Source organism: Perca fluviatilis, chromosome 21 (genome assembly GCF_010015445.1).
Source record: "Perca fluviatilis chromosome 21, GENO_Pfluv_1.0, whole genome shotgun sequence".
In the NCBI taxonomy this organism is placed as follows: Eukaryota; Metazoa; Chordata; class Actinopteri; order Perciformes; family Percidae; genus Perca; species Perca fluviatilis.
Genome location: NC_053132.1, coordinates 4189029 through 4333207, shown reverse-complemented (window position 1 = coordinate 4333207; position 144179 = coordinate 4189029). Strand labels below are relative to the sequence as shown.

General features: G+C 41.1%; 2 protein-coding genes across 10 annotated transcripts in view; one reads left to right on the top strand and one right to left on the bottom strand.

The window, feature by feature from the left end:
• The window catches only part of aatkb (apoptosis-associated tyrosine kinase b), an 80101-nt gene extending 55867 nt beyond the window's left edge, over window positions 1-24234 (top strand). For 2 of the 4 annotated variants that reach the window (XM_039788174.1, XM_039788175.1), the window contains 11 exons: window positions 5654-5733; window positions 7277-7395; window positions 8502-8589; window positions 12308-12441; window positions 13499-13583; window positions 14053-14174; window positions 14887-15036; window positions 15599-19139; window positions 19711-19840; window positions 20299-20505; window positions 21418-24234. In XM_039788174.1, the coding sequence (XP_039644108.1) occupies window positions 5654-5733; window positions 7277-7395; window positions 8502-8589; window positions 12308-12441; window positions 13499-13583; window positions 14053-14174; window positions 14887-15036; window positions 15599-19139; window positions 19711-19840; window positions 20299-20505; window positions 21418-21446 (4685 nt within the window). In that variant the 3' untranslated portion in view covers window positions 21447-24234. Of the gene's footprint in view, window positions 1-4091; window positions 4367-5653; window positions 5734-6603; window positions 7073-7276; window positions 7396-8501; window positions 8590-12307; window positions 12442-13498; window positions 13584-14052; window positions 14175-14886; window positions 15037-15598; window positions 19140-19710; window positions 19841-20298; window positions 20506-21417 lie in introns of those variants that run through there. The other 2 variants (XM_039788177.1, XM_039788176.1) reach the window with 2 other exon arrangements.
• Window positions 24235-25760: 1526 nt separating this feature from the next.
• baiap2b (BAR/IMD domain containing adaptor protein 2b) lies at window positions 25761-137435 on the bottom strand. Of its 6 annotated transcripts, XM_039788600.1 has the most exons (15): window positions 137157-137434; window positions 109615-109690; window positions 104606-104692; window positions 81697-81758; window positions 79596-79667; window positions 76341-76478; window positions 57941-58093; window positions 53891-54127; window positions 52727-52922; window positions 51095-51296; window positions 50853-50933; window positions 49108-49282; window positions 46560-46597; window positions 28127-28170; window positions 27553-27690 (listed from the first exon to the last, which is right to left on the bottom strand). In XM_039788600.1, the coding sequence occupies exons 1-14, from the start codon at window positions 137202-137204 to the stop codon at window positions 28143-28145; spliced, it is 1593 nt and encodes a 530-aa protein (XP_039644534.1). In that variant the 5' UTR covers window positions 137205-137434; the 3' UTR covers window positions 27553-27690; window positions 28127-28142. The 6 variants fall into 6 exon arrangements, with proteins under 6 accessions (XP_039644530.1, XP_039644532.1, XP_039644534.1 ...); XM_039788596.1 differs by lacking the exon at window positions 28127-28170 and having other exon boundaries at window positions 25761-27690; window positions 137157-137435; XM_039788601.1 differs by lacking the exon at window positions 27553-27690 and having other exon boundaries at window positions 28144-28165.
• Between the last annotated feature and the right edge of the window lie 6744 nt (window positions 137436-144179).

Sequence of the window (144179 nt, the reverse complement as noted above, 5' to 3'; positions counted from 1 at the left end):
GCTTGTTGGAATGCCAGGCATGCGAGAGCACAAAAACCCCAGTGAGAATATTCCTCTTTCCCTGCGTCGCTGTCTTTCTCCTGTTCTGCCTCCGTGTGACAATGGTCCTCGTTGTTTGTTAATGGGCTGATGCTGCCTGATAAACTTATGACCCTAGAGTGTGGCGAGACTTAATGGATCATGCCCACGCAGCTAACTCCCGGGATCACTCTTCATTTAATCTCAAATAGAAGTGAATGTGATCATTCACATTCATACAGTTTGAGCCACACTAGTTAAATCGGTAGTCTTTAAAGCTGTAGTGTGTAACTTTTTGATATTAATGAACGTCCGTTACATTCAAGCCATTACCAAATGAGTTGCTACAAAGCTAATTAAGACTATCAGCTCCACACAACTCTCAGTATGGCTGTGTTTAGAAGATTGTGTCGTCTGGAGAGTCCATCATGTTCTCCTTGAACAATCCTCTGTGTCCTCCTTGGCTACTAGCAACTGTGTGATCACGGAAGGCTTGTATCATGTGGACACGCCAAGAGTTTTGTTGTCCTTAATTAGAATTCCTCATGAGGGCGGCAGAAACTACGCACTATCCCTTTACACGGCCAAATATTAAGAGCTAAATAAGAAAGGGTTGGTTAGACCCAATCACAAAGAATGTATTTTCTATGAAGCTGCAAAGATTAATCAATTATGTTGCAACTATTAATGTAATCACCAACATTTTAGATAATCGATTGATCGGTTTGAGTAATTTTTTATGAAAAACTGTATAAATTCTCTGATGTCAGTATCTTAAATGTGACTATGTTCTAGTTTCTTCTCTCCTCTGTGACAGTAAACTGAATATCTTTGAGTTGTGGACAAAACAAGACGTGAGGACGTCATCTTGGGCTTTTTGGGAAACTGATCCACATTTTTCACCATTTTCTGACATTTTAGAGACCGAATCGAGAAAATAATCGACGGATTAATCGACAACAAATATAATCGTTAGTTGCAGCCCCAATTTTCTAACTTACTCCGAGTGGTAGCTCGCCATGCGGATAGGTCCTGAAGTTTTGAGAAAATTAGGTCCGTACAAGAAGGTTAATGGAACGCAGTTCCTGGTCGCCAAAGTCTCAGAAGCAGAATTCTCAAAACCCCAAAATATGTTCATAGCATGACTTCATACCACTTTAAGATAAGATAAGATAAGGTAAAACTTTACTTTCTGTTCACACAGAACATTTTCTTGCATCGTCTGCTCCAACAGTCAAGAGATAACATAAAAAAAAACACAAACATTAAAAAACATCTGTATGGTCACCGGACAAACATCTGACACACCTTTTTGTTGCGCACACACACACACACACACACACACACACACACACACACACACACACACACACACACACACACACACACACAAAACACACACACAAAATCCAAACATGTAATATTTATGATTGTCATAATTGCAGTCCCACAATGATATTCGTTTGGGGAGGTAGGGGGCGAGTGTATAATCACAGTGCTTGTTGGGGGTCGCAGTCCCTAATATGGGGGATGTGTGTATGTGGTTGTGTTGAGAAAGTATTTTCTCATGTTCTAGGACTCTGAGTGAACCGGTCCTTTGACACATGCTTTGTCTTCTGTGGATAATAGAACCCATATGGTATAAGAGTAGTGGCAGAGGTCAGGGAGTTATTACTGCAGCTTCAGGACTGCCTCGCCCACTGACATCATAAGGGGAAATGGATTTGTGTTTTTATCAAGAAATATAATGGCTGAAATGGATCCATCATATTCTACTGCTCACACATCTCCTCTCTTTTACTTTTTTATATTTGTTGCTCAGGATTTTGTCCTCTTTTCCTACAGCTGTTCTAGTTCAGGTGTATATGTACACCATCACTTCTTTCATATGAAAGCAGTTGAAAGTGCTTTACAGGTTGATAAAATATTTAAACTTTAAAAGCTAAACTTACAGCAACAGAATGGAGGGAGGTATAGAACATTAGAGAGGAGCAAATGCACACAAAAAAAACAGGCAAGGAATAAATGAATACACAGGAACAAGCAGTAATTCAGATTAAAAGAAGAAATTGAATAAAAAGTCTTGCTTTTAGGCAGACATGATGTACTATAGGTTCAGCTCTCAGATTTCCAATCCCTTATGATTCCTGAGAGCTGAGGTAGATGTGGAGTTGAAGTACTTAGCAGCTACATGAGCGAGTCTGGTTCCTTTCAGCCAATGTTCCTGTCTCCTCGTGTTATCCTGCTGTGCGCTGGGGCTGTCGAAGGACTGTGTGGATATGTGTGAGTCCCTAATGAGACACCAGTACTGTAACCAAGAGCTTGGCTCAGTCCCTGGCCCCATCCCCGGGACCCGCCCTGATGCAGCTGTTCTGTGCTGCAGGCTGCACTGCAAAGACTAATGGAGCCCCACGCCCACAATGATATTTCCTTCCACGTAGAGCTCTACAGTACATGTATTCCATGCATCCTTCGAACACACACACACACACGCACATACAGACATTTCCTTCCCCTCACAGCTCTACAGTACATGTATTACATGCGTCCTTCGAACACACACACACACACACACACAATGACATTTCCTTCCACTCAGAGCTGTACACGTACTACATGCGTCCTTTGAACGAACACTCTCAAACCTGCTGAATAAAATTACACAATCACTCACATACATTGCAGCTCTAAATCCTCACCATGTTGCCGTTTCTAATTGAGTTACACAACAAGAATTGGGCAAAACGTCATAAGTGAATTTAAATGCCCAAGGACGGATCTACATTTCGGCACCTCGGCAGAGATCCGAGAGAAGATGCGCTGGACTGGAAGAGCATAATGGGAGTTCCATTTGGCTCCGAGTGATTTAGCCGCTGTACATTTTGCTAAAGACTTCCTGGCTACTCCAGCAAATAAACTTGTTAGACGCTTTCTTCAGAGAAAGAGATGCGGTACACTGCTTAGATGTGGTGCTGTCAAATGGAAATCGAGTTACTGTGTTGGCTGTAAAGACATCCGAGAACTTTCCAGGTCAATCAGGGGTTTTCAGTTCGTCTCAGCGGTTGTTTTAGAAAAGTAGAAAGCACTGATGTGGTTCTGCCAAGGCTGCATTTCTTCTAAATACATTATTCTAATAATAGAAACAACATCTGTGACGTACAAACATGGGATACATAGATTTTATTTCTTCATGTTAGTAAGGTAATTCATGAATAAATAGTGAAAATAGTGAGAATGCCCTGTATTACCATCACTTGTTCCTCACTCGCCTGTCTAGAGCTGCAAAGATTAATCGATTATTCGATCACTTGTCAACTATGAAAAGTATAAAATTCTCTCATTCCAGCATCTTAAATGTGAATATTTTCGAGCTTCTTCTCTCCTCTGTGACAGTAAACTGAATATCTTTGAGTTGTGGACAAAACAAGACATTTGAGGACGGCATCTTGGGCTTTCTGGGAAACACTGATCCACATAATTCACAATTTTCTGACATTTCAATAATCGACAATGAAAATAATCGATAGTTGCAGCCCTACTTTTGTCGCACATTGGTTCCCAAGAAACCAACAAAAAGACTTGGCAAAGATAACAGATATTCTAATATGGTCTTCCCCTCATTGTTTCCATCAGCATTATAAATATGTGAGGTTAACATGATGTCCTCTTGCTTGCGGCGGTTATCGCCAAAACTCAGTTCATTCCTACGTCATGGAGCAGGTGGATAATGGCCCCAGTGTGTGCGTACTAACTGGTCCTAACTGGTGCCATGTGGCCCCAAGCAGCCAGACAATGGTGGTTATTCTGCCGGAGAGAGCGTGAGTGGGTGTAAAGGAATGACCAGTCTGGGGGAAAGAGACAGGGGTGTCCAATATGGCCTCCGCACAGTGACCGGACTGTGTGGCGGCGTGGAGGGGGACGACAGCTCCACAAAGATGTGTCTGTCTGCCTCTACGGCCAGAATTGAAGTGTCATAGTGGGAGACAGAGAGAGAAAGAAAGGGATGGATGGTAAGGGGGGGGTGGGAGATGGAGGGGCAGAGGGAGGGTCAGTCCCGTTTCGTTTGACTGAGCTGTGGACGGGACGGCCGGGCGTGTTCGGACAGGCAGGAAGGACTCAGGTCATCTGGGGATGCTGACGGAGATGCATCAGGGGGTTGGAGGACAGTCAGACAGATCGGTGCCAGAGTCGGCTCAGTAAAGAATAAGAGCGGAGTTACATTTGTTTACTCGTGGAACATGGGCAACGTCCACTGGCATGTTCGGATATTTCATTTCAGAGAGGGTTAATAACAATCGATTGGGGCGGACAATGGATTCTACGACGGCCGCTTAAGAACCTGGAAAAGGTGCGTTCTGTCACTGTTATCGGTAGGGCTGCAACGAACTACTACTGCTTTCTTTGTTGATTAATCTGTCGATTATTGTCTGGATTAATTCTTTGGTCTATAAAATGTCACAAAATTGTGAAAAATGTGGATGTTTCCAAAGGCCCAAGATGACATCCTTAAATTTGTTGTTTTGCCCACAACTCAAAGATATTCAGTTTACTGTCACAGAGGAGCAAGGGCAAAACTGGGTTCAACATTGGGGGGGGGGGGGTTAACCCTTGTGTTGTCCTCGGGTCAAATTTGACCCATTTTCTATAACAAATTTGACCCATTTTCTATAACATTTTCTATAACAAAAATATGGATTTGTTTCAAACAAATGACCCCAAAATAACATAGTTGCATGTATGGAATCCATACAATGTCAAATTAATGGTTACTTTCATTGAATTTTGGGTGTTTTATTCAATTTCATAGCATTTGAAATTTTTTTTTTTAATGGTTTTAAAACAATATCCTGACTGTCTAAACTTTGACAGATACCACTCAACATCCTGTGATCTTAACTATTAGTCAAAATAAATCATAATTTCTGCTTTTTTTAAAACCCAAAATGAGGTATGACGTCATACAAATTAGGTTTATTGACCATGAATACCAAAAAAAGTGTTAATAGTGACAAAAACGTTGGAAAAAGCGTCAAATGGACAAGTTCATGGTCGCCGGGAAGACAACACAAGGGTTGAGATCTCCACTTTTGAGCAAAATTTAAATTTTTAACATATCAAACACTTAATTTCCTGCATTCTGATGAATTTTTCTGCCACAATTTGTGCCTTTCCTGCATCAAGTTATGGTGCAAATGTCTTTATTTATGTAAAGTAAATTAGAATAGGTTTTTGGAGGGGTTGCACTGGCCAGTTTTGATTATTCCATCCCACCTGTAAATTACACCTATGCAGATGAGTGAAGAAACTAGAAAATATTCACATTTAACAAGCTGGAATGAGAGAAGTTTTTATAAAAAATGACTCAAACAGATTAATTGGTTTTCAAAAAAGTTGGCGATTACTTTAAAAGTTAATGCAGCCTTTAAAAAACAACGCTTGTGTCGTATCACGATATTACGATATCCAAAGTTTAAGACGATATCTGGCCTTGTGTATCAATGTGGATACAATATTGCTATTTTGCCCAGCCCTAATAAATGGTTTTGTAAAGACCACAATGATGTCATCAAGAGAGCGATGTTGGAGGTTTATCCATCACTGTGACACCTTTTTTCTCTCTCTTCTTTTCCTCCAGTCCAACTCCTGAAATCCACAGATCTCAGCCGCCACAGTCTTCTCTACCTGAAAGAGATCGGGAATGGCTGGTTCGGGAAGGTAAAGCCCACTCCTGACACCTCAATCTTCATAACTTCCTGCTGACCTGTGGTGGAATGTAACTGAGTACATTTACTCAAGTACTGTACTAAAGTACAAATTTCAGGCACTTGTACTTTACTTTTCTTTTCATGCCACTTTCTACTTCTACTCCGCTACATTTCAGAGAGAAATATTGTACTTTTTACCCCACTACATTCATCTGTTACAGCTTTAGTTACTTTACAAATTAGGACTTTTGCACACAAAACACATGGAGTTTATAAAATTCAACTTAGTTCATAAATTCAACTTTCCAACAATATATTGGCCTACAAGTCCAGCTGAATTGATTAATTGATTAAACACTTGGTTGATTGACAGAACTGTTTGGATCGTTTAGAGTTTCTGCATTGAGCACTTTTACTTTTAATACTTTCAGTACATTTACCTGATGATACTTCCATACTTTCACTTAACCCTCGTGTTGTCCTTCCGGGTCAAAACTCGAAAAATCGACACAAAAAATAATTTCGCCTGATTTTTCGACTGATGTTTCGACTGATTTTTTTCAACATTTTTTATGGTTTTTTTAATGTTCTTTAAATGTTGTTTTCGAGGCTGTCAATGCTTTTTGTCGCTTTTTGACACTTTTTTTCATTTTTTTCAACATTTGTGAGCCTTGTTCAAACATTTTAATTGTACTTGCGAAGGGCGTTGCATGGAACCGTCCATGTTATTTTCCGGGCACTTTGGTTGAAAGAAACTCAAATTTCTGATATAAAAAAATTGGCTCAGACTTGACCCAAGAACAACAGGAGGGTTAAGTAACATTTTCAATGCAGGGCATTCACTTGTAACAGAGTATTTTTACAGTGTGGTATGAGAACGTTTACTTAAATAAAGCATATAATGAATACTTCTTCCACCACTGCTTCTGCAGTCGCTGCAGCTGATGAAACGCAGCATCAGGGAGTCTCGCATCGCGGCTGTTAGTCTTCGCTCTTATCCCCGCCGTGTTTAAAAGCGACACGCTGACTTACCTGTAATGTCTGAGTGTGTAATGCCAACATGATCCCAGTGCCTTTGATGTCAGCGTGTCCCAGAAGTGATAGACTTAGCCCTTAAGGATACATTTTCCGCTGGTAAAATTTTTTTCAAAGTAATTACCCTCCACTGCAGGCTGAGCCGTGTGGTGAGGTTCCGTGTTTTTACAACCAGATAACATGTTGGTGTCGTTCTCTCTCGTTCTCTCCCCCTCTGTTTCTTTGTCTGTTTCTCCTCCTTTTCCAACTCCAACTCCAACTGTTCACTCATGAATGTACCATGCGTCCTCTCCATCCTTGCGTACCTTGACTCGGTATGTTCCATCTGTTTGTCTGCATTTTTCTGTCCCTGCACTCTGTCTTCGGATTCCCCCCTTGCATGGCTGTTTTATGTCTTTTTGTCTGTCTTTTGTCTAACGGTCACTCCCACTCATGCTCAATGGGTTTTGTTTGTGTGTAAATGTCCGTCTATCTGTCTTCCCTGTGTCGTATATATGTCTCTATCTGTACGCTTTCAGGTTCTGCTGGGGGAGGTGAACGCAGGCCTAAATACCACCCAGGTGGTGGTGAAGGAACTCAAAGCCAGCAGCAGCGTGCAGGACCAGATGCACTTCCTGGAGGAAGCACAGCCTTTCCGGTACATATTTAACCTCTGTCACCATCACCTGTCTTTCTGGTTGGAATTTCTGTTTTTCTCTCTCAGTGATGGTTAGAGTCAACTCATACACTCTAAGAAATAAATCCGTGAAATAACAGAAAAGGTTCTGGTAGCTCATTACCCGGACTCAGAGTTTGACAGCAGCATAAATACTAATATTGCACATATGCAAAATTGTAATGCGTGTGCAGGTTAATAAAAGATGAATGCCCAAAACTATTTCATCAGCAGGCAAGAGTTTTATTCAATTCACAACTTTAGTTTGTCTTTCCGTGGCAATACAGGTTAACAACGTTAACTACCTCAAAACAGTGGCATATGTATTAACACTCTGCTCCAACTCCCCCTTAATACAATAAAAGAACACATTTAAGGATAAAACCAGTACCAAGACAAAAAAAACGCATACACCCATAACAGCCATAGACAAAGACACATACCGGTCTAGAATCATTGACTATAAGAGATATTCAGACGAGCCTCACCGCGTCCGCGCGCCTTCCCACTATAAACACAGTACAAACAAACATTCACACACTTCATTCTCAAACCGTGTTCACAGTTCACATAACACAACAGTTTAAATATGCACATAACAGGATTCACACATACCATTATCGAAGCCTAAGCGCCCAAGAGGAAGCGACTGCCTCACGCTGCCAGGCAATCAGCGTCCAGCAAACGTTGCCCTCCAGCTAAGCTTGACGCTTCCTAATGCCGTTATCAGCAGCGTGCCCGGCTACCGTGCGCGCAACCACACCTGTAGCTGCAGCTCCTTACATCCCCCCCCCGAGAACATAAATCATTGCCCCGATGATAAGGCTAAGAGCCAAAAACTAAGTACCTGCCGGGTCCAATTCCTTACACGGCTACCGTGCACGCAACCACACCTGTAGCTGCAGCACCTTACACAATTAAGAAAAATAGATACTGTTATTGCACATTTATAAATAAATACTGTTATGCGGTGTCATAGTTCACATGAGATAGTATTTCCATATGTTAGTGTCGGTGTTTGGGAATGTTTGTACTGTCATAGTACAATGTGTCAACACTGACTTTGTACCCTGTGCTGTGATCTCCAGTGGCCTGCAGCACCCGGCTCTGCTGCAGTGTCTGGCCCAATGCACCGAGGTCACTCCCTACCTGCTGGTGATGGAGTTCTGTCCACTGGTGAGTATCCTAACCATAGACGGTATATAAACTGGACCAACAGATCCCGTGTCTCTGGACGGAGGCCAGTGAAAGATATCAGAAGTCTCTTTCCCGGTGCTGGCTGAGCGTTACTGAGCAGCCTCCAACTGAGCTCGAAGACGTAGATGTGACGTGAGCAACCTGTCTGAAAGTGTGAAGTCTTCTGGTAGCTGTGCCGAGAGAAATCTCAATCATTCCCAATCTTGCAGAGACGGAGAGCGTAGGTACTGTATATGCAAGGAGAAAACATAGGCACAGGCTAATTATTGCTAACTAAAATGCTAGTTAACATTAGTAATTAAACTTACTAACAGCTCATGTAAGTCCAAACTGCCTGTGAGCTTCTCCTGTACTATACGGTAATTCCTCTACTGTGTGACAGTAAGTCTCGTGGTTATGACACAATCGTTAGCCTATTTTTACAAAAGCGTCTGCTACGGAGCCATAACGTGAGCTACAAGGTAATGGAGCCTTTTATACATTGTCGTGTTTCTTTAGAAATTAACAATGGACAAATAGTCTTTAAACGCTTCAGATGTAAAGTTATTCGATGTCAAAGTGACGTCAAAATGAATGGGAGTCAATGGAATGCTAACGGCGGGCGATGGCTTGTTAGCATCAAAATGGCGCCATAGGAGCTACGGGTTGTGGAGAGAGACTTACCCCTTTGAGCCAGGTGTGGGGAGGAGGCTTCACGGTATGTGTCAAATAGATGAATTCAATTCAATTTTATTATTAAGTGTCGTATCATAACAGTTGCTTTCTGAGGACACTTTACAGATAGAGTAGGTCTAGAACATACTCTGTAATTTACAGAGACCCAACAATTCCCCCCAAAAGCAAGCATTTAGTGTGACAGTAGCGAGGATCAGTCAATAACGATTAAAAGGGCAGTGTGCGATGCTGGGAAAAAGATTATTGATTGGCCGGCACATTCACATGCTGCCTCCCCGCTCCCCCTCTACCATCAACTGACGCTGCCTGTTGCTGATTGGCTGGAAGAGTGTTTTGTGGCACGTGCACTCCTTTCTGTATGCTTTCCATTTACACAGCTAGGGCTGTGTTTTAACACCGGATTATTTTTCAGCGCCCACAGTAAAAAGAGAGCTAGGTGACCGTGAGGAAATATTCGCTGAAGTTGACAAAAAGTGTATTGGATTGGGGTCAGCCCTATGTTCCCACTGCCCAATGGTCCCACAGCCCAATGGTCCCACAGCCCTATGTTCCCACATTTCTAAGATTTTTCTTAAAATTAGGCCATATGTTCCCACAGCCCTATGTTCCCACATTTCTAGGACATTTTCAAAATTAGGTCTTGTGTTTTTACATTTCCCTTCAATTTAAGCCCTATCCTCCCACAACATTTTTTAGGGTTAAAGTTAGGGTTAGGGTTAGGGGGATACAATCTGATACAAATTTATGAAAAAGGAAATGTGGTAACATAGCGCCTAGTTTTGGAAAAAATCTTAGAAATGTGGGAACATGTGGGGGGCTGTGGGAACATAGGGCCTAATTTTCAGTGAAAAAAAAAAAAATCTTAGAAATGTGGGAACATTGGGCTGTGGGAACATCGGCACGCTCCCATTGGATTAACATCAACATACCTTTAAGTAGGAGTATGGATCTGAGAGAAGTGTTGCCTGCACTGTGGCGTAAATCTTCCTTTGTCGCTAACTGTTTTTATGTTAGGCTGAACTACAGCCAGATGGTTTGTTACACAGAACCATCTGAGAAGCCGTCATTTGAAACTGTTTTTTTTTTTTTTTTTAAATACTTGGGAGGCGATTGGATGAACCATCTGTCTACCACATCTGCCACTTTTGTTTTAAACGAACAGTCGCAGCCGCCACACACACCTACAACACGCCGTAGCTGCCAGTCAGTAGTTCCAACAGGATGCTGATTGGTTCAGTTTGCTGCTGTTTGAGCCCAAACACATGTACTCAAAGCCTGACAAAACAGATTTTTGTGTGATATGTGATCTTGCAGTTCTCGAGTGAACTCGTGATATCCTGAGAATCCATGAAGTGGATGCATGAAGTGGAATTGAAAGTATCTACAGGAAAGTGTGAGATATGTAATGTAGTTAATGAAAGCCCAGGTCAAGTCCTTTGACTAATGCCTTAAAGGTGCTGTAGGTAGGATTAGGAAGATCCAGGACTTAGCCAAAAAATTTGACCATCGACAACTTCTCAGTCCCTCCCCCCTTTCCGCTAAAGCCCAAAATGGTCTCCTAAGCCCCTCCCCCTACACGGGAGAATGAATGCGTGTGCATAAGCAGTGATTGACGCGCAGTTAGACACCCCCCCGGCCTTATTGGAGCATCTGAACAGGGAGCGGTGGATTTTTGCAAATCGCACTACAGGCTGTAGGTGGAGCCAGAGGAGCCAGTTTTTTTTTAAATGACCTGCTTCATGTAGTTCTACTGGAACATAGGGTCATTTTCAGCAAATATGACAGAAAGTTAGTTTTATAAGTCTTACCTACTGCACCTTTAATATTTAAAATGTCTGCGTTGTGTCCTGTAAGTGCATTAAAGAGATTGTAAGCTTCTCATAGAATGTAGTTTATGGGATTTTTTGTTAATTAACTTTGGCAATAAAACACTCTTGGCAGCTGCTGTAAACATTTGGCTGGTAAGCCCAAAGTTGTACCACACAAACTGCAGCCTAAAATGTACCAGCAGCTCCAACAGGATGGATTGGTTTAGTAGATTTAACACTGATATTTGTGGTAATATTGAACTAATCAAATGACTAAGAACTGTCTTCCTTCCACTTTAGATCCATCAGTTTTTTAGGGCTGCAACTAACGAATATTTTCAGTGTTGATTATTCAGTCGATTATTCTCTGGATGAATGGATTAGTTGTTCGGTCTCTAAAATGTGGATCAGTGTTTCCCAAAAGCCCAAGATGACGTCCTCAAATGTCTTGTTTTGTCCACAACTCAAATATATTCAGTTTACTGTCACAGAGGAGAGAAGAAACTAGGAAACATTCACATTTAAGAAGCTGGAATTAGAGAATGTTTAACTTTTCCGACCGATTATCAAATAGTTGGCGATTAATTTAATAGTTGACAACTAATTGATTAATCTTTACAGCTCTACAATTTTAAATTCCAACAGAGTATAAGTGGTGTAAATTGGTAATAGCTGATGAAATATATTGTTCACAGGAAAATCGATCCACTTAGTTAATGACAGAAAATGACCAAATATTATAATAATAATAATAATAACAAATAATACATTGGATTTATATAGCGCTTTTCGAAGTCCTCAAATATGCTTTACATAGGATACAAATAAAAACTAGCAGTAAACATTTATTAGCCTGAGGAGGTAATGATTGTTATAGAAATCTAATAATTTAGTGTGATTAGTAAAATGGAGGAGGATGAAGGCTCTGTCAAGAAGACAAATTTAGTCAAAAAAACATTCCATTATTCCCACAGATGGCCAGATTGGTTTCTTTATCCCGAACATTTCAATTGTAAAACTGAGGACACAGAGTTTGCTGGTTCATCTGGTGCACTTTCATGCAGGATTCCAGATTCTAACACCAAGCCAGATCAACATGATTGAACAAGAGCTGGGCCACTCTTTGTCCCATCAAGCACTGTAATGACACGACTGCCCTCCAGTGGCCAGTGGCTGCAACATACACATTTTTTATTTTTGCGTTCTGTGTCCAGGGGGATGTGAAGGGTTACCTCCGAAGCTGCAGGACCTCAGAAACCATGACCCCAGACCCCTTGATTCTCCAACGGATGGCCTGTGACATCGCCTCGGGACTCATGCACATGCACAAACACAGCTTCACACACAGGTAGCGAGCAATTTCTGCTATTAAATAAAAACATTACAGAGTTTCAGTGATATGGAAAGCTTTGCCATCAGATTCATCAAAGCTAACACTTGTGCAATTTAAGAAAGCTGTTAAAAGGTTAGTTTTTGCAATGATTTCCCTATGGGATGTCTTGTAAACAAACCATGTAACTCCTAATATTATTTTACCTTTCATATGTATTCTGTTGTTTTGATATTGTGTGTAATTTTAGAATTTTTTTTCCTATTTATTCTCTTTTCTTTTTTTTGTTTCTTTCTATTTTAATTGGATTATTTTATTTATATATTTAATTGTTTATTTAGATAGGGACAGTGTATATTAATGGACATTAGTACAAGTACACAATGTAAATATGCTAGAGTTAGCACCATAGCTAATTTTCATCTATTGTCCCCAAGCAGATACATAGAAAGAAAAACATAACAGATTAAACCCCGCTGAGGTTTTTTTTGCTCTCCATCACATCTTTTGTTGATTGTGTGTATGTTAATCTGTAGTTTTTGCATATGTGTAAACCAATAAACTAAACTAAAAAATTTAAAAAAGCACACACACACACACACACACACACACACACACACACACACACACACACACACACACACACATACACGTCAGAATTGCAACAGCAGACCCAGCCAGTATCTTATGTTCGTTATGATCAGTAACGTCTGCCTTTTGCTTCTCGGTTGCTTCCTGGAACAATATCCTGGTGCTGCCTGAGTGTTCCTTACAGACTCCAGCATCAGTGATTTTGTTGCAGGTGGTGACCCTCATCTCCCGAACATCTCGAGCCGGCACTCAGTCTGCAGCACCGTTTTCATTCCTTCATGTGTGTTTTCAGAGATGGCAGTGTTGAACTGTAGTCATCTTGCTATCTGTGAGATTTCTTTGCATGCAGGGATTTCTAAATATTGTTGTGCCTCTAGAAATATGACCCTCCTGTAATGTTCTGGTTTTGATTTGTCTGTTTATAAATAATTAAGAGCGGTAACAGCTGTTTATCCCCCTCCCTCCCTCCCCCCTATGTAACCAGTGACCTGGCTTTGAGGAACTGCTTGTTGACTGCTGATGTCTCAGTGAAGATTGGAGATTACGGCCTGTCCCAGAGCAAATACAAGGTCTGTTTATCAGAAACAATAGCACACAGTAAAATATGCAAACATAAACAGTCTTATTTTGCCAGCAAACAATTTCATTTGTTCAGTTTGTTGTCTGTCGCTATGCCACATAACAGTCACTAGGGTCAAATGGGCAAACTGTTTGGATGAGTGCATGAATACATAATTAAAGAACAGAGCTAAGCTTGTTAGAGATTTGCTATCTAAGTCCCTTAGGTGCTTTGCATCTGCAAAAGGATCTAGCATTTATTCCACCCAAGCGAGTTTCTACAGATTTTGAAGATTATTTCCAGAGGTGTTTTCATTTGTTATGGTATTAATATTTAACGCGTTTAGATGATACAACAATGCAAATTTAATTTGAAAAAGTAACACTTTTAGTCAGAATTAAATATATTGGCTGATATAAGTGAATAGAAAAAAATTCCAAAGTGTGATTCTCTTGTGTCCTCCCTGCCGCTCCTGTCAGGATGATTACTACGTGACTTCAGATCAGATGTACGTGCCGCTGCGCTGGATCGCTCCAGAGCTGGTGGATGAGGTGCATGGAAACCTGCTGGTGGCTGACCAGACCCAACACAGCAACATGTGGTAGGATACGCACACACACACACACGTACGCACACACACACACACACACACACACACACACACACACACACACACACACACACACACACACACACAACAGACACGCACACACACACGCACACACACAAACACACACACACACACCAGACACACACTCACACCAAACACACACTCACACGCAAACACACATGCACCAGACACACACACACACTCTCACACCAGACACACACACACACACACTCACACGGACACACGCACACACACAGACCCGACACATACTCACACCAGACACACTCACGCACGCACACACACACACACACACGCACCAGACACACACACAAAGATACATGCACAGTTACCTGTTCTGAAAAACAAAAACGTAAGTGAGATTTCATAGCATAGCGCATGGTTTTCAAATGTTTCAGGGTATAAAATGAAAAATAATTGACTTTATATGTCCGTGTTCACAGGCTGGAGTATGTTATAGTTTTTCGGGAACTGTCTTCAATTCTTTTCATTTTTTTGTGGAGTTTCCAGCTCTTGATACCAGCATGACAAGAGCAGAGGGCAGGCATGGGGGACTCTTTTGATTTGAACTCATCTATTCCAGTCTTAGATCTTGACAGAGTTAAAGAGCAAGTCAAATACCAATAAGACAGAGGGCGTTTAAATGACACATACTTGTTCTGATTACTGTTATCCTCTGTCTCAGGTCTCTGGGAGTGACTATCTGGGAGCTGTTTGAGCTTGGGAACCAGCCCTACAGACATTACTCTGACAGACAAGTACTGACCTACGCTCTGAGGGAGCAGCAGCTGCGACTGCCCAAACCCTTGCTCAAAGTGCCGCTGGCAGAGCGCTGGTGAGACACAAGCAGAAAAACATTTAGAAACATCTTTAAAATATTTAACAGTCCTTTAGAAGAAGCATAAACACGGCAAAACACAATATTCAGAGCAACACAATTACATTCCTTCCAGGATGAGTGGATTCTCATCTCTATTGCAGATTCAAATTATTGTGCTAATTCTTCTGGTTTTGCTTCCCTGTATTGGGGAAATTTTTATTTTCCAGTTGTCGCTTTTTTTATCCACGTTATTACAACTTAACTAATAAATTCTAGAGCCGCAAAGATTAATCAATCAATCGATTAGTTGTCAACTATTAAATTAATCGGCAACTATTTTGATAACCGAATAATCGGTTTGAGTAATTCTTTTATAAAAATTCTGATTCAAGCATATTTTCTGGTTTCTTTACTCTTCTGTGACAGTAAACTGAAATAAAAAATGATTGACAAAATAATCGACAATGAAAATATTTTTTTTTGTTATTTGACCGGAGTTGGGCACATTACATGTAGTGCACCAGAAAATTGGGATGTTCTCTTTCATATCTTGTGTCTGTTTTATTGTTTGTCTCAGGTATGAAGTGATGCAGTTCTGCTGGCTCCAGCCTGATCAGAGACCCACCGCAGAGGAAGTCCACTTGCTGCTCAGCTACCTGTGTGCCAAGGGGGCCAGCGAGGCCGAAGACGACTTTGAGAGGCGATGGAACTCCCTTCGTACCAATACTGTATTCAACAGCCACCGTGGGGCCTCGGCAATGTCACGAGACCACTCCTCATCAACATCATCCTCTTTCCCTCTCCTTGAGCAATTTTCAGCTGGTGATGGCTATCACTCAGAGTCCGGGGATGATATACTCACAGTCACTGAGACCAGCCACGGTCTGAACTTTGAGTACAAGTGGGAGCAAGCCAGGGCAGACCAATCGTTTAGAGCCCCGGACTCCTCTAGTACCCTCGGCCAGACCACCCATCATTTTCAGGAAGCAATATACACACCTGGGGGCTTCGTGGGAGGCTGCCCCATGGAGAGCCACAGCCATGGAGTTTCTCCTACTTACTACCAATCAAAACATCTACATGCTCCAAGCATACTTCCTGTCCTCAGTGCACACAGCCCCTCAGTAAGCAGTGAGTACTACATCCGCATCGAAGAGCCAGTAGACTGTAACCTTGATCCGGACTATACCATGTGTTCCTACAGCCCAGACTACCAGGGCAGCAGTGGAAGCTTTCTGACTGGGAGTGCCGACTCAGGCGAGTGCATTGCCTGCCCGTCACAGGCTAAGAACATGGGTCCCTATTGGTCAGCAGACATCCATAAGTCAGATTTGTACGACTCAAATGACTCAAGTCCTGCTATCTCCCTGACAATGGAGCCCCTTTTAGGGCAAGTGTTGGACAACAGCCCACTACCACCCTGGGAGTCTAGTCACTATGTGTCCTATAAAGACAGAGATGGGGGTTACTACTATGAGCAATCGCCCCCTTTGGGAATAGATCACTATCTAATTGGAGGTGAGGCCTCCAGTGAGCGTCATCAGGAAAGCTGGGGGTCAAGGAGCCTGCGCCAGGCCTTGGGTGAGTTGGAGAACCCGCTAGGTATATCCCCCGCTGTAAGCGTAAGTGCACCTCTACAGGCCTACAGAGACACATACCTGGACACAAGTCAGACCTCTATTATAGGAAAGAACGTGACAGGGGGCTACTACGACATGATGGGCTCCCTGAGAAAGACTATGCCCAGCCACAGCAGGCATAGCAGCCACTCTGTGAGTATTAACATGGAGACAGAGGGGGCACTCTTCATTGGGCACAGAGACAGTGATACAGAGGAGGAAGAAGACGAGGACATATTTGTGGAGAGACACACCTGCAACACTTGGCCTTCAAAACACCGCCACAGCAGTGTGGGTCACCACAGACGGGCTAGCCACAGCTGCAGACAAGATGCTTATGTTGATTTCCATTACACAATGCCAAGTACAGACATTGAAGACTCCTGGCCGGAGGAGCATAGCCTGGCCTTCCACTCTTTGCCCAAACCTATTGACTATCTTGAGACCCACCAGGCCAAAGATAAAAGTGCCTGCCTTAGTCTAAGTAAACATCATGCAATGGTGCCTTCAGACAACTGCAACGCCTACATCTACTTGTGCCATGAGGGCGAGACTCAGGTGCCGGCATCTGGAGAGTGCTGCCACTCGCACTTTGTTGACCCGCTTACAGGCTTGCAAGTCAGAAACAACGGCTTCAGTCACAGCTACGGTCACAGCAGCTACATCAGCGACAAGGCCATCGACATCCCAAGCAATGACGAGATCATCAATCTATCCCCGGCTCCAGGAGGTCCCATTGTGGCCAAACCAGCCTTGATGAAGACTGAGGACAGAAGAGAGCAGTATGTTGAACTTACAACAGATGATGCACTCTTCAAAGAGAAGAAGGAGCATGTAATCAAAGAAATCACGCAGAAACTACCAGATCACAAAATACAAGAAGTGACCCTGACAATGACTATGAGCACCCCGCCTCCTGCTGACAACATGCATGTGATGGTGGCCCTCACAGATCCGCAGTCAGAGGTGAGCCCCACTGGCGACAGCGGTGTTGACCGAGGAGGCTCCAGTGTGAGCCTCGCTGACATCCTTGACTGCAGTGACGACGACGACGACGATGACGACGACGACATCACAGATGATATCACCGACATCACCTCAGGCATCTTCGCTGACGAGTCAAGTGAGCTGAATGCTTCTCCGGCCTTCAAGTCACTACAGAAACAGGTAGGAACTCCTGATTCCATGGACTCCATGGATCTGCCATCTGCAGCCGGATCTTGTGAAGGCTTCAGCCCTGCGTCCTCCCACCCTTCCAGCTCACCTAAAGCTATGGACAGTGGCTATGACACAGAAAATAATGAGAGCCCTGAGTTTGTACCCAAAGAGCCTCATGAACCCCATGAACAACCTCTGGGAAAGCCTACCCTTGATACAAGCCTGGAGGAGGACAAGGAGCTGGAGGAGCATGAGGTCGAGGATAAAGTAGTGCCCACAGAGGGTGAACTATTATTGGGTGAAGACTTGGCTTTAGGTGCCTCACAGACAGGCAACCACATCCTTTTACCACTGAGCAATAAGACTCCATACAGAGACTCTGCCTACTTTTCAGACTATGAGAATGAAAGGCAGTCCAGGGATGAAGAGGAAGAACTGGCAGAGAGAGTAAGAGATGAAGAAAATGTTGAAAAGGAACAGCACATGGGAGAAACGAAGGGTGAGAAAAGGAAGAAAGAGGAGGAGGAAGAACTAAATGACACTGTAGTGAACAAAGATCTAAAACTTGAAATGAAACACATATCAACAAGAGGAACAGAATCCTATTCTCCACCAGAGATGGCTGCATATTTGACAGAAACGTGTGGCCAGCATGAGGCATTGGGGCTACCTCTGGAGCCCTCTGACACTGCTTCAATGGACGAATGGCCATCTCAGGAGGAGAGCTCATCCTTTGAAAACTGGGCAGCAGAGGTGGTGGGGGCCATGGAAGAAGCCCTTGGTGCCCTCAATGGAGATTGTACTTCCAACATCAGGGTAGAGGGGGATGAAGCGGAAGACTCTGTTCAAGATTTGGAAACAACAGGAGAGCAAGAACTCAAGACAATTCAAAACAAGCCATCAGGGATTTCCAGTGAAATCCTGCACACTTTACCCAAAGACGAGGTGGCCTTGCAGCACCAGGCAAGCATCAGGCGGTTTTCTTCTTCCTCTCCTCCACCTCCAGCTGCCCCTCCCCCTCCGCTCCCTGCAACAGAGGGCCGAGGGTCTCCAGCTGATGGGGAAGACGCGGATGAGGAGGGCGGCGACACTGATGACAGCGACGAGTCAGATGAGGAGCTGCGAACCTACAGTGTGCAGGAGCAGAGCGGAGGGGAGGAGAGCGAAGACGAGTGCCACCCAGTGCCCATTGTGATGAGTGACAACAGCGAAGCCCACAAACTGCGCAGCCTCCTTAAGATGCCAACGCTGCTTACAACGGACAACCTAGACGAGGAGCTTGAACGCAAGAAAAAGACTGTGTCTTTTTTTGACGATGTCACCGTCTATCTGTTCGATCAGGTGAGTGGCATTCAAATGGCTTTATTATTTATATAATATTTAAACCTGCATTAATCAATATTTTTGATTATAACATTAAGTTAGCATGTTGCTTGCTAATGTTAGAAGGTCATTACAACAAATGCAGCTATACAGAGCCTTTTTTAGTCTTAACTCATTGCTTTGGTTTTCTGGTTGTATGGTTCAGTCAGGGCCACTCTAATTAGTAAAAGCCAACAATTTAAATTTGATTCGATAAACCCACTGAACACCATCTGCCCAACAGCAAATGGCAGACACAGTTACAGAGTAGCTAGTGGGTGAACGTAGTTAATGAACTAGCAGCTTAAAACCTTGATATTTTTTCTCAGAAGTTAGTGGAGTACAGAGCAAGAAATGGAGGGAATATAGGACTTTAATTCATCAGATGAGAATAAAGGCTAATTTTGCATTAGGAAGTTTGTTAATACTCGAGCTTTAACAATCTTAAAAGCCAATGAACTGCTAGGGCTATGTATCTATCAGCTTGCTTTGATCTTAACTCTGTCTAAGATCATTTTCATTTTATTTTACTTAACTTTGCTGCCAATAGGAAAGCCCAACTAAAGAGTTGGCTGAGCATGGCTTCCCTTTAGGAGCAGAGGGTCGGAGTTCATGGAGCAAGTCCCAAGAAAGGCTTAATGCCTCTGATGACTCTTCAGATGGGAACATCTCAGAAGAGAGTAAGTACAAGAATACATTTATTAATTTAAATATAGTGTTAAAATGTTATATAGTGTAAAAATGAATCTGTGATCAATCTGCTTGAGCATCAAGACGTAAATGAAAATATAAACTAAATATCTTATTATTGCATATTATATTCACCTTATACTGTATATGCTTCCTCTAGGCAATTTAATTAGGAAACACTATTAACTTTCAATGTTACGCAGATGATACCCAATTATATCTATTTGATCAAGCCAGATGAAACCAATCAGTTAGTTAAACTTCAATATGCATTTAGGACATGAAAGCCTGAATGACCTACACTTTCCTGATGTTAAACTCATTTGGGTCTTCGTAAATTATAGAGTATGGTCTAGACCTACTCTATCTGTAAAGTGTCTCGAGATAACGTTTGTCATGATTAGACATTATAAATCAAATTTAATTTAATTTAATTATCTGCTCCTAGGTGCAGGGTATGAGTGGGAGGACGACTTCCCGCTGCTCCCTCTACCAACATCCTCAGTGGCGTCTGACTCCCCTCCAGCCCGCTCCATCCCTACAGCTCCGGACCCCAAACCCACCTTACAGTTCTCCCGCTTTACTGTCTCCCCCTCCAACGTGTCCCGTTTCTCCATTACTCACATCTCTGACTCTGATATGGACTCCGCAGGAGGTGGGTCACCTCTATCTCACAACTCTCTTTCCTCATAACAGACGTGATTTGTTTTTGATTAGGGGATTTACTGCCGTGATTCTCACATAAGATGAACTTCCACTTTTTTCGTCACAGCTGTTCAGATTTGAAAATGGTTTGTGAGTGTGATACCTTTTATTTTCTGAATATCTAGTCACCTTAAAAGACTGTGAGCACAAAACACAAAAGCATATTGAGCTGGATTATCCAGGAGTAGGACATAATCTAAAGTAGTTTATTCTGGCCTTCTAAAACACTTCTTAAATGTATACTACCTATGTATTGTCTCTGGAGTCCTGGACTATAAATGAGATAAAATTCAACCACCTGTGTTAGCCCTTATTAGTGAGATGATTTGCTGACAGCATTGACCTCTGGGTGCAGTGGAACATGTTTTGTGAGATTGATAATGTCCCCTGGATTTTCTGTGGATATGGGAGAATATTTTAATCAAAGTTAGTGTAATTTCTGGTGCTTGCTGTTTCAAATACTTAAAATAATAATATCCTATATAAACAGATATTTTTACTTTTTTACTTAAACTTGGCTCCTCTTAAGGTTTAATTTCAGCCTTGACTCTTGGAGTAACCCTAATGTAAATCTAGACAAATTTCAAATCATGTATGGACACGTTTTGGTTGTTAAAAGGCTACTTTAATTGTGTATTAGACTTAATCCCGGTCTGGGAAAGTAGCCCATTAAAGATGCAATTGTTGGCTACCACGTGTTGCCACAGACTTACAGTCAAACGTCCCACACCAATGAGATAATAAACTTTCTTGCCAAATTTCATAGAAATCTGCCAACATTTTGGAGGAGCAAGATGCCTAATTGCCCGTAAAGAGTAATTGTGTTAATTTATCCTTTTCTGCCATGTTTTGTGTTTTGCAGGAAGCAGCGAGGATGGGGACAAAGAATAACGAGCCATGGATATTTACTGCCTCTCATACAACAACTTGGCCTGCTCGCATGACTTCTAACTTATTTTTTAAACGTCAGGTTTTAGAAACACAAGACAGTGCCTGTTACCGTCTGTTGACACTTTTAAATGGTCCGTCTTACTGACCGAAGCTGAAAAGAGAATGTTTAATATATAAAATGTCCACAATATTAATATATGCTGTATGTATGATGTAAAGAATCAATGAAAGCAGGGGAAACTGGTATGTTGAATTGTGCATATTTTTTGGATCAAAGAGACACAATGGAAGGACAGACCTTTGCCACCTCTTTCACTTCTTAATTATGATGGGAAGCATTCGTGAGAGTGTGGAACCACCTGGACTTATGTATAGAAACAGGACAGTTGTGCAAACGGTCGCTGAGTTAAACTTTTCGGATTTTCAACAAGGGATCAGCACTTTGAACAAGACTTTACAGCTCCACAGACTTTGTACTTTTTAGGAAACTCCTTTACTTGTCTTAATTAATATCAACGAGAATCCTTGAGGTATCACAAGTAATATGATGTTAACATCTGGGTTCATTCTGAGATAAAGGACATGCTAGTGTAATAGAAGGAAGCAAAGGGTATTTTTATGGGTCATGTCTGGTTACAAAATGTTTTTTTGTGGAAACAGCTGATCGAACCTGGACAATGTGATATTTTGGACTATTTCTTTTGTATCAGGACCACTACTGCACTGTTTTACATAAATATGTGGCTCATTCTCTCCAAACCAAATTCAGTGCCAGCACCGCCAATCACAACCCAACACTCTTTGCTGTAAACATCAGGCACAACATTATCACTAGAGTGACAGGAAGTGGAGGAAGTCATTTTGGATTTAACTCTTATTAAAGGTTTAACAGGTTTTTCAAATATAGCAATGCATGGTTTAACTATCTAGTAAACAGTATCTATAAGAATGTATTGCTTCGAAACAAAAGGGGACAGTTTTTGTTTTTGTTTTGGAGTAGAGACAGGCACACATGGTCATGGAAATCCATTTTCATGTTTCCTCTTGCTGCCAAAACAAATTGGCAGCAACCATTCATGATTTGGTCTGCTTCATAAAAACACTAGTTCTCCAATAAAGACGTGGGCCAGTAGGGCTGGGCGATGTGGATGCAATCTTCATCACAGTATATGTAATGTCATAAAGTACTTTTTTCTGATCTTCACTTTGAAACGTTAGTTAAAAAATAAAATGTCTACTTTGAAGTTAAACACCTGCCAAATGAAGGTTCTTCATCACATTGATGCAAAGATCCCGTAACTCCAATATTGCCAGAATTCATAATAGTAATAGAAGGTCAGTCTATATCATCATATTGCCCAACCCTACAGGCCAATATATATCAAAATACAAACTCGCACAACAATATTAAAAAGTCTGTTAAATTCTATTTTTGTCTGCACAGAGGTCAGTCTGAACAAGCGTGCTTATGCGTATGTAAATCAGCACATTTTACATCCAGTATTTCTCAGCTTCTGCCTGTTCCTACAAGAGAAATGAGAACAGCTGCCTGACACTACTGTTACTCTCACTTGCTGTATATTGGCTACACTGAGCTTGTTTGGAGCGGTTTTGTACTATGATTGTGGTATTAAGCTAAACTGTTGAACCTTTTCAGATTCAAAAGAAAAAAAATGTTTGTTCTAACTGATTACGATTTGGGTTATTTACATATGAAACAGGAATGAGATTTAATGGCACTTGAAAGCGGAAATATTCAAAAACAAACTTGTTGTTGAGCCATGTTGCTTTGAGGTGGAACAGATCAATTCAGTGTTAAAGCTTTAGTGCGTAACTTTGTGATATTAATGAACGTCCATTACATTCAAGCCGTTGCCAAATGAGTTGCTACAAAGCTAATTAGGACTATCATCTCCACACAACTCTCTCTGGATTTCTCAGTATTGCTATGTTCAGAAAATGGTGTCGAGACTTTCGCGTGCAAAAAAATCAAGCGAAGATAATTACCTCTTCTGAAGAGTCCATCATGTTTTTTTAATCCTCCGTGTCCTCCTTGGTTACAAGCGACTGCGTGGAGGAGGGGGGGAGGGGGTGGTGCGGGATCACGGATGGCTTGGATCATGTGGACTCACCCACAGTTTTGTTGTCATTACTTAGAATTCCTCATGGGGGAGACAGAAACTACGCACTATAGCTTTAAGTCTTATTTGTCTGGTCAGCTGGTTGAAAGGCAATCAAGGGCTGATGTCATGATCACGAAATGTTACAATGCTTTGCTTTCTGTGTGTATAAATGTAAGGAAGTGAAATGGAAGGTGTGGCTGATGAGCTGTTGGTTTGGCTGCTGTTTCAAAGCTGTCTTTAAGTGTTTGTTTGCCTCCCAAGGCTTTACTATTCTGTAACAGTTTAGCATAGACCCATCTACCGTAGGCTGCTGTCCGTAATATTTTTGTATCTCGACAAGAATACTTTTAGGAGTATTGATGTACTGTACCTGTACAGATGGGAAGGTTATAAATAATAATATATGTCTCTTATGTTTTATTGTTGCCAAAGAGATGTGTTGTTGTGGTTCAGGGGCAACAGTTGGTGTTGTTTTCACCCCAAAATGAAGACCGAGAGGAGGAACATTACAAGAGCTTTGGCCTGGCCGTTAAAAAGAGGTGCAGGTGAAGATTTGGTTTGCGATACTGTCAGGAACATGTGCCCCCCACACTGACCTGGTCACATCATTACTTTCTGTACCTTCTATCAATATAAATAAAGTCTGTTTTACACATCTTAAGATATCCTTTGACCCTTTGCTAATTTTCTTCAAAAAGAAAAGATCATTCTGTCCACATTAGGAGAGAACAGAATTCACTCTGGTATTAATGTTTTCCACACGGAGGTTTAACCCTTGTGTTGTCTCATCGTCGACCACCCCTTCAGGGTCCAAATTTTAAATTCAAACTTTTTTTCAACATTTTGTTGTTCTTTTTTAACACTTGTCGCTTTCCCCGCTGTTTTGCACTTGTTCGGCGTTTTTGAAGCTTTCCCCGAGGTTTTTGTTGATGCCCCCCCCCCTTTTTCCAATGTTTTTTTCTGCTCTTTTTTTAAAATGTTTTTGTTTGTTCCCGCGTTTTTGTCACTTTTTCCGACATTTTGTCATTTTTTTTAACGTTCTTTTGTCACTTATTTTTTCAAATGCTATAAAATTGTAGCCTAGAAATCTAGACGCACCCTAGTGGCAGCAAATTTATTTTGCAGCCATGGGGGTCTAGGCACCCTCCGTTGACTTGCGAGCTGGAAAACCCAAACTTTGGTCAGGCCAATCACATCGTGTATAGAGTCAGTGGGCGGGCTTATGGCTGCTGCTGCTGAGAACAGCGGTCTTCTGGAAGACTTGGAGTTCAGCTTTTCTTTGAGAAAAGAACAAAGAACGGCACAGAAGTCATTCTTAAAAAAGGAAGATGTGTTCGGAGTTTTGCCGACCTGATACGGCAAAAGTTTAATCTATCAACTAGCTCCGCTACCTTCTTCGTTGCTCTGGTTGGTTGTAGCGCTATCCTATTGCGTGCAGAGGGAATTTGAAAGACAACCGTTTATCCCGCCCCTCGGATTGAGCCCTCCCAATGGTGAGTTCCCAGATCCAACATCTGGATGTGGGTCTGGCTTGTAAGGCTAATAAAATTGAATAAAACACCCAAATTCAATGAAAGTAGTGAACTGATTATTTATTTTCTTATTATGTTAAGAGTAATGGTTGTATGGAACCATCCACATTATTTTCTTTGATAATTTAGTTGAAAGAAACCCAAATATCTGAAATAGAAACTTTTTGAAAACAGGTCAAATTTGACCCGAGGACAACAGGACGGTTAAGGAAAATCAATTACAAATATAAACTGATAGAGAATTCAACGTGGAAATATCTTCTGGGCTTAGGTTTATGCTGGGAACAGACTATATGTTGTCAGCCCAGTAATGGCTTGACCCAACAGATACAAAAACAGCCTGTTTTTTTATGCCTATGCTTGCCTATGCCTACCCTTCTATGGCATGCTGGGTGACCCACAGGAAAGCACAGAAAGCGCTCTACCAAGTACAACTGTAAGCAGGGAAGTAAGAGAGGAATGATATTGTTGGCGATGTCAGGTGGAACAGTGAAGTCGCCCCCTGCACCTCCTTTCTGCTCTCCTCTATATGACAATCAAGTCACCAAATAAGTCACGGCAAGAATTTGTGACTCTCACAGCAGCCATCTTGAAAGACACACCCATCATGTACAGTAGTGTGATCCCAACGTTACAGTACATACAAGCAAACGGCACAATGCGGTTAAACTTGATTCTTTATTCTCAAAATTAAATTGAAAAACAGACACTTTGTTTGCCATCAAATCACATGATACAGGTTTGACTGTCAGTCGCATCTCGTCTTCACTTTGAGAGTTACACTGATACAAGTGTTGTCAGTTTGAATGCCCTTTCTTTTGATTTTTTTTTAACGAGGAACTACACCTAGGCTGAAAACTCTGCCTGCACTGCCATCTAGTGATTGCTGTGGTACCTGCACAGTAGGCCTACAGCACTTCACATTGTACAATTCTGCAATCCTACATATATATCAGTTAGGTGTGGTCCCAAGTACAAACCACACCCAGCTGTCATGATGGGTGAGTCTGAAGTTAACAGACTTAAACTTTTCAAACCCATAGACGTCAGAAAAGTATTGCTTTTGCTACATAGGCTATAAGATTTAAAGTGCAGATTCTCTTTAGGTGCACGGTCACGGAAAGCTTGTATCATGTGGACGTGCCTCCTCATGGGGGAGACAGAAACTACGCACTATAGCTTTAACCGTTACTTTTGCTCAGTCTAACTAATAACAACTTGTGTCAGTGTACTCCTGATTGCTCGTCTTTCTGCATCAAAGTTATCTTAAACATGACAAAATACAATATGCTGTCACAAAGTTCTTCTTGTTGATGTGATTATTTAATTTCTCTGTTGAAAATGTTGCTTTAAGAAGATATGACAAACTGCTTGTAGACAATAGTAATCACACATCAAATCAATGCAATCTGAGAACCATTACAGTACATTATTACTGCAGCAACAAATAGTTACAGCAGTGCTGCTTATAACTAATATTACAGAATATAGGATTTCCTGTGAGTACAGTACACAATTAGTTGAATAGACAGTACTATGAGCAGTGTGCTTATTAGTTTCGATGCTATCACTCAGCACAAATTTATTTCACAGACACTGTTGATTTTTCTGACTAGTCTATTTTCTCTGCTGTGTTTCAGCATATGTATTTCTTTCCGTCACCTGCTGAAAGATCTGACTTGTCACACTTCAGATTATCCGCCTTGGTCCAGACAAATTACTATTCTCTTCTGTTTTCTAGGTGTGCGTGTAACTGTGTTTAACGCAGCACCAACACGAGTTGGTAAGCTTGCCCTGCGAGGAGGCAGTAATAACAGGTGAGGCTAAAAGGTGAAACACCTGACCAGATGTGTGGCTTGTCGCCATTAAAGCCCTTTTGTTGACAAGGCAGAAGAAGGGAAGAAGCTGTATTTTAAAAGCAGAGGGGTGTTGCCAGGCGACTTCTCATACCGCCTGCAGATCCCGTGAGTCCACATGAGTCTTTGGGTAGTGATGCTATGTAAGAGGCCATTTATTCAGGCTTTTAAATAAACCAAGAATCCAAGTGAGCCACGCAGGCTAAAATATATTCTTATATATGTTATGAAAGTGAAAAGGTGAAAACACTCCACTGCTGTCCGTCACTTAATGTGAGCACATCCCTTTACAGATATACAACTCCAAGGGGAAAAAAATCAAGAGCAAATTAAGTTAAATTTGTCTTACAATGTGCTTTCAATGCTAGCTTTTTATTTACATTACAGTATCTCTCAACTAATAGACATAACTGTACATGTGAATTACTGTATTGTGGTGCACTTAATTTGCTGGTCATAATAACTCTTATTATTGTATAGTAGCACTTTTGTAATTCTGTGGTTGAATTAGAGCTTAACAGCGGAGAGCAGAGGGTGCAATTGTGCACCAGGGATCCACCTGCATCTGGATTAAACTGAGGGGGAGCTCAGTTCTCCCTCGGGGGGAGGCGAGGCCTTCTCCAAGGAGTCATAGTGACCTTTATCAGAGAGTTCCTCCTCGATTTCATCCTCATCTTCAGAAAGGGGCGGCTTGGCTGGGGCCTCCACTGCCGGCTCGAAAGGTGGCTCAATGCTAGGAGGAAGAAAGAATATACAGTGAAAAAAATTATTTCTTCTTTTTTTTTTTTTAAGTTTAAGAAATGTAATGCATATCATGCATGACGCAAATGTCAGAAAAAGTCAAAGAAGGCACAGAATGAAACGGCTCTTTTAGCAACGGTGCAGTTGAAAAAAGTAGTGAAGGAAATAAGAGTCCCATGAGCCATGCAAAAAAAAGAGGGAAAGTTGAGCATGATGCTGAAACGTGCCAAACATTTCGTGATATGTACGAGCATTATGCCCCACAGGTCAGTATGCAGTCACATCACACACAAAACAATAACAGCGATGGAAATAACCCAAAAGCCGCTCAACGACACCATAAGCCAACATGACATTGAAGATGAATGGAAAATTGAAAGGTGAAGTGGTTGCATGAAGACCCTGAAGACCTGCGGTCGGTCACTTACGATGGGTTTTGGTCACTCAAAAGCGGGCGTAATCAGGCCCTATACTGAAAGGCAAAGACAGCCTCCATGTATCAACATTCAGGATCTTTTCAAACACCAAGTGACATTATATTCTTATGTAATACAGTGGTATGTATGAATACTATATACAGTGTGTTCTTACAATGCTTTACATGCTGTAGTGTATATTTAAAGCAACACCAAAGCACCTCTTCGGTCCCCCTACAGGTTGGAAGTGAAATTGTCCATTGTAGTTTCTTATGTCTCATTGGAACTACAGATCCGCTACCCGATCTGGCAAACTTGCATAGTGCGGTTATAGCCAGCAGAGGGCGGCAAAGCGAATGCAGCAGTGCTCGTTCACCCTGTGACGGGTCGATGAACCACTGAAACGATTTTGGAAACATTATTTTAAGTTACAAAAGAATCTTTGGTGTTGCTTTAATAACTAGTTACACAAGTTACCATCAATATTAAAGGAGCACTATGAGGATTTACAATGTCAACAAGTGGGACCATGACTGAGACGACTGGCAGCCTCCATTTCAAACCTCACTGTTTCCTGTCCCAGGCAGGATGAGGTCTGGTGTCCTCTGTACCCCTCCACCTTCCCAGCTGTGAAATCCAACTTTGGGACTATACATGTACTGAAGTACTGGTCTCAAGTAACGTTTTCAGTTGCTGGGGCTAGTATTTAAGTCAGTTGTAAAAGAAAAATTCTAGTTTCTTTTTTTTACTGTACATACTGTACTATGACTTTTTATGACTATTTATGAAGTACTATGACTTTTTATGACTGTTTTCGACATATTATATTATGATTTTTTATGACATACTATACTATGACTTTTGTGACATACTATGCAATGACTTTTTATGAGTTTTTTGAAATACTATACTATGACTTTATATGACTTTTCATGGCAGACTTTATAATTACTTTTTTTCGATAAATTATACTATCACGTCTTTTTATTTTTTCGACATAATATACTATGACTATATGACTTTTTATGACATACTTTATAATGACTTTTTTCGACATATAATACTATGCATTTTACGATATATATTAGGACTTTTTTTTACTATTTTCAACATACAATACTATATGTTACGACATTTTGTGACTTTTATGACATACCATATACTATGACGTCATGATTTTTTTCGACATACTATACTACGACTTTTTTATGACTTTATGACGTACTATATACAATTTTTTTTCGATTTTTTTTTTTTTTTTTTTTTTTTTTTTTTTTTTTTTTTTTTACTATGACTTTTTCAACATACTATATTATGACTTTTTGCTATGACCCTTTTTGACATACTAGACTAAGACTTTCATAAATCTTTTTTCAACTTGCTATATTATTACTTTTTTCGACATACTATACTGAGACTTTTAGAATTTTTTTTGACATACTATGACTTTTTCTGACTTTTTTCAAGATACTATACTACGTGGATTCGAACCTTGTACCTTCTTACTGTGAGGACGCAGTACTAACCATTGGGCCACTGTGCAGATTATTATTTTTTTTTTTGTACTATACTATGACTTTTTTAGACATACTATACTATGACTTTTTATTGATGTTTTTCAACATACTATACTATGACTTTTTTCGACATACTATACTATGACTTTTTTGTGACTTTTTTAGACATACTATACTATGACTTTTTGTGACTTTTTTCGACATACTATACTATGACTTTATATTGATGTTTTTCAACATACTATACTATGACTTTATATTGATGTTTTTCAACATACTATACTATGACTTTTTGTGACTTTTTTCGACATACTATACTATGACTCTTTTCGACATACTATACTATGACTTTATATTGACGTTTTTCAACATACTATACTATGACTTTTTGTGACTTTTTTCGACATACTATACTATGACTTTTTATTGACGTTTTTCGACATACTATACTATGACTTTTTTCGACATGCTATACTACAATACTACATACTGACTTTTTGTGACTTTTTTCGACATACTATACTATGACTTTTTTTGACTTTTTTCGACATACTATACTATGACTTTTTTCCGACATACTATACTATGACTTTTTTCGACATACTATACTATGACTTTTTTCGACATACTATACTATGACTTTTTGTGACTTTTTTCAACATACTATACTATGACTTTTTTCGACATACTATACTATGACTTTTTTGTGACTTTTTTCGACATACTATACTATGACTTTTTTGTGACTTTTTTCGACATACTATACTATGACTTTTTATTGACGTGTTTCGACATACTATACTATGACTTCTTTAGACATACTATACTGACTTTTTGTGACTTTTTTCGACATACTATACTTTCTGGATTCCAACCCTGTACCTTTTGCTGACTTATTATTGAATTTTTTTCGACATACTATACTATGACTTTTTATTGACTTTTTTCGACATGCTATACTATGACTTTTTATTGACTTTTTTCGACATACTATACTATGAAGTTTTTTGACATACTATACTTTGTTGATTCCAACCCTGTACCTTCTTGCTGTGAGGCCACAGTGCTAACCATTGGGCCACCGTGCTGCTTTACTATACTATGACTTTTTGTGACTTCTTTTGACATTGTATACTATGACTTTTTGTTGACTATTTTCAACATATTATACTATGACTTGTTTTGACATACTATACTATGACTTTTCATTGACGTTTTTCAACATATACTATGACTTTTTCAACATACTATGACTTTTCAACATACTATACTATGACTTTTTTCATCATACTATACTATGACTTTTTGTGACTTTTTTCGACATACTATACTATGACTTTTTATTGACCTTTTCGACATACTATACTATGACTTTTTTAAACATACTATACTATGACTTTTTTGTGACATACTATACTATGATTTTTGTGACTTTTTCCCAATACTATACTATGACTTTTTTGTGACTTTTTTCGACATACTATACTATGACTTTTTGTGACTTTTTTCGACATACTATACTATGACTTTTTGTGACTTTTTTCGACATACTATACTATGACTTTTTTCGACATACTATACTATGACTTTTTTCGACATACTATACTATGACTTTTTTGTGTCTTTTTTCGACATACTATACTATGACTTTTTTCGACATACTATACTATGACTTTTTTCGACATACTATACTATGACTTTTTTCGACATACTATACTATGACTTTTTGTGACTTTTTTCAACATACTATACTACGACTTTTTTCGACATACTATACTATGACTTTTTTGTGACTTTTTTCGACATACTATACTATGACTTTTTTCGACATACTATACTATGACTTTTTATTGACGTTTTTCGACATACTATACTATGACTTTTTTTAGACATACTATACTGACTTTTTGTGACTTTTTTCGACATACTATACTATGACTTTTTTCGACATACTATACTATGACTTTTTTCGACATACTATACTATGACTTTTTTTGACGTTTTTCGACATACTATACTATGACTTTTTTCGACATACTATACTATGACTTTTTTCGACATACTATACTATGACTTTTTATTGACGTTTTTCGACATACTATACTATGACTTTTTTCGACATACTATACTATGACTTTTTTCGACATACTATGCTTTTTATTGACGTTTTTCGACATACTATACTATGACTTTTTCGTTACATACTATACTATGACTTTTGGTATACTAATACTATGACTTTTTATTGACGTTTTCGACATACTATACTATGACTTTTCGACAACTATACTAACTATGACTTTTTCGACATACTATACTGACTTTTGTGGACTTTTGTCCGACATACTATACTATGACTTTTTCGACATACTATACTATGACTTTTTGACGTACTAATACTATGACTTTTTATTGACGTTTTCGACATACTATACTATGACTTTTTCGACATACTATACTATGACTTTTTGACATACTATACTATGACTTTTATTGACGTTTTCGACATACTATACTATGACTTTTTCGACATACTATACTATGACTTTTTCGACATACTATACTATGACTTTTATTGACGGATTTTCGACATACTATACTATGACTTTTTTTGACATACTATGACTTTTTTCGACATACTATACATGACTTTTATTGCGATTTTCGTTATACTATACTATGACTTTTTTCGACATACTATACTATGACTTTTTGTGACTTTTTTCAACATACTATACTACGACTTTTTTCGACATACTATACTATGACTTTTTTGTGACTTTTTTCGACATACTATATTATGACTTTTTATTGACGATTTTCGACATACTATACTATGACTTTTTATTGACTTTTTTCGACATACTATACTATGACTTTTTATTGACGTTTTTCGACATACTATACTATGACTTTTTATTGACTTTTTTTCGACATACTATACTATGAATTTTTTGTACATACTATACTTTGTGGTTCCAACCCTGCACCTTCTTGCTGTGAGGCCCGGTCTTATTAACCGATAGGCCCACCGTGCTGCTTTACTATACTGTGACTTTTTTTGACATTGTATACTATGACTTTTTGTTGACTATTTTCAACATATTATACTATGACTTGTTTTGACATACTATACTATGACTTTTTATTGAATTTTTTTCAACATACTATAACATGACTTTTTTCAACATATACTATGACTTTTTTCGACATACTATGACTTTTTCAACATACTATATTATGACTTTTTGCTATGACCCTTTTTGACATACTAGACTAAGACTTTCATAAATCTTTTTTTCAACTTGCTATATTATTACTTTTTTCGACATACTATACTGAGACTTTTAGAATTTTTTTTGACATACTATGACTTTTTCTGACTTTTTTCAAGACATACTATACGATGGTTCGAACCTTGTACCTTCTTGCTTGTGTGAGACGCGAATTACCTACCATTGGCGCCACCGTGCTTATTTGTTTTTGTTTTTTTGGAATCTATACGACTTTTTTTAGACATACTACTACTATGACTTTTTTCGAAATACTATGACTTTTTGTGACTTTTTTCGACACTATACTGTCTTTTTATTGACGTTTTTCGACATACTATACTATTTTTTCGACATACTATACTATGACTTTTATGGACGTTTTTCGACATACTAACTATGACTTTTTGACATACTATACTATGACTTTTTCGACATACTATACTATGACTTTTATTGACGGTTTTTCGACATACTATACCTATGACTTTTTTCGACATACTATACTATGACTTTTTATTGACGTTTTTGACATACTAATACTATGACTTTTTGACATACTATACTACAACACTACATACTGACTTTTGCGACTTTTCGACATACTATACTATGACTTTTTTGTCTTTTTTCAACATACTATACACTAGACTTTTTGTGACGCACATACTATACTATGACTTTTTTGATATACTAATACTATGACTTTTTTCGCCATACTATACTATGACTTTTTGTGACTTTTTTCAACATACTATACTATGACTTTTTTCGACATACTATGACTTTTTATTGACCTTTTCGACATACTATACTATGACTTTTTTGGACACACTATACTATGACTTTTTTAGACATACTATACTATGACTTTTTGTGACTTTTTCAACATACTATACTATGACTTTTTTCCTACATACTATAACTTTTTTTGTGACTTTTTCCAACATTCTATATCTGACTTTTTCTTGACTCTTTTTGACATACTATACTATGACTTTTTGTGACTTTTTTGACATACTATACTATGACTTTTTGACATACTATACTATGACTTATTATTGAATTTTTTCGACATACTATACTATGACTTTATTATTGACTTTTTCAACATACTATACTATGACTTTTATTGACGTTTTTTACATACTATTATACTATCAGGATTTTTCGACATACTATACTATGACGTTTTTGACATACTATACTTACATATTTTATTATATTTTTTTCAGACATACTATACTATGACTTATTGATGATTTTTCAACATACTATACTATGACTTTTTATTGACGCTTTTCGACATACTAATACTATGACTTTTATTGACGTTTTCGACAAATACTATACTATGACTTTTTATTGACGTTTTCGACATACTATACTATGACTTTTTTGCGACATACTATACTGACTTTTTGTGACTTTTTCGAACATACTATACTATGACTTTTTTCGACATACTATACTATGACTTTTTTGATTGTCTTTTTTCAACACTACTAATACTATGACTTTTTCGTCGTACTATACTATGACTTTTTGTGACTTTTTCCGACAATACTATACTATGACTTTTTATTGACGTTTTCGACAATACTATACTATGACTTTTTGTGACTTTTTTCGACATACTATACTATGGCTTTTTGTGACTTTTTTCGACATACTATACTATGACTTTTTATTGACGTTTTTCGACATACTATACTATGACTTTTTTAGACATACTATACTGACTTTTTGTGACTTTTTTCAACATTCTATACTATGACTTTTTGTGACTTTTTCGACATACTATACTATGACTTTTTTCGACATACTATACTATGACTTTTTTGTGACTTTTTTCGACATACTATACTATGACTTTTTTGACATACTATACTATGACTTATTATTGACTTTTTTTCGACATACTATACTATGACTTATTATTGAATTTTTTTCAACATACTATACTATGACTTTTTATTGACGTTTTTCGACATACTATACTATGACTTGTTTTGACATACTATACTATGACTTATTATTGAATTTTTTTCGACATACTATACTATGACTTTTATTGACGTTTTTCGACATACTATACTATGACTTTTATTGACGTTTTTCGACATACTATACTATGACTTTTTTCGACATACTATACTGACTTTTGTGACTTTTTTCGACATACTATACTATGACTTTTTTCGACATACTATACTATGACTTTTTTGTGTCTTTTTTCGACATACTATACTATGACTTTTTTCGACATACTATACTATGACTTTTTTCGACATACTATACTATGACTTTTTGTGACTTTTTTCAACATACTATACTACGACTTTTTTCGACATACTATACTATGACTTTTTTGTGACTTTTTTCGACATACTATACTATGACTTTTTATTGACGTTTTTCGACATACTATACTATGACTTTTTAGACATACTATACTGACTTTTTGTGACTTTTTTCGACATACTATACTATGACTTTTTATTGACGTTTTTCGACATACTATACTATGACTTTTTCGCATTAATATATACTATGACTTTTTATTGATCGCTCGACATACTTATACTATGACTTTTTCGCATACTCATACTATGACTTTTTGTGACTTTTTTCAACATAATATACTACGTAATTTTTCGCGACATACTATACTATGACTTTTTTGTGACTTTTTTCGACATACTATACTATGACTTTTTATTGACGTTTTTCGACATACTATACTATGACTTTTTATTGACGTTTTTCGACATACTATACCATGACTTTTTTTCGACATACTATACTATGACTTTTTATTGACGTTTTTCGACATACTATACTATGACTTTTTTTAGACATACTATACTGACTTTTTGTGACTTTTTTCAACATTCTATACTATGATTTATTTCAACATACTATACTATTAATTTTTTTCGACATACTATACTATGACTTTTTTGTGACTTTTTTCGACATACTATACTATGATTTATTTCAACATACTATACTATTAATTTTTTTCGACATACTATACTATGACTTGTTTCGACCTACTATACTATGACTTATTATTGAATTTTTTTCGACATACTATACTATGACTTATTATTGAATTTTTTTCGACATACTATACTATGACTTTTTATTGACTTTTTTCGACATACTATACTATGACTTTTTATTGACTTTTTTCGACATACTATACTATGAATTTTTTTGACATACTATACTTTGTTGATTCCAACCCTGTACCTTCTTGCTGTGAGGCCACAGTGCTAACCATTGGGCCACCGTGCTTCTTTACTATACTATGACTTTTTGTGACTTCTTTTGACATTGTATACTATGACTTTTTGTTGACTATTTTCAACATATTATACTATGACTTGTTTTGACATACTATACTATGACTTTTCATTGAATTTTTTTCAACATATACTATGACTTTTTTCAACATACTATGACTTTTTCAACATACTATACTATGACTTTTTCATCATACTATACTATGACTTTTTTGTGACTTTTTTCGACATACTATACTATGACTTTTTATTGACGTTTTTCGACATACTATACTATGACTTTTTTAGACATACTATACTATGACTTTTTTAGACATATTATACTATGACTTGTTTTGACATACTATACTATGACTTTTCATTGAATTTTTTTCAACATATACTATGACTATTTTCGACATACTATGACTTTTTCAACATACTATATTATGACTTTTTGCTATGACCCTTTTTGACATACTAGACTAAGACTTTCATAAATCTTTTTTCAACTTGCTATATTATTACTTTTTTCGACATACTATACTGAGACTTTTAGAATTTTTTTTGACATACTATGACTTTTTCTGACTTTTTTCAAGATACTATACTACGTGGATTCGAACCTTGTACCTTCTTATTGTGAGGACACAGTACTAACCATTGGGCCACCGTGCAGATTTTTTTTTTTTTTTGTCGTACTATAATATGACTTCTTTCAACATACTATACTATGACTTTTTGTGACTTTTTTGGACATACTATACTATGACTTTTTATTGATGTTTTTCAACATACTATACTATGACTTTTTTGTGACTTTTTTAGACATACTATACTATGACTTTTTGTGACTTTTTTCGACATATTATACTATACTATGACTTTTTTCGACATACTATACTATGACTTTATATTGACGTTTTTTAACATACTATACTATGACTTTTTGTGACTTTTTTAGACATACTATACTATGACTTTTTTGGACATACTATACTATGACTTTTTATTGACTTTTTTGGACATACTATACTATGACTTTTTATTGACGTTTTTCAACATACTATACTATGACTTTTTGTGACTTTTTTCGACATGCTATACTATGACTTTTTTCGACATACTATAATATGACTTTTTATTGAATTTTTTTGACATACTATACTTTGTTGATTCCAACCCTGTACCTTTTTGCTGTGAGGCCACAGTGCTAACCATTGGGCCATTGTGCTGCTTTACTATACTATGACTTTTTGTGACTTTTTTCGACATACTATACTATGACTTTTTATTGATGTTTTTCAACATACTATACTATGACTTTTTTGGACATACTATACTATGACTTTTTATTGATGTTTTTCAACATACTATACTATGACTTTTTGTGACTTTTTTCGACATACTATACTATACTATGACTTTTTTCGACATACTATACTATGACTTTTTATTGACGTTTTTCAACATACTATACTATGACTTTTTTGGACATACTATACTATGACTTTTTATTGACGTTTTTCAACATACTATACTATGACTTTTTGTGACTTTTTTAGACATACTATACTATGACTTTTTTGGACATACTATACTATGACTTTTTGTGACTTTTTTAGACATACTATACTATGACTTTTTTGGACATACTATACTGTGACTTTTTATTGACGTTTTTCAACATACTATACTATGACTTTTTGTGACTTTTTTCGACATGCTATACTATGACTTTTTTCGACATACTATAATATGACTTTTTATTGACTTTTTTCAACATACTATACTTTCTGGATTCCAACCCTGTACCTTTTTGCTGTGAGGCCACAGTGCTAACTATTGGGCCATCGTGCTGCTTTACTATACTATGACTTTTTGTGACTTTTTTCGACATACTATACTATGACTTTTTTCGACATACTATACTATGACTTTTTGTGACTTTTTTCGACATACTATACTATGACTTTTTTGTGACTTTTTTCGACATACTATACTATGACTTTTTTCGACATACTATACTATGACTTTTTGTGACTTTTTTCCACCATACTATACTATGACTTTTTGTGACTTTTTTCCAACATACTATACTATGACTTTTTGTGACTTTTTTTCGACATACTATACTATGACTTTTTTGTGATTTTTTTTCGACATACTATACTATGACTTTTTGTGACTTTTTTCCAACATACTATACTATGACTTTTTGTGACTTTTTTCGACATACTATACTATGACTTTTTTCGACATACTATACTATGACTTTTTGTGAATTTTTTCAACATACTATACTATGATTTTTTTATGACTTTTTTTGACATACTATACTTTGTGGATTCCAAACCTGAACTTTCTTGCTGTGAGGCCACAGTACTAACCATTGGGCCACCGTGCTGATTTACTTTTTTTTTTCGACATACTATACTATGACTTGTTTTGACATACTATACTATGACTGTTTTGTGACTTTTTTCGACATACTATACTATGACTTTTTTCAACATACTATACTATGTGGATTCAAACCCAGTGCAAATCAACATACTATACTATGGCTTTTATGTGACTTTTTCAACATACTATACTATGACTTGTTTTGACATACTATACTATGGCTTATTATTGAATCTTTTTCGACATACTATAACATTACTTTTTTCGACTAACTATACCATGACTTTTTGTGACTTTTTCAACATACTATATTATGACTTTTTGCTATGACCCTTTTCAACATACTAGACTATCATAAATCTTTTTTCAACTTGCTATATTATTACTTCTTTCGATATACTATACTGAGACTTTTTACATTTTTTTTGACATACTGACTTTTTTTCAAGATACTATACTTTGTGGATTCGAACCTTGTACCTTCTTACCGTGAGAACGCAGTGCTAACCATTGGGCCATCATGCTTATTTAGTTTTTTCATCATACTATAACTTTTTTCAACATACTATACTATGTGTACTCCAACCCTGTACCTTCTTGATGTGAGGAAACTGTGCTAACCATTGGGCCACCATGCTGCTTTTCTATCCTATGACTTTTTGTAACTTTTTTCGACATACTATACTATGACTTTTTTAGACATACTATACTATGACTTTTTGTAACTTTTTTCGACATACTATACTATGGCTTATTATTGAATTTTTTTCGACATACTATAACATTACTTTTTTCGACACACTATACTATGACTTTTTCAACATACTATATTATGACTTTTTGCTATGACCCTTTTCAACTTACTAGACTAAGACTATCATAAATTTTTTTTCAACTTGCTATATTATTACTTTTTTCAACATACTATACTGAGACTTTTTTAAGACATACTATGACTTTTTTCAAGATAATATACTATGTGGATTCGACGTAGTACCTTCTTACTGTGAGGACGCAGTACTAACCATTGGGCTACCGTGCTGATTTACTTTTTCCATTGTACTATAACTTTTTTCAACACACTTTTATTACTTTTTCGTTGTACTATACTATTACTTTTTTAGACATACTATACTATGGCTATGTACTATACTATGGCTTTTTTCAACATAGTATACTATGACTTTTTTCGACATACTATACTTTGTGGATTCCAACCCTGTACCTTCTTGATGTGAGGAAACTGTGCTAACCATTGGGCCACTGTGCTGCTTTCCTATCCTATGACTTTTTGTAACTTTTTTTGACATACTATACTATGACGTTTTTGTGACTTTTTCAACATACTATACTATGAGTTCATGATTTTTTTTAAACAAACTATGCTACGACTTTTGAGATTTTTTTCGACATTCTATACTATGACTTTTTATAACTTTTTTCGACGTACTATATAGTATGACGCTTTTCAACATACTATACTAAGAATTTCATAAATCTTTTTTCAACTTGCTATATTAATACTTTTTTCGACATACTATATTGAGATCTTTTTTTTTTTTTTTACATACTATGACTTTTTCTGACTTTTTCCAGATACTATACTATGTGGATTCAAACCCTGTACCTTCTTGCTGTGAGGACGCAGTACTAACCATTGGGCCACCGTGCTGCTTTACTTTTTTCGTCGTACTATAATATGACTTTTTATTGACTTTTTTTGAGATACTATACTTTGTGGATTCCAACCCTGTACCTTCTTGCTGTGAGGAAATGACTTGTTTTGACATACTATACTATGACTTATTATTGAATTTTTTTCGACATACTATAACATGACTTTTTTGTGACTTTTGTTGACATTCTATACTATGACTTTTTTTAGATATACTATCCTATGGCTATGTACTATACTATGGCTTTCTTCAACATAGTATACTAAGACTTTTTTTCAACATACTATACTATGTGGATTCCAACCCTGTACCTTCTTGATGTGAGGCCACAGTGCTAACTATTGGGCCACCGTGCTGCTTTACTATACTATGGCTATTTTCAACATACTATACTATGGCTTTTTTGTGACTTTTTCAACATACTATACATGAGTTTTTTTAAACAAACTATACTCTGGCTTTTTGTGACATAGTATACTATGCCAAACTATTCCACAACTTTTATTATTTGCTTCGACATTCTATACTATGACTTTTTATAACTTTTTTCGACGTACTATAGTATGACGCTTTTCGACCTACTATACTAAGACTTCCATAAATCTTTTTTCAACTTGCTATATTGCTGTGAAGCCACAGTGCTAACTATTGGGCCACTTTTACGACTTTTTTCAACATTATCGTATTATAATACGTCTTTTCTCGACATACTATATTATGTGGATTCGAACCCTGTACCTTCTTGATGTGAGGAAACTGTGCTAACCATTGGGCCACCATGCTGCTTTCCTATACTATGACTTTTTGTAACTTTTTTCGACATACTATACTATGGCTTTTGTGACTTTTTCTACATACTATACTATGAGTTCATGATTTTATATTATGACTTATTTCGACATAGTATACTATGATTTTTTTTTTTAACTTTTTTCAACATACTATACTATGGGGATTTGAACCCTGTACTTTCTGGATGTGAGGACACAGAGCTAACCATTGGGCCACTGTGCTAATTACTTTTTTTTTGTTGTCTTTTTTCAACATACTATACTATGACTTTTTTCGACATACTATACTATGGCTTCTTTGTGACTTTTTCAACATAATATACTATGAGTTTATGAGTTTTTTTAAACAAACTATACTACGACTTTTATTAAGATTTTTTTCGACATTCTATACTACAACTTTTTATAACTTTTTTTGACGTACTAAATAGTATGAGGCTTTTCGACATACTATCTGATGGCCGCCATTTGCCCACAGACCACACTTTGAGAAACTGTGCTCAAGAGGCTGCCAGTCCAATTCACTCCTGATCTTGCTTGTTTATATTAATTCTACTGTTGTATCTAAAATGTATAATATCTATATATACACATATGAATCTACACAAAATAGAAACCATAACACACACACTTGCTGTGCGTTAACATGTAAAAATGTAAACAATAAAACATATGCACACAGACAGGCATACAAACCACAAACCACAACACACACACACACACACACACACACACACACACACACACACACACACACACACACACACACACACACACACACACACACACACACACACACACACACACACACACACACACACACACACACACACACACACACACACACACACAGTACCTTTGCAGCAGGAAGAGCAGGCCAGTGGGTGTATGGCAGTGGCAGGTCAGGGAAGTTAGGATGCAGCGTAACTACTACTTTGCACTAAACACACACTGTCCATGCAACATGGCCGGTGGGAGGTTATGGCGGGAACAAACTCAGTTCCAGAAATATTAGGATGAGAAGTGACACCAAATGTGCAAGAAGAGCCTCTGGTTAATGCACTAAAAGCAAAAGGATGATCACCAGCTAACTATGTGACGGAACGATGGTGCAAACAAAACCTTTTTGGAACAAAACTCTGGTTAAGCTGCTTTATTAATGCACTACTGTAGATTAGTGAACATTTATTTTAGTTTGACAAGCTATGAAAGAAGCAATGAAAACCCATTTGAAAGAAAGAAGAAAGAAAAAACAAAATGAACAGAAACAACCAAAAATGTTCAGCTGAATTAATTTATTTCATATTTTTAGAGTAGAAATTCACCATACATTTGAGGTCATCAATGTTAAACTTTTTGGTGCCCCCAAAGCATGCATGAGCATAAATCCTCTGTACAATATATGTAGTTTTTTTATTATTTTACAAGAAAACTCCTCAAAAAATAAAATCACATCACATCAGTTGATGTAGGACTTATTTGGTCACAGGTGGTTGGTGTGCTATCTCTGCAGCGATGGCAGTCATACCTTGGGCTTATTTTAGTGGAGAAAGAAGAAACACTGGCAGCTTCCAGTCGTTTGCACTGGACTTTTGTCTCTAAATGTATCAAGACAGAGATGGGAAAAAAGGGGGGTTGGCAAAGCTGAGGGGGAAGACGAGTGTTAGGTAACAGACAAACCGAGAGGAAAGCAAAATGCAGACATACAGTGTGAAGCAAGAGAAACATTTCTACAATGCAAAAAAGTCCATCTTGAATTGTTCCACTGAAAATAAGTGAAAACTACAACGTAGGATGCAGCTGATCAGGGAAGTGAGTCTTGGTATGAGAAAACCTTATCAATTGTTGGCAACAAGTGAAAGTTTCTTCCTCACTTTTTCACTAATTTGGAGAAAAACTATTTTAAGACTTGACCACATTCAATATTTGGTAAAGACAGACATTTCTGCAGAGAAGGAGGCATAGGAGAGGTGCACAGTCAAAATTTTCACCTTCACTCTTTGGTAAAGACAGTACTTGGATGAGATTATTTTTGTAAAAAAAAAAAAAATTTTTTAAAAGATTGAGAAGCCAACAATATGAGGAAGATCAATTCCACTCGGCTAGTTGGTGGACGTCAGATGCCGACAGGGGGACAGTGGTTAGTAAAGACAGGCACTAACTGGGCCGACATACAGACAGGCAGACCAGCGTCTTTATTTAGCACAGAGAGAATCAGACAAACACTTCTTTAAATCTTCAAAACATGGTGTTTTCACTCGCTGGGAGTTTTAAAAAATCAAGCCTTTAAATTGGAAAAGGCAACAGTACATGAAGGCTGAATGAGGTTTCAACATCAAATGAACTCCCCTCCCCATCAAGGCTGCAGAGAGGCAGTGCCATAAATACGGGCCCTTCACGGAGACCCCGTTTCAGCTGCTGATGCCTCATTTGAATCTCTGGATCCAGAAGTTCATCAGCATATTTGCTACTGACAATTTGAAGTGTTAAAGCTTCAGCGCGTATCTTTTTGATATTAATGAACGTCCATTACATTCAAGCGGTTGCCAGATGAGTTGCTACAAAGCTAATGAAGACTATCAGCTCCACACAACTCTCTCTGGATCTCTCAGTAGGACTATGGTCAGAAGATTGGTGGCGTCCGGCGGCAGAAACTCGAGTGAAGATGATGACCTCATTATCATTGTTTTTTTAATCCTCCGTGTCCTCCTTGGCTACTAGCAGCTGCGTGGATGAGGGGGCGGTGCGAGATCACGGGAGGCTTGTATCATGTGGACGCGCTGACAGTTTTGTTGTCGTTACTTAGAATTCCTCATGGGGGGAGACAGAAACTACGCACTATAGCTTTAAGTTGCCATAAAAATATATCATTCACATTCGTAATTTAATCCACAGTAAGAGGCACTATAATATGTACTATAAGTAGAGTTTGAAGATCATGTGCTCCAAGCCAAGACAACAGTTCCAGTTGTCTTTTCTTTTCTGCATGAACGATGGGTAACCTAGCTAAGGCAGCAACTATTAAAAATGTAATGAATTTATCAGCCTATTATTTTTTTCTTTTCTGCGAAATGTAAAAACATGTCCAAATACCAAAGTCTTCTAAATTGCTTTTTCATTGCTTTTTTTAAATTTTTTTTTTTTTTGGCAGACCAACAGTCCAAATCTCAAAGATATTCAAATTTACAATGATATGCAAGCAAATGGTCAGCATTTTTGTTTAAGAAAAACGTCGCAATTTTCACGATTTCCGAACCAAACTCCGAGCCTCGCATGTCGCTCAGGGACGAGGGAGAGTTGACCCCATTCAGCCTTGGCATGATATTCACACCGCACAATAAATAGCCAAAGGACCCCCGAGCACCTGGGTTTGTGTGTCAGAGCACAGTGTCCCTCCATAAGATGGTGGAGAACAAGTCCAAAGGCTGATACTGGAAACGTTATTACAGTAAGTTTGTTTACAGAAAGTCAGAAATATAGACGATTATTTTCAATAAGGTGCGTTTTTGTTGTTGTTGAATGAACGGATTCTAGATACTTTATGACAAGCACTTCTGTATGGCACATTTATGTATGTACAGTCAACATTCCCGTCACATTGTCTCCACTCCGTAAGTTAAAACATTGATATTAGCTGTTCACTATTCGTGATACATGGCCTCTTATCTCAGAGGAATACAAAACCTCACAGCATGACAAGGTAAAATGATTATTGAATACTGAAAGACCCAGTAAATATATTGATTGTAATGCCAGTTTTTTTTTTTTTTTTTTTTTTTCTTTTTTAACATTGAAATCCTCTTTGGGATCAACATCATTCATTTCACACACCCTGATTTACATATCCTTTACATTGTCATTCTGATGGAGAGCACTGACATTTGTGAGAATCTGGTTCCTTTTGGTGGGGAAATAGAATCCCCAGCGATATGTAAAAGAAATGTACATGCATGAAAGACAAGCAAAAGATACATTTTCCTCAGAGAAAAATGTCCATCACATTGATTTTCAATATTCGGATGGCACAGAGTCTGTTTTGTTCTGGTTTGGCGCGGCGCGGCACCGAGGCATCGCAAGGAGTCAGTAGTCGGTGAGGCAACCGGATAGTTAGACAGCACGGGGAGGGATTGGGGGAGGAAAGAGGGAGATCAGAGGGAGGGAAAGATACAGACCAAAGCATCTTCCTTGCATTGATTGGCTCAGGGAGAGTTTATTGCTGTAAGTGGGAGGCAGGGAGGCAGGGAGGCAGGAGAGGAGGGGTAAGGGTGAGGGCAGGGGTTGGTTGAGGGGGGGCATCAAGGTGCCTGTCCTATTGCATCGTCTGGCTGAGTCTGTGCCTGTTTGTCTGTCTGTCCTCACACTGTCGAAATCAATTTGCCCTCTGTGGAACTGTGGACAAAGAGAGGGAGAGGCTTCCAGGTGGGCTGGCTCAGGAGAAACAGCAGCAAACACAAGCAGGACACATGGAGAGGCAGAGACCACGGCGCCTGACTCCGCCAGCACTAGAAACCAAACCCCCCCACGCTCTAAAAGCTCGACTCGACCCGACCTGTAACTTGGTTGGTTTTAATCAAATGAACCGTGAATGAGAAGGGTTTGAAGCAGGGTGAGCTTGTTAGGGTTTGGGTGGGTGCAGTGAGCAGGTGGAAGCACTACTGGAGCTGCATGGTGCATGGAGGGGGGGGCATTGGGAGGAGCTGGGAGGTCAAAGCACGAGTGTTTTGATATTAATGAACAAAAAAACTAATTAAAACCTTAATCAACAAAAAAAAAAAACTTGAATAAAAAAAATGTTAATAAAAAAAAAACTTAAATCAACTAAAGCGTACAATAGAAACAAAGTTAACCAATAACATGCCTTATAATTTAATCTATTTCTACCATTAAAAAACATATTATTTCTAATGGTCCTGTGTGGGTTGACCTCTCACCATTCATAGCCGACCAATCACAAAGCCCGTCTTCTACCAACATGCTGTATAAACACTACATGATATTGTCACTTATTGTATCCTATGAAACAAGTGAAAGCTGAACAGAATGCAAACACAAAGGAGCACAAAGAAAACAACACCAAACTAAAATGCGGTGTGTTCTGCTGTGTGTTCTGCTGGTTGCGTGTCTGCGGGTCTGGACTTTAGGCTACGCGCCACAGAGCGGCCCAATCCCACTTTCTCTTTACCTCTCCACCTTCGGCCATTTTCAACACGGTTTCAAGCCCGTTCTCGTTCAGTCAACTCATTCAGAGAGGCGTTGGGAAGGTCCCAGCGCCAGCGCCGGGACAAAAAGGACCCAATCCCTCACTGGCTTCCCACCCACAAGCACTTCCAATTGCGTGCGACCAAAGTGGAAGCACCATATTTCATTTGGGTGATATTCTGCTTGAACTGACTGAACTGGAACTAAATGTAATCTGATTTTTGTATCAAAAGAAATACATACAGTGTACAGTATATATATATATTTATATTTACTGCAACAAGTGGTTCTTACCTTGTGGGGAAGCGGGGCTCGTACTCTTCGACTCCTTGCTGTAAAGACAAAGACGGGAGGGATTTAGTCTCGCCATTTACTCAACTTGAAGCTACCTAGCATCCTTTCAGGAGCAGGGCCACGACTCAAACACGCCTCTTCAGGTATTCCGATAAATAGCCGCCTAATCCGGTCCTCTCGCGTTCCGCACCCCTCCCTCCCACCCTCTTTCTGTTCCTCTCTTTTCTACTCCCCTCTGAGGTCTAAGGGCATTTTCAGACATCTTCTTTGTACCTATGTACCTTTTTTAAGGCTATTTGCATATTACTAATCCCCATATGTTTCATATCAAAATGTTCAGAACAAACTCAGCTTTCCGTAGAGTGATAACATTATTTTCTACAGCAACGTGTAAAGAGATAATTTGGCGCTAAAGCTGAAACGCTGATGTTGGCTTTTAGAAATTCCTCAAATCTCTTTTGAAAACAAACCTTAACTTATGATGTGTTGTACGAATTGTTTCGGTGCTTGAAATGAGTTTGCCAAAGTCTTTAGGTTGTACAGTATGTGATTAAAATAGTAAATTAAATTTTATGATATCGCTTTTTGAGTTTGAGTTTTGTCAAACATCGTTTGGACGCGCCGGTGCGTCCTTCGTCCTCAGAGGGTTGAGGTCCTAAGGGGGGTCCGTTGTGCCCAGGTATCTACGGCCGATTCCCTCCCAAAGCCTCCCCCCCCAGTGCAGTCAACTGACGACTTTAAGCGACTTCGCTCCAATCGTCTGTCATTATTATCCCTCCTGTTGTCCTCGGGTCAAAGTTAACCCATTTTCAAAAAAAGTCTCTATATCAAAAATTTGGGTTTCTTTCAACCAAATTGTCCAAAAAAAATAAATAAGGTGGAATGTTCCATACAACGTTCTTTAGTGTAAAATGAACTGATCATTATCAGTTCAATACTTTCAATTCATTTGGATATTTTATAGCATTTGAAAAAGAAAATGATAGAAGGTTGAAAAAAGTGACAAAAATGTGGGGAAAAAAACAAGACCAACTTTTTAAAAAAATCGACCGAGACATCAGAAAAAGTGACAAACTTGGAAAAAAGTCAAGAAAAGTCAAGAAAAGCTTAAAAAACGTAAAAAAAAACCTAAAAACTAAAACTGACAAAGACATTGGAAAAGGTGACTGAAAACTTAGGGCGACAAAAAGCCTCAAAAACGTCAAAAAAAGCCACAAAAGTGGCGAAAAAGATGACCAAAACATTGGAGAAAAAATTGACCCAGAATGACAAAAAGCTGCGTGGTCGCCGGGAAGACAACACGAGGGTTCAATAGTCGAAACGTGTCCGGTTGATGGCGTGGTCCTTGCTAGTGAACAACATGAGAAATAGTTTTGAAAGCGGTCGCGAGGAACTGGAACGCTGCAACGACCACAGCAGCCAGCAGATGGCGGCAAATAAACACGGGTGAAGCTCAGCAGTAACTCCTCCGAGGCTCTCTTCCTACAGCCGCCTTAGCTGGATATCAAGTCTGATAAACTGTATGACTATGAAATTGTAGATCTTGTGTTTATCTTGTGTTTATTTGACTTTAATACTGCGTTATTACCTCATTGCGCTTATCGATTGTCTGTAAAGTAAAGCCAGTAAATATTAACTCACATTATTTGGTGATTTGGAAGTCGAAATATCTTTGAATGTCTGTTAAAAGAACATTTAAATGACAGTGTGTAACCTTCAACAAACACCGTCACTTTCCAACCAAGTTCAGCCCGTTGTTAACCAAATGTTTTCTCATCCAGAAATCATCACATAAGTGCTCACTGGGTGACCGAAGCATTACAGACACGTTCAAGCCCCGACGACAAAACACAGCTCTCAGAAATGTCAGCAGAGACGTTTCCATCTCGAAAAGCTGTGAGGCGGAAGAAACAGTTTGAGTTGTTATGTGACTGTTGTGCAATTAAGCGTCGCCCACGTTTAATGTTCCAGGTGAGGCGTAGGAGGGAAGCTGGGCGGATAGAAAAGGGTTCAGTGTTGCATAAGTCTACTTCTGATTTTGCCTTTTGAAAGATTAACCCCCCCCCCCGCTCCCACATCACACGGCTGCCTCCTCTCTCCCTCCTCTTCCTTTCAGTCAGCTGGGCAAACACTCACTCCGTTATCAACTGTCAGAAGTACTTTCCTCAGAGAGTGAGGCAGCCAGGCGGAGAGGTGGACTCCTCCAATCTGAGCTGTGCCACGTCTAACAGCCGACCTTCCGTAAACAGGAACATGTGAAGCGAAGGAGAATGGATTTCTGCGTCCATATAAGCTAACGTAGCAAGGCGTTCTCGTCGAGCTTTGGCACAAGATTACGCTAAGCGCCGGTTAGGGAAGAGACAGCCTGTCAAAGCAAAGCTATTCCTGTAGTGTATCTCAGGTCTACCATCAAACTTTGTGCTCACATGTGAGCTCAGCTCACGTGTCATGTGTGAACTCGTGTGTGGGTTGATGCCAGTGTGTGTGTGTGTGTGTGTGTGTGTGTGTGTGTGTGTGTGTGTGTGTGTGTGTTTTTGTGCCCCCCCACCTGTGAGAAGCCTGGCACCGCAACGCTGTAGGGGCGTTGTTGTTGTTGTTGTCTGCCATGCAGAGCAGCAGCGCTCTGTGCCTCCATACGGGAGTGGAGGCCGTAATCAGGGACGGGCAGAGCCATGTCTTCTCTCTCTAGTAGGTTGCCTGTGCTGCTGCTCTTCCCGTGGAGGCTGCAAACACACAGGTGTGCAGACAATTAGAAAAAACGGTAAACATTTTCATCCACCAGAGCATCTACGAGAGAAAAAAAAAAAGTAAGTCGTTTTGGACAGTCAGCTTTTTCCCTTTCGAGCAGCCCATAGAACATGGAATACCATACCCACAGAACTAAGGACATTTATCAAATCCTTCTCCAAATCCATAAAACATTGGTTATTGACTAATCAAATATGCTGCCATAATACAGAATAATGGGTTTGTCTTTATTGCTATAGTGGTGTGTCTGTGTGTGCTTATGTGTTGTTGATGCGTTCTAATGTGTGTCTATGCACTTTTACCTGTGTCTACTGTGTATGTTGCGTTTTTCTCATGCCATCAACCTGCCAGTTGTCATGATCTGGAATAGTGGTTGTGTCATGTTTACTTGTCAATGCCTATGTCTTTCTTGTTTTATGTGTATTTGTTGGGTAACACTTTACTTGAAGGTATCGACATAATTGTGACATGACACTGTGATAACTATGACATGACACTGTCATGAACGTGTCATAGACCTTATAAACAAGTCATTAACGTTTATGACTTCTGTCATTAAGTGTCATTCGGTTTTTGTCATGACAAGTTGACAGTGTTTGGGTAGTCTTGATTATGACAGCTTGACATTAATCAAAGTGACATTGCCAGAAGTTGTCTTGGTCATGACAAGTTGACATTACATTTGTTTGGGATGTCTTTGTAATGACAACTTGACATTAACCAGGATGACATTACCAGAAGATGTCTTTGTCATGACAACTTGGCATAATGTCATCCTGTTTAATGTCAAGTTGTCTTAATAAGGACACTCCAAACAAATGTAATGTCAACTTGTCATGACCAAGACAACTTCCGGTAATGTCACTTTTGATTGTGACAACTTGACATTAATCAAAAAGACAACCCAAACAATGTCAACTTGTCATGACAAAAACCCGAATGACACTTAATGACAGAAGTCCTAAACGTTTATGACTTGACGTTTGACACGTTCATGACAGTGTCATGTCATAGTTATGACAGTGTCATGTCACGATTATGTCAATACCTTCAAGTAAAGCGTTACCATTTGTTGTATTGTTGTAGCGTATCTATTGTTTTAAGCCATTAACCTGCTAATAGGGACTGCAGATGAAAATTTGCCTGTATGGCTAAATCTGGCACATTTACATGTTGGACTCTGTACTCCTGTTGATTAATGTGCGTTGTCCCTTTTAAATAAAGAAATCCCAAAAAATAATATCTGCAATTACTCCCGAGCCATTCGGGAGTATGAGGAGATCTGCAGGGGAGCCATCACTGGGTTGTTGCTTTCCATAATTGGTTATTTAATCTTCGGTTTTCAGTGGAAGGGCATTACGACTCAAAAGCTCTCAGGCCAATCAATGTCATTCATCAAAATCAGATCAATATTCACCTCAAATAAAATAAAATAACACAAAAATGATAAATATGCCTACAAAACAAATATATCAGTTAAATTATGCATCATTCAATTATTTCATGTTCAGTGAAGTAATCAAATCAGAAATTAACCAAACTTACTTGTGTACCCGAAGTTGCCTCATTGAGTTGCTGTCACCGTCCGAGATCACCCGCGTGTACGAGAAGGGAAACCAGCCACGCCTGGAAGAGGTGAGCGGGCAGATATTAGCAAATAAAAAAATAATTGGTAACTTTTGGGGCTCATTGACAACTTTTATGTACCTAATATCGGACCAAAACACTGTACAATCTTCAGAGAAGGCAAATCAAAATCTTTCGTTGAACACACAAGTTGCACTCACATCCTCGTCTTCTCGTTCTCTCCGTAGTGCCACCCATCACGGGCCTCGGGGACCAGCAGGGTTATCACATCGCCCTCAAAGAAGCTGAGCAGGGTGCTGTTGTCGCCGGCTGCATGGGAGAAGATGGCCTGGACTCGAGTTCTCCCGTTTCTCTCCAGCCCCGCTGCCATGGAGCTGGACCGAGGCAGCGTCCGAGTCTCCGCTGGGGAAGAGAACGGGAGGAGAAAGACTCAGTCTCAATTTCTCTAATAAACACTGCTGACTGGTGGAACACACGCTGTGTAAATACTGTACCTCCATATACTCCAGTTTCTTCTGAAATTACAAATGTGAAACCTGTCCCTGTCCCATATCTATTTTCACTCATAACCTCTCTTTCTCATTTTAAATATCACACCTCGTTATATTCCCGCTTGCTTTGGCCTGTTTCTCATTTAAACCGCACAGGTTCTGTGCGACATCCAGGCAGATTGTATTGTATTTGCTCTTTTAGTGGCTTTTACCTTTGAGATGCAATGATACTTTTTGAGAAATACACTGAAATCCTTTTGCTGTGATAAAAAGCATACTGAATGCCAAGTTAAAGCTAACTACAAAACTGCTTGGAGAAACCCTCTGAGGACGAAGGACGGGCCGGTGCAACGGATAAGACTCCTACTCAAAAAGCGATTTTACAAATATATACTGTATATATTTTATTTTACATTTTATTTTACTATTTTAATTATATATTACACTACTTTTGTGAGCCTAAAGCTGCAGACACACCGACCAGACGGCCAACCGTCGGCAGAAAAAGCCAGTCGGACTGATCAGTCTCCCCGAGTTGGTCCAAAAAGTTCCTCAGAACACACCGAAGAGACGAGAGGTAATACGTCTCCATAACAGCAGGCGGCGCTAATCTGTAATGTCGCCCCAAAATGAAAACCGGCAGCTGATTGGACCAACGCGTCACGTGGGTCTGGTTTCTCCGGAAATTCAAAGCCAGACTGTCATGGCGGTTCGTTCAGAATACGATCTCATACTAAAAGAGTTCACCCAAACGTGTTTCTGAAAACATTTTAATGCAGCTGCTGAATCTTCTGAGTCTTCATTTCAGATCGACAAAGGTCAGTTTTGAGAGACTCTAGTCACGCTCATCCCGCTTCCTCGTTTCCGGGTTAGCACTTTACCAATCAGATGGGTCATTTGAGTCCGACTGCCGGCAGTGCCCGCCTCCGCCGATTATACAATGTCAAATGGGCCAAAATGAAGGCCCTCGGACGGACAACGGCACGGGACACGGTGTGTCTCGGGCTTAAGACTTTGGTAAACTCATTTCAAGCACAAACACAATTCGTCCACATGAGTAAAGGTTTGTTTTCACCTTCTAAAAAATTCAACTTTACAGCTCTGGGGCCAAATTATCTTTTTACCCATTGCTCTAGGACAAATTTAGGCCTGACTTAAAGAAAGCGGAGTTTGTTCTGAACATTCTGATATGAAACACATGGGGATCACGTCTATGCAGATACCCTTACACGGTGAATTTAAAAGGATGGGTTAACATCGTCCCATAGACCTCAGAGGGTTAAATGCTGCCGGCATTTATGCTTCCTACATCTTTCCAAATGTCTCGTCTCTCCTCCTTACTCAGTGTGGTCTTGCTCTTGGCCGGGGCGACCTTGCGCACAGGCAGGGTGTTTGAGTAGCCCTCCCCTCCGTGCCGCTGGGTCTGCGGTGAGGCCTTGCTCTGGGCCACCTTGCCCTCCATCCACTGCTGGTAGTCCTCCCCTCCGTGAGCGCCGCCTGTGCCATTCATCACCGGCATCCCTCCGTCCATCAGCCTCTGCCGAGAGGATGACATTCATACATACAATTAAAACACTAAATCGGTCTCTCTTTACGTAACCAAAAGTTGTTATGTAACAGCCAGCAGCTCGTTAATAATAATAATGAACAAGGTGGAAGGGTGGATCGGGGTCAGGAAATGCTGGTTAATGAAAAGACTACATTAAAGTATATGTTGCTTTAGAGATAAACATATGGAATGACTACTGGGAGACCGCAGAGAGTTTGAAAATGTGTGTTTATTCTGAGGACATAAAACGCCACAGCATTGGCAACCACAGTTTTTAATTAAAAGCTTGAGCCAATTTGAGGCAGTCTTTCATGCAAATCTTTCAAGTTTTTTTCCCCATTTTTTTTCAGTAAGCATGCCTGCAGGAGGGGCAGGGTGTAGAAGAGCCTGAGGATGTAAGGAATTTACGCTTCTTCTGTGCAAGAAACTAATAAGCATGGTTCGCTAACGAGATCATTTGCATTCACAAGAGTTTTCTGAGGATGCGTTGAGGGCTCTCATGATGCAGCAGCCACATCCGGGAGCAACAACCCCTCGACACATCCCATGTCCTTATTAAGGGTCATCGCTCACATTTGCATTTGTGCTTCTGTCTTTGGAGAGGTCCAATCTGAGTTTTAGACCTTGAGAGTAACATGTTTGGCATTTTGGCTTCACTTTTTGGAGGGCTTTTTGGAGGATAAGACGTAGTTTTGGGTTTTTAGCTCAGAAGCAGGTTTAGGCTAATGTTAGGGCTAAGGGATGCATTATGTCAAGTTCCAATGTGTGTGGAGCACTCTAGAAAAAGATTAAAAATCCACAAACGCAACACAAACTTAGCGGCCAACTGCAGTGGACCAAGAATAACATACTTTGGCTGTTTCTATAACAGCATATTATCATTTAAAATGGGTATAAATACTGAAAAGTGCACAGGTCTCAGGTGGACTAAATGACGATTTAATAGAGGAACCGACCTGATGTCCCATGCCTCCACCTGCCCTGAGGGCCGCCAGCTCAGGAGGCACCGGCAGGGGTTTAGCACCAGGGATGGGCTCAGAGATAGACATGCCTGGATGATGACCACCGGGAACCATGGTGCCCGTTACACTGCTCATCTGCTGGGCCAGGAACATGGCGCGATCTGGCAGTTTGTTGGGCTCGGCACACGCCTGCTGCCACACAGGGATCTTCTGGGATAAAAGCTCCTTCCCCTGGAAGAAAGAAGGAAGACCGGGATGGAGTCTTTTGTTTAAAAGACAACATTGTACATGGATTTTTTCTTTCAAAGAAAGTAGTTTGCTAATAGTTCATACAAAAGTGAAAATGTTCACAACAGGGCTGCAACTAACGATTATTTTCTTTGTCAAATCATCTGTTGATTTTTTTTTTTCTGGATGAATGGATTAGTTGTTTGGTCTCTAAAATATCAGAAAACTTTGAAAAATGTGGATCAGTGTTTTCCCAAAAAGCCCAAGATGACGTCCTCAAATGTCTTGTTTTGTTCACAACTCAAAGATATTCAGTTTACTGTCACAGAGGAGAGAAGAAACTAGAACATATTCACATTTAACACGCTGACATCAGAGAATTCTGTCTTTTTTTGTTAATATAAAATGACTCAAACAGATTATTATATAATTTAATATATTAATTTAATTTAATAGTTGACAACTTATCGATTATTCTTTGCAGCTGTTGTTCATAATGCTAATACATCATAGGCTTAATTTACAGGGGTGGGGGGTTACAACACCCCCAAAAATGAAAACTGGCCAGTGCAACACCCCAACCTCCGGAACTTATTATAATTTCCTTTACATAAATAAAGACATTGGCACCATAACTTGATGAAGAAAAGGCACAAATTGTTGCAGAAAAATTCACCAGAATGCAGGAAATGAAGGGTTTGCCGTTCCGAAATTTCCTGAGCCCTTCCTAACCCAAAACCCAAAGTTACGGCCTTGTAACACATCCTTTAGATATGCCCAGAACACACAGGATTGGACATATGCGTAACATCGGGAGGTTATGATGATTTTTGTAAATGTTGGGATGGAATTTCCCTGTGGACATCAACACGGCATCACATCATTCACATAAGCAGAGGTATTCGATAGATGACGGGAGGAGAAGATAGCTGAAAGGGAGAAGGGGTGGGACATACAGTAGACGCAGGCCACAAGAGATGAGAATAGAGAGGAGAGATATGAATTCTCTTTATGAATGCCCTAATTAGAGAAGCTCTCAGCTGATGCTTGAAGTTGCATTTCCTCCATGCATTATACAGCAGAACAGTTACATAAAGATACATCTCATTTGCGGTCCTCGTCAGTGAATAAATGAGGGAGCCCTGACTCCATGAATATTAGAAAGATGCTGCTCAAACGCTTTTAACTTCCACCAGGCTGCTGTGGAGGATAAACACGGTGAGGTTCCAAGGTTGTCTGGCCCCGTGGAGTGTATGTGGGCCGGAGTGTCAGGTGTCAGCATGTGGGTGGGTTATTAAGTTAAATTAAACACATACACAAATATAAAAGTTCAGCAAAAACAAATTCATACCAACAGCGAGCGTCGTGTCACTGGGGATTCATGCTCTAACTGAGATAGCTTTAAGGTGTCCAATGATTTCCCTGTCCCAGTAACATTCTTGTGGCCATTCATTTTCAGGCTAGATGAATGGAGATGGGATGAATAGGATGTCGCCACCTGTATTTCTCTGTGTTCGCAACGAAGTCTTTGTCAGTGTTTCTTGCTGCTGGCAGAAACGATGAGTCACTAGCCCTTTCGAATAGCACAGGTAGAGCGTAGGTGGGACGGTGCCTTTACCAGTGCGATGATAAAATCAACTAGCAGACGGTGCTTCTTTTTCCTTCATTCTCGCTTCGCCACGCACATCACAGGAAGAATCTCGCTCTTACAGAAAGTGAGTGTGTGGGAGATTTGCCAGTTTGGAAATGTACCCAGTAAGATAGCAAAATCACCAGTGGTCTTTCTCACAGATCATTTTTTCTACAGTCCTCTATGCTAACACTTTAGTATAGACTATGTCGAGTGACAGTAGGTGACCAGCATTATTCAATGCACTCTGTACTTAATACTGGGCTTGTAGCGTTAGAGCAGGTTCTTACTTTCTAATATCTAATTAGGCAGTAGCTCACGACAGGCCGTGGTATAGTATACATTTAAAGGGATACCACGCAGTGTGTGCGCAGATGAACGGCTGCCCTCTGTTGCACCCGCTATCAGTTTGTTTTTCTACTGTTGTTTTTCTCAGATGTGGAGTGATACTTATTGTGCAAAGAAATCGAATTATAGCCATTCTATGTGGTTATTATATCATGGTTATGAACCAATCAGATTGCTTGATTTGAGCTAACCCTTTTTTATATATATATATATATATATATATATATATATATATATATACACACAAAATTAGGTATATACCCAAAGCAATCACCTACGGCAACCTAGTGACACCCTAGCAAGGGTCCCTGAGCATTGAGATTGTATGTAACAACACCCTATGATCACTTCAGCAACACCCTAGTAAAAATGTAACCCAAGCACGTTTTGCTCAGGCAGGAAGAACACTTAATTAATGGCTTAGCTGTGCACATTTAACCCTTCTTATTTAAGATTAGGGCTGCAACTAATCATTATTCTCATTATCAACTAAGTAACTAACAATTATTTTCTCAATTAAATCGATTAGTTTCTAAAATGTCATATTGTGAAAAATATACAGGTAGGCCTATATAAACTGTATATATCATTTCCCACAGCCCAAGGTGAAGTATTCTAATTCCTTGTTTTTTTTTTTACAACCAACAATGCAAACCTCAAATACACTACGGTAACGATCATATATGAGAAAGCATCAAATCTTCACATTGGAGAAGCTGGAACCAGAGAAAAACTGTAGCACATATAATCAGTTATCAAAATTACTGCCAGTTATTTTCCTGTCTATCGACAAATCAATTTATCTGCTGATATATATATATTCAAGAGCCAAAAGGTACTTTGCAACTGAGTTTAAGACCAGTTAAAATGTATTTTTTACTTTTGTTTATGCATCATTGGATCAGCAGTTTGTGTTATGGTTTGTGCTTCCTCCCTCTGTCTATCAATCACTCATTCAGACACGTTCACACCCACACACAGTGAGTGAACCGAGTGTTCCTGCAGAAGTAGGCCATTTTGTCTCCCGCTGCCTCCCCACTTCACCCTCCTCCTCCTCACCCACTCACCCTCCATCTCCCTCGCTTCTCTTTACCACTCCACATTTCCCCAGAGTGAAGGGTTGAGAGTAGGGTAGGACATGATTTCTTATCAGTTTCTTGGATAAAATAAAACTCCTGACGAGCGATCTCCCAGCTGCACTGATGCATGTGAAAAGCAGAAAACCTTTTCCTAAATGAAATGGATGAATAAATGCAGAATTTAACTGCGCTTGGCAAAGAAACACAAACTTTCAACTATTCTAAACATCCTTAGAAAATTTCACAGAGCCACAACAGTATAAACAAGCAGCCTTATTTTCAGATCTTAAAATAAAATGATTTCAAGACTTCGTGCAATCTCACAAAGAGAGCAATTATTTAAGATGCCTTAATGATGCGGTGTGAATGCTGTGGTGTGAATGCTGTCTGTTGAAAGGCTGACCCTACACTGGATTGCTGGCTTGAATGCGTAAGGAGAAGTAGGAATAGTTGAATAAGTGAAAGTGAAAAGATGTGGAATATAATGATACCATATTTTTTTTAAAGATATAGGTTTTTTTAAAAGCTGATGCTCAACGGGATTGCTGGCTTCAAATTGGATGAAGAAGCAGCTAAAGGAGTATGAATGAGTCTGAAAATTGAGAAATGTGTAGGTCAGATTAGGGAATCTCAATCAGCTGTGTTGGATATTTTCAAGAAGTGTGAATGGGAATTAAAAGTTGTATGAAACTTTGCCATGACATCACCAACAAATGAAGAAGTAGAGGAAGGCTGTAGGCCGAAGCCGTTCCCGCTCACCTTGCCGTGGTAGGCGCTGCCGTTCTTGGCTACGGCACACTGGCGGTCCACCAGGAAGCAGTACCTCCTCCTCTCCTCAGACAGAGCGTTCTTGTAGCCTTCAGCGATGTAGTTGTCCAGCTCGCTCTGCTTATTGCTGATGGCCTCCACATACTGAAGAGAGAAACGGAAAAAAAAGGATGGCATGAGAAAAACATGGTGGTGTGTCCTCATTTGGACATTATCTCACGGTTTACATTCAGAGAAACTTATTGAATTATTGTCTTGTACAGGATTGAAAATCCTCTATTCCAGACTGAAAGAATTCCCTTGTAACTCATACCTATTGCTCCAAAACTGAAAGATAGGCTCAACCGTTACATCATATATTCCATGCACAAGCTTTTACATCTGAACCTGAATGTTTGAAAGAGTTGCACCTAGACTGAGGAACGCTTTGTCCTCAGTCTATTATTTTTAAAGCAGCTAAAGACACATCTTTTTAGTCGAGCGTTCAATTAGCCACATTGTTGATTGTAGTACTAAGTTAATGTTCCCTGCCTTTGTTATTTATTGTAATTCATTGTGGTTTTTATTGGGAAACGATGGGTTTCAAATGTATTATTTATTTGACCTGCGAAATACTTTGTGTCTGTCCGTAATAAGTGCTGTATAAATACATTTTACTTTACCTCCTATTTGGATAGGATTGAAAATACAAGATTTGAGAGTAGAGTGTCACAAAAGTGTAAGAGTTTAGGGGCCACTTCTACTTTCTCGGAGCAAAAATGACATAAAATGAGGATGGAATTTAATTTCCGTTTGTGGCTCGCAAATCACTGTAAAATGACTTTTAAAACATTCAACAGTAACATATCTTCCTATGAACTATGTCCCGATTACTCTAGATCATCTCGAAGACCTTTGAGCACCACAAACTAAATCCCATAGTGTAAATTGGGTGAATCAAACCCCCCACAATTGAGGCTTTGAATGACGTCAGCCGATGATTGACAGTATTTTAATGGCTTTTCATGAATGGACTCTGCCATTTTAAACTAAATCAGGCATCACACACCACAAACATGACATATACAATCAGACAAATGGTGCTTTGAAAGTCAAATTGCTGTGCATTTGGAAAATGCCACAGCACATCAGACCTGAAAACCATCAATTAGAACAAAAGAAGTCTGATCAAAGATGTGTCTACTATGTAATAGTTTGGATCAAAATAAGTACATTTCCAGGACGAGGCCAGCCAACATCCCGCACGTGGCTCACACGCAGGATGTCCGCTTTCTGTGTGTTGCCGTTCTCAAAATCCTTTCCTTCCAGAAGTTTTGGATCGTGTACCAAGGCAGGCCTGCTTGGTTCTTTTGGGCTATGTTTGTTAAGATTTACAAAGAATATGTTTACGGCATTTCCTCTCTAACTGGGAAGTTTGGGACCTATTGGCAGGGATTTGCTATGGACAAAATACACATGCGATACACTGGTAAGATCAAATGAGGTTTAACCATGTATCAGCTAATTTAAATAGCTCACCTTACTGTATTGTGTCAACAGTTAATTTAATATTGTATGTGGAGTTTTCTTTTGCGGGGTGCAAATGTTCCACCAAAACAAGTTCCTTCCCGAGACCATTTTGCAGAGCCACCGTCGCTGCGACTGAAGCTTAGCGCCACCCAAGATGTTTGTGATTGGTTTAAAGAAATGCTAATTGTATCCCAGAATGTATCTGTGGTGTAACTAGACTTTAGTCCATAGCGCTGTGGAGATAGGTCTGGCAATGCAAGACTTATGATTTGACAACGGTGACTGGTGTCAGTATTTCCTGTAGCTGAATGACAGCTCCTGCCTCTCCAAAATTAACTTGCTCCCCCTTCGGCTGCATCTGACTTTTAGACCCATTTCACCTTCCACTCCAACGACTCAGCCCACAGAGTCCTCTAAGTGTTTGAATTAAGGTACAGGACATCTCCTCTCCATCCAACTAGTGGAACCACTCATCCACATCTAGCATCACCTTGACACTAGACACGCACAAACACAAAAGGCAGAGTGTTGTGAACCCCACTCGGTCCTCAGGTTCACTTATGTAACTGAAAGTGTTTGAAGATTCCCACGGTGTCGAATAATTGTGAAACAACCTTCTCAGAGTGCCAGACAGCGCTGAGGTGTTAATGACCGTGGCTGGGTTGTTTTGCAGAGAAAGTAAGCAGCCTACGCACTGTCATGTGTGCCTGGCTGGTCCAACTGACACCAGTTCTGTTTAAAGGCTAAAGACGAGATGAAGAGAACAAACTGGTGGTGGCGAGATATGAATTTAAATGAGGGACTTAAGTTAACAAATGCTGTGGCGAGATATGAATTTCAATGAGGGACTTAAGTTGACGCTGTGCTGTAATCACATCACATATTAAGCATAACCAGAGGTGCTAATTAGGAAATAAATTAAACAAATTCATGCATTCATTATAACACGTGTCTGCCTAAACAACAAACTAATGAAAGGCCTATCGGTAATTATTTCTAGCTATATAAATCACAGATATCTTCACAAACACAACAGCAAAGATAAAGATGGAACACCAGCATGGTTTGTTTTTGATAACCGGTATTTCAACGTTCCTTTTATCGTCATTCAGCGAAACACAGAAATGTGTATAGCATGAACGAAATTACGAGCATGGCTCCTTTAAAAACACTGTCATAAATACTATGTAAATCTTAACTTTAGATAGTTTTGCTGCTGTGTATTCACACATTTCTAATGGAAACTGATCTTTAACAGCATTACTTAAAAATGTAAATGTTCATGATGTAGATTATGTCTTTTTCAGTGTTGGTCCATTGTTTTGAAGACCTGACGAAGGTTCCGTTCCTTTATTTGTTTATGGGTCTATCCCAGTGTTGTAGTCAAGACCACCTAAACCGAGACCAAGTCATCACCAAGAACAGAGTGTATCAAGACCGAGACAAGACCAAGACTTTGAGGGGTTGAGACCGGTTCAAGATCGATCAGACCAGTGTGAGTCCCACACTGCATGACACCATAACATGTGCTGTATAAATACATTTTACTTTACTTATTGTTGTGATAGGGTTGAAAATACAAGATTTGAGAGTAGAGTGTCACAAAAGTGTAAGAGTTTAGGGGCCACTTCTACTTTCTCGGAGCAAAAATGACATCAAATGAGGATGGAATTTAATTTCCGTTTGTGGCTCGCAAATCACTGTAAAATGACTTTTAAAACATTCAACAGTAACATATCTTCCTATGAACTATGTCCCGATTACTCTAGATCATCTCGAAAGCCCTTTGAGCACCACAAACTAAATTCCTTAGTGTAAATTGGGTGAATCAAACGCCCCACAATTGAGGCTTTGAATGACTTCAGCCAATGATGGACAGTATTTTAATGGCTTTTCATGAATGGACTCTGCCATTTTAAACTAAATCGGCCATCATACACCACGAACATGACATATAAAAAGCAGACAAATTGTGCTTTGAAAGTCAAATTGCTGTGGATTTGGAAATGCTAACCATAGGCACTCCTCAAACTGATCTGAAAGATCTGCATTCCCATAAAAAAAAAAACACCCACAGAAAACAAATAAAGGTAGCCAGAGCTTCTTCTTCTTCTTCGGTCTCCCGCATTCTCTTTCTCGGGAGTGTGTGTTAAGCGGAACGGGGAAAGCGGGTTAACATTAACACATTTCAAATTAGAAATGAGTCAAGTTATTGGTTACATTTGAAGCAGGCAGTTTTACATCCAATCACAGTAATGATGTTAACACATAAATCAGACAATGCACAGGCTATATAGTGATATCCCTGCAGTTGAGATCTTGACCGGTCTTGAAATAAAATCCTGAGTTCTTTTTTATCCGAGCCCTAGTCTTGCATTGCCAGACCTTCCTCCACAACACTGCGGAGGAAGGTCTGGCCAGTTCACACAGCATTCCGGGATGGAAGGAAAACGTGCTCTGGTTTATTGGCATTTCTTTGAACCAATCACAATTGTCTTGGGACAGCGCTAAGCGCCAGACGGAGCATCGGTGCCTCTGCTAAATAGTCTCTGGAAGGAACACGTTTTGGTGGAACGTGTGTACGTTCAAAAGTAGTTTTAGTCGTGCAACAGAAAACTCAGATTGGACAGATAGTCTAGCTAGCTGTCTGGATTTACCCTGCAGAGATCTGAGGAGCAGTTAACCATAGTCCTCATAGATCCACCGGTACGCCAACACAAAGAAAGAGGAAAGTGAGGGACATCTGGCCGAAAAGAGTGACATCCGGCAGAATTTCCAGTGGCACCTGACCAATCCCAGAAGTGGAACGTCGTGGACATAGACTATCCGAGCTCAAAACAAGACAATTCGGAGATGACACCTTCAAAAAGTGGTCTCGAGAGCAAGACCGATCTTGAGTACTACAACACTGGTCTACAGTATCCTTCTGTTTAAATTCAGATCACAGATGGTGCCTTTATCCTCAAATATAATGCAGCTAAAGCACGTTCAGTAAAATCATTTTTTCTTCATATGGCATGTTGAAGGGACATAAAAAGCTATATCGATAATTGATATTGTGAATGGTGGTGGGAGAAGTTTAATTAAAAGATCATCTGTAGATATAGATGTGGGGGACATAAAATATCACTGTTTTCAAAGGGCTTATAATGTCGGTCTCATACACTATAATGCGTAGAGAACAGCATTAACCGGCTCAGGTGCTCAGTTCTCTGTAGTGGCTTTGATGATGTTATTCGCTTGGTTGTAATAATCTTCCAGAGTGTGGTTTCACTTATTTTAAGATTATAATACTTTAAAAAAGGAGAGTTCATTATGGGTTAGTTTGTTAACCAAATGACTCATAACTGTTTGATCTGTTAACATTGTAATGAATCTGACACAAGGACAATAAAGCTCTTTAAAAGTTTTTGTTTCTTTTACCGAACTAAACTCAATCTCCTCACAGTCTGACATTAATATTCATAGGAAATTTTTTTTTTTTTTTTTTTTTTTTTTTTTTTTTTTTTTTTTTTTTTTTTTTTTTTTTTTTTTTTTTTTTTTTTAGCTTTTTTTGTTATCATTGTATTAAGATTGATTTATATTTTTTCTGTTTCACCATTTTACCCATGTATAATATCGTATTAAAGATCGCCATCATGTATTATATTTCATTTTTTTGTGTCATTGCTCATTACTGCTTTGCATGGCTGCATGGTTCAAGAAGATGGCTCTAATTTGTGTTGCTTGGCTGCGTTTTGTTGCTTGCATGGCTTCCTGTATTGAATGTGGATACTGTTGATGTGTAACTGTACTAATGTCTTGCTGCTTCCTGTCGCCCTGCATGGCTTCTTGTTGCTCTAGCCGTCTTTATGGTGTCTTATTGACTTCTGCCTGTACATTTTAACCCATACTAATGGCTGTTTTCTGTCGCTCTGGTCTCAAAACATCTGGCCAAAGGACTACAGTTGAACATCAGCCATCTGGCTAACACTGGCCCATTTACAGAAATGGTGCGACGCCTGCGAGCTAGTTCAGGCGGTCAACTCGAGCTGCACCGTTGTATACACATGACATGTTTCACTCTCCGTATCATTTACCAAACAGACTCAATCCATTTGGCGGTCTATTTAAGCTGCAAAGTTTCCCCATCTCTGCTGGTCAATGAGGCTGCTGCCCTTCACCCGTATTGCTGCCTGCTCTGTAAGCCCCACCCCAGCATCCACCTGCAGGCTCCGGCCAATGGGGAATCACTCCCCAATAGGTCATGTGAACCCAGTCTGAGGGGAGAGATGAAGTCAGAGTCGTGAGTTGTCTGACTGAAATGTCGATTAATGTGCGTTGTCCTTTATAAATAAAATAAATAAAAATGAAAACCTGTTTTAGAGAATCTAAGTACAACAAGATGAAAAAGAGTTTCACTTTGGGATAAGATCCATTTTCTGGTTTCCATAAACTTTCCTTTATCCAACTGCCTCCCTGCTTCACCTCCCCCTCAGTCTATATTACAGCTGTACTGTCCCCAGCCTCTCAAGGCAGAGTGAGATGTCTAGTCATTTTCATATAGACGACACCCTTCCACTGATCGACTGGTAACTGCGTCCCTGTAATGACCCCAACAGCCCAGCATGAGGGAACAGGGAGGAGGAGACAGCGGCTGCAGACACCCAGCATTAATCTCATCCTTTCCCTCCTCAATACAGAATGATTAGAGAGACATTAAGCCTCATCAGTATTAAATACAAGGAGCAGAGTCATAAAATAATGATGCCTTTACTTTACTGTTAACTATTTGATAGTTACCTCAGTCTAAATATCCTGGCACTTACTTTCATTTTCCCCATTTAAAAGTCCATATTAGATATACAAATAAGTCAACGACACCTGAACGGTTTTATGCTATAACAAACTGATTAGCCTGGGAATACCCTGACGAACTTCCAGCAAATTTGAGATTTGCTCCGCAAGTCAGACTGGCCAAGAGCCCATTCAAGCCCATTTCCAATTTTTCCAAATCGAGGCACCGATCACAACCGTTGAGGGGGGCTTTACACGATGACGATTAGCGCAGCGACGGCGAGCAGCTTTTTGTTTACATTCAACATGACGGCCACCGAAGCGCAGCAACCCGTTGATGCCGCTGTCGCTGCTACGTCACCCGGATCGTTGGTCTGATTGGTTGAAGGACTGTCCAATTGCGCCCAGAGGCATTTGAGCGGCGTCCGTTGGTGATGCCCCTTTGGAAATGGGCTGTGAATGAACCTTCGCTCAGACCCACTCTCAGTTACAACTAAGAAGGGTCTGGTGTCAACCAGGCTACAATCAGATCCTTCACTGACTGAAAGCAGAGTTAATTTACTCCTGGCATCAACGAGGAGTGGTAAGCATTCTTTTCCTTTACATTTTAGTTCAACCACCTTTTTAGTCGTTTTTCTTATGAATCAAGCTTTTAAGAACTAACAGCGGTTACATACTGTATATACAAACTATCTTACAGTATTGTATTTGAAGAGGGAAAGGTGCACAAAAATAACATTTGATCACTGTAATTTATCAGCTGAGACATTCCTTTATACGTTTCTGGAGGAATGACAGCAATTGGAATTTTGCATTTTCCAGTTTTGACATATGATTTAGGGGAATGTTCATAATCATTACATTACAGTTTCCCTTCTGTATCCCAAGTAGGTTTCTGTGGTGGGAAACGTTGTTTGTGTACTGTTGTGCCACATGGAGGAGCCACAGTGTCACACTTTGAATCCCTCTTTGTCTCTGATGCTCCAGTGTCTGACCCTTACAGCCCATTACATCAAAACACAACCGGAAGAGACGTTAAAGGAAATAATCTGTCAGAATACGGTCATTTGGCAGAAAAAATGAACAATTTCTAAGAGCTTAACGAGGTCCTTTATGTGGGCGCGCTAGGGCTGAATGTGCACTGATCACCCACGGTGAAATATGAAACGGTGACAAGTGGCAGAGGAAGATGAAGGCCACCTATGAGTCATGCAAATGGCGGAGGTGGAGAGGCTTTCAGGTAGCCCACCCAGAAAAACACCCAGCAAGTGACCGTGTTGATCAGATTCAGACCAGCAGGCGGAGAACAGGGGGGCCGCGAGGGAACGGTCGATCACTAAAGAGTGACTGACAGATGGTGACATGGGGAGGGGGGGATGGAAAACAATAGGTGGTTTACCCGGACGTTCAAGCGTATTCTGAATTCGTCATGATCATACAACCTTCCGAAATTACATAGGCGTAGATTTCTTCTTTTTAGAAGAGGTAGATTAGCCCCCCTCAAAAAAATATGATTGGGTTTGGGATATTAAGTCCACTTTGTCACTTTTTTATACTTTAGGTGTTTTTCAATGTTTTGAGTGGTTTACTAACTGAGCAGTTTTGTATGAGGGAATTTTATAACCAAACCTACGCCCTTGCTGAAATACCTCGTGAGCGCTGACAAGGAAACTAAACACCATATATGGGTACAAGTAGAAAGTAGAAAGCAGAGAGCTGTTGAGCTGTGCCCCATGTGTTGCATGGGCCACCATGTGTTGCATGGGGCACAGCATTATATTATTTCCGATATGTTGTGCTTATGGTGCATTAACCTAAATAAACTTGCATTTCATCAAATGACCACAAACTAAATGTGTAGTCTGCGGTCTGTGCTCGATGGGTACGGGGTTTGCAAAATTACAACATCACTTACCATCACTATAGCCTAAATGTGTAAAAAAACAAATCTGTAAATGTTTTTTTGAAAGGGCCACATTTACATAATCCTATATTGTGTACAGTATTGTATGAATGTAGTGGAATGTGTAAAAGATTAGGAAATCCCTTGGGCTTTCCTAGATCCTAGATTACAGGTGACAATCTACATAAACAGTGGGAAGAATGGGAGTCAATGGATAAGTTTTTTCCCTCCAGGGCCCCCAAAACAGGTTAATCCTGCAATGTCTATGTAGTATATCTATAAAACATCACAAATGCTCTTTATTCTTCTGACATCGTATGTGTACGAAAGGGGAAATCATAGTACGTAAGTAGTAAGTATGTACGACGTGAAATGTTTTAGTGCTATAGGCTGGGCACAGCACAGTTTTATAACGGATCCCTGGAGAGTGCCACTACTAAGATATACATTCAAGTACATTAATCCACCACAGCAGAGTTCCTTTTCCATTATTTAAGTAGTCTGAATACATCATACATCTGCTGTATGCGGTGTACACAATCGCTCTCAGATACAGAGCCCTAATTAGATTCCAACCGGCCTTTAATGCAGCTGCCAATCAGCCGCTCTTCGCCTAAAGCTCCCCGTCTGCACAAAATATAAATCTGGCCAAAAGCTGCTCCCGCTTTCTGCTGACAGTGAGCACAATCAGCAGTTAAGATGTGTGCTGGGAGGGTGAGTGCGTGCTTGTGTGTCCGGTATTTATTGACTTATTTCACATTAAAGATGGTCTGAACCACTGGTGCAAAAACTCTCTGCCATTAAACATGTCAACGACTAGGGTGGATAAAACTTGGACTGTAACAGACTGATCAGTAATTATACTGAAAACATTCAATATAACATGACCGGTTATCTTTAAGTCTCACCAGAGGGATATTAAACACCGTGTGATGACGATATATATGACTGGTACAGAGCTAAAAGAATACCTGCACTGCTCAAATCGTTTCAGACCTTTTTGATTTTCCTCATCTCAAACTGACAAACTTCTCTTCTCTGTATCTCGCTGATATGAAAGGAAAACAGAAACTGATAAAAGGCTGAAAGTAGAAACCAACAGTTCTGTTTCCTGGCTTCAAAGCGGCCTGTCAGAATTAAAAAGTGGATCTCAGTATGGAATTGATGTTGGTGTTTTTGGTGTGATGCCATTCATAATTTACATACAGTAAGCACCTTTTTGAGTCCGCTCAGCTGCAGTTAGATATGGCTTTGGACAGAAACATTAAACCTGATATTTGTTTTTGTGATACCGTTTTACACGAGGCTGGGAAAAACTAACCTGTAGCACCAGATGGTTTGTTAAAGGGCATGGATTATTTACCCTGTTGGTAGTGAATATCACCACACAGCAGCTTTTAGGCATTTTTCTGTTGTTTGCTAGCAGACGAAATAAACAAGGAGGCACCTTCACACAATACAAGTCAATGGAGAACGGTCAATATGTCCACTACTTTGGTCTAGACTGAAATATCCCCACAGAATAAATCCTAATGACTTAGGTGAACTCCTGACTTTTCCTCTAGTGCCACCATGAGGTATATATTTGTGCTCCTGAGTGAATCATGTCATCCCTTCTTATGGTTCTCTTTGGTGCACAAACACAGCTCTCATCTCATGACGTGCAACCATCTCCTCTGATCTCATCCCGTTTAAAAAAAACACATCAGAAACCAGAAAACCCAACTAGGCAGGTGAAAACTGTTTTCACACATTTCACACAAGGAACTGAATTCCCAATTTCCCTTCACCTTGGCTTCCTTCTCGTGATGGGATGATAATTGTGTGTTAAGATTGTTGTTACTACTCTGCACTCGCGTGTTGGGAACCACTAAATGATGCAGTTATGTGTTAAACAGAGTTAGTTGCGATGTTGCTTCCCACTGGGAAATACCTCCTCAGGAAGTATCCAAAGGCCTGGAAGCATAGGCGTAATTTACAGGGGGGATGAGGGGGGTTACACCCACCCCCCAATGTTGAACCCAAAGTAACACACTTGCTGCTGGAACTTTTCTTTGTAAAGAGATGGTGAATCATGCTGCAGATACAGACACAGATCCCACGTCTTCTTCTGCAAGTAATGATTATTTTCAATAATGTTTAATCTCTCTATTTACCAAATAATCCTTTAGTCTGATGAGGTGATGACTTGGTTGCTTGAATGGCTTGTTTTTGTCCAAAAGTTGAAGATATTCCATTTTAAATGATATATAACGGGGAAAAGCAGCAAATCCTCACATTTCGGAAGCTGGAACAAGAACATGTTCGGTGAGTTGAGCTTGATAAATGGCTTAAACTGGTGGTAGCCAGCCTATTTCAGCTTGTGACACCTTTATAATGATGCAAAATCTTCAGGTTGGGAGTCTGTGAGCTCTGAGCACTTCATCATCCTGTGTTTTTTCCCTACTTAGGTTTCATTTGAAATTGGAAAAATTAGAGGCTTAAAGACGTAAGTGATGCAGAAAGTAGTACAGATTAGAGGAAAATGTCAAAAAATAAGCATTATTTCATGTTCACTTTTGTCAGTCATTGTCCCGGGACCCCTTGACTAAATTAACGATGATTTAATTCATGCTCTTAGAAATTACTATGTGCCAGTTGACTAACTGATTGACGGACTGTTCAAGCACTAATCATGATGTCTAATGTAATCGCATTTTGTCTTATCTTACAGAAAAACTAAAAACGTCTGCATGACATGATGCAGTGGAAGTCAATCATCTAAAGCCACAAACTACCTGTTTCTACCAAGAACGCTTCAGTCACAAATGTCCCAGGAGATTTAGCAGACTGTATATCGGCAGCAGTGCTTTATGGCCCCTGAGGGACACCGTTGTAAACGGGTGACTTCCCATCCCCTACAGTTTTAATACCAACATCAATTTATGAGCTGGAGTGAACGGCGATGACTTTATACTGTGATGGGTTCTCTTTTTTTGCGGGTCCAAAAGGCATCAATGAGCTATTGCTTCGCATTATACCTCATAATGTCCAAGCAACAACCCATCCACACAGGCAAGCTTTCAGGCTTTGCACAAACATATTATCTGTCTTAAGTAACCAGATAGATAGATCGATAGATAAAATATATATATATATATATATATATATATATATATATATATATATATATATATATATATATATATATATATATTTGGCTTTAATAACAGTTCAGGGCACTGGTGTTCCTGCCAAACCTGGTTCCCATGAGGGCCAATATGATGCACTTTAATCATGGCTTCCTTTTCGTGATGGGATGGTAATTGTGTGCCTAGATTGGGGTCACCACTCTGCACTTGTGTGTTGGGAACCACTAAATTATGTAATAAGGTGTTAATATTATTTGCAACGTGGCTTCCCACTGGGAAATATCTCCTGAAGAAGTTTACACAGGCCTGAATCTGCAAGAATCTGGCTATCTAAACAAACTAGCTCCCTCAGTACATTCACATGCTACTCTGGAGGTCCACAGCTAGGGCTGCAACAAGGGTTATTTTCATTGTCTATTAATTTCTTGAATAATGAATTAGTTGTTTGGTCTCTAAAACGTCAGAAAATGGTGAAAAAATGTGGATCAGTGTTTTCCCAAAGCACAAGACGACATCATCAAATGTCTTGTTTTGTCCACAACTCAAAGATATTCAGTTTACTCTCCCAGAGGAGAGAAGAAACTAGAAACATATTCACATTTAACAAGCTGACATCAGAGAAGTTTTAATTATTTTCCAAAACTGAAATGACTCAAACCGATTATTAATTATCAAAATAGTTGACGATTAATTTAACAGTTGACAACTCGATTTATCCATAACACACGCTAACACACACATGCACAAACTAGACAGTACTCAAGAGTGCCTAGCTGTGCCAAGGCTGCACAATGCTTCAATTTATAATACATTAGTTTGATTGTTAAAGGCTTAATTAGTGACTCTGGCACAACAGCACAAGTCTGGATAAAAGTCTGCATCAAAAAACTAAACGCTGAAGGGATATTTCACATATTTCTTCCATTAACTCTGAAATCTTTTTAAAAAATGTCTGGATCTTCACCAGAATCGAATCCTTTGTTCTTTGCCCCATGTGAACTTCTACCAGATATCAAGACTGCGAGATATTGCGCTAACTATTGATTTTATTCCTTCTCTCCAAACTTTCAATTTCATTATTTGACTTTGGTTTTATGATGCAAGCTGTTTTGTGTTACATCCAAACCCATCTGCCTGGGCTGGAAAGCAATTTGGGTCAAATGCGGTTGTTTTAAATGTGCTATATGAATAAAGATGACTTGACTAGCAAACAGACCAACAGGAATAAAAGAAATAACCTTCTTACTGGAGGTATAATACACACACACATGCATACATAAATGCATTATTAATGTGCACACATGCACGCACTCTGGTCTCCAATATTCAAATTAGTGAGATGTTCAATTTTGGACGTTCAGTTCATCACAAGAGATGAACCAGAATCCTGACAAAAACTAGAAAATATGATCACATAATACCCGTTCTGGCCTCTCTTCACTGGCTCCCAGTGCAAACTAGAGCTGATTTTAAGGTTTTTCGTTTAACATATAAGGCCCTGCATAGACTCGCATAGTCTATATCCACGACGTGGACCAGAAATTCTGCAGGATGTCCCTCTTTTTGGCTGGATGTCCGTTATCTTCCTATTTCTTTGTGTTGGCGTTCTAACCTCTGGTGGATTTGTGAGGACTATGGTTAACTGCTCCTCAGATCTCTGCAGGGTAAATCCAGACAGCTAGCTAGACTATCTGTCCTATCGGAGTTTTCTGTTGCACGACTAAAACTACTTTTGTACGCACACGTTCCACCAAAACAAGTTCCTTCCAGAGGCTATTTTGCAGAGGCACCGTGGCTGCATCCGGCGCATAGCGCCGCCCAAGAAGATTGTGATTGGTTTAAAGAAATGCCAATAAACCAGAGCACGTTTTTCTCCCATCCCGGAGTACTGCGTGACTAGCCAGACCTTCCTCCGCAGCGCTGTGGAGAAAGGTCTGGTAAAGCGAGACTAGGACTCACACCACCTTATTTATCGGAGCTTATTACACGAAATAGACAGCCACGCACTCTTGATGCTGGTCTCCTGGTCTTTTCCCTAGTAAACTAAAAATCTGCTAGTTATGGAGGTGCTCAACAGTTTGCGTGACGGCCCGCACATTCTCACGTCAAGTATATTTTTTATACATCACAAAGTGTCCGTGAAAACCAGCGTACGCAAGCTTTTCGTGCGTACGCAACGTTTATACATGAGGCCCCTGGTCTTTTCCCTAATAAACTAAAAATCAGCTAGTTATGGAGCATTCTCCTACCGGGCCCCTCCTCTGTGGACTGGCCTCCCACTACATGTTAAAGAAGCTCACTCAGTTGACATTTTTAAATCTAGATTGAAACCCTCAGTCTGTTATTTCTGTGTTCCTTTTATTGTAAAGTGCACTGATCTAATGGTGATTTGACACTTTAAATCAAATGTGATTGAATTTGATTGATCAAACGGGAGCCTGGTATCTCAGCCTAGCCTGGGTCTTTCCCACCCGATAAGCCGTTAAAGCCCGGAGTAACTGCAGGACTTTGAAAGTTCCTGTGCTGTTGTTCCTCATCGCTCCACGTATTGATTTTTGTACCGACCGGCACCAGTCGCCCCTTTACGCTCCACCAGCCATCCATTAAGGCAACACCAACAATTACACAATAATCCCCTCCCCTGCTGCTCCGGCGGAGCAGTGTGGGGCGACTGGAACAGCCCTTAAAGGTCCAATGTGTGGGAATTTCTCCCATCTAGCGTTGAGATCATATATCGCAATCAACTCTCTCTCGCCACGCAGTTCAAAGTAGGCATTACAGCTACGGTAGCCTTCACGCTTCAAATAGCCGCTCTCTTGCTCTTTTCAATCTCCTTTTTCTTTTTCTAGGCGAAGAAGAAGAAGACTCCTGTTCCTGAAATTGGAATTTTGAATAAGTGTGGTCCTCCATGTTTCCTTCTTCAAACTCGCCGGGGGCCGGGAAGCTACGATACCCGTTAGCAGCATTAGCAGCAGCTGGGAGTTTATCATGTGGCAGAGAAAATGTGAAAGGTGGAGCAGTATGTCCTGTATGTCCCTTACCGTTTAACGCATTTCTAGATGGAGCATGAATATGGAGCGTCTACCCCAGGTCATGAGAACGCAAATGTTAAATTTCAAGCCAATAGGAATACTTGGAATTGATGGTGGAGGTAAATAGTCATGAAAAAGGACAAGTTACTGAATGGGCAACACAGATTTTGATAATGAACAACTAAAGACGTTACACACAACTTCAACCTCTGACACCATGTTTTCTCTGCACTGCCATGATGAGATAAAACCATACAGTGGTATGGAAGCCACTATATGATATGGCTCTTACTGTGTGTGTATAGTGTTTATTACTACATTTTGTCAGTTTCGTTTTTTTTTTTGCTTGTTTGATGACTTCGTTTCGAAACGATCCAGATTCAGATTTTGACTCTATCCTATGAGGCTTTTTTTATTTTGTTAAAATTAGTTTTTATTAAGACTATTTACTTTTATCCAATTTTGACAACATTAAACGATTCCTAACCCGTAACCATTCAGCTGGGATCTGATCAGCTCGAGACTCATAAATAAATTCAAATTTGAAAGATATCGCTCTTATTCCTTCCCAATGTCTTTAGCTTGTCAATCAGCCTGTAAACAATACAGCTCATCCTTGCAATTATTTCACGTTTATGTTTAAAAAAAGATACATTTTTATACTGTGTTACTGTACTACTCTAAGTGCTTCTGCAATTGCACCCTGGGGCCAAATACATTGAATAGAAAAGCCTTTCTTTCTATCCCCTACTGTATTCCTATCTTATGTCTGTTGAAGGGCCGCAGTGGAGCAGCAGGTGAGTGCATTTCTGCAGAGTACGACGCCAGCGGTCAAAGCCTCATATTCCCCGTTCCATTGTAAGCTCAATTATTCACTTTCGACACCTGAAGTGCTGACAAGGCGGAAATGTAATCAGCCACAGATTGAGCCAATCGCAGATAACCGAGGTATTTGTCCTGCCGCCCCACGCAGGAACCCGCTGAAGGCGAGAAGAACTTGCGTGAGTCAGCAGACCTTTCAGCTGTTGACATACTGAAACGTTTCAGGTTCAAAAATCGGACTAAAATCAATTTGGTTTTTGTCATTGCCATCCAGATTAAAAGCCCATTACTGTCACACCACGCACGCATAACTCCTCATCATTCTCTCCTTTGTCTCCCTCGCCTCTCTCGCTCAGCGTTGAGCAGCAGCTGATTGGACAGACATCACATCGCAGCAGCGTCTCCTGCGCGGGTTGTGTAAGAGGGCTCCGTGTGTCACCAGAACACCTACAGACGGGGGCACAGAGAGTCTGCCGCTGTCTCCACACGCCTCTGCTCAAGCAGTTACCTGAACCTGAGAGGAATACGTCTCACTCAGCTCGACCCATTCGCCTGCCTTAGAGATCATAAACAAATATTATGTAATAAAGATTAAAGTGCAGCCGCTAATGAAATCGATATAAATAGTGAGCGTTTTGGAAATACAAAAAGTTACCAACTTAATGTGGTCAAGATTGAACACTGCGTTTTAAATATATATTCTCACGTTATTTTGTTCAGTATCGATCAGATCGATTTATTTATCTGTTCTGAATGTACTTTAAAAAGAGATATTTTTAAAGTTTTTAAGGCTCAAGTGGTATTTGAGACTTGTCTTTTAACATATCACTCATAACACAACTCTTCACCTCTCTTTTGATGTATGGACTCTGATAGAGTAACTTTTTTTCTAAAGTGCAGAGACTGGCTTTTTCTCTACCTCCCTTTTCGGTCCCAGATTTGGAGGTCAGATGGACTGATAGTCAGAAGGGCAGTTCATTTCACCCCCTCCCTCTTGCTGCCAGCTTGTTCGAGGGTTAACAAGCGAGTGATTCTCCAAGACTCTTTGTTCTAGGGATGCAGCCAATCCAGGATTCGGCTGAATATTGGGTTTTTTGACAGGGTTCAGTTTCTGCCAAACTTTAGAATTTTTTTCCCACCCAACTGAACCCTGCGCTTGCACTACGCACGCTACACTGGTCGACCTAATAATAATAATAATAATAATAATAATAATAATAATAATACACATTTGCTGACAAGGTGGCAATTTGTCTGGTCTAAAACCACATAATCACATGATTTATTTGTGCATACCACATACATTTAATTGTGATTAGCTGAGTTTACATTTTTTTTATAATTATCATATTTAAATGTACTTTGCAAGTGTTGACCTTCATGAGAGCCACGGACTGAAAAACGTCAGCCGTTGTTATTTTTATTTTTTATTTTTTTTATTTTCAACTTCCTAAACTAAATCTGTGGGATTGTTTTCGCTGTTCAGCCCACAGTGAGTTCGAGTGGTAACCTCCGCTGTGAAGAGCCTTGCAGACTGGCACCCACACCGCCTGTCCCCATTCAGCTCAGCACGTCCCATCTCATCAGCACGTCACGGATTACCAGGCGCACTGAAGCTCAAATCCCCTCAGGAGGAGGGAGAGGAGCGGAGTATGTGCTTCACCGAAAAATCAGCGTGGGTTCACTAAAAGCATCTGTTCTGACTTTGCTGAAATAAGAAATAACTGAACGATGAGAATAGACTGTAAAAATAATGACCGTAGCATCGATGGTCTAAATTTTGCTGTACAATTAATTGGCACAGAAATAATTGCGATTAACAATATAATTGTCTCTTTCAGTCAAATAAAAAAAAAAACTTTATTTATTACTTTTTGAATGAATTCCAATTCAATAAAAAAAAAAAAAAATGTATAGTACAAATTGCCACAACTAACAAACTAACAAAAATCTGTTAAACAAAGAAACTGTGATTATGTAAAAAAAACACTGACTATTAGACAATTATGTACTAATTGTTACAGGCCTAGAGTTCACTAAAAGTCTGTGTTCTGACTTTGCCGAAAATAAAAAATAAAGTGAATGATTAGAAACCTGTAAAAAAATAATGGCCGTAGCATCGGGGACGTCACCCATTGGTGTGTGGTTTGCCGTTTTGAAGCCAGGAGTTTGCATTTGGCCGTAGCCATCTTGGTATTTTTGAGCCAGTAGTGACCATATTTGGACAAAAGGGAGGAGCTGGGAAGGATGACGCAGCCAAGCCAGTATTGTGTATGGTTTTAATGGCGCTAAGCTAAGCGCTAAAAGAGGGAAAGTCGCCGATTTTCAGCGATGCGAGTCATCCAGTGGAGATTTACTGGCAGGTAAACGTAGGCCTCCGGGCAGTGGTGCAATTTATCTGTATGTAAGGCAGTTCACAGAGCTGGTTGAAAAACGGCGGACTTTCCCTTAAGTTACCAGCTAACGTTAGCGGTAGCTAGCTAGCTTGGTTGGCAAGACGCTGAACAAGACATTTTCAGGTGACCAAATGTTCCAATTAAATTTGCTGAAGTGAAAACACACAGTGAGGGGGTCAAAGTTAGAGACGAAAACACGGACAACAGCCAAAAAACAAGTTCAGGTCTATTTTAATGTCCACAGCGGCAGGGTTAGCATCGCTAAGCCTCTGTCCTGATTTACAGGTCGTGTGTAGTAACACCCTAAAGCATCCCCTACTTTGTCGTCCATTTTAAAATTAATGTGGCCATAATTTACAAAATGAACATTATGCTGTATTGAAGAAAACAAGTGACTGAGTACATAAGCTAAAAAAAAAAAAAGTTGACTTAGGTAATAAATCAAATGAGAAGTAGGCTCATTTTCTCATAGACTTCTATAGAAACAGACTTCTTTTTGGAGCCGGTAGAGTCACCCCCTGCTGGAAATTAGATAGAATGCAGCTTTAAGGAGCTTCAGCATTGAATTCTCTTTTAAGACCTCAAGGTGTTCATGTGTTTTTATTATACAGCGGTCTTCCAGCTGGCCATGAGGATGGTCTATGAGCCACAGAGCTAAGACTTGTGTTATATTCTTCATTGATCCATAGAAGCACCAGGAACTGTAGTCTGCATTATTCAAAACATCACACTTCAGCCTCCTACAGACATCTAAGGACAGTTTCACGAACACAGACACACAGACACACACAGACACACAAACACACACACACACAGACTGACCTGCATCTCCTTGTCTCCGTACTTGGACGGGTGCTTGCTGCCCTGGCTCTTCCTGCGCAGTTTTTTCAGCTCTGCCTGGCACTTCTCCAAACTCTCCCCTTTGCTCTTGTGCTCCGTCTGGTACTTCTTCAGTGCAGCCTGAGGGGGGCAGCACAAAGTCAGCAGGGCAGTGCTCGCACGTGTCAGAGTCCACAGATGATATTTGACAATGACGTGCATTCATTGCTGCCCTGACAAGCGGTCGCCTTCTGTTTTACACCCTGGATTGGTGCAGGATGGGGACTGGAGAACTGAAGGAGGATGGTACCTTGTGATTATGATGACGTTTTGTTCTCATCCTCAGTTTTAAATCGGTTTTCAAATCCCCACCAAAATGTAGCACACTTCACATTCTGCTGGCTCCAAACACAGAACCAAAACACATCAGTTGTTTAACAAGGTTTGTTAAATTGAGATCCATTTTCTATTCCCGCTTTTTCAGTGCGTGATCACAGCGGCTGGAGTGTATGCGTGCCGTTTGTGTATGTACAATATACAGTCTCTGACAGACAGCTTGTAATGTAAGACATGAGGTCATTAAGTGGCTCTGTAGCTGATTTGCATGTTATACAACAGACGTTTTGACTGTAATAATCAGAAGGACATTCATCGTGCCGGTACATCCCCTGTCTCAAATGACGAAATGTTTCTGGGACCGATTCCAAACTTCTGATCACCATGAATTAATTTGTCTATTTTTTTATTTTCTCGCAAAACTCCTCATTTTCACAGAATGAGTCATGATTCCCAGAGCAGAGTGGGGAGTGATTTATGTAACTTGCTGCAGTGGTTCGGATGAAAGCCGGCGGGAAATTAGGGAGCGAGTTGAATGATTTTACGAGAACATGGCTCATACTGTATTACCCGTAACTTCACTCCTCGGAGACGGCCTAACTGACATGGAGCAGAGTTAACCCTTGTGTTGTCTTCCTGTCCACCAAACCTTTTGTTGTTTAAGTTGCTTTTTTCAAAGTTTATATATATATTTTTTTTACGTTTTTGTGGGGGATTTTTCCAACGCTTTGGTCACTTTTTTCAACATTTTTATGGCTTTTTCCCCAACGTTTGTGTGACTTTTTCAATGTTTTGGGCATTTTTTGGACGTTTTTGGTGCTTTTTCTAAAGTTTGTAGGTCTTCTTTCACCTCTCTTTAACCTGCCTCTCTTAGTTATGCTATTATAATTCTAGACTGCTGGGGAAGTTTCTTCCTTCCTACGACACAATGAGCTGCTCCCTGATCTCTCTTTTCATTTGTTTCCTTTTATGTGCATCCTTGTCCCAGAAATGCTTGTTACTAACCTAGCTCTGGGGAGTTTACTCCCCGGAGTCCTTATGTTTCTTCTTCGCCCAGAATATTGCCTTGGATTAGGGTGGCACCAAGACCTGGGTCTTGGGTGCAGCTGTCGCTGTGGACCTGCTACACCCTGCTACGCTCTGCGATTCCCTGCAGTGTCCGGCTGCGTCCTGCTGCGCCCACCCATGCTCTGCTGTGCCACGCTACATCCCGTAACGCCCTGCTGTGCCCTACTATGACATGAACTACTACAACTACTATTTCTGGTCACTGTTCCATTATCTTTATTATGACTATTATCGCAACTGTTCATCACCCCCCCAACCGGCCCCGTCAGACACCGCCTACCAAGAGCCTGGGTCTGCCGAGGTTTCTTCCTAAAAGGGAGTTTTTCCTCGACCTGGTCGCAATAGCCACCGCTAATGCTTGCTCTTGGGGGAATTACTGGAATTGTTGTGTCTTTGTAAATTATAGAGTGTGGTCTAGACCTACTCTATCTGTAAAGTGTCTCGAGATAACTCTTGTTATTATTTGATACTATAAATAAAATTGAATTCTTTCAGTGTTTTTGACAGTTTTTTTCCATTGTTGCATCGTTGCTTTTCCTAACGTTTGTCTTTATTTTTTTTACATTTTCAGCGCTTATTTCGACGTCCCATATTTTCGGTTATAAAAAAAAAAAAAACGGGTCAAATTTGACCCGAGGACAACATGAGGGTTAAATGTGGTGTTGCACTCGAGCACATGGTGGGTCAGGTACGGGGTAATCTGGAACAACCAATTTCCAGGATAAAGCCTCATTTGTCCCTCTGTGTGTTGCCGTTCTCAAAATCCCTTTGCTTCGGGAAAAATGGCAAGTTTTGAAGATAACTTGAATCGTGCAACAAGGCAGGCCTGTTTGGTTCTTTCGGGGAATGGTTGTAAAGATTTACAAAGAATATGTTTAGGGCATTTCCTCTCTAACTGTGACGTTTTGGGACTGATTGGTGGGATTGCTGTGAACGAAGTACATATGGATACATCAAACCTTTCCCGAACCCCGTGGGGAGGAGGGCCACGACATCATGGCCACCAACACAACTCAGCAAAGATTGTTCTTCCTCGGGCTTTAACTTCTGGATATTCGGCAGCGTTGCCACAACGGACCGAATGGCTTCGCTCGCATCTTTCTCCGCCGCCATTACGGAACTACAACTCAAACTAGCGCATGACCTCAACGTCATCGTTCTCAGCCACTCCCTCTGTTCGCTGATTGGACCGGTAAAGATTTGGCCGGAGAAAACCAAGGAATATAGCGCAAACCCATACAACGTACTGAAGGAAAATGAAAATTGAGCGGAAGTGCGTAGCAGGGCAGAGCCAGGCTAAGCCTGACGTGCACCTGTCAAAAAAATTTAACTACACCCTGTGGCGACGCAGACCGCAACAACTGTGATTGGTCCGTTTTGCCGCGGCTTGGAAGCGTTGCATTCCCCCCTACCCATATGCGGGTTCTCCCTGCTGCAGATTTCCGACAGTGGTCAAAAAAAGCACAGGGCAGACACTTTGTTTCTTTCACTATGACTCTAGAGATGGTATTCGCTCTGAAGCTAATCACTGTCACTCTCTCACTCACTCTACCACACACTTCCCACACACATATACACATCGCCGCACACACCAACGCACAAGTACAAGAAGCATAGATCCCGCTTTAGTGTCTTTGGTCGCGGCGGATGGCCGCCCACCAAGAGCCAAGTTCTGTCTGGGGTTTCTGCCAGTTAAACAGGAAGTTATTACTTGCCGCGGTCGCATTTATAAAGTATAGAATGTGGTCTAGACCTACTCTATCTGTAAAGTGTCCTGAGATAACTTCTGTTATGATTTGACACTATAAACAAAGTTGAAATGGAATATAACTTCATCAAAAAAGGGAATCTCACGTTCAGGTAGCGTGCATCCAACTCGACCTTCTTCTCCAGCTCTGTGAGCAGCTCGTTGTGGAAAGACTTCAGCTGTAAGACACACAGGAACACAAGAACCTCAAAAACAATGTGACAAACACTAAATTAACTAAACCTCAAGCAGTTACAGTATGTGCACACAACCACAACAGATTGTTTTCAAAAAGGAATGTGCCATCGGAAATGTCCCACCCAAAGGATTATGGGAGGATGTCTGGCATTTAAATGCATGCCAATGTCAATGTGTATGTCTCTCTGCACGTATGTGTGCCTCTGTATGTGTAAGTTAGGTGTACAGTATTTTGCCAAAGAAACACACTACATATGACAAAAACATTTTTTAGACCCATAGAACACCCTTTCTTTTGAATTATAACTAATCTCTTGTCGCATTTATTGACCTCTCACCGTCTTTGTCGCTCTCTTATCATCCATGTTGGGAGACGTATTTTCTTAAACTACTATCAGCAGGATACTTGCTGTAAAAGCAGGAACTCCACAGCCTTGAGTTCATTACTTAGATACTGTATGGAGACAAACTGGTTTCATGGCTCTCAGTGAAGGGAGAGGTTTGAACTGTGTTACAAAAGTTAGAATATTTCTGCTCAACGTCACTATTGCATCCATTCTTAAATCCGTCTCTGGATAAGAGATAAGCATGTGACCCAAGCCCAATTTGAAAATGATACTGCTGTAAATATTAATTGCCTTTGACCGTTGACATCCATAACACAAAAGGATGAGATGGTAACATTTATAAAAACACTTTAAAACATACTTTGCATTACGATTAAAGAGAGAAGGTTCCTCACTTCTTCTCTCAGTTGACTGAACATTCCCTAATGTCTCCACCATTGGCCACTTTACTCTTTGGAAGATTCAAATAAAAATCTTTTGGGGGAACCGATTGCTGCAATTTACATATTAGAATATCAGTAAACAAACATAATTAAGTGAAGCTGCTGCCTTCAGAAAATACATTAAAAGCTACTCAAGTACAACAAGAGCTTGAGATTATCGGAGCCATTTTATGGCAGTTTTCAGATGATCTGTATCAGCGTTTTATTTGCCTGATAACCGTTAAATTTAATAAATTAAAAAAGTGTTCTACTTTGGCTCGGCTACAGCTCTGTGTCTGTCCCTCTGCCTCAGTTTCACTCACCACTGAGTCTGACTTAAAGGACAATTCTGGCGCAAAATGAACCAATCAAAGTGGTTACTAACATGTGTACCGAGTCGACCGTTCCCTGGGATCTGTTTTCATGCTAATCGAATGTGACCAGTTTTAGCGCAAACCGCTAATTAGCTTATAACGACAAACGACGAACGCCGTGCAGCCAGTAACCAGTAACATAGCTCAAGCACGGCGTTCGGCGTTCAACCAGTCGTGACTGTTTTCCCAAGATAGCACCCGTCTGTATACATGAACAGTACTGTCTTTCTAATCTATCTTTTTAATAAACTGTCTGTACACTTACAAAGTTCTCAATGCTTGGGTTTACCTGTAGCGACCCTCATTATGCTACCATGGAAGTGTGGTGCTATTTTGAGCCTTGTTAGTGGTGTAGAAATAGTGATTTCTTTTTACTTTACCCTCTGCCCCTACGACTAGCGCTATAAGCTAATTAGCAGTTTGCGCTAAAACTGGTCACATTCGATTAGCATGAAAACATATCCCAGAGAACGGTCGACTCGGTACACATGTGTTATTAACCCCTAGGGTCATTATGCCCCGGATTTCTCCTTTAATGTCCGGCCCACAACACTATCTGACTCTCTGTTACTGGCTATTATGTTGAAAGTTTCTCATTTAGTAAATAATTGCTTAAAGCATTTAGACACTTGTGTTGGAGTTTATAACATTCCAAAATCTTAAGTTTTTTCAGTATCGGTCGATCCCTAGTGAGAGCATGCGTCTATGTGTGAATGTAAGAGTGTGTCTTGCCGAGTATTAAATATTAAAAGAAATGCTGTAATGTGGAGACTCTCAAAGCGAAAAGCCCGCAATCTGTTTGACTTCCAACTGGCGTCTTAAGAAGTGCTGATTTTAGCAACACCACCGCCGTCACCACATGCTCACCATCTCTTCAAGCTGGATCTGGATCTGTCTGTGCACTTCAGCCATCTGAAAGAGCACCTCCCCTGCAGAGAGAAGACAAAGAAAAGAAAGAAAGACGATGAACAACAAAAAGGGAGGGGAGAGAGAGAAAAGAGAGAGAGTGATATCAAATCTTTCCAATGTCCGTGAGAGCTACGTACATCGTGCAACAAAAGACCATGCAGCCACACAGAACAGATGAGAGACAGGGGTAGGGTGTCAAGGGGGGGGCAAGGCAATGGACAAGATGAAACATCTGTCGGGATACTGACGAAGCGGACCAAACTCATTAAAAAGGTGACGAGATTAAAAAAAGAAAAATGCAGCACAGACAGAAAAATGAAAAATCAAAAGCGCTAATCAATATTTTAAATAGTGAACCCGAGGGTTGTCTATGTTACCAAATGCTTACAACACCACTGCTAATTAGGATTGGGCATCGAGAACCGGTTCCAACTTAGAATCAGGGATGCTTTTTGACAGGGTTTGGTTTCTGCCGAACCTTAACATTTTTTCCCACCCAACCGATCCCTACGCTTGCACTACACGTGCTACGCTGGTCGCCATAATGACGGCGCCGTTGATTACGGGAAGGTGTTTACGTAGGTGGACCGTTCAATGCAGTAGGCTGCGAGAAAGTGGAAATGCAACTCGTGAGCAGAAAAAGTTGTTGTTTGGTTTTACTTTCAGTCAGAAGAAGGCCATTCAAGTCCAGCTACATGTTCAATTTGCAATGCCGATTTGTCTCGTGGTGGCGAGGACCCTAAACAGAATCTTAACCAGTGGATTCGGTATTCAGCCGAACCCTAAAAACTCTGGATTCGGTGTATCCCAATTTAGAATAGTTTCAAAAATTTGGATTTCCATTGGAATCGTTTCTTTATTGGAATCGTTTCGAATCTTGTCATCGGTCCCAAATTTAACACGCACAACTTTTGGTTTCCATGGCGGCCACAGTTCTTCCAGGAGTTTGTGGCGTTGCAGCCGTGGAGCGCAGCGACGCTCTGAAGTGTGGCTTTATTTTACGTTGAAAAAGACCGGTATGAACTGTAAATCACCAGTTAATCTAAATACAATCTTCCTCTCATCTGTGAAACAGGCATGTGACCCGTTTGACCCTCAAAGAATCGCAATCGAGAATCGATAAGAACCGGAATCGAAGGGAAGAATCAGAATCAGAAATCAAAGCGATGCCCAACCCTGCTGCTAATAAACACACAGGAACAGCATAACATCTTTATGAATCAAGTATATATTTACATCAAGACATTCTCTATGTGTTGTACTAAAGCATAACAGGGGACAAAACACCAAAAAGCAGAACCCAAAAAAGAAAAAAAAGTTTAAAGATAAAAAAAAAAAGAAGTAAAAAGATGAAACAAAAAAGATAAGAAAGTTAAGGATGATTCATGCAGCCAGGGAGGTGCGTGTCGTTTTAAGATACCTACATGCTGCCTCCTCTGAATATGCAATGCATTGTCAAAAAAAAGGAACAAAAAGATCTAGTTTGAGCAAAGAACAGAGGGATAGAGACCTGGAGAGACAGAGACAGATCAAACTACCCCAAGAAAAATGAGACACAGGACAGGTTTTCACACAGAACAACACACAGACAGGCAGTTAGTCAGACCCTCCGCTTGTTAGCAGTCTGTATACACAGTTTACAGCCCCATTGACGCCTACTGTCCATAGACCGTAAACAAAATGGACACAGCGACGCCATAGATTTCAACGGAGACCAGTTAAGTCAATTAGAAGCAACTTTTCCAGTGATGGCTGAGCTAATCATTCCCAATCTTACAGAGACAGAGAGCGTGAGTAGGAGCTGTCCATGAGCGTAGGAGCAGGAGCAAAACGTTGCTGAAATATTTTGTTCCGATGCTTTCATGGACTCTCTACGGGCTTTTCACTTGACTGTATGCCTCCACGTCCCCCTGATTGCCTGCGAGCTTCTCCTGACTATACGGTAATTCCTCTACTGTGTGACAGTAAGTCTCGTGGTTATGACACAATCGTTAGCCTGTTTTTATAAAAGCGTCTGCTACGGAGCCATAACGTGAGGTACAAGGTAATGGAGCCTTTTATACGTTGTCGTGTTTCTTTAGAAATAAACAACGGACAAATAGAGTCTTTAAACGCTTCAGATGTAAAGTTATTCGCTGTCAAAGTGACGCCAAAATGGATGGGAGTCAATGGAACGCTAACGGGAGGTGATGGCTTGTTAGCCTCAGAATCTCCCCATAGGAGGTACGCTTTCCAGATGCTCGCTTACCCCCCTTGGTATCTGTGACAACTAACAACAAATCACCATTTTGTTGTGTATTAATCAAATGACCACGGCAAACAGTCCAATGGCCTTCCTATATCTATCTATTTCTATGATTGAACATTGGCTAAATCGCAAATTGAATCGTAATTGCAATATCTGGCAGAAAAATCGCAATTACATTTTTTCCCCAAAATCGTTCATCCCTAAAATGGACTTTTTAAAAATCTTTTTACACAAAACATTTCAAACAAAGAACTTCAAACTTGGTTGTTAAAAATCCGTGACAAAGATGTGTAACATAGTAGAGTTGGACCAATACATCGATGTATACGTCAGCTGATAAGTAACCAAAAAATATGTTTGAAGTCATTTAAATGTTGTTCTCCAGAGAGAACCGATGCTGTAAAATACACAGGACACAACTTTGTCAAGATTCTTTCACAACAAAAACTTTAACCCTCATGTTGTCCTCGGGTCAAATTTGACCCGTTTTCCAAATTCCTATATAAATTTTCTTTTTAACTATCCAATTTTAATTACCCAAAAACACCAACGCTCTTTGGCAAGTACTCTCTACTTTCATTAATTTTGCGGTGTTTTATTCAATGTTATAGCATAATGTGATTATCCATCAACATACATTCCTTTAATTTGAGTCTAAATAATTCCTAATTTCTGCTTTTCTAACAAAAAAATTAGGTATAATTTCCTATAAAAAGAGATTTATTGACCATAAATTCCAAAGAATAAGTGTAAAACTACAGTTATGAAGTTAGTCTTACGTAGTGTTGACAACGTCAAAAATAAAGTGAGAAACATTGAAAAAAGCGTCAAAAGTGTTGAAAAAAAACGGACAAAAACGTAAGAAAAAGTTATAAACATCGATAGTGTGTTGATTTTCAATTTTGACGGGAAGACAACACAAGGGTTAAAACATGTTTGTTGAAGTTACATGTTTATGCCCCTTAAATACTGGGCAATTCATCATAAATTCTCAAATATTGGTATCTCCCTTAAAAATCCAAGCTCTAGTACTGAGGTAAGATATTTCATATTAGAACAAGCAAATTCACCATCAAAGATGACAGTAATAGTAAATAAAAGTAATCTAAAACTATTCTTATAACTGATAATTGTATTAATAACAAATATAAAACACAACACTTGATTCAAGAGAATATGGGTTAATTATACATAAAGACATCTTATAAATCATCTTCTGCAGTTAATTATTGCATATTTACCAACATCAGGACGTCATATTGATGTAATATATATATATATATATATATATATATTTATATATATCAACCACTACATCCAGAATAAATATATTAATTAGCAAACAGGGCCTCGGTGCAGTTGTGAAAATGCCCACAGTAAAAGATTATACAGCTGCAGCACCAGCACGGAGCGCTGAGAGCCAATTTCTCCTAAATGAGCCCACTAATATGCATTAACGACACTCCTCTGCCTCCTGCATAATGTGTGCTGACATCAGATAATGTACGTTAGAAGCAGCGCTGACGCCGAGGAACGCCGAGCGCGAGGCGTGCGGATGCTGGCCGACCTGTGGACAGTGGACAGTCCGAGGGCGGGCTGTCCCAACAGGATTAACGGGCTTAATGGAAGTGCTGCGGTCATGCAGACGAGACTCTGTTGAAGTAGAATGGATTTAGGAAAAGTTGGAATAGCATGTGGGATGGAAATAGGTGTATATTAACTTAAGGGTACTCGGTGTAGGAATTTCTCCCATCTAGCGGTGAAACTGGATTTTGCTGACGAGGATTCCTTCTCCCGTGGCTCGGCATAAGTCTGATCCTCCGTTATGAACTAAGGGGCAGTGCAGGCTTTCAAATTTGCCGGGGCGGCGACAAGCGCCTCTCGCTGATCTCCTTCTTGGTTTCAGTCACGTGACGCCGGCTCTGAACGAAAACACGTTGTGGATTAGCTAGACCGATTGGCTAGTGCTTTATGTCCCTCTCAGCCATTATAATTTTAAAAAATGGCGGAACGACATGGAAGCCTTCTTGGACTTGCCCGTCCAATGTAAATACAGATAAGAAATTCTTTGCTTACGAGGAGAAGCCAGATCATTGGCAGAGGTCATTTTACACCAATGAGGACATATTGATGAATGAAGACATTGATTTTAGCTAATAAAATACTTCAAACACTACACAGTGTACCTTTAAGTCCTGGAATTAAGTTTGACGTGCTCGTAATTAACTTAACTACATTGCAGATAGAAAACAATTAGCCATTGCCCTGCCACGCCTTACTACGCCCTGCAGGTGTAGGTAAACTAGGTAGGAAACCTTTTTGACCCGTGCACGCACAACACAAAGAAACACAAGTTCTTTTCGAAACACAAGTGCTCATATTATGCTTTTTGGCTTTTTCCCTTTCCTTTATTGTGTTATATATCTTTTTTTATGCATGTAATTGTTTGACAAAGTGAAAAAGCCCAAAGTCCCCCCCAAAGGGACTTACCATCTCCAACAGAAAACACTGTTCACCAACTGCTCCAAACAGCTCTATTGTAGTCCAGCCTTTACTTCAGAGACAGACATGGGTCACTTTGTAATACACGTTATAATGCTCGCCTAGCTGCTAGCGGGGCGCGCCCTCATACTCTGCTTCTGACTGGCTAGTAGTCCTTACCTAGGTACTGTCAGGGCACGCCCTCATACTCTGCTTCTGACTGGCTAGTAGTCCTTACCTAGGTACTGTCAGGGCACGCCCTCATACTCTGCTTCTGGTTGGCTAGTAGTCCTTACCTAGCTACTGTCAGGGCATGCCCTCATACTCTGCTTCTGACTGGCTAGTAGTCCTTACCTAGGTACTGTCAGGGCACGCCCTCATACTCTGCTTCTGACTGGCTAGTAGTCCTTACCTAGGTACTGTCAGGGCACTCCCTCATACTCTGCTTCTGACTGGCTAGTAGTCCTTACCTAGGTAAGGGTCAGGGCACCCCCCATACTCTGCTTCTGACTGGCTAGTAGTCCTTACCTAGGTACTGTCAGAGCAGCCTCCATACTCTGCTTCTGACTGGCTAGTAGTCCTTACCTAGGTACTGTCAGGGCACTCCCTCATACTCTGCTTCTGACTGGCTAGTAGTCCTTACCTAGGTACTGTCAGGGCACTCCCTCATACTCTGCTTCTGACTGGCTAGTAGTCCTTACCTAGGTACGGTCAGGGCACGCCCTCATACTCTGCTTCTGACTGGCTAGTAGTCCTTACCTAGGTACTGTCAGGGCACGCCCTCATACTCTGCTTCTGACTGGCTAGTAGTCCTTACCTAGGTACTGTCAGGGCACTCCCTCATACTCTGCTTCTGACTGGCTAGTAGTCCTTACCTAGGTACGGTCAGGGCACTCCCTCATACTCTGCTTCTGACTGGCTAGTAGTCCTTACCTAGGTACTGCACATGTGCGACTCCCAACAAAGATGGAACAGAAGTGAGATGTCTCACTCTGTAGCTAAAATAGAGAGCTCAACACACAGGGTGAAAAGAGGAGCTGCAGCAATGTGCAGTACAACAAAAATATGGTGTTTTTAGAAAATTAAACCATGTAAACCTATTCTGATATAACCTCTAAATACAATTATGAACCTGAAATTGAGCATAATATCAGCACTTTAACACAACGCTTCAACAACACCATCCCACTTTACAGCCGCCCCCCCGTCCTCCACCCATCTGCTTATGAAAATGCAGTGGCAGCTATAACACTGTCGAAGTGTTTGACTACCGCAGGACAGGGCGTTAGGAGCAGCGAGGCAGATAAATTCCAAAGTGTCCTTTGATTCTTGGTGGGCACCCAACACACACTCCATCCAATCCATTAATACACAGCTACCGCTATGGCAACTTGATCTCAGCCAGAGGGAATCAGATAACTGTACTTTACAAAAACACATTAAAGAGAGGGTGAATCCATAGGATATTACTTTACAGAAAATAACAGATTATCAGGGTGCTTACGCATGGCTTAGTCATAGGGTTTTTGTTAATGTTATTTTCATTTGATTTCATTTGAGTATTTTCTCATTTGTCACTAAATATTAGCATACTATATCCAAATAAAATCTGATTTTGTATTGATAAATGTTGTATGTTGTAAAATGCAAATATTCATAGAATTTGTCTTGACAAAATTCAAACATTTAAAGCAAGGGAAACACTTTCCACTGTGGATTAAGCGACTTTTACTTTTCAAAATCCTATTTTTGCCCCCAACTTAACTTTGTTTGATTTGTTCATAAAATCTCTGTAAACGGTTAGTAGGTTCTGTTGTGTTGTATATCCTAAATAGAATATGCTGTAGGTGTCCAAGACAAATTACCTTTAGGAGAATACAAACCGTATCTTATCTTAGGACCTCACTCCACTTGATTCCATAAAACTGAGCCTTGGATGTATTTTTTTTGCTTTTTGAACAAATGTGTAAATCTTTATTCTAATCAAATTTGTTTCTTCATTGATTTTGTGGTGACACTGGGCCCTATCTTGTACCCGACGCGGCGCAAAGCCAGACGCAAGTCTTTACTAGTTTAAGACAGACCCAGTTGTCAATTTCCCGTCCAGCACCCGCGTTGTTTAAATAGCAAATGCACCTGCACCCATCTGTGCACCTGCTGATGTTACAGGGAGGCGTGTTCAGGTGCATTCTGGGCGTATTTCTATCTTGAGGCAGCGGGAAGTGATCGCACCATTGACCAACAAAAACCTGGTCTAAAGTCAATAGCGCAGCATTTCATTGTTATTTTAACAGAGCATTAGTAAAATGCTCCTAGGCTCGTGCACAGCGCGCGCACACTATGCTTGTTACACACACAGGGACGCACAGCATCACACACACGTGCAGAAGATTACAAATAAAAATATTACGGTGCAAATCCACCATCATAACAGCAAAGCTCCAAGGTCCAAACGCGCCTGGCTTTTAAAGGGAATGGGAGATGATCTCTGATTGGTTTATTGCATGTTACGCCCAAAACACACCTATGATTAATGAAGACACTAAGTACAACCCTTTAGAACCATGCACCTGGTGAATGGACCCTTTTTTCTGCCATTAAACTAGAAAAAGTAGATTTGGACACGCCCTAAACGCACCTGCAACAGGCGCTTCACGCCGTGCACTTAGATCGTTAAAATAGGGCCCTCAGGGTGCAGGTCTGCATCAGTACGTCCTGAGCAAATAACTTTGTCATCATCTGGAAGATCCCCAAATTCCTGGATGTTCTTGTTTCATTGCACCCATCTAATCCGAAAAACCTCTTCAACTTCCATTGTGAAATACTGGACTTTTACCCGCTAGAGATAAGCTGCTTACTGATAATCAGAGATGATCACAACATCTGAGGCTCAGAGGGGAGTAAAGCACATTGTTGTCTGCACTCAGCTTGCATGGGTCCGGATCAGTTAAAGGCTACACAAATGTTGCTTTTGCCAACGACAGACTCCCAAAATAGATAGTGATGCATCCCTACAACCGCAAGCTGGACACAAATACTGTCTGTCCTCTTAGTCTTGGGATTCGTCATGCCAGTGCCTACAAATGGAAACCAAATGCAGGATTTGAATGGAGTGCATGACCATTTCATCTGGCAAACTAAATTCTCAACCCAATTAAGCAAAGAAAAACAGGCACGGCATTGTTGTCTAATAGTCACAAGATCCATCGTTAAGTCTAAGATTCAGAAATTAGGTAAGCGCCTAAAAACACGCCTCCAAAACATGGCTCACACAAATACATTTGAGAATTACGGCTTGTGTATGAACCCTGGGCAAACCAAAGTGGGGTAAAGTTCATTATGAAAAAGAACAACCTGGATCTTAAAAACATCCCATGTGGTCTCAAACTACTCAGCTATCAAACGAGTGGGCGAGTAGGTTTATATATGTACAGAGCGTGCTTGCGTGTGTGCGTGCGTGCGTGCGTGCGTGCGTGTGGAGAATAGGCCCATCACTCAGTGTGGTTAACACAAGGGCAGTGCTCACATCTGGGTTTATTACCTTGGCTACTTTCCATACAACTCTGGGCTCAACAGAGGTCGAGAGAGAGCGAGAGAGAGAGCGAGAGCGAGAGAGAAGAGCACAGTGAATGGCTATATGGACAAAGGTGTTTTATGCATCTCTGCACTGGGACCGCGTTATAGGAGCTTGAAAGCAAACCCATTAACACAAGCAGCTCTAATCCCCCAGAAAGCTACAGTGGAGGGAGTACAAGGTGCTGCGGGGAGATTTGTCCTAACTGAAAGCCCAACAGATTCTCACTCCCATCTCGTAAAATACGGACGCTTGAGGCCTGAACTACGAATCCAGATCAACATACCCTGGATTGATTTCAGTTACCCGGCTTCACCTAAACTAACAACCGCGGTCCCCCATAAGTTGTGTCACAACAGTGGTTAACAACTAGTTCAGTCAACCATCAGGGTTTCCCGATCCAGAGACGCGCGCGTTCACATAAAAGAGGCGGGGTTTGCACACCACGACCAATCGCAAACATCTACCAGAGCTGCATATAAGAACCAACAATACTTCTACATAAATATGAAGAACACAGACACGGTTTTACAGGCAAAACGCAGGAAGGAAAGCTGGCAAAATACATAGCCGATGCTGTAGATGCATAAATCACAACGCTTATCAATATCACTTCCCCGTCAGTCAGGACCAAGATCTGATCATAATTACACTGGTGCTTTCCATAAACTGTCGTTGCTTTAGCATATTATATTATCAGTTGCAATCCTGACAGTGGTCATGAGATCGTGAGAGCAAATAAAAAATATAAAAACATAATTCAAACCGATGTGCGGCATTGGCAACACAGAGCTCAAGAAGCCGACAAATAGCCTATAGGTAATTCCCTCTGTTGAAAATCTATATATCTTTCATAATAAATACCCATCAGGGAATGTTAACGGGGTTGTCTGTCTCTAAAGGTTTTAAGTTTCACGAACTTTTTTTTTTTTTTTTTTTTTTTTTTTTTTTTTTTTTTTTTTTTTTTTTTTTTTTTTTCTCTTTTTTTTTTTTTTTTTTTTTTTTTTTTTTTTTTTTTTTTTTTTTTTTTTTTCTATAAGAACGGTGTCGCCATTATCAATCGAGTATTGATTGGTCAGTAGGCGGGGCTTTTACACCGGTTGATCTCTGACCTCCAACATAACCTGCCCCGACCAGTGATACACAAAACCCTGGGTTGAACCTGAAGTTACCTCGGTAACGCCAAATCTTGCTTCGTAGTACAGGCCTCTGGTCAGGTGCCTTTGGCGTTGTTATTGATGCTAAAAGTCTCCTTTAACGTCATGTAACACGCTTTATGTAAACACGCTTGTTCGGGACTATTGGCGTCACTTTTGACGCAGTTAGGTTAAGGAAAAGGTTGTGGGTGGGCTTACGTTTCCATGGCACGCGGGACAAGAACGGGACGGTTGGGTTTAGGAAAAGAAGAACGGGACAGTTGGGTTTAGGTAAAGAAGAACGGGACAGTTGGGTTTAGGTAAAGAAGAACGGGACAGTTGGGTTTAGGTAAAGAAGAACGGGACAGTTGGGTTTAGTAAAAGAATAACGGGACAGTTGGGTTTAGTAAAAGAATAACGGGACAGTTGGGTTTAGTAAAAGAAGAACGGGACAGTTGGGTTTAGTAAAAGAAGAACGGGACGGTTGGGTTTAGTAAAAGAAGAATGGGACCTACACGCCGGCGGGCTTTTTCGTCACATCAGACGCTGACAGCCACTGTCCAAACGTCCGTATTTTACAAGATCGGAGTGAGAAGGGGTTGGAAAGCCACATGACTGACACCGTTATTGTCGCGCTCTTCTGGGTCCTTAACTTCTCTAAACACCAGCTGCATCTGTGTGCACTCAAACACACTCGAGGACACACATTTCCACTGCAGACTGTATAATTCCTCATTAGTATTTACATTTTAAGCACCCAGTTGACTACAGAGTGACTCGACAACAACACGTTTTGTTGCAAAACCAATTTATCAAAATTTTGTACCTCTGCAGAATAAAATCTTGCACTGTGCTGGAAGAAATACACAGGCTCAAATGTTTAAGCTAACCACACGGTCACCATATTCCCTAGTCATGAAATACAATAACAAATCCTGGCAATCTGAAGTGGAAGCATGCCATCATGTCATAACTGGGCTCTGTTTGATAGCTTTACTTCTACAGCATGTTGAAAAGAAAAATGAGTCCTTTTAAAAAAAGGAATCAGGCCACAGAAGATCGATCGTAATGACTAGCTATACATAATCATTACAGGCCGGCTGATGGGGTGCAAAATGGAGACTGATTATCTGAGACAGTAGACACAAGCTGGGAGCGAGGGATGAAAGGGACGGAGGGACGGAGGAAGAGGGAACACAAGATGAAAAGAGAGATCCAATCTAATAGTTTTTTTTCTGTTTTGACAAACAGAAATGGACCTCAGCTGGTCAATACGACCCCTGGCATCAAACTCAACATTTCTGGCTTCTAATTGTGTACCGCAGTGGAAAAAGGGCAAGGAAAGGTTTATTTTTTATTTCTTTTTTTAAATGGTTTTCTTCAAGTAATCCATCACCTGGTCCATCGTTTGTCTCTACGGAGTTAGCACATCCGCCCTGTATACACCTGGTTTTTAAAATGCGTTTCTGTGATGTGAACACAAGTGGACAGCCGAGACTGACCAGCTGACCGCTTGTCTTCAGATTGCGTTACTGCCAGCTTCACTTTAGCCAGAAGGTCAAAGGCAGCGGAGGAAGAAGTATTCAGATCCTTCACTTAAGTTGAAGAATTAATACCACATTGTAAAAATACTTAGTTAAAAGTCAAAGTCCTGCATTGAAAATGTAACTTAAAAAGGAGAAATGCGGCCGATTTTTACCTGAATCATGATCGCTAGAGGTAGACAGTATAAACTTTGAATTTAAACGGTTTCTTCACAATGTCTGAGTTGAAAACGCATCTTGTTGTCACGTAAGAGCACTGTTCATGTTGCACAGACATTTTAATTGTATTTTGTGTCTGTTAAGAGGCACAAAGGCACTCTAAAATATGCCCCCACAACTGGCATTTTAGCTAACTGAGAGCTCTGGCCATTGGATGCAGCAACTCCAGTTTGCTAGCACCGATTTTGGTCATTTTTTTCCTATTGACAGTACTCTGAGACATCTAGCGATCAAGATTCAGGAAAAAAAATTGTCCGGATTTCTTCTTTAAGTAAAAGTATGTAATTATCATCAAGAAAATGTACTTAAAAGTATTAAAAGTTAAAAGTACTCAGTGCAGGAAAATCCTCCCATTTTAGAAAGTGTAAAGGATCCAACCAGTTGTGTGTTGGTCTCATCATCTCAGCTGGACTTGTAGGCCGTTATATTGTTAGCTAGTTTCATTTATAATAAAACATTTTTGGGATTTTATGAACAACATTGTGTTTTGTGTGCGGAAATCTTAATATGTAAAGTAACTAGTAACTAAAGCTGTAACAAATGAATGTAGCGGAGTAAAAAGTACAATATTTCTCTCTGAAATGTAGCGGAGTAGAAGTAGAAAGTGGCATGAAAAGACAAGACTCGAGTACAAGTAAAGGTACCTCAAATTTGTACTTAAGTACAGTACTGGAGTAAATGTACTTAGTACCATTCCACCACTGGTCAAAGGGAACTGTGAACAGTTACTACGTCCACACTCACATTAGCGGTTGTGTCTGTACAGTTATATCGCAGAGATATCGCATCAGAAGAGTCCAACGATGAACAGCACTTGGTCCAATTAGTTGCCCAGAACCAAGTGTAAACAGAGTCATTGACTCGCAAAAGGCAGACGGTCTAAATCAGGCTGGAGGGAGGACTGCAGGCTTATAAACGTGTCACAAATAGAGGCTCGATGGGGTTTTAAGCCCCCAATGTCGACTTCAAGGCACCTAACCCTAACCATTGCCTAATCCTAGTGCCTTTCAGGCAGCGCTGCCTGGAAGACGACGTTGGGGGCTCAAAACACCAAACACCCAAATAGAGGCCTTGTTTTTCAAAGGTGTGACAGACAAGACAACTGTTTGAGGATTTACTGACAGCTTAGTGACAGTGAACTCAAAGTGAAGCAAACAAGGGGCTGAAAAGTTTGACTATGTTCAGTTTTTATAAAAGTGGGAATCCCACAGGAATAGGGAAGAAAACAGGCATTTAAAACCTCAAAAACACAGTTTCACCATCTGTCTTTTCCTCTCTGTAGTCTCTTGATTTTGTACTACGAAAATTGCAAGAACAAAGTGTGTGTGTGTGTGTGTGTGTGTGTGTATGTGTGTGTGTGTGTTCTCGTTTAACTACATTCATGGGGTCCAAAAAACGGGAATATACTATACTTGTGGGGTCCTGGCAGCTTTGTGGGGCCAAAATGCTGGACTCCACAAGGTTAAAGGGCTGTTTGAGGGTTAAGACTTGGTTGTAGGATTAGGGATAGAATTAGGTTATGGTTAGGGTGAGTGTAAGGGTTAGGGTTAGGCGTTTAGTTGTGATGGTTAAGGTGAGGGTAAAGGGTTAAGGTTAGGCATTTAGTTGTGATGGTTAAGGTTAGGGTAAGGGGCTAGGGAATGCATTATGTCAATGAGGGGTCCCCACAAAGACAGTGAAACGCACTGTGTGTGTGTGTGTGTGTGTGTGTGTGTGTGTGTGTGTGTGTGTGTGTGTGTGTGTGTGTGTGTGTGTGTGTGTGTGTGTGTGTGTGATCTGGCAGCCAGTTGATTCCCTGCAGTGCCTCAGATCAGAGCCTGTACTTCACTTCGTTATTATCAGAATCATTAAGTCACCATTTGGCTGAATCCCAACATCAAGGACAATGCGACACCTCAAGGACATTTGAACAGTCTGAAGTTATTAAAGCCACATTAACTACCCGATTACATTCATTTGCTCAATCAAGCGCTACACAATCCCTCCCGGATCTCTTTTTTGAAAGTCAAATGGCACTCAAGAAGACACACGCAGCGTACTGTTGACAAAACAGCGCGTTTGAAAGAGTGGATAAATGGGACTCTCAAGACCGAAACATGAAATGGAGGCAGAAGACAGGTGGTGCGGGTTGTAATGAATGGCGGGTGGTACCCGGGCCTGTGCGCTCCGTTGGCAGCGAGTGTTTGATTCGACCAGAGACTGGCTGCTAATGAGGACACATCACTCTCTGTCTTGCCTTGCTCTTTCTTCTGCGTCTCTTGTTATTTTTCCCTCAGATTCTCTCCCTCTTTCTCTGTGTCCTCCCTCCCCTCCTGAGCTGACTCTATAGGACAAGGACTTTCTAAAGGGCAGCGATAGTAAGGGAACGCTAAATTGGTACAGTGGCGCTGTTCTGATGACGCGCAAACAGGCGAAGATATAGCTACATCTCCCATCTGAGATCGGTCACTTGGGTTTTGGTAATTAGATTGGAACTTGACCCCGGTTGGAAATTAAAATAAAAGACAGGTTGGGTAAAAAAATAATAAAAAAACTGATGTTCACAGCAAGTGGGCGCCAAATTCCTGAAAGTTATTTAACCCTTGTGTGGTCTCCTGTCGACCATGCAACTTTTTAGTTTTTCTGGGTCAAAATTTTTAAATTGAAAATTTTTTTCTCAACATTTTGGTCGTCTTTTTCGACACTTCTGTCGCTTTTTCCCCCAACATTTGTCACTTTTCCGATGTTTTTGTAGATTTTTTTTTTCCTGCGCCTTTTGACGTTGTTCCCCCAACGTTTTTGAAGCTTTTTCTGAATTTTTTTTCTCACTTTTTTCCACCGTTCTTTTATCAATGTTTTTTTTTTTTTTATATTTCTGATATAGAAACTTTTGGAAAATGGGTCAAATTTGACCAGAGGACAACAGGAGCGTTAAGCATAGAGTGGTCAGAAATGCCCACTATTAGAGCACACGCTCATACAGAGAGGTTCATTCCTCAACGCAGAGGTGCCAGGTTCGAATCCAACCTGCGGCAGGTTTCCTGCATGCCTTTCCCCTCTTTCTCCCCTTTCATGCTCGCCTGGTGATTAAGGGCAAAAATGCCCAAAAGATTTTCTTAAAAAAAATATCCGTAAGTGCCTCTCTGTTGCCCAAGTGTCCATATGATTAGACAAATGCCCCACTGGTGAAATCAAATGCCCCTCTCATCAGTCCAAGTGCCTCACTAGCACCCAAGCCCCTGCTGTTGGCCCAACAGTTTAATCAAGTGCCCCCATGATTGGCCAAAAGCCCCTCTGTGTGGCCCAACTGCCCCTCTACGTGGCTCTAGCAATCCCCTTGCTTGGCCCAAGGGCCTCTGTAGCTCACTCCAGTGTCCTTCTGATTAGCCCAATAGCCCCTCTGGCTGACCAAAGTACCCTAAAGTATCCTAAGTGTGATGAGGCATGCTGATGATGAAGAAGAAGAAGAAGAAGAAGAAGAAGAAGAAGAAGAAGAAGAAGAAGAAGAAGAAGAAGAAGAAGAAGAAGAAGAAGAAGAAGAAGCACTAGCTCTCCACTAAAACTGATGATTCAAAATGCCACAATCAATATTTTTATGGTTGGACACGAGCAGAAACTGTAGGATAAGTGGGAGTGGGAGAACTATTACATTGTGAGATGACAAGGTGGGGTAAAGGGGGTGGTAAGAAAAAAAAAAAAAAAAAGCTCTCGCTGCAGTTTCCCTCTCCGCAGAGTGAACGCTGACTGAATTCAGATTGGGGCTGAAGCCCGTGGGAAATCCAGCCTGTGCTGGCTCAGAAACAAACCGGGTCACGGCGAGGTCACCAGTTGTTTTTCTTCAACACCGGAGCAACGTGAGATTTCAAACGAGACACAATTGGAGGGGAGAAAAAAAAAAAAAAAATGAATTCAATATCGAGGACGATTTTCCCTAAGAGATGCTAGGCAATATAACAGTCCATCGTCTCAGATCTCAGATCTGTCGCCGAGGATGCTGCTTCCCCGTCCTTGTTGATGAGTAGTTATTATTGCTTTCCTCTTCCCCTCTGCGTCCGAGGAGCGCGGGCTCATACTTCTGCTGCCGCCATCCATGATTCACTTCCAGCGCAATTATTTCAGAGACAAATGAGGAGAAAATGATACAGTAAAATCCACTGATGACTATTGAACAGCAGGAAGGATTTCTTTTTCATTTTTTTGACCCACCAGAATTAAATTCTCCCCCGCGTTTGCCTAATTGAGTCTGTGATATAGCTGCTTGCATCAGAGTCTTGTTCCCGTTCGTGAAAGCCTCTCCGTCCTTTAACAGCACGTCTGACGAAGTGGAGGAGTATGCCTCGAAGGCCAACACACTCCTCCAAACCGTGTTCCTATGAATTAATTAAGCAAAGGGTAATTGTTTCCCGGACCTCAAATTTAGCCATGTGATTTCACCTTAAATTGTTTTAATGAGATGGATGTTAAGCCGAAGCGTGTTCAGCCCTCGGCGATGGGAACATGTGAGACAATGATGATGAGGGATGGAAGGGAAATTTAATAAGAGCCAAAAATAGAGTATGAAAATATGCGGCTACACCATGTTAATTCGCGAGGAAATATCTAGCAGTGTAGCAGCTGGAGTTGGTGAAAGTTGGTCAGGAATATTTAAGTCTCGTACTCTCTTTTTTTTTGTATTTATTTTGATTATGTATTAAAAAAAAAAAAAACGTGCCTATCACGTGTAGGCAGCTATACAGTTAATCCTAAGGATTCACTGTGCCACATGTATGTATAGGTCCCATGGCATGAAAATTTGACTTTATGAGGTTTTTTAACATTAAGATGAGTCCCCCCAGCCTGCCTATGGTCCCCCAGTGGCTAGAAATGGTGATAGGTGTAAACCGAGCCCTGGGTATCCTGCTCTGCCTTTGAGAAAATGAAAGCTCAGATGGGCCGATCTGGAACCCACCCATAAGAGAGAGAGAGACATCATGGCTTTCAAACAAGCAAAGTGGCAGTTAGTCAAGGCCACAACCCCACCCTCCACCTTGCCCCCCCCCCTCTCTCCTCCTCAATAACTACAGACACAGAAATGGCACATCCTAAGGAAAGCTCATTGTGGGACTGGCTCTAGTGGCTGTAATTCTGCACCAAGGCTGAATTTCAGGAAAGAGACTTCAGATACAGTATTAGGGGACCACTAAGGTCTATATAAAAGAGACTTCAGATACAGTATTAGGGGACCACTAAGGTCTATATAAAAGAGACTTCAGATACAGTATTAGGGGACCACTAAGGTCTATATAAAAGAGACTTCAGATACAGTATTAGGGGACCACTAAGGCCTATATAAAAGAGACTTCAGATACAGTATTAGGGGACCACTAAGGTCTATATAAAAGACTTCAGATACAGTATTAGGGGACCACTAAGGTCTATATAAAAGAGACTTCAGATACAGTATTAGGGGACCACTAAGGTCTATATAAAAGAGACTTCAGATACAGTATTAGGGGACCACTAAGGCCTATATAAAAGAGACTTCAGATACAGTATTAGGGGACCACTAAGGTCTATATAAAAGACTTCAGATACAGTATTAGGGGACCACTAAGGTCTATATAAAAGAGACTTCAGATACAGTATTAGGGGACCACTAAGGCCTATATAAAAGACTTCAGATACAGTATTAGGGGACCACTAAGGTCTATATAAAAGAGACTTCAGATACAGTATTAGGGGACCTTTAAAACATGGTTTATTAAATCATGCCAACAATTATTAGGCTATTTTAATAGCTTAGGGTTCTATGCAAAAAATATATGTATAAAGGCTTTAAGCCGCACTTCAATACGCAACTTAATTTTATACAATATATGTAGTAGGGGGTCCCTGCTCCGTCTCTCTTTCAGTTAAGGGGTCCTTGGCTTTAAATCACGTTGAAGACCCCTGCTCTAAGGAGCTAAGGATGAAAAACAACAGCTGGGAGACCTGAGGATGTGACAGGTGGAGCTACATGACTGTGTATAAACTGTATAACATGCAGGTTAACATCTAGAATCTACTGATATGATATTAGTTACATTGACAGATTTTATAAAGCAAAGCCAAAATCGATGTTTTTCTTCAGGTTTGAGTGCCAGAGCGCAGACCTGAGCGAATTCCTCTGCTCAAATTTGCATCTGAATAGCGGAGACCTTATATGGTCAGAGAGGGGAACCGGAACTGCAGGAGCTTCCTTTTTTTTTTTTTTCTTCGTTACCCCTCACAACCATGTCCATATTTAGTATACGGAAGAAAGACGACGGTGTTTTCAGCCGTACTGACATCACCGACGAGACATTTTTGGGCTGCGGATAAAGCATTGTACTCCGTGTCTCTCCTCCTCCTCCTCCTCCTCCTCCTCCTACTCCTTCGAAGGCACTCCAGTCGAGGCGTTTTGCTTCTTCTATTTTTAGAAACGTGTGCAAGAGTCGGCGTGTTCTCCCCGGGCTGCCTGGGCTCCCACATCAATGCGGGGGCGTTCGCAGACACGGGAGAACGCAGTAGTGAAAGAGGAGAGGATGAGTGGGATGACACTCCACACACACTGCAGAGGATCTCGTCTCTCATCCACGCACCGAGTCATGCAGCAGAGCAGTTGGTCAGAACTCTGACAGCATCGTGTAAATTAAGAACGACTGAATGAAACGCGGCAGGGCATCATTTCCCCTTCCTGTGCCGAGCTGTCAGGGCTGTGCTCTCCATGAACAAGTGTCACCCACGAGGAGATGGCAGTCAGTTTATTTTAGGCTACACAAGTGGATAATAATCATGCAATGTTCATTTATGTCCTAGTAACTCAGTTTGAGCACCGCCTGCTCTGGCATGTGAGGGTGTACAGTATACATTATGTGTGTGTGTGTGTGTGTGTGTGTGTGTGTGTGTGTGTGTGTGTGTGTGTGTGTGTGTGTGTGTGTGTGTGTGTGTGTGTGTGTGTGTGTGCAGCTGAAATCTACCATTAAACTGCTCCTCTGCCTCTGCTGCCGTCTCTAAAGTGACTCCCTGGAACAGCAGAGTGTTCCAGTGGAAAATTACACGCTACGATCACACGAGCTGGAAGATTTTCCAGAGTGCAGCGATGAACATCTGAGTTTAATAACCTTTATTTGCGGTTTGCCTCATTCAGATAATTGCGTTACTGAGAACAGTTTCGGGAACTTAGCGTAAATGGAACTGAACTGTGACTTTGTTGTGTAAAATGCATTTAGAGCTGGGGTCTTCAACGTTTTTAAGCCAAGGATCCCTTAACTGAAAGCGAGACCGATCAGGGACCCCCTACTACATATATTGTATAAAATGAAGTTGCATATTAAACTGGGCCTACAATAACGTGTGGCCGGTCTAAAGCCTTTATACATAACTTTTCAGTGCATAGAATACTAAACTTCTAAAATAGCCTAATAATTGCTGGCGTGGTTTGATAAATCATGTTTTTATTTTAAAACATACATGTTGCACAGTGAATCTTTAGGATGAACTGTATCAGTGGCTGGCTACCTTAGTGACTACCTTACCTATAGGCCAGTATGCAGTGGGGATTTATATTTGCTAATTATATGTTGGATTCATGTTAAGAATTTTAAATTTTTATGAAAGAACGTTTAAAAATTGACAATAATTTGGTGGCCCTCCCCTGCATTGACTCTGAGGACCCCCCAAAGGGTCCGCGGACCCCCTGTTGAAGATTCCTGATTTAGAGTGTACTTTTCAGGGGTCTAGTTTGGAACCATTGAGCTTTCATTTATACATCAACAACTATCCACACTTCAGTCAATGTACTGCCTAGTCTTTACAATAAGTGGAGCTCTTACGTGTGGCATTTTTAATGTGTCCAGTTGTGATCCTTGTGTTCCATAGGGCTGGGCGATATGACAATATCTATAACGTCAAGACAACGTCACAAAATGTCTTGTGTATGTTTTTCTAGGGCGTTTCTATTGGGATGTCGAGAAACCAGCGTCCGAACTGCGTTAACAGCAATATTTACGTTATTTGCACAATGCTTTACGTTCTGATGCTCGCGTGTTGTGTTCATTTGTGTTCAACGTTCTTAATAAAATGAGAAAATCCTTATTATTTGTTGAGTATTTCATTCACACAGGAGTATAAAAAAATGTGGCTTTACCATGTGGTTATTTCATATACTTTACTCATTGAGTTATATTGTTATATATATATATCCTTATTGAGATATGAAATGACCTATATCGAGACAGAAGGTCACCCAGCCCTATACCCAACAGTCACCTAAAGCATGGACCTCGAACTCGAAGAAAAACCTGTGTAAACCAGCACATATTTGACTGGTAGATGTAAGAATACAGGAAGATATGGAATATATAGGAATAATAAGAATCTGAATCAATATAATCTAAATAATGCCAAACCAGAGACGGTTTAGAACTGAGATGCCCCAACTCAGAGTAGTTTCCTGTATCTGTGTCACGTGGGCCAACCCTACAATATTGATTTTGAAGAATTTGGACAGAAATGTTGTGATATTTGTTTTCTCCATATCGCCCAGCCCTAATCCAAATTCACACTTAATGATGTTATCCATTAAGTCTGGATATTATCAGTGATGCCAACAAAGTTCATTAATCAAACAGCCCAGTGATTCTCCGCCCTAAAGTGCATGATGTTGGTCACTTTCTCCATCAAGCTCAATTTCTCAAACCCAACTCTCCGTCATCTCCTTATTTCGCCCCGTCACACGCAGTTCCACATCCCCTGTTCATGTGCTAATGCCATTAGCTGCTGTTTCTCTTAACGCTCTGATTAATGACATTGTTTCAGCGAGTACAGTCAGAGTGAATTCGGGCAGCAAGGCTCTGCCGCCTCAGATAGATCAAGCAGCCCGGCCGGCCCCGTTAATTCGCCACCGATGCGCCCGGACATTTCCCCCTCAACAAAACCCAATTAAATGCACAAGTTGGCCGATTTTACAAATCTGCCTTCAGTCCTCATCAATTATGAAGTGCGAGGTAAAGCCCTGGGTGAGTGATTATCCCAGACTAACACCCACCCCCACCGCACACACCCCCACCCATCTGTGGCTCTGTGGTCTTAGCTCTGGTCACAGTTAAGAGACTGTGCCGGCTGAGGAAATGAACAGACACACACACACACACACACACACACACACACACACACACACACACACACACACACACACACACACACACACACACACACACACACACACACACACACACACACACACACACACACACACACACACACACACACACACACACACATACACACACACACACACACACACACACACACACACACACACCCCCAACCAAATGCACAATCCTTGTTATCTGCTAATAATAAGCTAGCAGGCTTATGATTTCCTTTCACTGTACTGTATGCAACAACAATGGTGCTCAATGTTTCCCCTGACCTCTTTCAGAGAAAAAAAATAAGCCGAGAAATCCTGACTTTTAGCAAACCGCCATCATTAAAACAGACCAACGAATGAGAATATTAAATGTGCAGTTTTCTGCTGATATTTTCTTTCAGCTAACACAAAAAAATCTTTCGCGATATGTCGCAGCCTTTCGCGATGCGTTTATTGCGCCAGTTGCTATTGCAATGACGATAAAAAAATATATATATTTATATTGTGCAGCCCTCCATTATATCCAAACTGAAGTTACAATTAAATAATCCTCCTAAAACTAAGCTTTTCACTCTTTGCATGTTGCCAGGTAATTAATTTAAGTTAATTTACTGAAGCCGTGAGGCTCAACACAAGTGGTGGAACATGCTAGAGCATCCACCAAGCGATAAGCGTCTTCAGAGCCATTCCCACTTCGGTCTGCACAGACCACAGCTGCCCTGAGCCGATTTGTGGGGACGGCATCAATCCATTCTGCTCAGCCTAGTCTGTCATTTCACTGGAGGCGGAGGGAGGTTCTGCTGAGTTAGAAGGGCTGCTGAGTCATGGTTAGGCTGCCAGCAAAAAAACAGAAATCCAAAAAGGAACACAAAACAGGCAACTCTAACAAGCACGCAGACAAAAGACTACAAAAATCACAGCTGTGTAAGACACAAAGCAGGAAATGCACAACAAGCTGATGGAAACGGGGATGTACAGATGGATGATGGGATATCCTGTTGAGAAGTTTGCACACCAAGTCAAACTCTTTTTTTTTTTTTTTATTGAGTCATTGTGATGCCAAAAAAAAAAAATCTTGTACGCTTTTATATAATTACATATAGATTTTATTTAAAAAAAAAAAAAAAAAACACAAAGTGGTATTTACTTTCTACCATTTTAGTTGACAGACGAAAATAACGGCTCGTGCTATGCCAAGGCCTTTACTTCTACTCTGAGGTGAGTTTTAATAATTGAACATTTAGATGAGTCATAGGCTTGTATGTACAATAAAGCTGCAAGATTACTGCAGGAAGTCCAGTCGATGAAACTTCCTCGATCTTAAAGTGGTCGCGACCGCATCGCTGTATGAATTATGGAGTTGAAGCTGAATGGAGGGGTAGCGATGAGCTTTTTCACTACTCAAAATGATTGCGTGCACACAAGCTCAGGTGAGTATTTATTTCAAAGAGACGCAGGGAGGGAGACGGAAATGATGAGGCTCGAGAAGAAGCGCGAGGGAGCACCCGAGAAAAAAAAAAAAAAAAAAGTCTCCTCATGAATAATGAATCCAGCTTTTATATCCTCCTCGCTGGCCTCGGATATCAGTGTTAAACCATCCCCTCACCATCCCTCCCTCCTTCCTTCCTTCCTTGCCTCCTTCCTCTCCCATGCTGTTTCAGTCTACGCCTGGTATCTTAAGTCCCATTAAGGGTGAGAAAAAAAAAACTGAGGTCCAGAGCTAACGCAGACTTGTCACACTCCCCCGGCGTGTGACTGGGTCTACAACTGTGACACAACTTTTGCACAGAGCGCGACAGTGATATGCAGGCCTGTCTTGCTTCATTCAGATGTTCCTACCGGTGTATCTTGATAGAAATGGGCGTTTCATTCTCGTCAGTGCAAATGATCACTATAGTTCAGTCCATAATGAGCAGAACCAGGGCTGATCCAACTGAAACCAGACAACCACTGCGTGAAAGCTGAGCCGGCGATCGTTCCTCACATGCTGCTGGAAGCAGCAGTCAAACAGCACCGTATGTATAAAAGGAGCGCCAACCAACCCCGCCACGTGTGCTGTCGTGAATATCAAATGCCAGACAAATTTGTGAATTCATTAATTGCTCACAGCGGTGCCGTGTAAAAACAACTGGAGAGTCTTTATCTTTCCTGAATGTGAGGGAAACAAGAGATTATCCAAATGGGCATGCTGTGAAAAACATGCAGAATTAATTATCTGGTCTGATTATATGAATTGTGGGTAATAATGCATCAAATAAGCTCCAAATTGCAGTCAAATGCAGACAAACGCTCCGTTTTAACAGAGCATTTAAGCAGTGAGTTACTGTTACTGTGCGCGTGTGTGTGTGTGTGTGTGTGTGTGTGTGTGTGTGTGTGTGTGTGTGTGTGTGTGTGTGTGTGTGTGTGTGTGTTTGTCCAGTTTCAGATTTGGTCATCAGCTGCTTCTGCTCAACAGCACGAGCCATCCCATTCACCATCTGCTTGTGCAAACCCCCCCCCCACCACCAGGGTGCTACAGCCACTACGAGGACTCACCAAGATCCTTAGAGCCTTGACTTTCGCTGGCCATCTCGCCCATCCGCACCAGAGCGTCGAAGTAGCCCTTTGCAGCATATGTGACACCTGGAAACATGGAAGCATTGGGGCATCAGATCAAGGGTGCGGAGTTGAAATGATCTTCTTCAGCTCTGCAACCCTCCCCCTACAAAGCCCACCCATCCCCAGAGAGGCAAGGCTGGGCATGGGAAATAAGAGCAACAGGCGGAAATGGAGACCAGGCAGGAAAAGAAAAAGCTCTATGGAGGCAACTACAGATACAGAGAGAAAGCTAGAGAGACTAATCCCAAGCACAACAACTACAGGTTCTCTTTAGCACAAATCTGTTGGAGTGAAGCCTTTACCTTTAACCATACTGGTATCTAGCCATGCACACAGTTAAGTTTAAGCTTTCTTTTGAAATGTGCCATCAACAAGGATTGTGTTTCGGTAGCCGCTTCCATTTCAGATCTGATTCCAGGTTGGTAGAACAGCTAAGCTGAGAGGCCAGTAAATCCCTCTTTTTTAAAAAGGTGCAGCAGGTAAGACTTATAAAACTAACTTTCTGTCATATTTACTGAAACTCACCCTATGTTCCAGTAGAACTACATAAGGCAGTTAATAAAAAAATAAAAAATATCCGGCTCCTCTGGCACCACCTACAGCCTGTCGTGCGATTTGCAAAAATCCACCGCTCCCTGTTCAGATGCACCAATCAGGGCCAGGGGGGCGGTCTGTCTAACTGCGTGTCGATCACTGCTCAGGCACGTGCATTTCATAGCGTCCTCCCCTCCCCCTTCACCGCGCACGAGCTGCAGATAAGTTTCCTCCCCTTCCCCCCCCATCTTCACACACTCTCTATCGTGCACAGCTCTCCCTTGTGGGGGGAGGGACTGAGCAGTTGTCAATGTTCAAGGTTTTTGGCTAAGTCCTGGATCTTCACAATCCTACCTCGGGCACCTTTAAGTGCAACGTACAAAACATTCAGGTAGGAGGCTGTCCGTTTTTAGCTGGCGCAGACCATAGCCATCGCCTGTTGAAATGATGTAGCTAGTAATTAGTGTTAACTGTGCATAACTTCCCTAAAAAAAAAAAGGCCATTGTCAATTTGACATGCTCTTTATTATCTGGCGAGGGAGTCCCCACTTTGCCAAAAAAAGCCTTCAGACGGAAAAAGAAACAAACCCTGCGTTCGTTAAAACGACGCAAGAGGCTGCGCTGGTGGAGTGAGACGACGGAACAGGATTCAGGAAGTCCACTTTGAGTTTAAAAAGGCTCATCAGAAGCCAGCTGAGCAGCTCTGAATACAGCAACGCAGCTTAACCTAGATACTGATACCCAGACCCCAGCAACCAGTTTCATTCGTGCTACTTGCAGCATTCAAAAATGACATTTCAGCAGATGAATCAAAAACTGGTAACACTTTACTTGAAGGTCTCTACATAAGAGTGACATGACACTGACAGTGTCATGTCACTCTTATGTAGAGACCTTCAAGTAAAGTGTAACCCAAATACTATCTACATGGCTAGATACCTCTATAGGTAAGCAGAAACATGTTTGGTTTTGTGATTTGGCTGGACTGAATCTTTCAAATCCTAAAACAGCACCATCTTAGCAATCATGCTTGAAAGTATGCTGACAAAAAAAATAAATAATCCACAGCAATAAGGTCAAAGCACTTTGCAATTCAAACACCGTATGTCCAGTATTCTTCTCTGCGGTGCATTGCCACACAAGCCAGGGACACCGGCTGAGACAGAACAGTGACTCAATAAAAAATACTGGGACGAGATGGCCTCAAGCAGCGGTGAACTGAAGCGGGCTCAGGGGGGGTTAGCCACACAGCGATGCGACAGCCACGAAGACATGAGGACGCGCTGTCCGGTCGGGAGATACGTATGGATGGAGGGCTGAGATCATCACAACGCCGTCAACGTCGACGGGCGTTTGTGCTGAGTGGAAAGTCACGCAGAGTTCCCAAGAGATGGGGAAACAAAATGACAACATATTTATACATCCACGTGGAACACAATGGCAATCTATTCTGAGTTCAGGCTCTCTTCTGGTTGTTTATGTCCACAGAGACGCCGAGCGCAGCCCACTGCTATGCAAGTTATTGTTCTGAAAAATGCTGCTGGAGTCTGTAAACATACTTAAAATCTTCTTCGATAGAGACCATTTTGAGAAGGCTTGTGAAATCACCTGGTCTGCTTTCACTTCTTTATCAAAAACCGTGAACTGAGATAAAAGTAGCAGTAAATCTCAACACAGCAGAGCAGTGCAACCCTTCCCGGATGAAAGTATGACAAAGAGACAATCCAAGGACCCTTTTTTTCGGGCTTTTCTCAAGCCCGACTTGTGTTAAGCTTAGGTGGGATATAAGAGTGCGAGAGATGAGATGGAGGGGAGGCTAATTGAATCGATGTCCAGGGAGAAATCAACCAAGGCGCAGGGGGGGGGGGCGGACAGGCGAGGCAGGAATTAGCTCGAGTAGATGCTTTGCTTGTCCGCCAGTTGAGAAATGACAGCGAAAGAGGAAGACGGGAAGGAAGAAAGGAAGAAGGAGAAGGAGGGTTCTGCCTGTGAAGAGGGTTAGAAGGAGTGATGTAGAGCTACGATGCAGAGCGGAGAGTGTGAAACACAAACGAAGAAGAAGTCTTTATCAGCTGAGATTCACATTAAATCAATGCAAATCAAATCCCCGCTCCCATTCCCTCCCAGAAAGCTTTGATTTGATGCTTCGCAGGTCACTTTTAGAGACTGTATTCGGGGGTGTGGTTAGGAAGTTAAGAGCTGCACCACACTGACAACATTACAGCTTACAAACACGCAGTTTAAAGACGTCACTTTAAGCTCTGGGAAATGATGATCTGGAAACTATAAAAACGGATAATATGAAGAAATAGTTGGCAGATTATCCGATAGTAAAATAGAATCATTTGTTGTCACTCTGACAGAAATATGCAATCTAGATAGGGCTGCAACTAAGGATTTTTTTCACTGTCGACTAATCGGTTGATTATTGTCTCGATTAAATGGAGTAGTTTGGTCTCTGAAATGTCAGAAAACGGTGAAAAACGTGGATCGTGTTTCCCAAAATAGCCCAAGATGACGTCCCCAAATGTCTCATTTTGTCCACAACTCAAAGATATTCAGTTTACTGTCACAGACGAGAGAAGAAACTACAACATATTCACATTTAACAAGCAGGAACTATATCGTTTTTTTCTCAGAAATAACTCAAATAGTTGGTTATTAATTCAAAAGTTGACAACTAATCGATTCATCTTTGCAGCTCTAAACCTAGATCTCTCGTGGCCCAATGTAATGCAGTTTAAACTAAGACTAGATGTCTTCTGACCTTTGAACTACCACATCAGTGCGTACTGAGCCCTCTCCTTTCACACACAGAGCCTTCCCCAGGTGAGATCTTCTCTCAGCCCCGGACACCTACAACGTTAGAATAAGATTTTCCAGCCTCGCGGCTCCCGACAGAGCTGCACTAATCTGTAATAACATTTTTTTAATAAAGACTGAATTCCGGCGGAGCACCACATCCCAAACCACACTACTCCCATCCAGTCCAATCAAGCCCCAATGCTTGAGACTCAAAACAAACAAAAACAGACCCAGTGAGCTTCAGTTCCCACTGTCCCCAGAGAAGCAAACCTGCCACCCCCGGTTCTACTTAGAGAAACCAGAGGCTGGGCTGGCCATCTTTCCAGCGACAATAGCTACTGGCCGGGTGCGCAGCCCTGCTCTGCGCCGCCCTACTCTGTGTGCCGCTGCCTGGCATTGATGAAGTGTAATCCCCACTCAGAGCTATTTTTAGCCTTCTCTATCAGATGGGGGAGTGAGGCCTCCTTCATGGGTCCCGCGGGCTGCGGAGTCTTCCCCGCATTTCGCCTCAAAGTGCACACAGCGTACCGGGCGCCGCCGCACCGTCACTGGAAATATGACACGGTCCCCCAATAACCTCCTCCCCTGCAGAGTGACATGAAAGAGCGCAGCGGAAGAGAGGTTCTCTTATCAACTGATAACCGGCTCGTCTTATCTGACGTAGCGTAATCTGGAAGCACGAAATATCTTCATCAACGGCGACTGGACCCTAATCAAAGTCCATGAAAGACTAACAGGCTGCAGGACATTCTTCAGGACAACGATGAGGGCTGGTTATTTCTACACATGTAACATTTTTTTTTTTTTTTTTTATTTTAAAGTCAGTTCCTCCTCATGTTTCTAAATATTTCTCTCTCAACCATTTCTTGCAGCCCCTTCTTTTTCTCTTTTTTTTACCCGTCTTGTCCTGGATACCGGCTCGCTCTCGTTTCCTTGGCCCCACGAGGGCCACCGTTATTCTCGCGACTCCTCCTGTTCCACTTCCCGTTGGCTTGTGCTCCACTTAGCTCCCCCCCCTCCCGCCCCCCAAGACATTTCCAGTGCTTTTGTTTTTAACCTTGAGACACTGCTGCATGAACACCTCAATATTTCGCGCACACACACGCACACACACGCGCAAAACACACCTGCTCAAGCCACATAAAGCAATGACAAAGGACGTACAGTGGAGGCGGACGTTTGATTAATGGACCAGTGGAGGGAGGAAGACGTGTGGACATGGACACCATCACAGAGGAACAATCGGACTTCAGAGTCTCATCTCTGATAAGCACATCTTTTAACATTTGAGAACACAATTTAGATATTCTATTCTATTCTATGACTGCCTCTGCAAGGAAGGGAGTGGGGGGAGGGCATTACTGCTGTCACTTTTGCAGACAGAGAGCAACAGACTAGCTTCTGTAGTTCAAAGACATCAGGTTTAAGGACTGTGGAGGGCTTGATGCAGCAGTCAACAACACGAGAAAACTACCGAACGTCTCTACTCAGGTAATATAAAACTCAGCCGAGGTCAGTCGGCCCTCTGCCTGGACTACTGGACAGACAGGAGGAATGAAGGGAGGACCAAGACGGAGAGAAAACCACAAATGGTGTGCTGTACTCACTGGTGAGCGCCTTCTCGTAGCTTTTTCCCATGGCTATGAAGTTCCGCAAGCAGGGGTTGAACTGCTCCATGATGGACTGGAAAGAAAAAAAAAGGGAAGAAGAACAACAGCACGTTTGGTTAGTCAAGTAGCAGGCAAGACTCGGATGCAAACGCTGGTGTGAGCTACAACGACGGCGCCCCACTCTTTACTGGGGCATGGACACACACACACACACACACACACACACACACACACACACACACACACACACACACACACACACACACACACACACACACACACACACACACACACACACACACACACACACACACACACACACACACACACACACACACACACACAGCCGTACACACAGCAGAGTCAGCTGAGCCAACCAGGAGGAAGAGGAGTGCAGCAGGGATTCATTTCAAGCTCATGGCGAGGACTGGAGGGATGAAATATACAGAGAAAGAATGAGAAAGAAAGAGAGAGAACAAGTCACTTTGAGGGTTTGTGTGCATATGTTGTGGTTGTGGTGTGTGTGTGTGTGTGTGTGTGTGTGTGTGTGTGTGTGTGTGTGTGTGTGTGTGTGTGTTTTTTTTGTGTGTGTGTGTGTGTGTGTGTGTGTGTGTTGTGTGTGTGTGTGTGTGTGTGTGTGTGTGTGTGTGTGTCCGTTTCCTCTCACCTCCCCTGCCGCCTTTATTAAAATAAAACCTGGTTTTGGCTGCCGACTCCCCTCAGCTCAGCAGCAGACCTGGACCCATCACTGGTTCCTTCTCCCTCACACTCCCTGAACTCTAGCACACTGTTCCTGCTAATTGCTTCTTCTTCTTTCTTTTTTTCTTTCCCCAAAAAGGGTCAGTTCACCCAAATTATAAATAAAACATTTTCTCACTTATCTCTGCTGGTGTCTCACCATGGTGCCATCCTATTTCAGAGGCAGATATCTCAAACCAGGACAAATAAAACCAAAACTGAAATCCACATTGGCTAGATCAAGCACTAAAAGACATCATTTGGCACCATAGCAACAGCCTGCTCAGGTCCGAACATGCTACAGAATTCTGCTGTAGGGAACTTGCAGATCAAGGTGAATACAATTTTTTTTTTTAAAACACGCAACGGCCCTCATTCACCAACCGTTCTAACTAAAAGCCTTCTTAAAACCTACCTATTTACTTTTTTTAATCAAAGAATCAGACATTAACCGATGTTTTATTTTTTTTTATGTCTTCTTTTAACCCTCGTGTTGTCTTCCTGTCGACCACGCGACTTTTTGTTCTTCTGGATCAAAATTTTAAATAATGGGCGACCTCCAGCTCACCCAATAGGAGCGAGAGTGTCCTCCCCTCTCTTTCACTCCACCCTTTCCTGTCTATCCACTGTCACTATCAAATATAAAAAAGGTAAAAACGCTGTTTTTTCTACACTTTTTGGGACGTTTTTTCTTCTTCTTTTCAACGTTCTCTTATAAAATTTAATTAAACCCCCAAATTCAATGAAAGTAGTGAACGGATCATTTATTTTAAGAGCATCGTAGGGAACCATCCACGTTATTTATTTTGACATTGTGTTTGAAAGAAACCCAAATTTCTGATATAGAAACTTTTTGTCAACAGGAGGGTTAAGTAACAGAATCTATACACACTCAAGACAAACACCTTTGAGTGCCGACATGTTTTTGCAAAATAATTGTACAAAAATAATGTATTTTTCTATAATTCTACAGTTTTACTATTCTACTATTTTGTATCATTTTTCAATGTTTAAAATTATTTTTTTATTATTTTTCAAGGGTCTTTAAAAATAACACTACACTTCACATACGTTATGTTAATTGGGAACCAGGCATTCCAAGAATTAGTGATCGATCAGGCTGTGATTCAGGAGGTAGAGTGGGTCCTCCTTTACCCACAAGGTTGGCGGTTAGATTCCCGGCTAGACACTGAACGCTAAGTGGCCCCGTTGGTAGGTCAGCGCCTTGCATGACAGCTGCGCCGACCATCAGTGAATGTGGGTGTAGATGGGTGAATTAGAGGCAAATGGTAAAGCGCTTTGTCCGGTATGAAAGGCGCTATATCGCTACCTCAGAATAATAAGGTTCTGTGTTCAGATCAGTTTTAAGATATTGAGGTTTTAAGTTTTAGCATTGCAAATAGCAAAACTGACAAACACAAGCACGTTTCTTTATAGCACCAGAGTTACATACACCATGAATGTAGTCTACATCTGAGGTACCAAAATTCTACATGAATTGGAAATTAGGGTTTTTGAAACCGGACAATCTGCAAAAACATAGAACATGTTGCAGCTGCAGTAAATATGCCATTACGCGAGTTGGTCTCGCATGCAGAAACAGGCCTACTTTGGGCCTATAAATGGTAAATGGACTGCATATTATCATATAGTCATATAATGCAGTCCATTTACCATTTACAGGCCCAAAGTAGGAAACCAACTCGCATAATGGCATATTTACTGCAGCTGCAACATGTTCTGGGACCATGTCGATCTACTTGCAGATTGAGACACTTTATGACAGATCGTTGGGCGTTCACTTCCTGCAGAAGTATACCTCCACTTCAGTTTTTCGTTTGGGCATTCTTGACGTAACACCGCCCTGCTGTCTCACGCCCTTTTATGTGGATTGGCGGGATGTTTACCTGCTAGTTAGGATCAACTGATGATGATGTGCTTTGCATTTACCAGGACTATGGGAATCACCATTATATGAACACAGGTGCGAAGAAGTCCAGCGTCCTGAGAACACAGCGTGAATCTGATTTAGACTTTTCTTAGGACCTTTCTCAAGGAACAAATTTAAGAGATTGGTGAATGAGGCCTATTGTTTTTGATCATTGTAATGGAAAATGTATAATCATGCTGATTTGTAACAAGAGAACATATGAACACTGATGTATTGAAAAGGTTATCCAGTGCAAAAGGGGAAACGGTTTCTTTGTGATAATGCGCCAGCACCTGCTAAAATAGACATCGCATTTACTGTGGCTTGACCTAAGGGCCATAGAGACGGCAAATGTTCAGAAATAGAAGCGGGAGGGCGACGAGACATACATCGCACCATGACAAGTGCATTCAGACGTTTCCTGCTCTTAAGGCTTCATACATTTGACCCTTTTAGCTGTTCCTGTTTCCTAGGTGTCAGACACCGTTGACCATTGGGTTTCCTATTCAAGTGTTCTTTGTTTTCTGTGTATAAAGGAGACCTGACTTTCTGAGTGCGGTGAAACCAGCGGTCCACTCTCGAGCAATAATACTTATGACTCTTCCACATTGCACTCTTGATGTTTTGTGAAAGTTGTGTTTCTGCTTGAAAGTAATAAAGCAAACAAAGGCAGTTTGATTTTCCTCATCTTCGTTATTGAAGACATCTTTACTCCGCTGCATGAACCTTCCACCACACCGTACCATGTCATTTCAAACTGGGTCATTCTGTGACAAGCGCAGCTCAGCCATCGATAAGAACGGACGCTTCTGTAGGTGTCAGCTACAACACTGGAAACATGTAAGGAAATATTTTACTGTAAAATGGAGAGAGAGAGAGAGAGAGAGAGAGAGAGAGAGAGAGAGAGAGAGAGAGAGAGAGAGAGAGACAGCTGCTAGTAGCCAAGGAGGACACGGAGGATTAAAAAGACATGATGGACTCTCCAGAAGAGGTCATTATCTTCACTCGAGACACAATCTTCTGAACATAGCCATACTGAGAAATCCAGAGAGAGTTGCGTGGAGCTGATGAGTCTTAATTAGCTTTGTAGCAATGGCTTGAATCTAACAGAGGTTCATTAATATTAAAAAGTTACGCACTAAAGCATTAACAGTCAGCATCATGAGATGTGACTTTCCTTCTCAGGTGATCCAGTTTTGGGAGATCAGAGCAAGAAGAGAAAAAGGCACAACAACAACAACGACAACAACTGAGTTATATGCATTTCAATCGCTCTCCCTCTTTCATAAAAGATGACCAAGTATGGGTGAGCACAAAGGCAGTGGAGCGTGTCCACAGCAGGACACACAACAAGCAGAGGTCCGTTAACTAGGAAAGGACAAGTATAAAGAAAAGAAGAAAATAATGAGTTGTATTCTCTGTTCATCTCTGCAGTGACTCAACCTCCCCCTCAGTCCAAGCTGCACTTTCACTTCTTGCTGTATCACCCAGCAATTAAAAAAAAAATAATAATAATTCTTTCTCTTTGACTAACTTTTCTAACTTTGCAACAACTAACAAGCAGCCTTTGGGTATTCAAGATCACATCAGCAGTGAGAGCAGGCCTTTATTAAGTACTAGCTCGGATAAAAAGGCAGCGAGGTGCTTTTAAGGTGAAATAGGTTCAAATATTTTACAGCGTGGGAGTAGAAAAGTAAGAAGACTGAAGTGGACACAGAGAACAGAGGGATGAGCATAAGGCAGGGTGGGAGAGGTGGGTACGTGTGAGGTTGACAGACATCTTTTCGTGGCTGCTCGCTACGAGGGACGCCTGCTAATGCCTGCCGGCTGACTCACAACAGTCACCTTGATATTCAAACTTTACCATGACTTCAGGGAAGTAGGAAGTAGGAAGTAGGAAGTAGGGCACGACGACGCCGGGGTGCAAGAACAAAAAAAAAAAAAAAGGCTGACTGCCCAGTGAATGAAGGGAATGAACAGCTTCAAGGTGCTCAAATCAGGTGAGGGGAAAACCACTTAGGAAGTGAAGATGAGTGGGACTTGGATTGCAACGTGCCGACGATGAATAGATCAGAAGTGGGACAGGATTTTGATCTATGTGAGACTGATTTCTGGATGGAAACCTCTGATCAAAAGCACCCTGCTATGGCTTCTCGAAGATGTTTCTATTGCTCCACAATGTCCGATACCATAATCACACACACAAAAGAAAGAGGTTAGTGACGTTTCTTTGTGCATTTCTGGAGGACAAACAAACCTATTTATACTGCAGATTCCCTCTCGCCCCACTCCCCCAGTATCTGGGTGCATTTTCTGTTACGTAAGGCATCGGCTGCTAAACAAACCAAGTCAGTGGAAGCGCTCCAGCAGCGGTAATCATCGCGGCGGCTGTACCAGCGCTTGGCAGGAAGAAAGAGATAATCAACAAAAGAATAAACAGAGAAGATGGAGAGCGGCCCGGTTCTCATGTCTAAATCAACAGATCTACAGAGAGACAGCGGGGGCCAGGGAATGGCTCTGTGACTAGGTGTGTGTGTGTGTGTGTGTGTGTGTGTGTGTGTGTGTGTGTGTGTGTGTGTGTGTGTGTGTGTGTTCATGCCTGTGACTGAGAGTGAGTGAGTGATGGGATGTGTTATGTAATCACTGTCGGACAGGTTGGGCCTCATGCATTTTTCAGTCTTCTGCTGAATCCGTGTGGCTGTCAGAATACTTTCAGTGTTCAGAGGGAGTTACTGACACGTGTGAATAAACACACGCGGATTTACACCGATACACAAGTCGGAAGAAGTGCATACAACACGACAAAAGACTTTTTTTATGCCGTGAAACTGATGATGCGTTAACAACGGTCACGGAACAGCTCATTGTACTGAACACCAGTTTGGTGCCAATTTGACGCTCTTGACCTTTTTCAAACTCGGTTCAGTCGGGCACAGAAAAATGTACCACTCTGCCCTTCACACACACACCCCACGAATATAGTAAAACGAACACACACACACACACACACACACACACACACACACACACACACACACACACACACACACACACACACACACACACACACACACACACACACACACACACACACACACACACACACACACACACACACACACACACACACACACACACTGTTAAAGCTGTGAATAATGTCCCGAGAAGACTGCTCTGATCAACACTGAAAATAGTCTGCACCTGTCAGTCCCCATCAGTGCTGCCCTGCACATGGTAATGATGCAACTAATTCATGAGATTTTTTTTTTTTTCCTCATTCGGTTTAGGGGACAATTTAATAGGATCATTAAGTTGGCCGGCCCTGGGATTTAATCCACTCTCAATCAGCTGAGCTTGTTCTTTCAGCATCAGGGACAGAGGCTGATTAGCATTCCACTGAATGAAAGACCATATCTGACCGAGTACACCGGTATATGAAAGGGATTACAAAGAAAAACGCTGCTTTGTCTCATTCGGCCCCATGTGCTTCGGCCATGCGTTTTAATTGACCGGCTAATCGCCTCAATAATCAGATGCCCAAAAACTTGATGACAATACAAGCATTGTGTTATCACGTTGCAGCGTTGGGGGAAAAAAGGCTCCCATGAACGTGCTTAGATAGATAGATAGATAGATAGATAGATAGATAGATAGATAGATAGATAGATAGATAGATAGATAGATAGATAGATAGATAGATAGATAGATAGATAGATAGATAGATAGATAGATAGATAGATAGATAGATAGATAGATAGATAGATTTTTATTTACGGGTCATGCCACTAAGTGGCCCATCCCACACAGAATTACATGATACCAATACAACAGTAACTAATTTAACAGCGTCCGGTCCAATGTCCACACACACACACACAACATACTCTACTTTGCACAAAATAAAATATAAAGAAAACATATTACAGCAGCCACAACACAATATAGTAACCCAGGGGCGGACTGGGACAAAAATTCAGTCCTGGCAATTCCGTCCCTTACCGGCCCAATTTCAGACTTGGACATTACTGTATTTCGCTGCATTATTGCAAAAACCCAGGCTCACGTTAGATTATGGCAGCAGCAGCATGAGGCGCACTTACTGAAATAATACACACAATTCATAAAACCTTCAAATAAAACTACCATGGCACCATCTTAGAATAGAATGGAAATGCTTGTATAAAACATAATATAAGATACTTAAACAACAAAAACACCAAAAGTACGAAGCTTTTATTTTGAAAAGTAGAAGCCCAATGGCAGTAGGCAGGAAGCTGCAGGCTGCAGCCTTACAGTCTTGCATATTTTTGTCAACCCAGTGTGATACGCCAGTGTTGCCGCATTTTTGTCTCATATTCCATCAATCTATAAGTTCTAAGTTTTGGTTTGTTCCAAACATCAACAGTCCACTTCTCTTTTAAAGCTTTAATGCTGAACTTTTTGTGTTGGTGTTGGTGTTGGTGTTGGTGTTGGTGCGCAATCACAGAAGGCTTGTATCATGTGGACGCGCCGACAGTGTTATTGTCATTATTTACAATTACACAAACTACGCACTATAGCTTTAACAGCTGGAAGCCAAATGGCAGCATAGAGCAACACATTCTGCTATGTTGAAACAGTCATCGAGATACAAACAGTGATGAAGATAACGCATGATTTCTGTTTGCGGATCTCAGTTTGGTTCCAACCACAGATGCTGATACACTGGTTTTATTCATCCATTAGGCAGCATTGTGTAATGACCTGGATTCCTAACAGCCTAAATACACAGCGGAGCTAATCACTGAACACTTTGAAATGTACCATGAAGCATATCACTGATCCCACGGGCAAGAGAGAAATATTATACTAATTATACGCTGACTCAAGACCAAAGTGAAACTAACCTTTTGAAGGGCGAAGTGTGACAAGATGGTTTCACCACATCTCCATAAAGATAAAGGAAGAGGTTTTTGTACGATGAAGGGTTAGTTTTGAGCACGACTTTTAGAAAACATGAATCACATGTTGGCAAGAAAACAAATATTTGTTAAAAGGCAAAATATGTGTCAAATCAATCTGAATTAGGTATTATGGTCCTGCAGCAAAATCTTACTTTTGTAAAGAAGGGGCAGGACTTTATAAGCATTATGCGTCTGCCTGTGGCTTCTCAAACTCATCCTTTTTTTCCGTGTTTTGATTGAATCAGATTGATATGTATATGATTGAGTTTTATATTTGGGTTTTACTTGATTTTTTTCTCTTTAAAAGTATGTTGATTGTTCGAGATGAATACAAAACTAAAAACCGAACTAATGTTGAACTGCTGCTCAACAATAAAAATAAAAAAAGACTTTAGTCAAGTCAGCTTTATTGTCAATTTCTTCACATATAGACATGCAGAGGAATCGAAAGTTCGTTTCTCACCATCACACGGTAAAAAAGCACAACAGATAAGACGTGACATTCTAACACAAGAGTAAAAAAAAATTAAATTGCTCAACAGATAGGGACATTTTCCATAATACTAAAACAATAAAACGGCAACAATATCACAAGACAAAAAAAAATACAAGAATGTCACAAGTAGCAAAAATTGTTATACGAGGTGTTGTGGTAGAGCAGAAAGATGTGCAAAAATGCAACAGCAGCAACTTCAGAGTCCAGAGTTTTTGTGCAAAAAGATGCTGTGTACAAAAACTGTAAAACTTGTGATGCACTGCATCCAAACCCGTTTCACACTGCGGCGCGTCTATCTCCTGAGAAAAATGATCCCGAGGATTGTTGTCGTACTCTTCGTTTCCCCAGCTGAAACCCAGCTGCCACTGTGGCTCTGACAGACGGCTAATGTGAGGAGAGGGAGATGGAAGAGGTAGCAGCGAGTCCTCAACACCAAGGTTAACAGATCCATCAGAGCATCACGGCAGCGCGTAGACAACATGTCCCATGACATACGAGTGATGTGGAACACAGTCAGAGGTTATTCAAGCCATTAATAATAAGGGGAGGTATGAAGAAAATAACATTTCTCTGAAGTGTTTATGATACAGATAAAAACACACACACATAAGAATCGTGTATTTCTGCGTAGACACTACTCAAATCTCTAATTCTAGTTAGCAAAACCAAAATGTACCCAGTGCTCAATGTTGTCAAAGTTAAAGTGTGAAGAATCCAAGCCCTGCCAGAATTAAATCCTCTAAAAATACCCGGATAAATATACTTGTTGGTATCGAATTTTTCCTACTTTGATCAGTCAAGGAAGGGAAGTAAGGAAGCAGGGAAGGAAAGTAGTGAGGACATACGATACATAAAAGAAGTGAATACATAAGAAAAGAAGGTAGAATGGAGGGAAGGAGAAACAGAAGGAAGAAGAGTAGAAGAGAAACTAGGACGGAGGGGGGGGGGGAGAGAAATACAGAAATGATGATGAAAATGAAGTCTAAATCTGCAAAAATTAAATCATAGCCCCCAGGCAACAAAGAAGTATAATAATTTGAGCCTTGTGGAGAAAATGTTGAAAATGAAAATGTTAAAATAAAAGTACAAGTACAGCAGTTTACTGGGCCTATACGTGAGTAAAACCCTAGTACTTCCCACACGTGTAAGCGCACTCGCAGCTAAATGAAAAAAAAAAAAACGAGCATAAGAAAACCAGCAGCGTTCAGAACATTATGACCTAGCTGGCTCTGCCAACACAGTGTAAGGAAGGCAGTCTGTGTGTGTGTGTGTGTGTGTGTGTGTGTGTGTGTGTGTGTGTGTGTGTGTGTGTGTGTGTGTGTGTGTGTGTGTGTGTGTGTGTGTGTGTGTGTGTGTGTGTGTGTGTGTTCGTTTTACTATATTCGTGGGGTCCAAAAACCGGGGAACATAGTATACTTGTCTGCACAGCCTTGTGAGGCCCAAAATGCTGGACCCCACAAGGTTAAAAGGCTGTTTGAGGGTTAAGACTTGGTTTTTGGATTAGGGTTAGAATTAGGTTATGGTTAGGGTGAGGGTAAGGGTTAAGGTTAGGCATTTAGTTGTGATGGTTAAGGTTAGGGTAAGGGGCTAGGGAATGCATTATGTCAATGATGGGTCCCCACAAAGATAGTGAAACAAACGTGTGTGTGTGTGTCTGTTGGCGGCAGGAGACGAGTGCGTCGGGGTGAGTCACAGCCTACATAAACAGCAGCAGGTTCATATCATGTCGGGGCGTAAATTACTGTAAAGCCAAGCCAGCCATGTGGCGCCATTAGAACCTGCTGCGCCGCTTGCTGCCAAACAGATTATCCAGCAAGAAGGGACCTGGAAACCCTAGCGAAGGAGGGAGGGACAGGGACAGACCAGGTGGAGACAAAGAAATTAAAAATAACCGCGTGAAAGCAAGTGGCTTCAGGCAACGGATTCATATTTCTGTTCTAAGTATTCACACAATGACAAAGACTCTTCTCTGACATGTTCGTCTGAAGCCGTCATCGATGCTCTCTTTTCGGAGTCACCACACTCCTTTGACAAAAACTATCATTTTAGCTCGCAGATTGTTTCGTTTGTTTGGATTGTTGGGCGACTTTGGTGAATCCGAACTAACCCTCCAAACCACCAAATTCGCACAACGACACGAACAGATTTAGAGTTATACATTTTGGATATTTTCACAGCTTTACCGTGCAGTTAGACACGGCCCTTAACGACGGGGAACTGAAGCCGTTGTCTCTGTTTTCTTTAAAGCCACCAGACTCCTTTGGCAGAAACGGTCATTTTACCGAGCAGAACATGCCACCTAAGACGATTGGGATTGGTTTCAAGAAATGCAAACATACCGGGGTTTTTTCAGAATGTATCTGTGGTGTAGCCAGACCTTACTCCATAGCACGATAGAGCTGGCAATGCAAGACTAATAAAGTACTGACACCAGCTTGCTGAATCTTCCTCTTCTATTCAAACTGAGCTCTCCATCGCTGCCTTCATTTTATCTTTCACAACTAAAAAAAATAAGATCTTGCCTGACATGATGCTGCTCCGTTGGGCTGGGATTATGGGGCGTGTTACAACCGAACCAGGAAAGAAAATGCCTCTGCACTCAACTGGATAGACCTACAACCAATCAGAGCAACAGATAGACCTACAACCAATCAGAGCAACAGATAGACCTACAAGCAATCAGAGCAACGGAGTATGTGACATTGCCGAATCCCGTAGGAAGGACGGCAAAAAAGTCTCTCTTCTTTCCGAACGACAAATGCCTCGATCGCGGTTCTCTGTTCCTCTTTGAAAATGAATGCTCTGTCCATCTCTTCTATAACAGACGTGATGGCAGCCATCTCTGTTGTAAACTAATTCAACCCGAGCGCTCTTTGGATGACGTGGTCGATTACGTTCCTGCTGATCATCTGTCCATCATCGTATAAAGCCCGCCCCCTGACAATTTGATTGTTCCGGAAAGCTCTGGTTGGAGCATAGTCGCTCCACAACGGATCAAGTCCAGAGCGAACTTCCCGACCTCAAATGTTGTGGGCGGGGGCTAAGTTTGGCTGGCATCCTGGCTAACTAAGATCACCTCCTTCTCTCAAAACAGAGGATCCGACGATGGCACCGCAGGAGGTGACATCATACGAAGTTCAATGGAAGGGAAAAAATAAACACATCACTGTAATCACCACAGAGTCAACAGTTTCAGTGTTGATAAGTAAGTTCACCTTTTGTTGCCCTGCTGTTTAGAAGTGTGTGAACTGGACGGGATATGAAGGTTAACCAGATTACACACACACACACACACACACACACACACACACGAAAGGTGGGCGCCCTGGAAACGGGGAGGGCTCCTGCTGCACTGGGGTGTGTTTGGCTACCACTCACAAGTCAAGGTGACCGCTTGTCATCGAGTTTTACTCTGTGTGTGTGTGTGTGTGTGTGTGTGTGTGTGTGTGTGTGTGTGTGTGTGTGTGTGTGTGTGTGTGTGTGTGTGTGTGTGTGTGTGTGTGTGTGTGTGCATATGACACAGCTCTCCATAAACTGCCACCACACTCCCATTCCTCACCGTGTCCAAGTGTCGGCTGGTGTACAAACACTCATCACTCACACTCTTGAAAGCACAGAAGCAATTTTCCGTCACCGCATGACGTTTTCAATCAAACAGCACAGGTAATGTCCTGCCCAAACACAAATACTCCGCTTCTATCAGTCCTGCTTCAACGTACAAACACAAATGGAATTGGATTTATCGCAACAAGTCCTCCAAATCTCATCTTACAACTACATAGGTGGTTTTTTTCCCCTCCAATACGACCAACAGGAGCGTTTTCCTTCCTCATTTCTAAACCAGTGGTTCTCAACCTTTTTGATAGCCTGACAAGACAGACCCACATCCAGATGTTGGGTCTGGGAACGCACCATTGGCAGGGCTCAATCCGAAGGGGCGGGATAAACGGTTGTCTTTTAAATTCCCTCTGCACGCAATAGGATAGCGCTACAACCAACCAGAGCAACGAAGAAGGTAGCGAAGCTAGTTGATGGATTAAACTTTAAACTCCGAACACATCTTCCTTTTTTAAGAATGACTTCAGTGGCGTTCTTTGTTCTTTTCTCAAAGAAAAGCTGAACTCCAAGTCTTCCAGAGTCGCGGCCAAAGCCGATTCCAAAGACCGCTGTTCGCCAGCAGCAGCAGCCATCTTCTTTGTTTTCAAGGAGCAGGGAATTCACGCGGAACCGTCGCAACTCTGCCGTCATTATGTTAAGCCCCGCCCACCGACTCTATACACGATGTGATTGGCCTGACTAGAGTTTGGTCTTTCCAGCTCGCAAGCCAACGTAAAGTTGCTCGACTGACCCTGGCTGCAAATTACATTTGCTGCCACGAGGGTGCGTCTAGATTTCTAGGCTACCTTTTTGAGTCGCGACCCCCCGCCCCCAAAATAATATGGTTGGTGTTCACGACCCCACACCTCCTTCCACAACGAGAGAAAGAGCTGCAAACAGATACAAACAGCTGTTTCTACACCTACACCTGCTGATTTTGAGTGATTTTTGTGAATGCTCTGCTACACGTAAACTAATAATGCTTTGGTTTAATGACCGTTTAGTTTTAGCAGCTACAACCTAGCCTTGTCCAATGTGCTCCAGCCTCTATGGATTTTTTTTTGAAGTTTGTGACTTTTCCTCTCTCCCTGAGCCGCCTTCACACCCCCTTTCTGTGAACGAAGCTCTGAATATAACACACGACTTGTACCAAACTCACACCATAATGTAAAAAACATTCCTCAGTCTAGTCTAGTTATGTTATTTCATTTTTCTTTCTCCACAACCATCTGGCGACCCCCAAAAAATTATCCTTGCGACCCCCTTGGGGGTCCCGACCCCCAGGTTAAGAACCACTGATCTACACGACAGAACGTTGTGGTGTTAAACGTGTCGCAGTTTGGTTAGGTTTAGGCACACAACTGGTGAGGTGACTGTGAGGTGCCTTTTAGAAGAACAGCCTTTGGGCAAAATGCTTTGTCTGAAGGCTGGTAAGTTCTGGAACAGTATCCCCATCAGTGTTAGGGAATGTCCGACATTAATAATTTTTAAAACCAAACTTAAAGTGTGGCTTAAGTTACAGATGTAAATTAGCCCTGTGGCTATAATCCGGCGTGTTTATGTCTGTTTTTGTTGTTTCAATGCAGATGTTCATTAATGTGCATTGTCCCTATCAAATAAAAGGATTAATAATAATAATAATAATAATAATAATAATAATAATAATAATAACTACATAGTTAAGTTTAGAAAAAGCCGAGTTGTCCAAATAACATCTTAATACTTCATATGACCGGATGCAACAATCCCTGTTGATGTGTGTGGTTTGTTATCTTACTAAACAGTAGCTCAGTGAAGCCCTCTCTTTAGTTAAAGCCACATTCCACACGTCTTACAGTCCTGTTGAACTGTGTGCTTTATCAGAAACTTCTACCGATAACCAGAGAGGCGTTTTTATTCCCACGAACACTGACGGAAACTTTCTAAACAATACAAAGGGATTAGACTGGATGCCTCATCGCCTCAACTGCATTAGCCCTTACTTCATGAATGGGTTAACATAGCACGTAACCAAAAGTATACCAAGCTCCATTTAAGGCTCATCATTTCAACAAATTGAGGAGAAAAACCTTTCTGAGCTACAAATGTTGCAATCTAAATGAACTCAGTAAGGCACAGTGAAAGCACAGGCTCTCAATGTTTTGGAATGTATGTGAAAGTTTGAATAGCTGTAATAAAAATGTTTTTCTCGCCCTCACGTTAGGCTGAGGTGACAGGTTTCATAGTCTCGAATTGCCAGCAGGGGCGGGGCCAAAAAGGGGACATGGGGTGGCACCGGCCCCCCCTGATATATGATGGCCCCCCACAATCCATTGGGCTAGAGTGCTGTCAATCTGACAATTGTGATTCCCAGTGGATCAGAGTACTGTCACCTGGCTGCCTGTGCTGACAATCTTCCCAGCCCGTGTCACATGACCAATTAGATCTGTAACAATTAAAAATTTTGTTTTACAATTAATTGTCTCAGAAATAATTGCGATAAACAATATAATGGTCTGTTTCGGTAATTTTTTTAAACAAATTAAAGTTCTGAATGAATCCCAGGATCCATCTTTTGGTTATATATCTACCACGGTCAGATGATGTAATAACACAAATACACAGCCTATGAAGTAAACCACATCTCTTTATTATCATAAAACATTTCTTACTGTTCCCCCTTGTCATTGTTGCTATGAAGGTGAACTAACTAAACAATTACCAGTCATACGGCTTAGGACCTTAGCTGATGTTAGCAATTAATTGCGGTTAAACAAAGAAACAGACAATTAGATAATTATGTAATAATTGTTACAGGCCTACCAATTAATGTTTCCATGACGACTATCCAAAATTCTGATACCATGGAACCAGCACTGGAATTTGTTTTGTTTTTTAAAGTGGCAGACTGAGTCTTCGGATATACAATTTGTTTAAAATGAAAACAAGTGAAACTAATGATGATGTTTTGATTAGCAGAATTACATGATGTTGTTCTATCCTATCCAGTGTTTCCTATATTTCTAAGCAGATTTTCGTTGCTGTATTCTGACAAAATCCCCGAAACGTAACGTCGTCGATATAGACACAACGTGTCTCCCCTCAGCGGCTCATTCACAGCCTGCTGTATTACTGAAAGCAGCTTGTTGTTGCAGATGCCTGCAGGCAGCCCCGCAGCACAGCCGGCTACAGAGGAACCCACAAACATCTCCGTCTTCATCAAACAATGGAAACGCAGATATAGTTGACTCGTGGAGGTATACTGTATATTTTATAAATGTTTACTGTACTTTTATACCCAAACTAACTTAAGAAAACAAAAACTCAGACACGCACAGATAAATAACCATCTTATTTAATGTGGGCAAAAAAAAAGCAGTTGTCAGCATGCAAACTACAAACACCCACACTCTCTAGTTTGTAACTTCCAAAGATAAATGTAATGGCAATTTTTCTGTACTAGACTTCCATCAGGCAAAAGGCATTAATACTTAAAACTGTCCCCTCGCAAATTTTGATGCGAATGCTAAAAGAATTGTGAACCTCATCCATTTAGGTTCACAATACATTTTGGCCCACAGCAGAAGACATGAAAGGGGAGAGAGAGATGGGGGGGAATGACATGCAGCAAAGGGCCGCGGGTCAGAGTCGAACCCTAGGCCTCTGCGTCGAGGAGTAAACCTCTGTATATGGGCGCGCGCTCTACCAGGTGAGCTACCCAGCCGCCCACTCAAAGCAGAACTTGGCAGATATGGCGACTTTGACGCTCAGAAACTCCCACAGAAGCAGACAGTTTCCACATTCAGACTGTGAAACAGGTTGGGAGTCGGCCGTGTGATTGTCTGCTTTTGATCTGCTTAGTTCTACATTAGCTAAGGAACCTTTCGCTGACTATTTTTAGGGCTTTATGTGGCCCAAACTGAGTACAAAAGCTATTTGAGACATGCAATAATACAGTCAAAATATTTACTTTTTTTATTAAAAAGGTGCCCTGCCACATGTATTTCATGACTTGTCTGAATTCCTACCATGGACTCTGTAACATTTTTGTGGAAAAAATGCCTTGGTTACCTTGTTTCAAGTCCTTCTAGCGTGGTATAGAAAGCCAGCAGGAAGACTCAGCTCGATTTGTGCCAGTTCTCATTAATATTCAACAAGTTAAGCTGTTTGAATCTGATTGGCTAACAGCTAGCCAATGAGAGCCTGGCTATCAGCAACCCAGCCCAACTGGGCGAGCTCATGAATAGTAATGAGCTCAGGCAACATGATGTCAGTGCTTATTTCTGTTCAGTGGCTAGAGCTGACAGAGGAGGCAGCAGTTCATTTTCACATTCACAACATAAAACAAACACATATGGACCTAACAGATTTCAAAAAAATGCAAGTAAAAACGGTTTTGTGTGGCAGGGCACTGTTAAATAAAAGCATGTCAATAAACTACATGTCTGGCCCTTAATGAGTTTCTCATTTTCCAGTGCGGCTCTTAGAGAAGTGGAGTTTGGAGTCTGTTGAAGCCCACAAGAAACACACGGTTCGATCTCCCCGTACTTGCACAAACTTCTTAGATAAACTGCATGCATCCTTACATGTATATACTCAGGGCTCTGTGTAGGCTAGTCAAGTTCTTCCTCACCAAACTGGGGAAATCAGTTCTTAATGGACCTGCCTTTGTGTGCAGAAACTAGGGCGGTCCTCGACTAAAGAAATTCTTTGTCGACTAACACTCGTATGATTTTGTCGACAAAATTTTTTTTGGGGGGGGGATTTGGGCCTTTATTTGTATAGGACAGCTGAGGACGTGAAGGGGGAGAGAGGAATGACATGCAGCAAAGGGCCGCAGGTTGGAGTCGGACCCGCGGCCACTGCGTCGAGGAGTAAACCTCTATATATGGGAGTGCGCTCTACCAGGTGATCTACCCAGGTGATGTACCCAGGTGCCCCCGACTAGTCGATTTAACGGACACATCTGTACAAGTTTCTCCACAAAATGACAGGCAAAAGCAGGCTTTAAATCTTGTGCTCACCATGAGTTTCTTGGAAATAAGTCTTTCAGCATGAAAAAGCATCAAAAAATGACTAATCAATGAAATAAATCTTAGTCGATGAAGACCAAAACAACCGACTAATCGACTACGAGGGGGCAGCCCAAGCAGAAACAGTCATTTTGAAATACGGTGGGCTCTATCTTGCACCCGGCGCAGCGCGGCGCAAAGCCCGACGCAAGTGTCTCTGCTAGTTTAAGACCGACGCAGGTGTGTTTCCTGTCCAGCGCCCGCGTCTTTTAAAATAGCAAATGCACCTGCACCCATCTGTGCGCTGGTTTTACAGGGAGGTGTGTTCAGGTGCATTCTGGGAGTATTGCTATCTTGAGGCAGCGGGAAGTGATCGCGCCATTGACCAACAAAAACCTGGTCTAAAGTCAAAAACGCAGCATTTCATTGGTATTTTAACAGCAAATTAGTAAAATGCGTCTAGGCTCGTGCACAGCGCGCGCAGCAAACAAATTCCAAATAAAAATATTACAATGTAAAATAGTATTATGATATGATCTGCTTGTGCGCTTTCACTTCACGTAAGAGCAGATCAGTTTTTTCTCCTGAAAAAAATCTCTCCCTCCTGCTTAGAAAATCCTCCATCATAACAGCAATGCTCCAAGGTCCAAACGCGCCTGGCTTTTAAAGGGAATGGGAGATGATCTCTGATTGGTTGATTGCATGTTACGCCCCAAACACACCTCTGATTAATGAAGACACTAAGTACAACCCTTTAGGACCAGGCGCCTGGCACACGGACCCTTTCGTCCACCGTTAAACTAGCAAAAGTGGATTCGCACACGCCCTAAACACACCTGCGCCAGGCACTTCACGCCGTTGTTGTTAAAATAGGGCCCTATAGGTCTTTCCCTTAATTGGAAACATAGCGCCTAGCCCAAACCCTGAAGAACTAAAATATGTAGACAGGCGTCCACAAACATTTGGCCGTATTGTGTAACATTCTTAAACCAGTCCCAAGATGAATTTTGGTGGTCAGAAAACCCCTTCCAGTTGTTATTTTGCCTGAATGATGCTGCCCTGCGGAGGATTTCTAATACCTTAAACACTTAGTGCCGTTTTATTGAGTACACCCGGACACATGCATGCATTGTGCATTAAAATGAGAAGCAGCAGACACCATTATTGCTTATGTGGGAAAAAAGCCATTACAGTATATACACTGTATGTGGGGGTGATAAGCTGATGCATATACATTATGTCCATTAGCGTTTTGCTTCTGTCCCTCATTATTCTGGTTTTCCCAGGAAATGGACATTATTTGCTTCTGCTCAGCCAGCGTGACAATAGCCGCGCTAAAGCTGCACTGCTCCGACGCCCTCAGGAGATGTAAATTCAGTGCCTATCTGTTGTGTGTGTGTGTGTGTGTGTGTGTGTGTGTGTGTGTGTGTGTGTGTGTGTGTGTGTGTTAGTACGAATGTGTGTGAACTCAGCCAATTTCCCTTTCAGATGAGCTCTTATCTGCATGCCGGCGAGCGCAGGCAAGAGCCAGCAGCCCCTATTCCACAGACGCAGCTTTAGAAGGAGGCAGGATGGAGGGAGGGGGCACTTCCGCCGCCATATATGGAAGTGCTGGAATTCCCCCCATGACAGGGCAGCCCATTTCTATTCCCCTCACGTTTGGCTCCTACCACAGGCAAGCTGACAGAGTGGCGGGAGAGGCGAGAGCGTGGAGGTGGAGGGAGGGAGGGAGTCTCCACCGCCACCACGTGAGCCAAGCTGATCATCGTCATCGCCTCAGAGTGACGCACCGGATTTGATCTATACACAACCCGTTTTATATTTACACGCGTCCATGCGAACGAGCATGTGCTCACACAAACCCGTATGTTCACAGTGCAGGTGTTCGTTCACACATAGGAATGGCCAGCTCAGGATTTTATAGATTTTATTAAAATGACAGGGAGCGATTCATTTTGGCAACATTTCCTGTGCAAAGACACAACGTACAGAGTTGTATCTGCACGCGGGATGCCAGGATGTGTTGCATAGGGTGTTTGGCGTTTTAAGCCCCCAACGTCGTCTGCAGGCAGCGCTGCATGGAAGGCACTAGGGTTAGGGTTAAGGTTAGGTGCCTTGAAATCGACGGTCGCAGCGCTGCCTTGAAGTCGACATTGAGCGTTGCATAGCATACAGGTGTGTGTGTGTGTGTGTGTGTGTGTGTGTGTTGTGTGTGTGTGTGTGTGTGTGTGTGTGTGTGTGTGAGAGATGAAATTTGAAAGGTTGCAGACTAGTACGGCAGTGAGATAATGGTGCATTTCATCGTCCAATCCCCTTAGCACACCTCGTCATCCCTTCTTGTCCTCTTCCGGCCTCAAATTACAGATTAAATTTCCCCTTCTGGAGCTACATCTCCTATCAAACACACACACACACTCTCTGATACACAAATACACATACTGCAGCGGAAAATTACAGCTTTTTTTCTTGCCTCTCTTTCAGTCCTTTCCCTGACTTAATTTCTGTCTAATTAGAGTCAGAGAAGAACAGCGGATCTACACTCCTGTCTCCTCACCCTCCCATTTATTGTGTTCCGTCCTCTGTCTGTCTTCGGAGATCTGTCCCAGTAACTTTCCTTTCATCCTCTGCCAACCTCCTGCTCCCCGACAGCCTCCACCTCTCCTCTCCTCTCTTTCCCTCCAGCTCAAGTTGGATAACTTACAGATGTGCTAACGGCTGCTGACGTACTGCACACACACGCAGCAGATGCCAACAGTTATGTCGGATGACAGCTACGAGAGCTGTGCTGTAAGAAAGCAGTCGGCGGATTCTAAATAATAAAAAAGGATATCAGTGTACACTCCTGCACCTGTTTTGGGCTGCTGCCTTCTGGATGTTGATTTTGGCTCCAGCCCGTGCTTAAACCAAATCTGTATAAATCAAGACAAACAACTGGGTACATTTTGCTCTTTGTTGGTGTACTTGTTCCCACAGATAACTGGCAAAATGTGCCCAATAATATATCACGTCGAAGCATTTTTAGCTCCAGCGACAAGCCTTCAAAAACATCAACTGCCACGCAATGAAAGAGAAAGGTCTGCTTTCTAAACTCTGCATTGTGAATCGGGCTGGGCATCGTTCAAAACTATTTAATACCAGGCGGTACAGATACTGGGACTTCTATACCAGTTCCTGGTTTCAAAACCAAATTTTCTAACAAAAATTACACATTAGGGTACAAATCTTTTCTTCCCAGCTCCTTTCTTTCCACCACCATAGTCAAACCTCTCGAAATTCAACAAGCACGCGTGAGCCGCGTCTCTGCGCGTCACGTAGAGTCGAATATTCGATGAGTCGATCGATGGAGCCCGATTCGACTGACAGTCTCACAGTCTCGTCCAGAATCTTCGGTTCGAACTGGACTTTACGGTGCTGCGAAGATTCGTGTAACGTTGCAGCTCCTGGTATGAGACGTTGTGAAACCTGCCGGTTTACACCAACGAGACGGGGGATCATCTCAAACGTTTTCTCTTTTTCCACCGCTTTGCTTTAACGCTGCTTGTGCTCTTCAGTCACTCTCTAGCTCGCTCGACCACATACTGGGCTCGCAGGTTCACACCGCTACAGCGTTCTAAAAATCGGTTTTGCGCATCTTTGAAGCCTTTAATAAAACTGGGTAAATAAATCCAACCGCCACATGACAGATTTAAGTTTCACTTACCGTGATCCGTGACCGACTGTCACCCCCATCCCCCACCCACATGACTCGACAATTCTGATTCAAACTACAAAAACCCCTAGTCAGGGACGACCCCTACAACACAATGCATGACGCAGGTTAAAGTGTGTGACTTTAACGCTGTAGCCTTTGCTACCCACCTGCAATGCTCCCCTCTTACATAACACACCCCACAACGCCGTCCGAGAACGTCACGATGACGCTGCCCGAAGATCAGTAGCGAGGCGTGAAGCTAGAACAAAGCCCGGAGCTCGAGGAGGCCGACAGCGTTGTGCAGGGACGGGAGCACAAAGCCAGCGGCGTGGCTCTGAACAGAGACAAAAGAGGTGAAAGCAGTGTGACTAATCAAGAGGGGAGAAATCATTGGTTTGAAACAATCCCAACTGGAGAAATCCTGCCTTGAGCGCAGCATTTTTTGGATTCAATATGCTTCCCTCCACATGAGAACGGAGGCTAGAGGCTTGGTTTCACCTCAAATGAACTCACACCAATGGAAAACGTAGCAGAGCAGCTCAGCCTGCCTGGTCAGCACCGAGGCTGCACATGACGCCGAGGCATCTTTTCATAGCGTAGAAGAGGGAAGAGGAAAAACATACTGATAATGGAGCTATCTGCCCAAAAAACAAAAAAAAACTCCCTCCCTCCTTCAGTCCATCCACTGCTGCACACCGAACAGACGCCCTGCCACTCACCTGCAGCGCTTGGCCTGCAACAAAAGCTGTGTGCTAGGCTAGCATCTGGGCTGGAGAACACGCAACCAACAGCCCATAACTCTGATAAGACAGCATCCTAGATCACCATCCCATTAAATATTTATGATAGAGCTGCAAAGACTAAATCGATGAGTTATCAAATGTTAAATTAATCGCCAACTATTTTGATAAATCGATTGATCGGTTGGAGTCATTTGTTATGAAAGAAACGTAAAAATTCTCTGATTCCAGCTTGTTAAATGTGAATATTGTTGTAGTTTCTTCTCTCCTCTGCGACAGGAAGCTGAATATCTTTGAGTTGTGGACAAAACGAGACGTTCGAGGACGTCATCTTGGGCTTTTTGGGAAACCCTGATCCACATTTATCACCGTTTTCTGACATTTTAGAGACCAAACTTATTAAACAAAATTATTCAACCGATAAATCAACGATGAAAATAATCGCTTGTTGCAGACCAAATTAATGTAAAACTGGCTGTGGTCATTGTGCAAACTTTATAATATACGAGTTCTACCTCAGTACGGTTGAGAAAACAGCTGGAAAACTACTATTCATGGCTGTAATTCTCTGTTTTATGTATACATTGGAATGAAAGGGCTCTACAGGAGGAAGAAACCTGAGCAGACTGTACTTGTGTGACTGCTGGGTAGTATTACTCATAATCCCCACACATTGGACAAAAATCCCTCTCTTGAGAACAAATAGTTTTGGCACTGCCATAGTCTTGTGGAGGTTGGACTTGAAAATATGACAATATTTACGGAGGGATGTGTGGCTGCAGTCACTTGAGGGTGACGGTGACACTTAGCCAATACAAATAATCTCAAAAAAAAGGACTGATGCTGTTTTATAACGCTTCTGAGACAAGTGAATTGACAGCTTGTGTAAAAGCTTCACAACATAAAAAAAAATAAAGTGATTTGGTTTATTTGTACAGTTGAACATCCTAACAGGAACACGGACTCAATAACACTCAAAAAACAAGCTGAACATCACCGCCACCAAGATTCTTATGTTTTCTAACAACAGAAAATATGCCTTGCCATTTGTTGTTTTGACCAACCAGCTGTTGAAAACCCAAAGATAGGCTATTAAAGCTGTAGTGCGTAGTTTCTGTCGTTGTAGTTTCACTTTAATATCAATATCGGCCACACCCGATTAGATCTGTAACAATTCAAAATTTTGTCGTGCAATTAATCATCTCAGAAATAATTGCGATTAACAGTATAATGGTCTCTTTGGGTCAAATTTAAAAAAAATATATTTATTTATGTATTAGTTTTTTTAAAACAAGTTCTGAATAAATCCCAGGATCCATCTTTAAGTTATATATCACTGTCATGTGACCCAGATGATGTAATAACACAAATAGACAGCCTATTAAGTAAATGCCTCTTTATTATCATAAAACATTTCTAACTGTATTCCCCCCGCTTCGTCATTTTTGTTGATATGATCGTGTTTAGGGTCAAGTGCCAACAACTAACAAGTGAAATAATAATAAAAAGATATAATCCGACCAATAATCACATATATAATTACAATTTGGCATATCTAAACGCAATCGACAATTACCAGTCATAAGTCTTAGGACCTTAGCTGATGTTAGCAATTCATTGCAGGCAAAGCGATTATTTAAAAAAACTTGACAATTATGTAATATTTGTTATTGGCCTACACCTGATACTATCTGGCCACGGAACGCCTCGAGATCCTCCACGAGGAGCTGGAGGACGCGATGGGTAGAACAACTCAAACACACACTGTACAAAAGGAAGCACGAAGAATCGATCAATTGATCAGCTGATCTCTCTCTCTCCGATAATCCACTCCCCCCATCGAACCCAACCTGGAACCAGCCTCGCCTCTCCCCGACTCTCTCGAGCTTTCATTCAACAAACAGAGCCTGCAGCACTGTTGGGATTACAACGCTTGGCTGAATACACTCCTGAACAAACACACACACACACACACACACACACACACACACACACACAGATGGCACTTGTTCAGCAACCACAACAACCTGAGGAAACACAGTTTACACACACATTGTCAGTAGGTATTGAGCGTTACTTAACGCTTCAATCCACACCCACCCTCTTCATTATTTGCATTTTCTGATGGGACATCGCGTGTCATTACAGAGCCAGATACAGTGCCAGCCACTCATCAGTACAGTATGGCTGCTGACTAACACACACACACACACACACACACACACAATATATACAGTCGTGAGACACTGCCCCCACACACGCATTCACCAGTGTGAGTCATCCAAAAAAATTACATTCAGCAGCTCTCGTTTCAGCGGCACAGCAGTGAGGTTAGGGCTTTGGTCCTCTACAGCTCTCGTGTTCTGGCAGCTGATCGTCGAACAAACAGCACACACTCATAAAAACTAAAATCACTGTTTATCCAGCGCAGGGTCATCGTGCTCACTTCGCATGGTTACTGCCACCTGGGAGTAATTGCTCTTCTCCTGCCCGGTAATGGTAGCTGCTGGGGAGAGTTATTCAAATATCAATTCTCTATTGATAAACCCACCTCGTATTTATGCTTTTGGCTACACAAAACTCTCTTCAATCGCAGCACAGAGGACGCCGACTCAACGCAGTTGAGCACAAGTCATCCCTGGGAGAAGAAAATACAACTTATAACTCCTGACAGGATTTAGGTATCCAAAATGTACGTCCAATATCAGCCAATCGGCACGATTGCCCATATATGTAGGTCTATTTCGATGCAGATTAAAAACATTTTCTAGCAACTCACATATGGACTGAGCGACGTTGGCACTCAAGAGTACTTTCAAAGATTATTCGATTAGTTGTCAACTATTGAATTAATCTAAAACTATTTTGATAATAGAGTAATTTCCAGCTTGTTAAATGTGAATATTGTTCTAGTTTCTTCTCTCCTCTGTGACAGGAAACTGATTATCTTTTGAGTTGTGGACAAAACGAGACATTTGAGGACGTCATCTTGGGCTTTTTGGGAAATACCGATCCACATTTCTCACCATTTTCTGACATTTTAGAGACCAAACAAACTGATCCATTAAAATCGAACAAATTAGCGACATATTATTCGACAATGAAAATAATCGTTAGCTGCGGCCCTAGTTGTGATATTAGGTTGTGTAATAGATGTTCCTGATCCCCCATCTTTGTGCTGCATGATTTAAATCTTTGACATTTGCCGCCTCTACCTTCTCTCCTCAGTGAGAGGACGGACTATCTGATGGGAGCCTCTTCATCTGCCATGCATTTAATGAATTAATAAAGAAAACACACACACACACACACACACACACACACAACACACACACACACACACACACACACAAAAACACCAGCAGCAGCAGCGATTGCCACACCAGCGAGCATCGGTCTCCTCCAATCAGCGGCCAGCAGAGGGTCAAGCTGGCAGCGGCGCTCTGTTTCCCCTCGCTCCTGCTGACTCCATAATGATGCAGCCTGCTGATGGCAGGAAGGAGCCCCACTGCTGCATTTCGGCATGATGGCATTTTCATACTACTCCCCTCTCCTCCCAAGACAGTGCAACCACGGCTGGAACTACCGATTATTTTCATTGTAGATTAATGTGTCGGTCATTTTCTGGATGAATGGAGTAGTAGTTTGGTCTCTAAAATGTCAGAAAATGGTGAAACATGTGGATCGGTGTTTCCCAAAAAGCCCAAGATGACATCCTCAAATGTCTCGTTTTGTCCACAACTTAAAAGATATTTATTTGTTGTTATAGAGTAGAGCTGGGCAATATATTGATAATATATCGATATCGATAAATGAGGCTAAATATGGTCTTACATTTTGGATATCGTAACATGTGTCACAGTGTGACAAAAGTGTTGGGTTTTCCTGGTTTTAAAGGCTATACGGTAAAGTGATGCCATTTTCTGTACTTATTGGACTGGTCTGTTATTTGCCTTCACCCACTTAGTCATCGTATCCACATTACTGATGAATATTTATCACGAATCTCATTGTGAAAATATTTTGAGGAAGCACCAATAGTCAGCCTCGACATCCATGTATTTGGTCAAAAATATTGGGATATTTGATTTAATCCATAATCGCCCACCTCTATTATAGAGTAGTACTAAAAAAAAAAAAAAAATCATCATCATCATCATCATCATCATCATCATCATCATTATTATTTTACAAGCTGCAAATCCTCAACATTTGTCAGGTTTGTCGTTTTTGATTGATAAATGACAATCAACTAGTCACTTCAGCACTACTTTTCATACAGAAACTGCTTCATGATACACCGTAGTCCCAGCCCCCCCCAATTCAGTTTAGGTTCTGTCCACCTTCCTCCACTTCCTCCTCCTCCTCCTCTTCTTCACCTTTCCAGCTATTAGCGAGCCAAAGAAACCTCCTACAGGCCACAACATCAGGCGCCTACTCCTTGATCACCATTGATCCCTAATTAGAGCCTCTTCAGGGACCGAGCGGGCTTGTTGGAGTTGGCGCGCGCGCGCGTGTGTGTGTGTGTGTGTGTGTGTGTGTGTGTGTGTGTGTGTGTGTGTGTGTGTGTGTGTGTGTGTGTGTGTGTGTGTGTGTGTGTGTGTGTGTGTGTGTGTGTGTTTCCATGTATCTTAAAGTTAACCCCAATCTGAAATGACTCCAATCATTGTCATGGTAGCCTCTGAAGTCTCATTTTCAACATCCTGCCTCGTGTTCAGTCATATTGCGATATTACGATATCCAAACTGTAGAGTAACACCTCTCAGCTCCTCCTCCTCCTCCTCCTCCTCCTCCTCCTCCTCCTCCTTCTGCTGAAGAGAAGCTTTGTTGTAGAAATAACAATGGAGGACCTGAGAGTTTGTCACCTTTTGCCTCTCACGTTTCAACAGGTGCAGGGAGGTAAGTTTAGTCGGTGTCGAGAGTTTTAGAATACCTCCGACTTTGTAGCAATTCAGTGTTTTCTTGGCTCCTTCCTCCGACTCGAGTCATCTAGCTGCATCGGTATTGAACTATTGAACCTAGCATCACGGCTTGTGATTCCAATTTGAGGCAGGGGTGGGGCTATAAAATGGGGGGGGGGGGGGGCGGGGCACCTGCTCCACCTCAATATCCAATGGGCTAGATTGCTGTCGATCTTACAATTGGGATTACCATTGGATCAGTGTAGGCTACTATCACTTGGCTGCCTGTTCTGACAATATTCCCAGCCCTTGTCACACGACCTATATGTTTCCATAGTCTCGCATTGACAGACCTTCCTCCACAGCGCTGTGGAGGAAGGTCCGGCTAGTCCAAACCCAATCAATGATGTGCTCTCCCTCACACAGGTAACATCTAAACCAGCTGTTTGCAGGAAAGGGGGAGGGGGTGACAGCTTCTCCTCTGCAATGTGGGAGCAACTTGAACCCAACTGCCCCGAGGCAAGCTGTCAGCTTGGTCGCAGCGAGATAGATCCACGGGACAGACCGTTGCACCATTAGGGCTGCAGCTAACAATTATTTTCATTGTGGATCAATCTGTGGGTTATTTTTCTGGATTAACGGATTAGTGGTTTGGTAAGAAAACGGTGAAAAATGTGGATCAGCGTTTTCCCAAAAATCCCAAGATGACATCCTCAAAATGTCTCGTTTTGTCCACAACTCAAAAAAGATTCAGTTTACTGTCCCAGAGGAGAGAAAACACTAGAAACATATTCACATTTAACAAGCTGCAATCAGAGAGTCTTTGACTCAAACCGATGAACTGATTATCAAAATAGGTGGCGATTAACTCAGTAGTTGACAACTAATCGATTAATCTTTGCAGCTGTGTGCACCATTATTGCAAAAACAGCATCAGAGTAAGCAGAGATAAGAGGAGTGGTTGGGTGCTTTAAACTAATCAATGAGTCCTTTCACTGCCAGTGATCAGACTGCTGCTCAGTTCACGGATTAGATTACTGGTCTTGCTGCTGTAATTTGACTTGAGAAAGTGATTTGACGACCTCGCTTTGGGCTCTAATAACTTGTGACAAGCTTTATGAACATTTTTATCAGGCTATATAATGAATCAATGAATCAGTTCACCTTTAAAGGCAAACAATCAGCTGCATGTGTAGACTAACATCAGTCTCTGGGAGCTAGATTTACGACCAAGTGGTCTCAGATGTGTATCAGCATTTTCTAGAAAAAAATAAATAAATAAATAAAAATAACTCCTGGTGACTGGAAATGATTTCTTTCTAATTCCATCCTAACAGAACAGGCAGTTCTGACAAGACATGGGCTAAGAAGTCAACTTGGTCAAAGTTCTCCTTTGTGTGTCCTTTGAACCAGCCGTAGCCTACAGCCTACCGGTGCAGCAGGTGTCCCTCCGCGGCAGGAGGACGTGTGCTCATCGGCAGGGGAAACAAACTACCAAACATGCCTTCTCACCTTGTAGACATTCTCGGTTATACGGTGCACCTCGTCGGTCCGGGACATCCTCGCTGGAGCGTCAGTCAGAACCACAAACTATGAATTCCCTTTTTTTATTATGTCAGGCTGAGATGGGGTTTTTTTCCTGGGAGAAATAGCGAAAGGTGTTGGCGGGGAATCGCGTCTCTGGTCCGCCGGAGACAGAGAGAGAGAGAGACAGGCTCGTCTGTCCGCGGGATCCTTGCTTTTATAGGAAAGTCCTCCGCTGCGCCCACACCGGCTCCCCCACGCAGCCAGTTACAGTCCGCGGCTGTCGGCTGGAGCGCAGAGGCGGACTCACTTCAAGAGGGGCGGTGCTACCTTCACGGGAGGTGGTAAATATTAAACTTCAGAACTCCTCTATTCCTGGTGAAAACATAGGACAAGTTCTGTTAGATATTTTAATGTTTCCTACATCAACGCAAGCATTTTTTTTATATCCATCCATCCATCCATCCATCTTCTTCCGCTTATCCGGTGTCAGATTATTTTGTTTATAAGTAAGTAAAGTTAGGGACCAAATAAAATGGCATATGTGTATCTTTGAATCTGACCATTCTGAGGTAAAGAAAGAAAAGTATATTGTGTAGGCCTATAGTGTTTTGTACAAGTTTTTATTATTAAAATAAAACATTGTATAGAAATATGTAAGTATAAACATATATTTTATTAAATATAAATGTAAATAGCTATGATATATATATGATATATATATATATATATATATATGATATATATATATATATATATATATATATATATATATATATATATATATATATAAAACCCTAAAAGCCTTGATAATCTATATTTAGTGTTTCCTGAAAAAAGTCAGCATCTAGGCTATCAATATTTTTTAGGACAGACCATTTTTGGCATCTTCACAAATTTTGTGCAGGGCAAGAAATGTGCAAAAAGTCAAAGGCTTGAAGTCAGGTTGACAGTACTTTCTCCTTAAATAAATCATCACTAATTTTGTCCTAGTCATTTCATTTAAACATCAATTATGTTTTCTCCTCTTGCCACTCTTCTTTCTGCTTCTCGTATTAGCATTACTTATCTATCATAAGTAGCCTAATGACTAACTCCAACCAAAAAAAGCAGCACAAAGTGTCACACTTGGACTTTACGGTGAGTCAATGAATGCAGCACAGCATTCTTTTTTAAAGAGCCACGCCTCCTCCGCTCTGTCACACGCTGCCCACGCGCCGCCTCTGCTACGACCATTCAGAACAGAAGACCTGACCCAGCACCTCCAGACACCTTAAGCCTGTTCAATACTGTATGATCATATCTATCCAAAAATCAAATCGCTATGATATGTTCAGGATATTCCTAAAGGCACCTTCCCTCAAATAGGCACGTGCCGTTCCTGTGGCTGGATTTTAGTAGCCTACCTATTGTTTTTAATAAATAATAGGCTACATCTGGGATACTGTCAAGCTGGAAGGGCAGTTTGTGTTGACCATGCATTATTTAATATTCCTATAATAAGAGATAACTGTCTATTTGTTTACCCTGCTCTATCTTAGTGTTTGGCTGTCTGAGTGGGCTCAGGTTGGGATGAGTTTTCTTAGACTTTAAAGCCTTGTATGGTGGGTTGGGGAATCGCACACATCACGACAAGGGCGTAACTTTGGGCCAACATTGGGGGTTTCTTTAGATTAGATTCAACTTTATTGTCATTTAGCAGAGTACAGGTACAGAGCCAATGAAATGCGGTTGACAACAGTGCAGTTTGACTACAGTATTCTGTGCAGTTATGTAGACGATAGAAATTATTATTATGTACAACAGTGTATAGTTAAATATATATACATGTTTTACAGATGACATGTCTACAGTGACAGATAAGGAGTATAGAAGGTTAAGTACAGACAGTATAAATAGACATTCTATATTTTTTTGGATTTGATTTATTTTTGGATTTGACAGACAACATAATCCAAAGGATAGCATGTTAAAGTGTGAACACTTATTTCCAACATGGTCCTTGGTGTAAGAACATTGAACACATAACAGCAAACTTATTGCAGGACAAAGACAATAACATTTAACACAAATCATCCATGGTTCAAAAGCGTTCTAAAATCAGAGAATCATAGATCACATAAAATAATCAGTCTACTCAAATTAAAAAGATCGGCTACCCTATTCCATAAAAAAAGCCTTAACCTGATGTCTGAAAGCCCCTCTGGTATTTGCAATTTTGAGGGAAAGCGGCAGATTATTCCACAATGTTATACCTGTATAAAAAAAAAGAACTTCTAGCTGCATTGTTGACTGAGTATTGTGATTATGCTGTGTATGAACCATTGTTATATGGGAGTGTAGATATTTGGGAGCAGAACCATTTATGACATTATACGTATGATTCAACTTTAACTGCTCCACTCTAACATGTACTGGCAGCATATAATATATATATATATATATATATATATATATATATATATATATATATATATATATATATATATATATATATATCGGAGGGGTGGCAAATTATAACCGGGGTGTCTGGTGGTCGTCCCCCAGGAAATGTGGAGCATCAAACGCTTCATTTCCTGCATTCTGGCGAATTTTTCTGCAACAATTTCTGCCTTTTCTGCATGCAACTGTCTTTATTTATGTCAATATTATTATTATTATTATTATTATTATTATTATTAATTAAATTAATTAATCTCCTGTATTGTTCAAAACTTTATGCAGATTCAAAGCATTACATGTGTGCTTGGGATACCGAAGAAAATTTGGCTAGCCGGCTCAACTGCAACCAAGAAAATGATAGCTGGTATTTTCTGGACCTAGTTAATGCTGGAGCTGTCTAGAGGAAGGATTAACAAAGCCAGGTCATCCCTGGGGTTTTTGTTCTTCTTCAATTGTGTTTATCTGTTCTGTATGTTCAAAAATATAAAAATAATAAAAAAATTGATCTAAAAAAAACAACAACATTACACGTGTTTCGGGATGTTTTTTTTTTAGGAATCATGCGAACCTAACAACAGATATTTGCTTGCCACAGCATTTAATAGCATGTTTAAATTACACTTTTGCATCACGATCTGAATGATCTTTGAATGAGAATTTATATTTTATATAAAGCAGAAGATAAAAAGAAGACCGGTGTGAAAGGACAGTCACTCTTTCTCTATTCGGCAAATAATAAAGTGGAACCTCAGCGAACTAGCCAACCAGACTGATTTGGTTTGGATTGTCCCAGCTGATTACAGCAGACCCTGAGGAGACCAAACTGCAGACGGTTAGTGAAAATCAATCAGGCTGCATGTTTGATCTTTACCAGAGCAAACAGAAACACTGTCAGGGAGGCTACTGATTTATTCCTCTGTGACTATTCAACAATGAGTTTCCAGAATTGAATGTAGGTTTATGTTTTTACTGATTGCCAATCAGTCCATCTTGAAGTCTAATTATGCATTAACAAATCAAGATCATGAGTGTTAATCACGGTTACTTGAGACTCGAGTCGGACTTAAAGGTCCCATGGCATGAAAATTTCACTTAGAGGTTTTTTTTAACATTAAGATGAGTTCCCCCAGCCTGCCTATGGTCCCCCAGTGGCTAGAAATGGTGATAGGTGTAAACCGAGCCCTGGGTATCCTGCTCTGCCTTTGAGAAAATGAAAGCTCAGATGGACCAATCAGGAATCTTCTCCTTATGAGGTCATAAGGAGCAAGGTTACCTCCCCTTTCTCTGCTTTGCCCGCCCAGAGAATTTGGCCCCCCCATGAGAGAGAGAGAGAGAGAGACATCATGGCTTTCAAACGAGTAAAGTGGCATTTGGTCAAGACCACACCCCCACCCTCCACCTTGCCCCCCCCCCCCTCTCTCCTCCTCAGTAGCTACAGACACAGAAATGGCACATCCTAAGGAAAGCTCATTGTGGGACTGGCTCTAGTGGCTCTAATTCTGCACCAAGGCTGAATTTCGGGAAAGAGACTTCAGATACAGTATTAGGGGACCACTAAGGTCTATATAAAAGAGACTTCAGATACAGTATTAGGGGACCACTAAGATCTATATAAAAGAGACTTCAGATACAGTATTAGGGGACCACTAAGGCCTATATAAAAGAGACTTCAGATACAGTATTAGGGGACCACTAAGGTCTATATAAAAAAGATTTTCAAGATACAGTATTAGGGGACCACTAAGGTCTATATAAAAGAGAGTTTCAGATACAGTATTAGAGGACCACTAAGGTCTATATAAAAGAGACTTCAGATACAGTATTAGGGGACCACTAAGGTCTATATAAAAGAGACTTCAGATACAGTATTAGGGGACCACTAAGGTCTATATAAAAGAGACTTCAGATAAAAAAAAAAAATAAAAAAGGGGAAATAAAAATAAAAAAAAAAATTAAAAAAAAATATAAGGGAAAAAAAAAATTTTTATAAAAAGAGATTATACAGTATTAGGGGACCACTAAGGCCTATATGAAAGCATCCAAAAAGCACCATGTCATAGGACCTTTAAAGTCACAACAGCTACAGACCTTGAATATGTAATTCTTAGGATTGTGCAATGAAACAATTTTCCACAGATTTAAGAAGTACTGTCATTTTAATTGTCAGCATTCAGAGACCAGTTAGGTTTGCAAGTTGACTTGCAACTTGGTTTTGAAGACTTGAACTCAAACTGAGCTTCAGATTGTCTGTATGCAGAGCTGTTACTTTGACTCGAGATTTAAGTCACAAAAATGATGAGATGAGACTTGACTGACTTACTGAGTGGGGGTTTGCCATCCCCCTTGCACATAATATTCATTTTCATTCTTTTTTTCCAAAAAAGACACTACTCCAACTGAGCTGTTTACATGGTTAATGAAAGTGAATATTCCACTAGTATGCCCGTCTACCCTCAGCCGTGCAAAACAGGATTTGGAAGTGTTCGACCGATGGAGGACTTGTCGGAGCGTGTGAACACAGCGTCCCTCTTTCATTCCTTCAACCAGCTTCTCGAAAAGGTCACCGTTGCCGCTCCAAAAACCTGAAAGCAAATAGTCATACGTTCTGAGTTAAAGTGGAAATTAATGATTCCCCTTTTGGCTGGGGACCCTGTGGGGACCTCCTCCTCTTTAAGAACCACTGGCCTAAAAGGAATAGTTTGACATTTTGAGATAATAGCTTTCTTGCTGATGTTTAGCTGAAAAGATTGATACCACTTTCACGTCTGTACATTAAAACTGACCGAACGAACTGGAAAAATGACAAGTTGTGGTTTTCTTGGCTGAGTGCAGGACAACCAGGCTAGCTCTTACCCCCCTTGTTTCCGGTCTTTATGCTAAGCTAACTGGCTGTGTAGCTATATATTTAAACTAACTAGATACAATGTGTTAATTTGTGAACTTTAGTGCTGTTGGCAGATTTCATTACTTTTGGACGAAGCCAAAGTTAGTCTTAAAACTCGACTTAAGACATTTTTTTTATTATTTTTGTTGGTATTTATAATAATAACTTTTATTTATATAACGCCTTTCAGGAACCAAGGACACTTTACAGAATGACTGTAGCTAAGCTAAAGGAGGTTGTACGCTGTGGTAGACAGGTGGTGTTTCAGGATTTTTTTTTTTTTTTAAATGTCCAGGGATGTTAGCCTAGAAATCTAGGTCTGGCTTGTCAGGCAACAGGGATGTAGCATTGTGGATATCTGCAGGGAGGGTACTCCAGAGGGATGGGGCTGCAACACTAAAGGCTCCGTCTCCGAAGGTACAGAGTCTGGTGTGGGGAATGGAGAGCAGGCCGGCGTCTGAGGGCCGCGGGTTTCGGGGTGGGGTCTGTGGATGGAGGAGGTCGGAGAGGTACTGGGGGGCCAGGGGCATGGAGGGATTTGTAGGTGAGGAGGAGGATTGTATATGTGAAGCGGAAATTAATTGGGAGCCAGTGAAGGTGGATGAGGGTTGGGGAGATGTGATGTCTGGTCTTGGTTCAGGTGAGGACCCTGTCGACAGTGTTTTGGACGTACTTTTTTGGGATTTTATGCCTTGATTTGATTACAAAAACAAACAAAAAATGACAGGAAATATGGAATGATATGCAACAAGGGCCACCGGTTGATCTCAAACCAGAGACCTTGCAGAAAAGTTGAAAGTAAAAACATTCTGGTATCAAGGCACTGGTTAGCCCTGGTCTTCAGAATTGATTTTAAAACTGTTAACACAGCTATGCATGTGTGTGCCTTCAGTACACCGTGAAGGTGTAGTCAGGTAGGCAAGGACACACACTCGCACGCCTACGTGCTTGAAGCTCCCATTCAGCAGCATTTGACTCCCCTTCATGCCCATCCTACTCACCGTCGTCCTCTCAGCCTATTTATCTACGCTCCAGATCCACGTCTGATTCATCAGCGTGGCGCTCTGACATTCAGGTTCCTGTTTTGTGTGCGTCGCCCACTCCCACACACACACCACCGGTGGGCTTGTAGTGCTCAGTCAGCCGACCAATGAACAAACCGGTCCATTCAAGTCAGTCCAGTAACGAAGACAAAAGACACCGATTCAGGCATCGCAACAGGTCCAAAACCGAAATGTCAAAACACATGTAGGCATTGTGCGATGAAAACACTTCAAGGCTATTGATAGCAACGTTTAACGGCATCTTTTGAAAACGTCTAACTGATGCTTTAGTCCGGTAGGAGCAAATAGAAAGAGATGCAGATAGAAAGGCTTGAGATGGGCTATCTTGTCTAAAATCTAACCTTCCAGCATCTTCATCTGAAATTAAAATCTAGGTTTGAGAGATGGCCTAAAGTATGTGTATGTAATGGTATGCCCTGGTGGCTCACCTGGTTGACCTGGCGCCCCATGTGCAAAGGCTCAGTCTTAGCCGCAGCGACTGCAGGTTCAATTCCAACCGGCCTCCCTTTGCTGCATGTCATTCACCCTCTCTCCCCCCCTTTCCTGTCTATCAGCTGTCCTGTCGAATAAAGGCCCCAAAATCTTTAAATTATATGGACAATCATTACACCCAAAGGCCAA

Excerpts from the sequence above, each read along its gene's own strand:
- baiap2b (XM_039788596.1), bottom strand. The coding sequence starts at position 137,204 with ATGTCCCGGACCGACGAGGTGCACCGTATAACCGAGAATGTCTACAAG. Across the intron at positions 81,759-104,605 it reads TCAAGGCTCTAAGGATCTTG|GGGAGGTGCTCTTTCAGATG; the intron begins GTGAGTCCTCGT and ends TTCTCTCTGCAG. Across the intron at positions 27,691-46,559 it reads GAGCCCCGCTTCCCCACAAG|CATTGAGCCACCTTTCGAGC; the intron begins GTAAGAACCACT and ends TCTTCCTCCTAG.